The sequence below is a fragment of the Danio rerio genome, chromosome 3 (assembly GCF_049306965.1).
Source record: "Danio rerio strain Tuebingen ecotype United States chromosome 3, GRCz12tu, whole genome shotgun sequence".
NCBI classification, from domain to species: Eukaryota; Metazoa; Chordata; class Actinopteri; order Cypriniformes; family Danionidae; genus Danio; species Danio rerio.
Window position 1 is genome coordinate 60377279 of NC_133178.1, and position 122722 is coordinate 60500000.

At 37.5% G+C, this 122722-nt stretch overlaps 1 protein-coding gene and 1 long non-coding RNA gene across 3 annotated transcripts; one reads left to right on the plus strand and one right to left on the minus strand.

The window, feature by feature from the left end:
- The first annotated feature begins 12026 nt into the window (after positions 1-12026).
- LOC100537840 (E3 ubiquitin-protein ligase rnf213-alpha-like) lies at positions 12027-119259 on the plus strand. Of its 2 annotated transcripts, none has more exons than XM_073945083.1 (68): positions 12027-12189; positions 17467-17570; positions 20718-20878; positions 23680-24317; positions 26843-26897; positions 28367-28503; positions 28582-28752; positions 28824-29041; positions 29130-29419; positions 30696-30955; positions 33177-33392; positions 33496-33688; positions 33835-33890; positions 35423-35582; positions 38939-39091; positions 39186-39284; positions 39901-40023; positions 41567-41759; positions 41848-42021; positions 42103-42255; positions 42346-42956; positions 43039-43198; positions 43279-43496; positions 43573-43710; positions 45037-45201; positions 45289-46561; positions 46723-46904; positions 47002-47151; positions 48856-52461; positions 54671-54795; positions 54906-55001; positions 55087-55208; positions 55287-55418; positions 60272-60348; positions 60434-60587; positions 60674-60809; positions 64705-64899; positions 68818-68948; positions 70843-71000; positions 71134-71343; positions 77034-77221; positions 78578-78698; positions 78773-78873; positions 79154-79336; positions 80104-80270; positions 82219-82324; positions 82409-82523; positions 88128-88326; positions 91278-91474; positions 91558-91680; positions 92621-92731; positions 94715-94957; positions 95036-95111; positions 100044-100078; positions 100215-100315; positions 100514-100670; positions 103511-103685; positions 103772-103869; positions 104080-104331; positions 104823-104955; positions 106695-106778; positions 107080-107260; positions 109160-109361; positions 111221-111298; positions 113666-113863; positions 114663-114752; positions 115980-116158; positions 118782-119259. In XM_073945083.1, exons 2-68 carry the CDS (start codon positions 17468-17470, stop codon positions 118933-118935), a joined length of 15639 nt encoding a protein of 5212 aa, XP_073801184.1. In that variant the 5' UTR covers positions 12027-12189; position 17467; the 3' UTR covers positions 118936-119259. The 2 variants fall into 2 exon arrangements, with proteins under 2 accessions (XP_073801184.1, XP_073801185.1); XM_073945084.1 differs by having other exon boundaries at positions 103775-103869.
- LOC141381309 (uncharacterized) lies at positions 21699-23679 on the minus strand. The gene is made up of 3 exons (XR_012401268.1): positions 22500-23679; positions 21909-22271; positions 21699-21863 (listed from the first exon to the last, which is right to left on the minus strand). It is a non-coding gene; the product is annotated as an uncharacterized lncRNA (long non-coding RNA).
- Positions 119260-122722: the final 3463 nt, after the last annotated feature.

Sequence of the window (122722 nt, forward strand, 5' to 3'; positions counted from 1 at the left end):
CCTAGCCAGGCTGGGAACCCAGCCAAAACCAGCCATGTTCAGCTTAAACCAGGCTGATCCAGCTGGTTTTAGCTGGATTTAGCTGGTCATTTTCCAGCCTGACCAGCTAAGACCAGGCTGGAAATGGCTGGAAACCAGCCTGGAGATGGCCAAAACCTCTCTAAAACCAGGCTGTTCAACCAGCTAAAACCAGCCAACCAGCATAGGCTGGTTTAAGCTGGATTTTTCAGCAGGGAACCTCACAGTAATCTGTTGCTTTGTTAATGTATACACCTACCACAACCCTAAACCCAACCTCACAGTAATCTGTTGTGTTTCATTAATGTCTACACTTACCACAACCCTAAACCCAACCTCACAGTAACCTGTTGTGTTTTAGTAACGTCTACACCTACCACAACCCTAAATGCAACCTCACAGTAACCTGTTGTGTTTAATTTATTGTCTTCACTTACCACAACCCTAAACCCTACCTCTCAATAACCTGTTGTGTTTTAGTAATCCAGCCTACTTATAAATTCCTCCCACATTTAATGCAATACCTACTTGGGCTGTTTGTCAACAAGGTTGGTTTGAGCGGCAGTCGCCACAAGGGATCATTAAAAGTTTGTTGCCTCCTTCTTCTTAATGGTCAGGAGGCCATCAAAATGTTTTACAATAATTAACACAGCTCTCCACTGAGTATTGTTTATTTTAAAGGAAAGTATTGTGTGTAATCTGATGAGCCTCACTGTTGTTCTCCAAGCAGCTGTCCTAACAAGATTAAATGCATTGTTCTGTGGATGATTTACTCACCTTTGTGTTGCTTCATGACATTTCATCTACAGTAAATGCAGCAGGATATTTCGTTTCTAGGGTAGCTTTTATTTACATTAAGCCAACAGAGAAATGACAGACATTTCATTTAAAGAGCCCATATTATGGGTTTTTGAAAATTCCCCTCCATGTAGTGTGTAACACAGCTCTAAGTGAAGTGAAGTATCCAGCTAAGGCTTAAATCTGTTAGTGTACAGTGTTTAAAACGGTTGATTCATCTATAAAAGAGTCGACTCATAGTGCTTCAAACGAGTCGCCTTGATACCGATTCATTAGGTGTTTCACCATGATGTACGAACGAAACCAAGTTATTCACGTGCACGCGCAAACCCGGGAGATTTCAAACCTGAGGCCCCCCCTCTGACGCAGAAACCCAGACACACACACACACACCCACAAACACACACACACACAAACATGCCGGTCGATTGAAGTCACACTGCACATGGATATATTGAGTCTCTACCCAAAGATGAAACATCAGCATCATAGCCAAGCAGTTGGAAACTACTGGAAACTTCTGGAAACTACATGCTACAAAGAATACTTCATCAGCGTTTGTTAAAGGAAGGATCAGTAAAGAGTAACTTAATGCTGGACGTCAGGATGGATTTTTCTTCCTCCATTTCTCAAGTGTAAGTACGTGCGATTAAAGTTGTTGCCTCGTTGACTCTAGCTTGCAAATGTATTTAGTTGTGATTTGTTACTTGTAACCGAGTGTACTGTATCAGGTTAACTGGCTATATTCTATTATCACGTGCAAAGTCACGTTAAAAACGCGACACGTGCTGCTTTGTTAACGGAGCTCCGTGGACGAGGAGTAGTGTGTGTGTCTGTGTGTGCGTGTGCGCGCGCTGTCGTCCGGAGGTGTGTGTGTTTGTGTGTGTGCGCGCACGCGTTGTCGTCCGGAGCAGGGTTAAGTGCGTGTGTGTGTGTGAAAAGAGCAGAGTGAGAAGCTAGGAGATCTCCTCGACAGTTTTTGGAGTTTTAGCTCAATAAAATAGTTAGTCGTCTGTATTTTCAAGTCCATAGTCTGTATTTACATTGACCCACTGGCAGCTAGGAGGGGTTTGGGAACAAATAAATCACTGGACGATTCATACGGGAGTCGCTGGGATAATTAGGTAAAAATAAATGCAGATTATAAGACCATGAAAGTGTTTTTTGACCTTGCATGCATATTAAACTGTTGTTGGAGACCCTTACAACCAAGATATGACCCTATTTCATGTATAATATGGGCTCTTTAAATGTTTGAATTCTCTGAGCACCATTCCTGTACTATATGTATTAGTTTGGTGGCAGGCATCAGATGTAGAAAAATGTAAATGCAAAATGTAGAAAGGTAGATCAATATTACACATAAAAAATGCAGGGTGCCACATAATTCATTAATGTTGACCCCACACAAATCCATTGAGTTAACTTAACACTTTCAGCAGTAATGCAATGGATGTAGCGGTCTGCTGTGGTAAAGAAGGAGCTGAGCTGAAAGGCAAAGCTTTCGATTTATCGGTCAATCTACGTTCCTACTGTCACCTATGGTCATGAGCTTTGGGTCATGAGCGAAAGAACAAGATCTCTGATACAATCGGCCGAAATGAGTTTCCTTCGCAGGGTGGCAGGGCGCACCCTTATAGATAGGGCAAGGAGCTCTGACACCTGGGAGGAGCTCGGAGTAGAGCCGCTGCTCCTCCACATCGAGAGAAGTCAACTGAGGTGGCTCGGACATCTGTTTCAGATGCCTCCTGGATGCCTACCTAGGGAGTTGTTCTAGACTTGTCCCAACGGGAGGAGGCCTCAGGGAAGACCCTGGACATGCTGGAGGGACTATGTCTCTCAGCTGCCCTAGGAAAGCCTCAGGATCCCCCAAAAAAAGCTGGAGGAAGTGTCTGGGAAGTCTGGGGTTCTCTCCTAAGACTGCTGCCCCCGTGATCCGGCCCCTGAAAAGCAGTAGAAAATGAATGAATGAATAAATATCTTGTGTTTTAACCAATCAGGTTATTCATTCATTTCTTTTTTTTTTTTTTTGGCTTAGTCCCTTTATTAATCTGGGGTCAACTTATCCAGCATATGTTTTACGCAGTGTATGCCCGTCCAGCTGCAACCCATCACTGGAAAACATCCACACACTCATTCACACACATACACTACGGACAATTTAGCCTACCCAATTCACCTATACCACTATGTTTTTGGACTTGTGGGGGAAACCAGAGCACTCGGAGGAATCTTCCCGCATTTACATGTTCTCGCCAACACAGGGAGAACATGCAAACTCACACACAGAAACGCCAGCTGAGGCTCAAACCAGCGACCTTCTTGCTGCTACCCACTGCGCCACCATGCAGCCCCCAATCAGGTTAACAGCCCCATATGTATAGTATGACGCAGTTAATAATGTTATGTGAGAGTATATTTGCTGTTGTTTTGAAATTTTAAGAAGAGCGACCTACAAACTCTTTGTGAGTGCTGAAGCTGGCTTCTGCTAATGAAATAGCAAACTATCTTCAGTAAGCATCTTTTAATCAAAACTCTGACTACGGCTTTTCTTCATCTGACAGATCGGTCACTTTTGGGTTAAAATTGTTGGTCCCCCTACAAAATATCCAAACAGTTGCTTGTTTAATAAAACAAATGAAAGTGCAGCTTCTCTCTCCATGCTCAGATCCATGATGGAATTAGATTCACAAAACTGCCTGTTTCAGTATTCCTTCCCTATTATTTTCTCTAGTGGTCCAATCCATGTGTTTTCACATTAGGTTATTTTTAGCAATGCAACTAAAAGCTAGGGGCTTTTGAAACAAAAATTCTAGGGGCTATGACTACTGCTTCCACATGATTGTGCACTGTTTCCATGGTTTATACCATGGAAACCATCATCAGAAGGTTAACCAATATCATGGCTTTAACAGGACACCAAATGTTCTTATTATTTTTTATTTAAAATAATTATTATTTAGCCTTAATACCAGTAATTTGTAGATTTTTTTTGTCCCCACAAAGAAAAATACCTGCAATACTGAATAAGATATTTAAAAATACAAAATATAATTATGTATTTTCCTGTAGTTTTCTTTAATATCATAAAATAAACAAAAAAATAAAATAAAAAAAATAATAAAAAAAGGAAGCTACAGTATGTGTGTTATATAGTCTTATGGAAGAAATCATAACAAGCGTGTTGTGTAAACATCTCGGCTGCTGCAATATATTGCTATGATTGCTCCTCAGATTATCCATACAGGTGAAGTTGGTTTTATATTAGGAAACTCAGACATTCTCCTTAATAATATAAGTTCAGAAAAGTATTCTTTGCAAATTCCAAATAGGGAAATCATATTAGCAGCCAATAACTATCAAAGTACAACACTGTTCACAGTAAATTAGATAAGTGTAGAGCAGGGGCGGACTGGGACTAAAAATCAGCGCTGGCATTGTAGCCACAGCAGCCCACATTACCACACTGACACAGCCCCACCCAAGGACACGCATATTCACTACTTAAATGTGTGTACAGATGGTAAAATTATATAAGCAGTACCATATTTAAGAGATATTTAAACATTTAATGTATGTGACTGAAACAAAAACAACCCATTTATATATGCAATCATGTCATTCATTTTCTTTTCGGCTTAGTCACTTTATTAATCTGGGACTCGCCAACTTATCCTGCATATGTTTTATACAGTGGATGCCCTCAAAGCTGCAACCCATTACTGGCTTACCCCAGTAAGGGGGTATGCAGTATATGCGGCGCATAGGGCGCCACACATGGGGGGGCGCCATTGTGCCAAAACTATTTTTAAAAATATCCTTATTAAAAGTTTTAAATAATAAAAATAAATAAATATGTTTTGTTAAAAAACATTATTTTGCATTTTATACAAATATAACATTGTTATTGTTTAATTCAAAATCATTTAACACAATAACATGCAGTCACACAGCCTAAAGTGTTCATGTAGATGTAACTGTTTAGATTTGTTTTTATTTTTATCAAAATAAACTGTCAAATCATACATAATGTCAAAAGTTATAAGCATAATCTGAAAATTTTCCTTCATTTATTATTAATTAATTAATTTAATTATTAGTTTGCCAAAATAAGAGGGATCACACAAAATTTGAACCCGCATACCCCTCAGTAAATGTGTAGTTGCGCCCCTGGCTTACCCAATTCCCAATTGGCCTACCCAATTCACCTATAGCATGTGTTTGGACTTGTGAAGGAAACCAGAAGGAAACCCACACGAACATTCAAACTCCACACAGAAACACCAACTGTCCCAGAGGAGGCTCAAACCAGCAACTTTCTTGCTGTGAGGCGACAGCACTACCTACTGCGCCACTGCACTGCCCCCTTTCGAGACTAGTTCAGTTAATTTTATGTAATTGGCAATGTCTGACTTGACTGCCTTTCCCTTTTTATGGTCCATCTCTGATAATTAGCTTGTGTTGCACTTACTGTTTGTTTGACATTCTTGCCAAATTTTGATTATGTCAAACCTCAGATTGGACGGCCCATCTCGAAACCAGACGGTTGTTGCTGATTGGGCCAATGCTTAACATTTACTATTATTCTTACTATTATCAACATCATCATCATAATATTCACATCTCGCACAAGATAAAAGCTGCCTACATTTAAAAAACAATATATATGAAAAAATTAAATAAATAAATAAATAAATAAATAAATAAATAGCTGACCGGCCCACATTTAAAAAATGGTCCGGCCCTTCTGGCATTTGCCAGAATTGCCAGATGGCCAGTCCGCCCCTGGTGTAGAGTGTTAATGTTGTTTAGAAGTCTACTTGCATGCTAATTCCAATCGAATATTCAAAGTAACATGGTAAACAAAATAGAGACAGCTAAATGACAGAATGTGCGAATATAAAACCAACTGTACCTCTAAAGATTATCCAAAGTACAAAGTGTGCAAGACGTTATTCATAATTGTCCTGATCTCCACATGAGTTTTTTTCTCTAATGATCTCCTCCACATGAACCAGCCTGAAACCAATCCGACTCAGCACTTTTAATAATGTTCAGCCAATTTAGATCATTCACCTTGATTGCACCTCCACACCACATCCAAGAATAAGTCCTGACTTAAATTTAAATGAGAATCCGTGGAGGGAGCTAAAGATCAGATGACGGCAAATGGCAAAGAACCTCCAACCTGAAAAAGTTGGAGCTCATAGGCAAAGACGAAAGTGTTTTTTAATAAATAAATAAATAAATATACATATATATATATATATATACAGGGTTCAACGCTAAGGATTTTTTATACTGGTCCGATCGGGCCAGTGGTTCAGATTTTTACTTGTCCTACCAAATTTTTACTGGCCCCACCAAAAAAAAAAAAGGGAAGTTAATAGCTATTTTTTGCCACATATTTTAAATAATCTAGAATTTCAATACTTAAAAACATGTTAATAAAAGTGTTTTCCAAACAAAAGGGCAGGGTAAAATGTGGAGGTATTTTATTGTGGTTCGAAATTATTTAACAAAAGGTGGCTGACTTGTCAAACTGATGGCAAACCGTGCAAAACATCACTTTTTTTCATTTTTTTTATCAGTATTTTTTTTATTTATTTGTGTGTCGCATTGTTCACACGTAAATGTCTGCTTCCAAGACGTTAGAAACAGACATTTTGTTTTAGCCTTATAATTTGATGTTGCTGCCATGTTGCTGTTTCTTCGCTGTACTGGCTTTTACCAGGTTACGGAAAAAAATTGCATGCTCAAAACATCAAATCAGACAAGAGGAACCAAAAAGCAATATGATGTTAACGACATCACAGAGAAGGCAGTATTTGAAGACTAAACTTAAAATGCACGCAATTGACAAATAGTCGCAGACCAATTAAATGTTGCAGTGGCAGCACTGTCCCAATCGGGCCAGTAATTATCCTGTCTACTGTCCCAAGCGTCTCTCACGCTGGCCCTGGGCCACCGGGCAGTCCTTATTGTTGAGCCCTGATATATATATATATATATATATATATATATATATATATATATATATATATATATAACTTTAACATTTATGGTATACCCTCACTTTACCAATGCCACAGACCCCTCAAGCATACAAGATGTCTTTCAGCTCACCATGAGCTCTGTAACAGATGACACAGACAGCATAGTGTCAGGGGCTTTAAACAAACACAAAAACAAATGAAACTGATGAACACATGATGTTTATATAGTATATAAACATCATGTATAAATTATTATATATAAATATATATCATAATATACAGTATATTCTAATATTTTTTATTATGAAAAAATACAACAAAACAAATACATTGAGCACATTAAAATGAATGAATGTGGTGGTATTAAAAAGCGGGAACATGGGAAAGGTAAGAAATATAATAACAGAAGTACTAAATAATAAGATTGAGAATTGTATTGATTTATTTAATCTTTTAAATTGGGTTGGGGGTGTATTTTCACATTTTATTTGGATATAAAAGAGTAGAGGGTCACACTTTACAATAAGGTTTATTAGTTAATACTAATTAATGCATTTACTAACATGAACAAGCAATGAACAATACATTTACTACAGTATTTATTCATGTTAGTAAGTGTTAGTTAATGAAAATACAGTAGTTCATTGTTAGCTCGTTAACTCACGGTGCATTGACTAATGTTAACAAGCATGGACTTGAATGTTAATAATGCATTAGTAAATGTTCAGTTATGAATAATAAATGCTGTACAAGGGTTGTTCATGATTAGTTCATGTTAGTAAATGCATTAATAAATGAACTTATTGTAAAGTGTTACCGAGTGGAGATTACAGACAGGAAAGCATGGGGAGCAAAGCGATTGGGGAAGGTTTTGCGAAAGACCTTAAGCCGGGAATAGCACAAAATATAAAGCTATTTGATTTGATTCATACTAATTTAGGTGACTATAAGGCTAAGTTTATTATTAAAGCACTTTTTAGGAAAAGTACAGGCAAGAGTTCAATAAAAAGAAAACAATAATAATAAAACATTATGAAATATAATATAATGGAATAAAAGTAGTGAGTAAAATAAAATGAGCTGAAAAAACAGATGAAATAATGTTAAATGTCACATTATAAATCAAATCAATCAAATCAAAATCAAATCAGGCCTTTATTTGTCACATACACTTTCGTATAGTGAAATGGAACCTCCCCGACCACACACAAACATCACAATTTTGGGGGAGACAGGTCACAGGAGGTAGCATTCAGAAACAAAGTAAGATACATCTGGACAGTTAGGCACAAAAAAAAAAAAAAAAAACCCTCAGCTTGCCCTTGATTAGGACAAAGGGAGAAATGGAGAAAAACAGCCCTATCTTAGCATGAGCACATCAGCAGGACACAACATTGACATGGGGGAAGAACAATGGAAGAACAATCTGACGAGTGTGGGTATCCAGCTGGTCCAGCAGCCATAAATGGCGCAAGTCACAGCCCCGCCCACGCCCCTCTTGGGTGAAAGCACACGAAGGCGTTTGGATGGGGATCGGTGGTGAGTGTTTATCTGTAGATATGTTTGTCTATGTGTGTGTGAGCCCGCAGAGTCCAGCAGGTGTCCTTGGGAGGGTTTCAGGAATTTCAGAGCCTCAGCATATCTCGCTATCCCCCAGCCCCGGGGAACCAGATTTGTTTGCTTCCAGCCAAGGCCGACAAATTTCAATTTTAGATCAATACCTGCCAATTTCACAGATATTTAATGTCCATCACTCGTCTCCCGATCTGGCTAAAATTTGTTGCAGAGCCGCTAATTTCACCCAAGTGTGCCGCAAGCCTGCGTTTAAGTGAAGGTCTCGGCCATTAGATCGCCCCCTGGGGGCTGGCTGCAGTACAAGTCATAAAGCCCGCCTCCTCCGTGTTAATGAAGGAGACTTGAGCCCAAATAAAAAAAATGATTACACTTGCAATAAAATGTCCCGAAAGATGGTTCTGGTGGATTAAGGCACTGGTTATTGTGCTGAAATAGGTGCAGATCTTCATTTTTGTAAACAGTTTGTTTTTAGCAGTAATTTAATGCTGGGCGTGTCATCGTGATTGACAGCTGTGATTGACAGTTTCTCAAAGCAGCGCGTCTGAGCTTCGGCAGGAGACTAAAGTGTTATTATTCGATTTCCGTGTTATTTTACCATGATAAAATGAGTTCAGCAGTAAACTTCAGTTTCTGACATACATGATCCTGGTGGAAACTGTTTATTTGCTAAGGTCAGGGCTTTTTTCGGGCTTTATTAGTTTGCTGATACACGTACGCCTAGCCACCCAGATAGCAAAATACACTCGAGCCAGTTTCAGCTAGATTCTCGCCTGACGGAGACTTACCCCTCAGAGCTCAGACTGACTACCTCTGCTGGACCTACTCTGGATGCCTGGACTCACTGCCCGATTCCAGCCTGAGTCAATCGAGCCAGATGCGGTGGCAGAGCGAGCCGGCGCTGCCGCATGCGAGCCGGAATCAGCCTGCGACGCCGCAAGTATGTTATGCGCTGCGGCCCGGAGCTGCCGCGATTGAATATATAAAACCCTCATATTTGTTAATGTTATTACATCCATTTGTGTTGATATGACAGCAAACGCATGCTGAGAAGTTTGGGGGGCGTGGTTGATTTTACATAAAGCGTTTGGTTGGAAGCTCGACTCCACTCATTTTCGCGGCTCCTCCTCTGGCTCCATCAGACAATCCTTCTGCGCATGTCAAGGCTCCAATTTCAGCAGTCTTTTGCGACAGTTTGTGCCCGTCAAGCAGGCGTTTTGCCCTCAAGGCGTTCAATGGGAAAAGGGGCTGTCGCGTCGTCCATATTTTTTACAGTCATTGATTTCACCTCGATGGTTTCCAATTTGCGGTCAAGGACCCTTGTCTGATTCGCGACCCTACCCATCAGTGATTCAATCAAGCCGGCCAGCCTGGTGGGGTTTTGAGCTGCGCTGACCGCTTTTATCAGTTTCCGATATCCCAGGGCCCCGCATAAGTTCCCCGGAACCCAGCGATCTCGTTGAGAAGATAGTGTCAATTGCATTCAGAGACCAGTAGATCATATCCATAATTCCTTTTCGTTTGGATAGCAGGACACTGAGAGCCTCAGAGATAGAATAAGACGAGACAAGCGGTGTTAGCAGGGAGAGATATGGGACGGAGCAGGAGGAAGAGTGACCGCCTTCGCCGAGAGCTAAAGAGAGCACTTATACACTTATAAGTATAAGTGTAAAACAATTATTAAACACTTTTAAAGTGTTTATAAAGGGCCTTTCTAACAGAAGCATACTAAACTAAAGTTTAGGGCCTGTCACTCCAAATGAATAGTCCCCCTCCCCCCTTCTCTTGAGCTTTATTTGAACTTATAAAATGAAAAATGAAACTAGACTTCAGTAAAAGTAAAACTTACCGTGAAACCATAAAACCATAAACCACAAAGAAACCAGCTCTAGGGACAACTGGGTATGTGGCAACACTCAATCAGGAGGGAGTAGATCTTGCAAAAGTTTATTAATGTAATAAGCAAGACAAGCTCAAGGCAAGATCAAGTGTGAAAATATTAATATTTAATTGCAATAATTTTCGGTTTAAAATAATCGTTATAAGCATATTTAGTTGATTTGTAACATTTTACAAATTAGAAAATATGACAATGTTTATATGAACTAATATATATATATATATATATATATATATATATATATATATATATATATATATATATATATTTACAGTTGAAACCAAAATGTGACTAAACTTGTTCTCTTTTAGGTAAGTTAGGGTTATCAAATGTGTTTCTGTTCTGCTTTATAGCAGAATAATGAGAGAGGTATTTGTTGAGAAATTGTTATAACTTTTCTTGAAAGTCAAGTTTACATACATTAAGATTATTCTGCCTCTGAAAAAGCTCAGATGATGGTGTCAAGGTTTTGGAAGTTTCTGATTGGCTAATTGACAACATTTGAGTTAATTGGAGGCACAACTGTAGACACACTGCTTCCTTGTGTGACAACATAGGAAAATCAACAAGCCAGAATCAACAACAAAAAAAAAGCCAGATAACAACTTGCTAAATTACACTGGGAAAAAGAATAATTTTTGGAGACATGTCCTGTGGTCTGATGGAACTGAGATTGAACTGTTTAGCCATAATGACCAGTGTTACATTTGGAGGGCAAAGGGGAAAGCTTACAAGCCTAGGAACACCATCCCAACTGTGAAGTATGGGGGCGGCAGCATCATGTTGTGTGGCTGTTTTGCTGCAGGAGGGACTGGTCCACTTCACAGCATAGATGGCATCATGAAGAAAGAACATTATGTAGAAACACTGAAGCAACATCTCAAGACATCAGCCAGGAAATTAAAACTTGGCCACAAATGGGTCTTCCAAACAGACTATGACCCCAAGCATACTGCCAAATTAGTTATAATGTGCTTTAAGGAAAACAAAGTGAATGTTTTGGAGTGGCCATCACAAAGCCCTGCTCTCAATCCTATAGAAAATGTGTGGACAGAGTTGAAAAAGCTTGTGCAAGCAAGACAGCTAACAAATCTGACTCAGTTACACCAATTCTGTCAGGAGGAATGGGCCAAAACTCCAACAGATTATTGTGAGAAGCTTGTGGACGGAGACCCAAAACATTTGACCAAAATTATACAGTTTAAAAGCAAAGCTAAAAAAAATACACCAAGGAAATGTATGTAAACTTTTGACTGTCTAGAAATTTAAAAATCTCATTATTCTGGCATTTAGCAAATGTAAATCATTTAGGTAATCCTAACGTCCTAATTCTAACGTTTAGTTTGATTTACCATCAGACATAAAAAAAAGGTAATGTTCCTTTTTATAAAGTGTATGTAAACTTCTGTTTTCATATATATATATATATATATATATATATATATATATATAGTTGAAGTCAGAATTATTAGCCACCCTTTGAATTATTATTATTATTTTATTTTTTTATATTTTCCAATTGATGTTTAACAGAGTAAGGACATTTTCACATATTTATATAGCATATATATATATATATATATATATATATATATATATATATATATATATATATATATATATATATATATATATTTTTTTTTTTTTTTTTTTTTTTTTTTTATTGCCAGCTTGCAATGTGTTGTCTGCTTTTGGTTTTGGATGTAAGTACATTTTATAACCATCACGCCCATTTCTCACGAATCGAAAGTTCTGAGATGCAAGTGCCCGGGCTCTTCTTCAGCAAGGTTAGCTTTCTTGCATGAGAAGCAGAGACGCGGTCAGATCTGCTCAGAGTAGCTGTGTCAAATACACGATGATGGTCCGGTGACATGCATGCTCTGTGACAACGCACACCTGCTTTAGGTAAGACAAAACCCTGACACTCGGCTTGCTGGTAGTCTTGTGTCTGTTTAGCTTTAGCATGTCACATGAGGTTAGATTGGCAGTTCGTCTGGATTAACATCACACAGCTCATACTTTAACATCAGACAAACCGTTTCGACAGCTAAAATAACACTCGAGCAGACTGTTTATTATGTGCGTCAACTTTCCAGAGCACAACTGGTGTTTAGCTTCCTTATTAACATAATAGCTGTTGCGTTATCGAGTTTGCGGCTGTTTGCGCAGTTTCTGGGATAAAATACTAACGTTAGCATAACATGCGGTATTGGAGTTTAGACGTCGATGAAGTGTCAAAACTGTCATTTACTGTGTGAATTGGGGGAAAAGTTGGTCGTGAAATACTCTATAGGTTCGCTAATACAACCTATATCCGGACGATAATATCTTAAAGTGGTGTCTTTTAGTAAGTAGAGCCTGTAATATACTTTTACCTACATATCCACTTTCGCTGATGACTAAACAATTCTTATTATTGTACTTTCATTTTGTTTTCATTTGGGGTTGGTGGTTTCTTGCTTATTATTTGGGCAACAGCGGCCTCTGTTGAGTATTTTGCTGCAGATATCCTTTACGTCTGAAGCCGGAAGTTGCAGCAATTATTATTAAGTAAAATATATTATTCTTTTATTATTATTAATATTAATGTATTTACGTGGATTTATGTCTGATTAATATAATCTAATAGCAAATAACGATGGACGCATGAAACGCATTAAATAAAATGTATGCTTATCATTGACTGACTAATTTCATGATATTTTTTAAATTCTATTATTATTTGTTTGTTTAAGTTTCAAAATACTATATTAGGGTATATTGGATGTAATATTGGGGGTTTATTTACAGAAACTTAGATTAGGCCTACTGCAACTCAGTTCTATAATCTGGGTTGTGTTAAGTAAAATGTGTGTTTGCCATTGACTGACTAATATCATATTTATTTAATATTCTATGTTTGTTATTTTTTTCGCTAAAGAAGTTTTTTAAAATATATATGATAATTTTATTGGGGTATGTTGGATATAATATTGGGGGTTTATTTACAAAGATTTAGATAGGTCTACTGCAACTCAGTTATGTGATCTGGGTTGTGTTAAATAAAATGAATGTTTGCCATTGACTGACTAAAATCATATTTTTTAATATTCTGTGGTTGTTTTTGGTTTGTTTCGGAAGTTTTAAAATATATACAATAATTATATTGGGGTATATTGGATGCAAGTCATATTGGGGGCTTTATTTACAGAAATTCCGGCCTACTGCAACTGTTTTGTGTTTAATAATCCCATGCATTTTCTACAAGAGCATGCAGTATTTCATAATTTAGAGATTTTCTTTTTAAGCAGTAATCCTAATTGACTTTATAACACCGGTTTTATTTATGTGTGCTTTTTAAAGTGACTTTTGTAGTAGGTCATTTCCAGTCATTCAGTGTTTGCCAATTTAAGTATCTTTCACAAAAAAGATAATTAATTTTCTTGTGATATCACACAACATACTTTACATGCCAATTTGCACATAACAGCTGCACATATAACGTTGTATATAGTAATATACCTATCATACACTTGTCTATTTGTATATTTGCATTCACTACTTTTATATTTAAAATATATTTATTATTATTTGTTTTTTGTCCAGTGTCTGTAATTCTGTTGCACTGTAGAAGCTCTGTCACCAAAACAAATTCCTTGTATGTGTGAACATACCTGGCAATAAAGCTCTTTCTGATTCTGATTCTGACACAAGGGTAGTAAATAGCATTAAAGCAACAGTTTTTATACTTTAGCGGTTTTATTTTTGTGCGTTTTAAAGTCAATTTTGTAGTAAGTCATTTCAGTCGTTCTATGTTTGCCAATATGAGTGTCTTTCACAAGAAAAAGATAAAAAAAAAAAAATTCTCACTCGAGGTAAATAACAATAAATCAACAGTTTTAATACTTTAGCAGTAGTCCTATCTGAAATTGTGATTAATATTTATTTTTGATTCATTTAACAAAACAAATAGTTGTTATTTAAACCGTACCCAGTGTGATTCTACAGATGCCAACGTATAGTTAAACTGCTACTCTGTTTTTATTACTATGACCTTTTATGTGAAGCTGCTTTGACACAATCTACATTGTAAAAGCGCTATACAAATAAAGCTGAATTGAATTGAAAGTATAGTTGAGAAAATAAGTAGGCGTCTTCAGCACATTAACTGTGTATTTTTTTGCATTGTTATTCAATGAAATAAGACCTTAGTATTTACTCAATAACAGGAAGTGAAATGAGACTGAAAAGATTTATTGTATAGGCAAACTGAACTTGTATCAGTTTCATGGAGGAAAAGCCTTTGTTTGCGATGACAGCTTTAGGACACTTCCTGTATTGTGCTAATCGCTAACAGTACTCAAGCAGGATTGTGGCCTACTGTTCTTTGAGTGTTGAATGTTGCAGGATGGCCTCTTGTAAATCTTGATTTTCAGTTCCTTTCATAAATGATGTATTGGTTTTAAGATTTGGTTGATTGACTGGGTCATTCCAACAAAGCTTATTTTCTTCCTCCTGCTGGAAACATTTCAGAGTCTCTTTTGCCTCATGTTTTGGAATGATGTCATACTGGAATGTCCAAGCGCATATCATTTTCTTTATCCTGGTGGATAGCATTCTGACAGATTCTAAATTTGGCTCCATTTATCTTTTTTTTTTCAATGTTATCAATTCTAATGGTTCAATAAGAATGAAAACCGCTCCATAACTTGATGCTTCCACCTCTAAGCATCACTGTTAATTTAGGGTCAAGGCTATTTCTTGCCTGGAGCTTCTGCATGGCTGGTTGATTGCAGATTGAATGTTTCTAACATGTAGATAATGTACCCAGTGTTGCTTACTGAAACATTATGAAATCCATCAGTAACCAATGGCTAGGGCTAGACAGAATCTGGAGTTATTTTTTGCTATTTCTGTTGATAATTTTTTAACAAAATCTGTGGATGTATGCAGAATGATTTTGGGAGTATCGTAACTAAAGAACTTATTATATAAAATAAAAACCTTTTAACTTTTATTTAGTGTTAACAATGCAAATCCTGATTTTTAATTTATTCCTTTAACTCTTTTAAGTGCAAAGTAGAAACCATGTCTAAACTAGAAAAGTACCTTAACTTCTGTTTCAACATCAGGTTCTTCTAAACTATGTGGTATTTCCTAAGAGAGCTTAGGGAGATTATTTACCATTGATTATCAACAGGAGCAATTTTAAAAATCAATTCCTCCAATCAAAAACCAGCTAGAATGCTGACACCTAATCTGCACATGTGCAGTAGGATTGTTTCTCTTACTGTGAAAAAGAGCAGGATCATTTCACATTTTGAGGTATGAAAGTTCAATTTTGATTGTCATTTTTTTTCTTCTTCTGTCTAAAGTTTAGTTAACTGCAAACTTCTAATTATGTAAAGTAACATGCTTGTGCTATGATTTGAACAGCTATCTAGTATATGAAATATTATCATGGCTGCATTTAGAGGTGTTAACCTAAACTGGTCTCACGGTTCGGTTCGGTTACGATTATCATGCCTTCGATTCGGTTCAATTCGATATTTCGGTGCATCACGGTGCATTGACGATGCATTCCATACACAGTGTTATATTTTAGAGGAGAGGCTATAACAAGCTGTCTGTATAAACACACAGAGACACAGCACCACACTGTCTCTCATTCAAACACAAACATAGACAGCACCAAAGAAACAAACACACACACACACACACACACACACACACACACACACACACACACACACACACACACACACACACACACACACACACACACACACTTAAGCCCTCGCAACAGGGAGAGCTTGCGAAAAGTGGAGCAGAAAAACGAAAAAAAGAAGCACTTTTCCGACGGTCCTTTGCTGAGAGCTCCTCTCAGTGCGAGCTCTCCCGGCTAAACACATATTGGGAGGGCTTAAACGGAGCAGTGCTCCTAGTGTGGAGCGAAAAAAAAGAAAGACAGCTGTGAAACATAACCAGCTTTGCCTTTTTGTAGGAAACAAACTTTAGATCTTTTTAGGGTAAGAGGTTTTTGAGTTATTGCCGTCTATAACTGAATGTGTGTCAAGAATATCGAAAACAAAACCAACTGAAGCGCGCTCATTTCTGGAGCCCCCCTGGATATACAGCGCCCTTAGCATTTGCCTATGGTGCCTATGCCACGGGCCGGCCCTGAGTTTGCTTAGTGTTGTAAATACTCGCGCTCACCTCCCTCGCGACAGAGCGCACAGGAGATAAATGACGTCAGTACATAACAACTGGTTATGATTATTACTGAACCGATACCGAATTGTCCGCGTCTGCATCGCGGTGCACCGAAGAAACAATTAATTTTGACACCCCTAGCTGCATTGTTACAGTTGACTCTGAGTCGAAGCAAAGAGCTTAGAATGACCAAGAGGAGACACTCAATAGAACGTTCCATTGCAACAGCAGCGCCCAGCAACAGCCTCAAATTCCGCCATTTTGGAGTGAAAGCAATCGGCTGTCCATTGGATCTCATTGCTGTAGCGATGGCAAGCAGCTGCTTTGTTTTTATTTATTTATTTAAAAAGCTCATTAAAGCTGAGATACAACCTTAAGACGAACATACAACACTTACTATCACATTCATCAGCACTTTTAATAGTTTTTTTTTTGCAGACTTCTAATATGCTGTTGTTCTAATGGAGTTTTCATTCCAAAATGGCCACCGCACCATCTAGTGGCTGTTTCCTGAATTGCACTAGAGTGTAGCCTCTTGGTGATTCTATGCTCTTTGGTCGAAGTAAACTTTGAGTTGAAATATTGTTCTGTTACAGAATGTACACATTTCACTTAATAAATAACAACAACACCATTTTAAAAGGGTTTATTAAAAGAGTTTGTGGAGTTTGCATTTGTCAAAGTTTGACCTTTAACACAGACTCTGTACTTACTTGATGTACAATGCATTCATTCATTTTCTTCCGCTTACTGTAGGTGACCATAAAGTCATTGTAGCTGACTCATTGCATTTATTCACAGCATGTGATTTCCACTGTCTGTATTTACAGACTCCCCTCCCATTGTAAATTTTTAATTTTAAGAAAACTGAAATCGAAAGCAATTCCTTTTTGCTTTTGCTTTTGAAAGCAGTTCCTGGAACTCATGTGACTGTATGTTTTCTTGTCATGTTATGGAGGAGTTACTTCATACTTGTGCTCTTCCCCATAGAATGAAGTGTCCTAAGTGCAGTCACGAGGCTTTGGAAAAGGCCCCAAAGTTCTGCAGTGAGTGTGGACATAAACTGCAATCTCAATCTTACGAGACAACACAAGGTACTGTAGAGTCTTTAGATTCATTATGTCTTCTTACACATAGAAATTCTTACTTTGTTGTCTGCTCTTTCATTGGTTTGCATAAATGCTTTGGCATGCTTTTATTGATGTTCACCTTTGTATTCATTTGATTTCTGTTGACGTTTAATTGGATAATAAAAGGAGGTAAAACTGTACTTTATCATTTCCGTTTAACATTCTTTAGTTGGACTTTTGACCCCCTGACTTTTTATTATGTGAATTTTTTTACCTCACTGTTTGTCATTTTTCTCTGGCTGTTCAGTATTCAGCATATTAGTTACATGTATTGTAAAAAAAAATAATAAGTAAAAAAAATAGAAAATGTAATCAGGTGGTATTGATTAACTTTTGATGGTAATAATAATGGTCTATTAATCTTAATTAATTATATTGATTAATCTGACTTCATGTAGCAGAATTTTTGGTCACACTTTACAATAAGGTTCATTAGTTAATGTTAATTAATGCATTTACTAACATGAACAAACAATGAACAATACATTTACTACAGTATTTATTCATGTTAGTAAGTGTTAGTTAATGAAAATACAGTTGTTCATTGTTAGTTCATGTTAACTCATGGTGCATTAACTAATGTTAACAAGCATGGACCTAAATGTTAATAATGCATTAGTAAATGTTCAATTATGATTAATAAATGCTGTACATGTGTTGTTCATGATTAGTTCATGTTAGTAAATGCATTAACTAATGAACCTTATTCTTAACCTTATAAGTGTTACTGAATTTTCTTAGTAGCCCTGTGATCCCACAGGCAACAATTCTGCTGCACAGTTTTATATGTAATAAATGATTCTAAAAGATTTTAGTCATATTTTGGTAACACTTCAGTATTTCTGCATGATCTATTCTAAATCTCTAATTGTACTATTATTCTCTTAATTCTTAACTATTACTAAGCAATCAATTATTAGTATAAGCCAAAAGTCATGGTTTATTAATAGTGAGAATTGTACCTTAAAGTAAATTTTGCTCTAAGTTTAATGATGTGATCCCTTCTTGGATGCACCTTTAATGTTTATGACATGAAAAAATAAGAATTGGAGGTGGCTTTTTTAATTGTTTATTTTGACATTTGTAGCCTATTTTGTGGTGGTAACCCTTAATTTAATATCCTTTTGTTATGTTGGTGGCTGTTTTTGCCCCATTGACTTTTATTATAATGATATATATCCTGTAATGGCTTTGTAATCACAATGCCATTACAGGATATAATCATGCGTTCTTGATTGTTGGTGGTTTTCACGCAAGTTGTAGTGTGCATGCATGAATGTACTTACTGTGTCTACAATGTTCTGAGAGCTTAGATTTAGATTTTCTTAATTTAGTTTTCTCATTTTGATTTTCTTAGTGTGCTAAGGTCTCTTACACTCCAGCACAGACACTATACTCCATATAAAAGCAAGAAACTACACTTTTTTTCACTGCGACTGATGAGCAACAGTAAAAAATAGGGATGTAACGGTATCAGAATTTCACGGTACGATAATACCTCGGTATGAATGTCACGGTACGGTATTTATTAAATCATTTACAGGAAAAAACAAAACTTATGAAAATACTCCAAAAAAAAGTGCCAAAAGTGTCAATGACATACAAATTAGTCATCTATCTGTAAGCTTTGAAACAGGAACTTCAATTTTAATAACAAAAAAATATTAAACCATGTAAAAAAATAAAGTTTCAATTTAGTATTGTTGAAAACTCATCACATTCAACATTTAATCACTCACTCACTTAGATAGAGATGGGTTTTAAGGAAAATTATCATATAAATATAATCTGGTAAAAGCTGGTATCTCTGGGCATTTACAATGTCCCCTGCAACAGAAAAAACCCTCTCATTTGAGACTGAGGTTTCTGGGACAGAGAGATATGACTTGGCCCAGGTTGACAGCAGTGGGTAACGTTATGTCTTTCCCCCACTTGAGAGGACAAACCATGAGTGAGAGAGGTCTCATGTCTGTATCAATCTGAACAGTGTGCTGTGTCACACCCTCCGTCCCGCCCTTCAGTAGGCGCGCGACAACACCGCTCTTGAGTATGCGCGCTCAACCCCCCCCCTCCCCGCTTTACAGTACGAGCGCGAACTCACAGCTGATCAGAACGCGCGCGCAACAACACCGCTATTCAGTACGCGTGCGGCGACAACAGAGCTGATCAGAACGCGTGCGACAACACCGCTATTCAGTACGCGTGCGGCGACAACACCCGCTTCAGGTTCGATCATTTCCAGCTCTTTTTGATGCCCGCTTTTAGCAGCACACTCCATTTCCGCATTACTGTATCTGTAGCGACAACAGACCGCAAGGGATGATGGCCACCCCTGGGCTGATGGGAATTGTAGTTTTCGCTACCTCCCGTTCGCTTCATTCGCCTGAGCAAATTTTCTCAAAAGATCTATATTTTTACCGAGTCATGCGACTACGGTATTATAGAAAAAAATTAATATTGCGGTATGACGGTATTTACAATACCGTTACATCCCTAGTAAAAAATAATAATTTTACCCTTTTCCCAACAGGGAAACCACCAACAATCAAGAAAGCATAATTATATTCTGTCATGGTTTGCAATCAAACAAGTCAACATCTATCAACATAACGAAAGGTTAATACATTTATTGTATCGTTGAGGTTTTGCAAATTTTTTCCCGTTTTTCCAAAATAAGATTTGTCACCAAAAAGCATTTTATTTGCTGAAACAGAGACAGTTGTGGTTAAATTAAGACTCAAAATCAACAGCACACAAGGGTTAATATGTTGAGATTATAATTTTGTGTTTATACTGCATTTTAAAGTCATAATAACTGAGTGTTGTAGCATCACAGTTACTGTAAGTAAAATGTTTTGTACTAATAGTATCCTTTTGAGAAGGGTTTAAATTCTAGATGAGATCAGTGAATCAGGCCACTTTATGATTGTCTTACTCTGCATGTTGACATAGTCTGGAATTGATTTCTTGAATCCTATTGGCAGAGTATATCAAATATTTTAAAAATAAATCCATATTTTGACCAAAAAAGGTCAGAGCTTAACAAGAGGTCATTACAGCTTTTAAGGAAGGGGCTGTGACAGTTTGATCTGTGTTTTTCTGTGTTGTCAGGCACTCCACATGACAAGTCTCAAACACCATCCATTGTTCCTCAAATCACAAATGCAGAAATGAATGAGACTGGATCTGAATCAAAATCACTGGAAATCCAGAATGCCAACGTATCTCCAAAACGACCAAATGAAAATACCAGCCCTAATCTAAAGAAGAAGGTACATCAGTTTTAACAATTGAAAAGCTTAAATAAATATAAAAGTATAAAATATCTTTAAAGGGACCTAAATGCCCCTTTTTGTGAAAGTTGTAAAACAAGTCTCTAATGTCCCTAGAGTGTGAATGTGAACCTTCAACTCAAAGTAACACACAAATGATGTTTTATAACACATTGAAACTGCTCCTTTCATGCTTTGATCCCAATTGTGCCATTTTGGTAACTGTCGCTTTAAATTCAATTGAGATTGTGCTCTTTTCAAAAGAGGACGGAGCTACACATGCTTATGTGTCAGCATAGTGGCAGATTCAAAAACAGAGTAGGGTCTGGGGTGTAACCTGCAGTATATTAGAGGCGTAACTTGAAGTCATAGAGACCCTCATGTCAAAACTGTGTTGTCTGCAAGATGGTGCTGTACATCATTTATTAATGTTTACACCTACTCCAAAGCTAAACCATAATCATCACAGTTATTAACGTCTATACCTACCACAACCCTAAAACCATCTATCATTGTTATTAACGTCTACACCTACCCTAATCCTTAACCCAACCATCATAGTTTTTAATGTTTACACCTACCCTAACCCTTAACCCAACCATCACAGTTATTAAGATGTAACCACTCCCCAAACCCAACCATCATCATTATTAACGACTACTCCTTTTCCAACCCTAAAGCCAACCATCATAGTTTTTAAAGTCTACACCTACCCCAACCCTTAACCCAACCATCAAAGCTATTAATGTCTACACCTTCCCCAAACCTAAACCCAACCATCACAGTTATTAACGTCTACATCTACCCCAACCCTTAACTCAACCATCAAAGCTATTAATGTCTACACCTTCCCCAAACCTAAACCCAACCATCACAGTTATTAACGTCTACATCTACCCCAACCCTTAACCCAACCATCAAAGCTATTAACGTCTACACTTTGCCCAAACCTAAACCCAACCATCACAGTTATTAATGTCTACATCTACCCTAACCCTTAACCCAACCATCATAGTTTTAATGTCTACACCTACCCTAACCCTTAACCCAACCATAAAAGTTTTTAATGTCTACACCTACCCTAACCCTTAACCCAACCATCATAGTTTTAATGTCTACACCTACCCTAACCCTTAACCCAACCATCATAGTTTTAATGTCTACACCTACCCTAACCCCTAACCCAACCATCATAGTTTTAATGTCTACACCTACCCTAACCCTTAACCCAACCATAAAAGTTTTTAATGTCTACACCTACCCTAACCCTTAACCCAACCATCATAGTTTTAATGTCTACACCTACCCTAACCCTTAACCCAACCATCATAGTTTTAATGTCTACACCTACCCTAACCCTTAACCCAACCATAAAAGTTTTTAATGTCTACACCTACCCTAACCCTTAACCCAACCATAAAAGTTTTTAATGTCTACACCTACCCTAACCCTTAACCCAACCATCATAGTTTTAATGTCTACACCTACCCTAACCCCTAACCCAACCATCATAGTTTTTAATGTCTACACCTACCCTAACCCTTAACCTAACCATAAAAGTTTTTAATGTCTACATCTACCCTAACCCTTAACCCAACCATCATAGTTTTACTGTCTACACCTACCCTAACCCTTAACCCAACCATCATAGTTTTACTGTCTACACCTACCCTAACCCTTAACCCAACCATCATAGTTTTAATGTCTACATCTACCCTAACCCTTAACCCAACCATCATAGTTTTACTGTCTACACCTACCCTAACTCTTAACCCAACCATCATAGTTTTAATGTCTACACCTACCCTAACCCTTAACCCAACCATCATAGTTTTTAATATCTACACCTACCCTAACCCTTAACCCAACCATCATAGTTATTAATGTCTACACCTACCCTAACCCTTAACCCAACCATCATAGCTTTTAATGTCTACACCTACCCTAACCCTTAACCCAACCATCATAGTTTTTGTCTACACCTTCCCTAACCCCTAACCCATCAGTAAAATGCATCAAAAGCTATTAAAGTTATCATTACCCTCAAATTATTAACATCTACACCTTCCTTAACCTTAAACTCAACCATCACAGTTTTTAACATACAGTCGCAAGTTGCGAAGCCTTTCATAGTTTACGTGTTCGCTATTGTACTGTTATTTGCAACCGACGCTGGGCGACGCCGAGTTGGCTAACTGTCATGACAAAGCGGATGAAGAAGTCAGCGAGTAGAGTTGCATGTTGGAGTTGCTAAATGAATGAATATTATAAATATAAATTAAGCGAATCGGTTGTGAATAAATTTGAAGAATCTCATGAAAACATTTGCTGTAAATGTTCTCTTTTCCGCCATCTTGCCAACAACATCTGTGAACATGGATCGGGATCTCAATAACTGCAAGTTACGCCTCTCTAACTTACTACAAGTTGCGCCCCTTCTTGTTGTGCCCCCGTCTTGCAATCCATAGATCGATACACTTGCAAAAACAAGACTAATGTCTTATGCCAATGGGGGAGAGATTGTCACTAATAGGTCTTCTGTCACTCATACTCTTCTGATGACACGTACAAAGGGAGAAAGTCAATCAAAGTGTTTCTGCAAACTGTTTTTATGAAGTGTGATTTAAAAAAAAATAAACTAAGCAATGTTTGCAGTTAAAAGCCGGTTATACTTACAGACTGTTGCCACACACCTGTTTAAACTCTTTATAAAGTAATTTTTGCATAATATTTTCCCTTTAAAATTATGTTTTGTTAATGATTATTTATAATGCATATTTCCATTGATCTTGCTTCAACAGAAAAGAAAGAAGAGAAAAAAGGAAAAGAAGAAAAAATCTGGTGTTTCAGAAGGCCCCTCGTCACTGACCTCAGATCTCTCTGATATTTCTCTAACTGATAAAGAGAAAAAAATGGACACCGATCAGTCATCTGACAGTGATTGCTCCAGCTGCATTGTAGAAGATACTCCCACACCAGCTGAACCATCCTCTCATCTGAGCCCACCAGAGAATGAAACGGCTGGGCCTGCACAGCTTAGCGCATCTGCTTTAACCACAGGTTCAAGCAAAGATGGCGAGGAGAGTATTGGAACGACTCAAAAGCCAGTCACCGCCAGTACTTCTAAAGCGGCATTGGGAGTAGATCAGCAAACTAAAGAGGAAAAAGTCAAATGTAAGGGTGAAGGCCAAAAGAGTTTGTCCGCAAAAGCACAGCATACTCCTAATGCTAATGTAGACCAGAATGCAAACGTACAGAGCGACGCAAACATTGACAAAGACTCTCAGAATGTAGAACCGCAGAAGAGCTCTTCAGTGAAGGCTAAGCCGAGTAAGTCAACTGTTGCTGACCTGAAGAAAACCGAATCTGAGAAACAAAAAAGTGGTGAAAGAGACCATGAAAATAGCACCCAGCCTGTCTCATCTCCCAAACTGAAAAGGTATGCCAAAACTTTTGATATAATTTGATAAATGTGACCCTGGGTCACAAAATAAATCATAAGTCTCAATTATGGGAAGCTGACATTCACTTATTATTTGAAAGCTGAATATATATTCTTTTAATTGACGCATGCAGGACAATATGGCCCGGTTTACACTGCCAGTTAAATGTGACCCAATTCTGATTTTTTACTTGAATGTGACACAGTTCTATGATCGTGTAAACGCACAAAAAAACGACTGCATACATTCGGATATTCAGAGATCAGTTCAGGCCTCCCTCCTATGTGGAAGTAAATCAGATGTAATTCAGATATGTGACAATGCGACTATCATGTAAACAGGCAGATCGGATTTATTGAGGCATTCCGTTTTGTACATTTGTCATTAAACTTGCGACAATGTGGTACTTCTCCGTGGTGTAATGATAAACAACAACAACAGAGGAAATATGGAGGACGAAAGTGTTAAGTAGTTGACAGCAGAAGTTACCTGCCTTCTTGCCCTATGGGGAGAATAGTCAGTGGAGGACATCATATATAAACCATAGCTGCGGTGACTGGCCTTTGCCTTTTTCCTCATGTCCGCCTTAAATTCACTTTAAAGTTGGGCGAACTTAGCATATTTTGCAGAGCTACTGTAAAAGCAAGACAATTTCTTCCATCTGGGCTAGTGTTGCGCCTGGGGTGATTTTAGGATTTTCATTTTAGGGGGGCTCAGCTTCTTATAAGGTAAAAAAATTATATATATATATATATATATATATATATATATATATATATATATATATATATATATATATATATATATATATATATATATATATATATATATATATATACATACAGTTGAAGTCAGAATTATTAGCACCCCTGTTTATTTTTTTCCCCAATTTCTGTTTAATGGAGGGAAGATTGTTTCAGCACATTTCTAAGCATAATAGTTTTAAAAACTTATTTATAATAACTGATTTATTTTATCTTTGCCATGATGACAGTAAATAATATTTTACTACATATTTTTCAAGAAACTTCTATACAGCTTAAAGTGACATTTAAAGGCTTAACTAGGTTAATTAGGTTAACTAGGCAGGTTAGGGTAATTAGGCAAGTTATTATATATCAATGGTTTGTTCTGTAGACTGTCGAAAAAAAAATTTGCTTAAAGGCGCTAATAATTTTGTCCCAAAAATGGTTTTTAAAAAATTAAAAACTGCTTTTATTCTTGCCGAAATAAAACAAATAAGACTTTTTCCAGAAGAAAAAAATATTATCAGACATACTGTGAACATTTCCTTGCTCTGTTAAAAATCATTTAGGAAATATTTTAAAAAGAAAAAAACTGTATATATATAAATAATTTATATATATATATATATATATATATATATATATATATATATATATATATATATATATAGCCTAATATTACATTTATACGTAGTAATTTAATAGTAATACACTTAAAAATGAAGACTTTGATTAGTATGGGTTGTATACTAGTATTCCACTGTATTACATTGACAGGCACAGCCATTTGAGTTCTGATTAAGCCAAATAGGCTCAACCCACCTGTTTACTGCAGTAAAAATCACTTTCTACATTCAAATGCATTTTTTGTTTCCATGTATTAAATAAATTAACTGCCATTTTTCTAATTAAATGACACACATATAAATATATATATTTAAACTTACAGGATAATTCACATATTACGCGATCTGAATGATAATAATAAATAAGAATTTTGTTAATACCTGACAACACTTGATGTTTCTATCTCTGTCAGTGACTCAGTGACAGTTAAAACGAGTACATTCTCTAAGTGGTTCTGTGCAAGACTGTATGGTATAGTTAATGCCTCACGAACTGTAAAGTGTTTAATATTGGTAGTTCATTTTGAAATAAAAATAGTGAATTGTTCGATAAGAGTTACGTTTTTCGCTGGATTAAACAGCTGTGCTGGTGAGTTGAACGTGGAGAAAACTCGACTGCTCCTTCGGGACACTGGGATACAGGTCATACAAGGTTATCTATATCAAAGAACTGCAAATAAGCAGATATTATAACAATTTATCAATAAACGCACACCTCGCTCTCTCGCTGTCGATGGCTGTGGTTTGTTGATTGAATGAAAAGCAAAAGACGGGGAGGCGCTGAATTCTGTCGCCATTTTCTTATCAAATTTAAAGGGGATAATTTAGTGTACAGTTTATGAGCTAATTGCAAAAGTTTTATGAGGGCTAAGTAGAAATATAGGGGGGCTACAGCCGACTTGTATGGCAAGTACATGAATTGGATTAAAAACGGTAAAAAAAATCAGATACTGGCAACAAATCGGAGTTGGATATCAAGACCTGACAGTGTGAACAGGGCCTATTTGGCAGATATGTGGCTATTTGAAATCTGGAATCTGAGGGTTAAAATATGCACTTAATCTAATCATAATAAAATTAATATCTGCTTCTATTTTAGTTAGTTTTATAGTTAAGTAATACTTTATACATTCACTTTATAAATTACAGAAATCAGACTGAAGAATCACAGAAAATGGTGTTCGGCCCAAATAGTGCACCCAAGGTAAGCAGAAAATGCCTATGTTTATAAGATATATGTAAATGTATATATGCATTTAAAGGGGTGGTCCACTATGATATCATATTTTAAACTTAGGTTTATGTGTATTGCAGCTGTGTGAGCATAAACAACATCTCTAAATGTAATATGCTCAAAGTTCAGTGCAAAGTGAGACGTTAGCTTTTACAGAGTTAGCTTAGCAAAGTTTGGGGACTACAAAAAAATACATCCGGGTTAGTGAGATCACAAACGCATTAGGTTATGTGCATTCATCAAGCACATACATTCCGCACAGAGAAGGGGCGTGGCCAGAGGTGCTGTAATGTTATAGCAGAGAAAGCTAAAATGCCAACCAAGCACTGCTATTTCCACAGAGCTTCTTCTGTTTCTGTATTTGGGCTTCCAAAGGACACGACACAAAGAGAGAAGTGCTTACAGTTTCATTTTAATTATGTTCCAGAGAATTATAATAATACATAGCTCTAGCATTTGACATAGGACAGCTTCCAGAACCTCTCCCAGTTCAGTGCTGGATTCAGCTAAAAACTCCTCAAAGAAGGAGCAGTTCCAACCATAATAGCAGGAGCTGTGAGCCACAACCTGTAATTATTTTTATTTGTTAAAATTGATTTATGACAGCGGTGCTCAACCCCGTTCCTGGAGATCGACCTTCCTGCAAAGTTCAGCTCCAACCCTGATCAAACACACCTGAACCAATTAATTAAGGCCTGAACAGCACTTGATAATTACAGGTAGGTGTGTTTGATATGGCTTGCAACTAATATCAACAGGAAGGTCGATCTCCAGGAACAGGGTTGGTCACCCCTGATCTATGACATGCATTGTGTCTAGCGTTAATGGTATGTTGTAGCAAGGACGTAATACATTGCAAACATTATACATCTTAAATAACGAACTCGCAAAAGATATATGAACTTTTCATATTACTTACACATGCTTATTCCGAACATATGTGAAAGACACTTGTCAGATAGAGAGCAGGGATGAGGTTCAGCTCTGTCCTCTTCATTTTCTGTCAGGCTCAAACTGATACGGCTAACAGCTACTTTGACTGACAGTATTTAAACAACAGAGGCGAAGTGCGTGCTTGTAGGGGTGTGACGATTTTCCTGTTGACTTGGAGCCGATCCGCAAATCACTGCACATTATGTTAGCTGACCAAGCAGAGCCTCTTGAGGGTGGGCTTTTAGGAGGAACTAGGAAATATGACAGTCGTTTTTATGTTAGCTGAGTAGCAGTATATAATCAAAGTAAGGATTATAGATTTTTTTTTTACAATTGAAGCATGAGCACTCACTGCTTTGCATCTTATAAACACAACCAAGCCTTAAAAATACACTCTGGACCACTGCTTTAAGACACTTGATTCATATGTTGGTTTATGCATTGGCTAGACCAATATGTCGAAATTACAAACGTGGTAAAATGAATGAAACAAATTTTGCCTTTAGAAAAACCGTGGTTCAAGTGCAGATTCAGCGATGAAAGTTGAGAAGAAGCCCGCTGGCGGGAAAAAAGACTCTTCTTCTGACCAGAAAAGCAAGGAAAGCGAGGATACTGAAAGTCAATGTGTTACACTTCCAAAAAGGTATGCTGAATCTTTTGATAATGTGCTTTTCCACTTGTTTTTTCTCCTGTTTTTCTAATTAATATTTTTAAATTGCAGAAATACACGGTCAACTCAACATATAAGTTCCAGTGACAGACTCACCATTTACTTTCATGCAGTCCTCTCCAAAGACTTCAAGTTTAACCCAGAAGAGGATTTGATTTTTATAAGGGCCGGTGGTCCCATTGGAAACTGGGAAGATAATTTGGTTGAACTCACTGTGTCACGGTTAGTAAGGTCTGCACCAGTTACTGCTTATTTATTGCTGAATCCAGATTTTAAGAATCATCTCATTTCAGGGATCTTAAAGAGCATGGATTTCTTGTTGAAGGGAAGTGTCAATGCAAAAAAAATGATGCTGAAGCTGTGTCCATCCCCTACAAGTATGTTGTGTATAAACCAAAAAAGAAGTATGAATCACTTTATGAGTTGCATTATGAATACATCTACAAGCTGGATTCAGAAGAAACCACCAACAGATGTCTGTTTATCAAATCACATCTTCTGAATGATGAAGGTAGAGCTCATCAAAAGTCTTTATTTAACTTTTTATTTAGTTTTTCTTTTTTTTTTTTTTTAAACTTTGTTGCTTAATTGTTTTGCAGGCGAATGGCATCAGTATGATGACATCATCTGTGCACAACCATCTAAAAATATGTTTGATTGGTTCAGAAAAACTTTATGGTCTGATCAGAAGAAAAATGTACTTCAGGGAAGAAAAATTGCTGCTAGAGTTATGCTGGAAACTATCTTTGACCTCCTGAGAAGCTGGAGCAAAATCAACCTCAACAACTTCTTCAGTCAATTCCGGCAGTTTTATGAGGTCTACGGAAACCCTTTTGTATTTGAAAAGAAACAAATGAAATGGTCCCAACTCGATTTTGGTGAAAAGGATGTAAGTAAACCAACAGATGTCTGCATATGCAGAAAAAAAACTATAAATTAGTTGGTTTTATGAAGAACTGTGTTGCTTTTTTAAATTCTTCGCATTGTTGCACAAAGTAAAATTAGCCTCAAAATGGTTTTATGAACATGATGATGTTTACTGAGTACCCCTTTAAAATAACGGTCCATTATTTAATGTTAGTTAATACATTTACAAACATGAACAATCTTCTTTAGCAAGAGTTTTTGCTAATTATAGTTCAACATTTACAAATGCATCAGGGATAACATACATTCAGTGGGTTGTTCATGCAGAATTAGCCTGTTGTATAAGGCTAAAGGGCTTTATTCTGCAAAAGCAACCATCCTGGATGTGCTTTAGCTCGTATCTTCATCGTTACAAAACATTATAATAGACACAAAACATTGTTCTGTGCAGAATTTCTTTAATTAACTCTTGTGTGCAGTTGAGGATGTTTTCATCCACTCTGGGGTGGTTTTGAGTTTTAATTTAGCCCCATCTTTCTCTGTGTTTTAGCAAATTGAATGATTTTAATGACAAATCTTATTTTCATATTTATTTTGGGAATATGCCTTGATTTAAAAAAAAAAAACACAAAAAACACTCAATGCACTCTGGGCAAATTTATTCCACTTTCATTATTTTTGCAGCTGTTTTTGCCCCATTGACTTAATATAAGAACATCTTTTGACTGCAAAGTCATGATAGCATGCAATCATTCATTCTTTATTGCTGGTGTTCCCTGTTGAGAAGAGGTACAGTTTGTAATTTTTACCGTTAATAATTAGTTGCAGTGCAAAAAAAGCGTAGTTTCTGGTTTTAATATAAAGTTATATGGAGTATAGTGTTTATGTGTGTGGATGAGAAAGAGAGAGACAGTGTGAGAGAGACCTTTGCACACTTACTTAAATAAGCTTCAGTTCACAGATGTGTATGTATGCACAGACACTAAAATTTGCTGTTAAACTCCGTAGAACTCCATAGAAAAGCCATAATTTTTTTTTCCACAGGCCTTTCTAAAGAAATAATGGTGCCAACTGATGATCAATAGAACAGATTTTACCTCTTCCCAATAGGGAAAACCAGCAACAATTAAGAATGCATGATTATATGTTATCACAGCTTTGTAATGAAAAAAGGTTTTTATAATGGAAGTCAATGAGGCCAAAACAGCCACCAACATAACGAAAGTAGTAAACTTGAACAATACACAACGGTTAAAGACAAAGCTGAAATAAAAAAATAATAATTTTCATCCTGGTAGGTTCGCGAGCTCCTCAAGAACTTCATGCTGATGCACGTGACTCCAGAGCTACAGAAGGACAGCAAGGAAAAGAGTAAATACATCCAGGAGCCACTGAAAGCTGGTCTCATTATGCTCTATGTGTGGAAACAATACGATCTAGAATTAGACTACGGTACTCTTTCTCGTCTCTGCACTGCTCTCTGCCTGCCAAATTTACCTAAGGATGACTTCCTGTCTCTCTGGACTGACATAACTGAATCATTCTCAGATATGAAAAAGTGAGTACAGTTACCTCAGTTATATGTTAATCATATTCAGGGGTTGGACAACGAAACTGAAACACTGGAGGTTTTATTGCTAAGATTGACCAGCCTAATAGCAAAACTTAATTGATTAAACATTCCACCAGTAAGAGCAGATTGTGAGTGATGTAAGTGAGTAATAGCACAGTTTTGCTTAAAAATATTGCAATGCACACATTAGGGGTGACATATCAGAGTTCAAAAGAGGACAAATTGTTGGTGCGCATCTGTGACCAAGCGAGCAAATCTTTGTGATGTATCAAGAGCCATGTTATCCAGGATAATGTCAGCATAGCACCAAGAAGGACGAACCACATCTAACAGGAGTAACTGTGGACGTAAGAGGAGTTTGTCGGGAGCTCCACAGGATCAATAAACATGGCCAGGCCGGTGTAGCCAAACCTTTGGTCACTTGTGCAAATACCGTTTCAATGGTGCCAGCAGCAAAACAAAAATTTTGGGCAGTGTACAATGTGTAACATGTATCGTTCTCTGATGACTCCATCTTCACTGTCTTTCCCACATCTGGGGGAGTTACAGTGTGGAGAAGCCCCAAAGAAGCATACCACCCAGACTGTTGCAGAGTGAAGTGCTGTTGCATGCTGTGATGGTCTGGGCTGCAATATCACCGCATTCTCTTAACCCAATACTCATGCTAGATGGGTTCATCACTGCCAAGGACCACCAAACCATTCTGGAATACCACGTGCACCCAATGGTTCAAGCATTGTATCCTGAAGGTGGTGCCGTGTGTCAGGATGATAATACACCAATACACGCAGCAAGACTGGAGACAGATGGTTTGAAAATGTGAAAGTGAACATCTCCCATGGCCTGCACAGTCACCAGATTTAAATATTCCTTCATTCATTTTCTTGTTGGCTTAGTCCCTTTATTAATCCGGGGTCACCACAGCGGAATGAACCGCCAACTTATCCAGCAAGTTTTTTAAGCAGCGGATGCCCTTCCAGCCACAACCCATCTCTGGGAAACATCCACACACACATTCACACACACACTCATACACTACGGACAATTTAGCCTACCCAATTCACCTGTACCGCATGTCTTTGGACTGTGGGGAAAACCGGAGAACCCGGAGGAAACCCACGCGAACGCAGGGAGAACATGCAAAGTCCACACAGAAACGCCAAGTGAGCCGAGGCTCAAACCAGCGACCCAGTGACCTTCTTGCTGTGAGAAGAACGTGCTACCCGCTGCGCCACTGCGTCGCCTGATTTAAATATTATTGAGCCTTTTTGGAGGAGCAAGTCAGGAAACGTTTTTTTCTCCCAGCATCACATAGTGATTTAGCCACAATTCAGTTAGAAGAATGGCTCAAAACCCCTCTTTCCACTATGCAGGACTTGTATATGTCATTCCTTAGATAAATAGATGCTGTATTGGTTGTAAAAAGAGGCCCTACACCACACTTATACATTATTGTGGTCTAAAACCAGGCGTTTAGTTTTCATTGTCCAACCCCGTAGATCTCAGTAGAATGTATTGAAAGATCATAACAGCACATGATACGAAGACCGTATTGCATGCACTGGAAACATTGGAACAATGGTCTGTGTTATATTTAATTAGCTGGGATTGATAACAAAATGAATGCATAATGTGAGTACATTTCCAAGTGAAGTTTTTAAACTAATTTCGAGAGGAGCACGTGATATAATTGACTGCAGCTGGCCACCTATCTACACTCATTAGTTAGCCAATCAGATCTGTCCTAACTCACTATAAGTAGCCTAGCTAGATATTACTCCCTTATCTTCGTTTTGCGAAGAAACCCCCCATCCACCCCCTTTCTCCTCCTTTTCTCCTTTACAAAAAAGGGGAGCTCTCGAGAACCACCTGATCTCGTACTCCTCTCACATGCTCTATGGACCTGGCGGGAGCCCTGGGCTAAACTATCTCCGAGCTCAGGGTTCTCTCCCGGGGCAGCATGCCAAACCTTCTTACAGTTGTCAAGCAATATCTAAGTGTGAACTCTTGAACTAACTTTAAACCTTGGAATCACCTAGTAACAACTTAATGTGAAAGTCAGTTTTTGAAAGCGTACTGTCAACAGAGCTTATACAGTATTTAAACCAATAATGGTTTAATTTATGGAACATAGACATGCATCTAGCTAGTTTTATGAGACATATCAGTTTCTAAAAGGCCTTGATAACTTTAATTTCATCTTCAGTTTTTCTGACATGGTGGAGGCACTGATAAGCAGAGTGAAAGCAGGGAACATGCCCAAATGGATCGTTGTAATTCCTCTACTGCACCTTCTCAAAGGGACTTCCAAGCCATTTGAGCAAGTGATTACTAAGGTCAACTCAAAGTTTGAGCCGAGCTGGGCTGGACTGCAGGGACTCAGATCAGCTAATGTAACTTCCCTTGGATCTCAGGATCGCAGGTATCCTATTTTTGCTGTAGGCATCTAAATTTAAACCCATTTATGTTCTGGAAAATATTTTTGTGATTTTTGACATTGTTGAATTTTGTTTTAATTGTTTTAGGGCGATGCTGAATATCATGAGAACAAATGAACATTTGGTGCAGGTAGACAGACTGCTGATTCGTTCTTGGATGTATCTGATGCCCTTAGATGATTTGGTCGAATATAGCTCCATTTTCCATGTGGAACTCTTGGACATCCTGCAGCTTTTCACCATGAAATGTCCTAATGTTATAAACTACTCCACTTCTGAAGTGAGTGTCTTCTCTTCGTAAGAAATAGCCATATATTTTATGTACAAACCAGAACCGATTTAATTGCCATGCAGTATTCCTTTGTCAAACTAAAGTAATAGTAGCTGTCAAACACTTTCTAACTGATAATTGTAATATGTTCTCAGAGTACAACTGAGGTTCTGGCACACATTCAAAGTCAATTGCTCGAACAAAAATACAGGTAAAGTTCTATTGTTTTTTACATAAACATTTTTTAGATAAAACATTACTATATATATATATATATATGTAGTTGAAGTCAGAGCTATTAGACCCCCTGTTTATTTTTTCCCCAATTTCTGTTTAGTGGAGGGAAGTTTTTTTTTCAGCATGTTTCTAATCATAATAGTTTTAATAACTTGTTTCTAATAACTGATTTATTTTATCTTTGTCATGATGACAGTAAATACAATTTTACTAGATATTTTTTAAGACACTTCTATACAGCTTAAAGTGACATTTAAAGGCTTAACTAGGTTAATTAGGTTAACTAGGCAGGCAGGGCCGGAGCAAGCTGAACTGCCACTCTAGGCAGTGGACTATCACGCTGACTTCAATCCCAATGTGAAAACGAAAGTAACCAATTATGAAATGAAGTGGTGTCACGGACCTCTATTCTGCCGCCCTATGCGCGGATATAACTGAGGACACGCGGGTGCTGATGGAGGTGTCGCTGACGCTGCCCTCTCTATTCTGTCGCCCTATGCGCGAATATAACTGAGGATGCGAGTGGTGAGGCAGGTGTCGCGGACATAACTGAGGACACGGGTGGTAAGGGAGGTGTCGCGAAAGCTGCCCTCTCTATACTGCCGCCCTAGGTGGCCACCTTGGTCGCCTCTATGGACGCGCCGGCCCTGTAGGCAGGGTTGGGTAATTAGGCAAGATATTGTATAATGATGGTTTGTTCTGTAGACAGGTGAAAAAAAAATTGCTTAAATGAGACCAATAATATTGACCTTAAAATGGTTCACAAAAAATTAAAAACTGCCTTTATTCTAGCCGAAATAAAAAAAAGACTTTCTCCAAAAGAAAAATTATTATTTGACACACTGTGAAAATTTTCTGAATCTGTTAAACATTATTCGGGAAATATTTAAAAAAGAAAAACAAATTCAAAGGGGGGCTAATAATTCTGAATTAATCTGTGATTTGTGTGTGTGTGTGTGTGTGTGTGTGTGTGTGTGTGTGTGTGTGTGTGTGTGTGTGTGTGTGTGTGTGTGTGTGTGTGTGTGTGTGTGTGTATGTATGTATGTATGTATGTATGTATGTATATATATATATATATATATATATATATATATATATATATGTATGTATGTATGTATGTGTATATAAATATATGTATGTATGTATAAATGCATACACTCTCAGGGTCTCAGAGAGGGCTAATGAAATTGCCTTCAACTGCATATAATGAACATAAGTGCTTATTATAAATAAAAACTCTTCATCATACAACAAAATAAGTAAAAAGAAAATGGGAAATAAGAAAAGAACCAAAAGACATCAGCATCCATAAGTTGATTTGGAAAAAAAAAATCAAATAAATAAATCCCCTTTTAAAATGGTCGACGTTGGCTGTTAATGATGATGTTGACATTTTGACCATTCACACTTGTGAATTTATGAATTAACATAAATACATGTATATGATTCTTAAATAAAATAGATCTTATCATAATAAAGGTTAACTCGCTTTCATTCCTCTTGTAGCTGTCTGAGCGTGGATTATGGCATTCAGTGCATACAAGTAGCTTCCAAGCTCCTAGAGAAGATCTGCAATCTTGTTAATTACTATGGCTATGGTCAGAATTTCACTGATATTCCTGTTGCTTGCATGAACCTGGTGGCCTCTGTGTCAGGATTTGCTCAGGTATTTCATTATGACATTATATTATCTTTGTTTTAAAGGGGACCTATTATGCAACAATCACTTTTATAAGGGGTGTACTATACACAGTGTGTGAAGATATCCATCTTCTAATGGTTAACTTATGAATTATATATTTTTTTATAATCACACTTGATAAAAACAGTCTGCACAAACACTTTGATTGACATTCTCCCTTTGTAAATGTCATCAGATGGGGATCTCTTCCTCGATAGCATAAACAGCTCTGAGTGAGAACCAGCCGTCCACCATCATGGTGCATTCACACCAGACGTGGATGAAACATTAAGTGCGAGTGATTTACATGTTAAGTCAATGCAAAGACGTGAATAGACATCCTGGGGCGCCATTCGCACGAATGAGGTGGCGCAAAAATGAAGCGGCGCAAATTTAGTGTTTTGCGTGTTTGATGCGCTTAATACTCGAATGGCATTAGTTGGAAAATCTGAAGCGCCGCTTATTACTGACAATCTTGTCCTTGATAGCATAAACAGCCCTGAAGTCAATGCAAAGACTCAAATAGACCTCCTATGGTGCTATCCACGCGAATGAGGCAGCGCAAATGACACGATTCGTGCAAATGAAGCAGTTTTTGGCACGCTAAACACTCGAATCGCTTGAGTTGGAAAATCCGAAGCACCACTCATTAGTGATAATCTCATCATCAATTGCATAAACAGCCCTGAAGTCAAAGCAAAGACGCAAAAAAACATCCTGCTGTGCTATCCGCGCGAATGAGGCAGCACAAATGATACGATTTGCGCAAACAAGGCAGCATTTGACGAGCTTAACACTCTGATCACATGAGTTGGAAAATCTCAAGCACCATTCATTAGTGACAATCTCATCCTTGATGGCATAAACAGCCCTGAGGTCAATGCAAAGACGCAAATAGACATCCTGTGGTGCTATTCGCGCGAATGAGGTGGTGCAAATGAGGCAGTGTTTGACGATCCTAACACTCAAATTGCTTGAGTTGGTAAATCTGATGTGCCGCTCATTAATGACAATCTTTTCCTTGGTAGTATAAACATCCTTGAGTGAGAACCAGCCATCCACCATTATAGTGCACTCACATGAGACAACCCCCTTGTTAATGCACCATCATGGTCACACCCGAATCGCTTGAGTTGGAAATCTGAAATTTTGTGGACATTCGTACCGTGTTAACCAATCAGGAGCCTGCTCTTGTAAGGGCGTGACTTAGGGGGACATCATACTGCCGACACTGGACAACAGCTCATCAAACTGGGCTCGGCTCAGTCTAAAGCACCGCTGAAACATTCCGTCATCCATCATCCAGGTATGGTTTCCGGAGGAGTTGATGAACTCACAGCTGGATGCACCTCTTAAAGGATGTAATGGACATAGACACGAAGTCAAACAAATTTGCACTGGTTTTTAGCCTTCCTAATTCAATTCAATTCATTTTTATTTCAATAGCGCTTTTACAATGTAGATTGTGTCAAAGCAGCTTCACATAGAAGAAGAAGCGGTGCTTTAGACTGAGCCGAGCCCAGTTTGATGAGCTGTTGTCCAGTGTCGGCAGTATGATGTCCCCCTAAGTCACGCCCTTACAAGAGCAGGCTCCTGATTGGTTAACACGGTACGAATGTCCACAAAATTTCAGATTTACAACTCAAGCGTTTCGGGTGTGACCATGATGGTGCATTAACAAGGGGGTTGTCTCATGTGAGTGCACTATAATGGTGGATGGCTGGTTCTCAAGGATGTTTATAAACTGAAACGGTGTCAGTTCAGTTTTCGGTGTTAAAGTTCAGTTTAGTTCAGTGTGGTTTAATATTCCCTGCTGAGAGTTCAAACACTGAACAGCAAATCCATCGATGTGCAGCTCTACAGATCCCGAATCACGCAAGCCAGTGGAGACAGCGGCAAGGAAAAAACTTCACCAATTAGTGAAAGTGAAGAATTAAAAAGCCTCGAGAGAAACCAGGCTCAGTTGGGCACGACCATTTCTCCTATGGCCAAACGTCTTGTGCAGAGGTCTAGGCGCCGGAATCTGGAGAGCGCTGGACGTCCATCCTGGAGAAGCTGCAGGTGGAAGAGATCACCGCCTGGTGTACAGGTTGTCCCTTCAGAATCAATGCGAAAACTGGGGTCACTGGAGTCTTACAGGGATCAGTCTCATGCTTTCCACTCCTCCATAACCACCACAGCAGCTGCTCAGGATACGGCTTGGTCCAGGATTATGGAAACCTCCCCAAAGAACATAAAGCACAGCTATTCTCCAAATAGAATCCATGTTAGCCATTTAGCAATGAAACTAGAGTCACGGTTAGACAGATGACCCACAAATTACGCAAATCCGCATCTATCTTGAAGTGAACTTGATGTGCGAATCAGGCGAGTAAACTCAAAATGTTCACATGTCTATTTACTAGAGCTGTGAACCTACACTGGTCTCACGGTTCGGTTCGGTTCGGTTACGATTATCATGCCATCGATTCGGTTCAATTCGATATTTCAGTGCATCACGTTGCATTGACGATGCTTTTCATACACAGTTTTATATTTTCTTCACAGCAGCAGTTCTTGTATCAAAATGTATGAATATATTGATATTTATATACTATTTGTAATACAATTTTGTAATTTAATACAAACAGTCAGATATATAAACTGTACCTTTTAAACACAAGCATTTAGCAAATAATATAAACAAATATAAATATCCAGCTCACTTTCTGTTCCTTGTCTAGTTCTCTTACACCTCTTTGATTGGTCACAACCTTAACAAAAACGGTTGCGATTGGCTCTTTCGCGCTGTGCTCTACACAGATGAGTGACACTGAGCGGCAGGCGGCAGCGGCGATCTCACAGCTGATATATGGTAGACACGGTGGAGAAAACTCTGTGATTTATTCGCGCAAGCCGCGTCTGGTGTGAACGCCGCATTAGAGTTTTCATCTGTTGAAGAAAATGTTAGCAACTAACTGGATTTTTCACTTTTTCTAAAGAAATTACATTAGTCCTGTTTTTAATCTGCCGTTATGCTGATATACAGGCATTTGTAACCCCACCCTCTTTTGAAAAGAGAAAAATCTTATTTAAATTTAAAGCGGCAGTCACCAAAACAGCACAATTTGGATCAAAGCCTAAAAGGGGCTGTTTCAAAGAGTTATAAAAAATATTTGCGTGGTATTTAGAGCTGAAACTTTACATACACACTCTGGGAACATCAGAGACTTATATTACATCTTGTAAAAAGGGGCATAATAGGTTCCTTTTAAATTACTTAAAAACAGTACTTTAAAGACATTCAAAAGATGTAAAATTGCTTCAGAATGTATAATTTGACATGTTTTTTCAACCCCAAGACAAAACAAGAAGCTGACACATTTCCTGAGAAGACTCTTGTGCTACTCAGTGACACCAAGAAAACTGTCAGAGCATGGATCGGTAAAATTTTTAAAGGTAGACTTATAAACAGAAGTCATCTGATGGGTACCAGCTTCAGTACAGAGACTGAGGTAAGTAGAAGAATACTGTTTTATACATACTACATAGTCCAAACTTCAAATCTAACTTGTATATTAAAATAATGTTTTCTGTTTTGTTTTTTAGATTTGGAATAACATCATTGCCATTGATTTCGTGTGTAAAGACTTCATTAAGGAATGGAGAGAGACATTTACCACTGACTTTGAGGGAAAATATCAACAGGTATTAATAGCACAATTCCAGAAAATTGTGTTGTTAATTACTTGCCTTTGTGATGTTCCAAACACCTGAGACCTTTGTTAATTTTTAGAAATTGTTTTATTTCGGCTATATTAAAAGCAGTTTTAAATATTTTTAAATTAAAAATTATTAGCCCCCTTAAGCTATTTCTTTTTCCGATAGTCTACAGAACAAACCATCGTTATACAATAACTTGCCTAATTACTCTATCTTGCCTATCTAAGTTAACCTAATTACCCTAGTTAAGCCTTTAAATGTCACTTTAAGCTGTAAAGAAGTGTCTTGAAAAATATCTTGTCAAATATTATTTACTGTCATCATGGCAAAGATAAAATAAACTATTAGATTAAGTTATTAGAAATGAGTTATTAAAACTATTATGTTTAGAAATGTGTTGAAAAAATCTTCTCTCCGGTAAACAGAAATTTAATAAATAAATAAACAAGAGGCCAAAAATTCTGGGGGGCTAATAATTCTGACTTTAACTGTATATGAACACAACATTTTTAGATATTAATAGTATTATTGTTAAAGTTAAAATGTTTTTGTTGACAAATTTCTTCTGTATTGGTAAATGTTTGTTCTAACTCTTTATTAGGAAGATCATCTAGACCAGGTCGAGGCTTATTGCTCAAATATTGAGAAACTTAAAGTCTCCCAGCCCTATTTGGTGAATAGTGTAGAGAAGTGTGCTCTCCAAGCTGTAAGCACGATATGCCAGGTAAGAGTCTTTCCATTACTACATACCAACATTTCAGTTTTCAGCACAATAAATTCATACGGTTCTAGTTACCAATTTAAAACACTATTGTACCTATTTAATATTGTTTTATGTCATATTTTTATCCTGCTTGGCAGCTCTTTTATTCCTCGACTAAATGCCAGTATAATATACACAGATTCAAACTATGTTTGTTTACCTGGGCAAGAGGCATATGGTCCTCAAACTGAGCCTGTTTCCATAGATTTCCATTGATTTTACACAATAAAGTGCTTTAAAAATAAAGATGACTTGACATCAAAACAATACAATGTTTAAAAACATTTAACCGTTTATTGCAAAATCAATTGAACATTACAAAAAAGATAGAAAGTTATTAATAATATGAGAAACAAAGAAACGCATTATATGTAACAAAACAAGTGGGAGGTCAATTCCACTTTAGACAAAAATATACTTTAAGATATTTACACACTAACAGCATTCTTTCATTCATTAATTTTTCTTTGGCTTAGTTCCTTATTTATCAGGGGTCGCCACAGCAGAATGAACCACCAACTATTCCGGCATGTGTTTTACACAGCAGAAGCCCTTCCAGTCGCAACCTATTATTGGGAATAGACTAATAACATGTTTTTTTTTATAAAGATTGTTTGTTAGCCTGCATCAGAGATTTCTTTAATAGTGCAGTAGGGTAAGGAGATGAAATCCATTTTGTCAGCCCTAAACATGAAGTGCTATAGACTTTCCTGAAGCATGGAAGTGGTCTTAAAAGCTGTAAAAGATAGATGAGGCCCTGAAGTAGGTGCAGAATCTACTTAAATATCTGAACCACAAAGATGAAAGCACCTTGATTCAAAGTGGTTTGCTTGTAGCTACATTACCTTTTTGCAGCAGTGTATATCTTCTGCTTCACTGGGCCAGAGATTCTCAGACACAGCAAAGGTAGCACAGAAACCAAACCTGAAGCAGCATATATATTAAAAATTTGATGAAAAAAAGGCCACACTAAAGAGACTCAGAACTTGGTGTTTCTGGTGTTTTCTTCTCTCTCTACTTAGAAATCCTAAACCTTGTTTTTCTGTAGGTCTCACACTCTGAGTTGTTTTAGAATTTGGTAGTTGCTCTCAAAGACACATCAATACAATCCATCCAGGATTGCCTGAATTTGTCTCTGAACCAGGCTTTGTTAAAGTTTATGATGAATGATGCATGAAGAATGGTAGTTTTTTGTTTTTCAAATGCCTCTCAGAATAAATCATGGGTTGAACCAGAGATTTTCTTAGCTATATTGAGATGATATTCTGTGTATTGCTCACTATTAGAGAAAGTGTAATTGCTAACATGAATTTCACAAGGCACCTCAGCCATGTAACGAAATTAACGTCAGGACGTGGGTCCACCTGTAATTTCAGTACTTTAATTTCAGAGGAGACACAATGTGACTTTGCCAAGTATTTAATATTGAAGCTGAAGCTACAGTATAATGACTTTTTTGTGCGATTGAACGTGCATGCAATGTATACATACTTTTTTTAAACAGACTAAATCTGAGTGGAAACTTATTGAGAGATTCAATAAATTCCGGATAAACTGGAGGTTTGGGAATCTTGTGTCTACCATCATACTCAAGTCCTGGCCAAAAGACGACAAAGGAACCTATCTTGAGGAAGAAGAAGCTGTTCTCAAGCATCTTTTAGGCTGGGCAGCAGCTAAGAACATATTTCAGCTCCATGGTAGTTATTTGATTTCCTCTGTATGGCACTGCTTTGTTAAATTTCACAACTGTGTTTTTGTTTTAATGAGATGTTCCTTGTTCTGCAGGTGCTGATGAAAAACTGATCGATCAGCTTTCTAATGAGGCTAAAGAGAAATTTGCCATGGCAACTTCATTATTCACAAATGTTTTAAATCAACTCGTAACAGGGAAAATAAAGATGAAGCTACTCAATCACATCCTGGAAAAGAAAAGCGTTTTCCTTGAGCTGCTTACTTTAGGTAAAATGAAATGCTTGAAATTTGAATGCTTTTTACATTGTTTTTATAACATGAGGAGTCACTGATCTACTGTTATCCTAGACTGTTTTTCTGAAGAAGAACAATACAAGGACATCGATGCCATGAAGGCATTGATTCAGACCAGACAGAAAGAGGTGAAGGCTATTTATCATGAGCGTGCGCTTGCAGGAGCTCTGATTGCAATGTGTCACAATGTGGAGGAGCATGTGAAGGGTAAAGACTATTTATTGAACACCAGACAGTACTACATTGCTTTTTAAATCTGATTGGTAAGACTTTTTTAATAATACATTTGTTTTACAGTTGATTACAAATATTTGGAAGACTTGTATAGCAATGATATGAATGAGATGGATCTGGACCTGTTTATGGACGTTCATGAATTGAACCAAATTCCCACTGAAGCATCACTAGAAGTCCCCTACTTTGAACTTCAAGATGATGTTCGGTCTATGGCAGAGATCTTAAACATCTTTAAAGACAGCTATATTTTCAGATTGCGTTGGGGGAATGAGGCAGCATTGTTTGTAGAGCGTGCTGAAGATGAGGAATTGGACGAATTGGACGAATTGACAATCACACTTGATGTTCTTAATGAAGAGATATTTTTACCATGTCATGCTGCCTACAGAAACATATATACAAGTCTTAAAGATGGTAGCATTGACTTTGAAGACATCGATGAAATATTCAGAGCCTACAAGGGAAAGTATGAAGAACTGGCAGCAGAAGTTGCGATCATGAGCAAACAAGACTTCAATGATGACCAACGCTGGGTCCAGACAAGAATCCAGCAGATCAAGCAGTACCATGAGCTTCATCTGGCTGTAGAGTCAGCAAAGGTGGTCATGATGGTCAAAGAGACCCTTTGCCTCCAAGGTGACTTTCAGGTGTTGGAGAAGTTGCTTATTACTGTAAGTTATACATTTTTTGCTCTAAGGTTAACAATTGTTTAGGTTTTTACAATTTTTTTAAGTGAGTTTTTCTTTTCTACAGACACACTCAGATTTTAAAAGCGAGCGTTTAGACAGCATTGACAATGAGTTGATTCAGGCAAAAAATGTGCTTGTGGACATCACAGAGCCACGTAGACTGTGCCTTCAAGAACTTGGCCACAGAAAAAACTTCGTTATCTGGGTTAAAGAGGCACTCGAAGGTAAATAATTAGTGTTTCTTCCCTTGTAATTAAAATTAAATGCATTATTTGTAATGTTTTATCACTTTTTTTCACTTCAGACATCAACGAGTTGAAAGTATTTGTGGATTTGGCTTCCATCTCTGCTGGAGAGAATGATTTAGATGTGGATCGTGTGGCCTGTTTTCATGATGCAGTTCTAGGCTATTCGTCAATGCTGTATGATTTAAAGCCAGATGCTGGCTTTAGTCTTTTTAATGAGATGCTGAAAAAATTATGGAAGGCACTTGACAACGACTCCAACCTTCCAAAGAAATTGGTAGGACTTTCTCCTAGCTTTGACAATTGAGAGAAAACAAGATTTTGTTGTGTTCATCTACATTTTTCTGTTTCAGTGTGACTCTGCAAGACACATAGAATGGTTGAAGACAGTCAAAGACAGCCATGGGTCAGTGGAACTGTCTTCTCTATCTCTGGCATCAGCTATCAACTCAAAGGGCGTCTACGTTATCAATGCACAAAATCAGAAGAAGGTAAATAAAAATTTGCCAACATTGTGCTGGATGTTTTAAGGAAAACAAGTTTAAAGACTCATTTTGGAAAAATGCTAAATAGTTTCTAGTTATCACTCACTCGTTTAGGTCATTCACCAGCTGGAATACAATCTTGTTCATTCAACATTTTGAAGCTGCAGGCCTAGAGACCCAGACCAGCACCAGACCTATTGTTAGGGTTAGGGTCACGTGTCCGATGTTGCTGCTTGCTAGAAAGTGCCAAGATGTCCTGGCTGCAGACTGTAATCATGATGATGTATTGGACCAGGTCCATTGTCTGGCCCACTAAGGTAATGTCCATACAACTGTGACAGTTGGGTTTAGGGTAGGAGAGGTGTAGGCGATCATCCATTATGTAGTGGACGTTGTCCAGTCCATCATCAAGCTGCAGGCTGCAGTGAGAACTGTTTCGAAAGTGGTTGTCTGAGCGTGCAGTTGGGTCTATTATTTTACGATCAACATCAGGTGGCACTGTCTGAGAAAACGATAAGTCTGAAAGTGCTGGTTTGAGCGTGCAGATCTGAGCATGCAGTTGGGTCTCCGAGCCTGCGGCTTCACCCTACTCTGCTCATTGGCCTTGCATGAAAATTGGGTTATTGTCTGGCCAGATTTGTATTGGCAATTGATAAGCTGAATTGATCTTCTTGATCAAGGTGTTTGCTTGAAAATCCAGGCCAATGAAAAGTAGTTTTGCTAGTCTACCAAATTCAATTAATATTTATTTCTATAGCGCTTTTACAATGTAGACCAGTGGTCACCAAACTTGTTCCTGGAAGGCTGGTGTCCTGCAGATTTTAGCTCCAACCTTAAACACACCTGAACAAGCTAATCAAGGTCTTACTAGGTATACTTGAAACACCCAGGCAGGTGTGTGGAGGCAAGTTGGAGCTAAACCCAAGACCGAGATTGGTGACCCCTGATGTAGACTGTCAAAGCAGCTTAACATAGAAGAGTAAATTGAAACTGCTTCAGCCCAGTTTTGAGGGTTAAAGTTTAGTTTAGTTCAATTCAGAGTAATATACATATCACTGCTGAAAGTCCAAACGCTGAAGAGCAAATCCAACAATATGCAGCTCCACAAGTCCCAAACCAAGCAAACCAGTGGCGACAATGATGAGGAACAAACTTCACCAATTGACGAAAGCCAAATCATATAACTATTTGACAAACTCTAGGGAAACTGTTAGGTTTTCTGCCTAAAACAGAACAAAAATGTGCATTATCCCTGAATGTCCTAATCAATGCAGACAATTCTGAACAATAAACACCTGAACAATCAACACCTTAATATTATTTTTTTTGCAGTTGGCCTTGGAAAACATTCTGAAGCTACATATTATGGAAGAGCATGATGGTGGCTGTGAGACACGCGTTTATTCTCTTGAAGACCTCAGGGATCTTCAGAATAAATTGATGCTAATGTCTGGCAAAGGAGAACAGGGCCAGTGTGAAGTCGATCAATTTGCAGAGGTGTCTTTTCACTTTTTTAGTTGTTTTGATTTTTTATTTCATCATGGGCCCTAATTAGTCTCGAGTAAACGTGTTTCTTGCTTCCAGGTTTTTGCCAGTGTACAAAGGTTGGTCTCCGCATTTATTGATTTGTATGTTGCTGGAAATCCATTGTTCAGACACTGGGAGGCAAACATCAACTGTAATAGTAAAGAAGCGTGCATCATCATAGACTTCAACTTAGGGAGTGTTGTCAGCGTTGTCATGGTTGAAGGTGATGTCACAGAACAGCTGCCAGAAGTCTGTAAGAAAATGGAGAGCTGCCTACGCTTCTGGCAAGATTTTATGGACAAGCAAAGATCCCAGCACTATTACTTAAACTACTACACTGCAGAACAGCTGGTCTACCTGTGCCATCAGCTTGCTCACAATAATGTGGAGGAAATAGACGATCAAGTTCTGATGATGCTCTCCTTTATCAAGCCTAGTTGCTCCACTTCCGATTTGAGAAAAGCTTGGCACAGGCTTCAGTATGATCTAATTAGGAAAGGTCCTGACCAAAATGATGACCTAGACTTTCAAACTTTTGTGGAAGTCTCCAGTATGACTGAAAATGAAAGTACTGAGAAGTCATGTCCAACATCTGATGATTTAATTCAACAGTTGGGGGATGCTAGTGGATCCACAAAACTAGGTGTGATTTGGAACAATTACATGCGAGACATGAAGGCATTTCTGCCAGACTCCCTTGATGTCCCAAGTCTTGGATATCTCCTTGAAATTTTGGCCAATAGCCACAGAGAAGATGAGGGTGATATGTCACAGCGTGACAAAACAAGGACCATTCTGAGAGAACTTCCAAATGGAATTGCTTCTGGGAGACCAAACCTAATCATCTGCCCTTCTGAAGAAATTTTGATTTCATGCATCTCAATTTACATGAACAGCAAGAATGAGCCTCTACCAACCTATGACGAAGTACTCCTCTGTAGTGCTACCACTCCATATGAAGAAGTGGAACTTTTCCTTAGGCGCTGCCTCTCTGCTGGGTATAGGGGGAAGAAGATTTATACAATGCTCTATGTGAACCAACTCAACTATGAAGTGAGCTACAAAGTGGAGAAATTCTTTCAGAATCAAAATGCAAAGACTACAAACGATTACCGGCTTGTGCTGATCTGCGAATCGAACAAAGAACATGCATATCTTCCTTCAGCATTTAGCCAGTTTAGATTGCACTTGATTCCACAGCAACCAATTCCCAGTATTCAGCAATACCTTCATAGGCATTTTGCAGTTCCAGTGGGCATATCCAGTGCTGCTACAGTCTTCAAGGACAGGCAGACTGTGGGAGTTGTATCCTCTGAAAGATCAGGAGTTGGTGAGTATACCTTGAAGTTGTTGATCGAAATTGGATAGTCTCCAGAATTTGGGCATAAATGTGGCTTAAAAACATTAGCTTGTTGTTTGTTAGGTTGATGAGTGTAAATAGTTCTCCAAGTAATGTAAGATGCTTTAATTCACTTGTGTGGTACATTTTAGGAAAGTCGCTTTACATTAAACGACTGTACGAGAAATTGAAGTTGAACTCCAAGAAGCCTTCACAGCTAAAATGCATCAGGTTAACTGAGCCGAAAGTTGATGAAAATGTCATCATTCAGTCCTTGATCAGCGTCCTCAAGAAAAATGATCTTTCGGTCTATCATTTTGATGTCACCACCATGGTAGTTTTTATTATTTTACTTTTTATTTGTTTTAATTAAATGTGCCCCTTGAAGGAAGTCTTGTCGCTGTTTTTCAGTATATTTCATATACTTGCAGGTGAAGAAAGGACTTCATGAATTTCTGTTCAGGCTGTTGATCCTTGGATATCTTATGGACTCAAAAGGAAACATGTGGAAAAGCAGCAACAAACACTTGTATGTCATTGAGATACTAAGACCTGGCTTATCCCAAAATGATCGAAGAGCTGTAAGTAAACTGCTTAAATGTCTTAGGAATTGTCATTATTTTGTGGAAGCACCAATGCTGTTTTTACACCAGAAGCGGCATGCACGGATAAATTATATAGCGCTTTTTGCATGTAAATAGACGCTTGAACATATTGAGTTTACCCGCTTTATTTGCGTGTCAAATCCGCTTCACAGTAGATGCAGAATTGCATCATTGGCAGGGCTTCTCATCTTTCTGGTGACTGTAGCTTTGTTGCTAAATGGCTAACATGGATTTTATTGAGGGAATAACTGTGTTTATGTGCTTTTAAAGGCTGAAAAACAGTGTAGATCCATTTGGAGCCATGTCTAAGTCCACTAGATCTATCCAGAAAGGGCACCCAGCTCTGTGAGTTCATAAACTCATCCTGAAACTTAACATGGATGATGGAAGCTTTCAGCGACGGTTCCAACTAAGCCGAGCCCAGTTTGATCCACTGATATTGGTGTCGGCAAGAGGATTTCGCTCCGGGACACCCAACAACAAAGCTACGTTATAAGCCAACCCCTACAAGAGAAAGATCCTGATTAGTTAATGCTACGTGAATGTTTTTCCAATTCAAGTGATTAGCAATTAACGTGTGTCAATCGCTCAAAACGTGCAACTCGCACCACCTTATTCGTTCGTATCGTGGCGCAGGATGTCTATTTGCGCCTTTGCATTGACTTAACATGTAAATCACTTGCGCTTGACCCTTCTTCCACGTCTGGTGTGAACACAGCACGAGAGGCCATGCACAATTACTGTTTTTTACTTTCTGTTTACATACTGTTCTTGAAATCTTTTTTCTTGTTATCGCTTTGTAATTATTTTGCTATCTTTATATGGTAAAAGTTGTTTTTACATCCTCTTCAGATGACAATGTTTCTGTGATCTCAACACGAGAATATAATTTTGGACTATACTCAACACATAGTTTTAATTGTTTTGGAAATGGCTTATAAATATAAATACTACATGCTCAATTAGTTATATTAAAAAGACCAAATTCGGTGTCTTTCAAGATTGATTTTCATTTATGCATTTAGCAGATGCTTTTATCCAAAGCAACTTAACTCCCGTAAACACACCAGAAGCAGTGGACTGGCTGGGGAGCAGTTGGGGGTTTAATGCCTTGCTCAAGGGAATCACTTCAGCCATGGTATTGAGGTGGATAATTTTTTAACTTTCCCCACCAACAATCCCTGCTGGTGCCGGGACTCAAACCTGTGACCTTTGGATACCAAGTCCAACCTTTTCACCATAATGTAATTCCGAAAGCAAATATAAATAAATAAATAATAATGTAGATAATGTAAATAATACTACATGTTAGTGTAGATGAACATGCTCTATCATGCAGCTTTTAATCAAACAGTAAACCTCATCCAGATATGTTTCAATAATTATGGTGTAGCTGACTTGCACATAGAACATAAAAAAAAATGTGTTGAGTAAAGTCCTTGAAATTGTAAATCATTTTGGTTAAGTTGGTACCACAAACAAAAAGACACTTTTGTTATATCAGTATTGCAAGAAAATTAAGCCCTGAGCACAAGAAAATCATTTCTTGAGAAGATCTTGAGAAAACAGCTTATCTTGTCCATATCACTACAAAACAACGAAAAAAAGAACTAATGCTTAGGACTATCACATTAATCATTAAAATGCCTCACAATTTATAAATATGTTTTCTCTTGTTAGGGCGCAAAAGCTTCCTTTACTTTCTTGGATGTGTTTCCAATTGTCTACTGCCGCTCACCTAAAGAGGTCCTTGAATTAGAAATGAGAATGGAGGAACATCCATCATTTGGACTATCTGATGATCCCCTTATGGATGACCAAGAGTTCCGAAGTGAGGCCTATCAACGGCCTTATCAGTACCTGCAACGTTTCTACAATGGCATCAATTTGGATGAATTTGTGTATCAAGGAGTTGAGGGAAGTCATGTTGAATGCCTGCAGATGTTGTTTGTGTACTGTGGCATAATAGACCCCTCTTGGGCAGAATTGCGGAATTTTGCTTGGTTCCTAAACTTACAGCTTCAGGATTGTGAGAAATCAGTTTTCTGTGATTTTTCTTTCGTAGGGGACACTCTGTTGGGATTCAAAAATTTTGTGGTTGAATTCATGATTCTTATGGCAAAAGATTTCGCAACTCCTTCACTTAGCATTTCTGACCAGAGTCCCGGCAGGCTGCATGAAGATTTTTCCTCGGCCAATGAAGAGGATCTTGCTCCCTTTAAGATAAGAAAAAGATGGGAGTCAGAACCACATCCGTACATATTCTTCAATGATGACCATGATTCCATGACATTCATTGGCTTTCATCTTCAGCCAAATGCCCAGAAAGGGGTTGATGCAGTTGATCCATCCAACAACAGAGTGATCAAGCAAAACATCATGACCATGGAGCTCTATGAGGGCCTTAAACTACAGAGAGTTCCCTTCAATATTGACTTTGACCAGCTCCCAAGATGGGAAAAAATTGAGAGACTTTCCAGGGTGTTGGGAATACAATGGCCTCTTGACCCAGATGAGACATATGAGCTCACCACAGACAACATGTTGAAAATGTTGGCAGTTCACATGCGATTCCGCTGTGGGATTCCTGTAATAATCATGGGTGAGACAGGATGTGGGAAGACAAGGCTAATCAAATTCCTCTGTGAGATGCACCGAAGTGGAGTTGCCACTGACAACATGAAACTAGTCAAGGTTCATGGAGGAACAAGCTCGGAAATGATTTACACCAAAGTGAGAGAAGCAGAGGCCATGGCGTTAAGAAACAAGCTAGATTATGGGTTTGACACTGTGTTGTTTTTTGATGAAGCCAACACAACTGAAGCTATTAGCAGCATTAAAGAAATCCTCTGCGACAACTCTGCTGAGGGACAAAATTTGACAGAGAACACAGGCTTGAAAATTATTGCTGCTTGCAATCCCTACAGAAAACACACCGATGTTATGATTAAGAGATTGGAGTCAGCAGGATTGGGATACAGAGTTCGTGCTGAGGAAACTGATGAAAAACTTGGATCCATTCCACTTCGCCAGCTAGTGTACAGGGTGCAGGCCTTACCACCTAGCATGATTCCACTGATTTGGGACTTTGGACAGCTCAATGACCATACTGAGAAAATGTACATCAAACAAATAGTAGAAAGAGTAGCTGAAACCCATTCTATTGATTCAGGCTACATCACAGTGATTACAGATGTTTTGTCAGCTTCACAGAAGTATATGCGAACAAGACAGGATGAATGCAGTTTTGTGAGTCTGAGGGATGTTGAGCGCTGCATGCAAGTTTTTGGCTGGTTCTACAAAAAACACTTAATGTTACTCTCAGAGCTTGACAAGTTTGAGAGTATTCAGAGGACCGAGAAAACCGATCAACATCCGAAAGATACTGATGAAAGAAATCCAATTCTTTGGTCATTACTAATGGCAGTTGGTGTATGTTACCATGCCTGCTTGGAGGACAAAGAGAAATACAGAAAAAAAATTTGCAAGTACTTTCCAGCAGCCTACAGCCCAATGAAGGTGATGCAGGAAATCTCAGTTATTCAGGATCTTTTTCTGGAAGGTGTTCCAATGGGTGAAAACATTGCCCGAAACAATGCCTTGAAGGAAAATGTCTTCATGATGGTAATTTGCATCGAACTACGAATTCCTCTGTTTTTGGTTGGAAAACCCGGAAGCTCCAAGTCCTTGTCAAAAACTCTGGTTGCAGATGGCATGCAAGGCCAAGCAGCTCATTCTGATCTGTTTAGAAAACTAAAGCAGATTCATCTGGTTTCTTTCCAGTGTAGTCCTCATTCTACACCAGAAGGGATCATTAATACCTTCAAGCAATGTGCCCGTTTTCAGGAAGGCAAGAATCTATCAGAGTATGTCTCTGTAGTAGTGCTAGATGAGATAGGCTTGGCTGAAGATTCCCAAAAAATGCCTCTGAAAACTCTGCATCCTTTGCTCGAAGAGGGATGCATAGATGATCAGCCATCACCACACAAGAAGGTAGGATTCATTGGCATCTCAAACTGGGCTTTGGACCCAGCCAAGATGAACAGAGGGATATTTGTTTCACGGGGTGATCCTGATGAAAATGAGTTGATTGAGAGCGCAAAAGGAATATGCTCCTCGGATGTCATGATTCTTGAGAAAGTGAGAGAGTGCTTTAAGCCATTTGCCCATGCTTACCTGCGCATCTGTAAGAAACAGGGAAAAGGTTTCTTTGGTCTGCGAGACTATTACAGCTTGATAAAGATGATGTTTGCTGTTGCTAAAGCTTGTGATCAAAAGCCTAGTGCAGAACAGATTGTGAAGGCAGTGCTGAGAAACTTCAGTGGCAAGGACGATGTGGATGCTGTCACATTTTTCACCAGCAGACTAAATATCAAACCGGAGCTTGAGACTATCAGTGCCATTGAGCTTGTAAGAGAGAATGTTACAGCCATTGGACAAGATGAGGAATGCAGATACCTTCTGGTTCTGACCAAAAACTATGCAGCCCTTCGAATTCTTCAGCAAACATTTTTTTCGGATCAGTGCCAACCGGAAATTATCTTCGGCTCAAGCTTTCCAAAGGACCAGGAGTACACTCAGATATGCCGCAACATCAACCGTGTCAAAATTTGCATGGAAACTGGTCAAACGATTGTGCTTCTAAACTTGCAGAATTTGTACGAAAGCTTGTATGATGCTCTCAACCAATACTACGTTACCCTTGGAGGCCAGAAATATGTGGATTTGGGACTTGGAACGCACAGAGTCAAATGCAGAGTGCACAAAGATTTCCGGCTAATTGTTATTGAGGAGAAAGACATTGTGTACAAGCAGTTTCCCATTCCACTGATCAACAGGTTGGAGAAACATTACCTTGACCTTAATACCTTACTAAAAAGTGAGCAAAAGGACATTGTTAAGAACCTTGAACAGTGGGTTCAGTGCTTCACTGATGTTAAAAACAAGCATTCTGTTGCTCCCAGTGCACGCCGTTACAGTCCAGCTGATGCTTTCATTGGTTACCACACGGACACTTGTGCATCGGTAGTAATGCAAGTTACAGAGCAGCTCAAAGGGCAGGAGCTCACAGATCCTAGAAAAGGGATCTTAGATGAGTCTAAATTGATCCTTCTGAACTGTGCAACACCAGATGCTGTGGTTCGGCTAGACTGCACTTCCCTTTCCAATGTAGAAAGTGAGCACTTGTCAAGGGTATACTTTGAGGACCAGAAGCATAATTCCCTTGCTGAATTCATCCTATCTCACATACAGCAAGAAGGTTGTAGTGGTGCCTTTTTCACAGAGGTAAAGTCATTTTTTTAATACTTACCTTTTTACTCTAGAGTTCTGGTTCTCATTTAGGGGTCTGGGAGCCACTAAGGCACCTCAGCATACTACCCAGGACATTTGGAACTTGAAATTACTGGAGTTACATTGAATAATGGAATTAGTACATATTAATTATATTAATTCAAAATCTGAATAATATAATAGTTTTGCTTAGTTACTTGCCACTTGTGTTTAAGTAGATGGTGCATAAGCACTGGGGGTGTGTTCGAATCCACTTTTGTTATAATAAGAATGGGAAAAACTGTCTGTGCCAGGTGTATGGTCTAAAAGGTTTGTCCTTATTCTTTTGGGGTGTTGTGGGTGTGTTTTGGGCAAAATGTGCATTAAACCAATCAGAGTCTATTGTACACGGTGGACTTTAACACAATCTCACGACAATTCGTAACTTTTTGATCTAGTGGCTAATTGGTATTAATTCGAGCAATCTAATTCGTACAATTTAGTATGATTTGCTCATCACCCAATCACAGCTGGGGTTAGGGGTGGGGTTGGGTGCTAAATTCGTACAAAATAGCCACTAAACTGACAAAACGTAAATTACTTGAGTTTCCCCGTGAGATTAGGCTGGACTGACGCACTCTACTGAGGATATCCATTACATATTTAATTTCATAATTTGTTAAGCGCAAAGATTTATTTCAAAACTATCTCTAAATTTATTTCTAAATTCCAGCAAACAAGAAAATGAACAATAACAACAAAGTGCGGTTAAAAAAAAAAAACTAAAACATTGTAAGGTCTATAAAACCAAATAAAAGTTATATTATATTTAAACACACTTTCAATAATAGGCATAGCCCATTTGGTGTTGCATACATCTCTAAAACTTGACAGCTATGTATGACAACATGAAAGTTTATGCATATATTTATATATATATATATATATGAGCAATATCACACGAGTAGCAGTGCGATATGGCTGTATATCAGCACTGGTGGGAGGCGTGCGGCCTCGTGCCTTAGTGCCTCCACCAGTGCCGATATACAGCCATATAGCACTGCTACGAGTGTGATATTGCGTTTATACAACAGTTTGACGGTATAACTGTGTAAATAAAAAACAAAATCAAACATGGAGAGTCTCAAAAACCCTTTTGTATGAGGAACTACTTTCTTCCAGATTCAAATCATAAGCTGACAGTTAAACAGTTGAGCGTGCATCTTTTAAACTTTAGATCTGTAGTGTCTGCTTTTTGCAAGTGGTGCTCGCTGCAGAGCCATTTGAGCGAGCTGAGCTCCAGCGAGGGGGAGCTTGAGCTTGAGCTTGAGCTCCACCTATTTTTGCACTTCTTCTACGAGTGATGTCACTGGGGGTAGGGTTAGGGGTGGGGTTGGTGTACCCATTAAAACAGCTTACAGGAGGCAGAGCGAGAGCTCATGCTCCCCCTCGCTGGAGCTCAGCTCTGCTCAAATGGCTCTGCAGCGAGCACCCTCTCGCTTTTTGCTGGCTGTATGTGGGCGGAGTAATACACAAAGGTTAAAGAGGCTGTAGGAGTTCTGATATTGCAGAATATTGCACAGCTATCAGCCAATTAGATTTGAGAACCACACAAAACTCTTGTATATATATATATATATATATATATATATATATATATATATATATATATATATATATATATTTTATATATATATATATATATATATATATATATATATATATATTTATATATATATATATATATATATATATATATATATATATATATATATATATTTATATATTTATATATTTATTTATTTATATATTTATTTATATATAAACACAAATTTTAAATAGCAAATAAAAACACTGCTCCATTGTCTTTAGACCAGCTTTTATTTGTTCAGTGGCGTGGTATATTTCAGTTGCCACAAAATAGCAATGCACCAATTATGCGCTGTAACACACCTCCTTTCAGACCAGCACACCCATGGGTGCAGAAATGGGTGCAAATGCAATTGCTTCACTGTTTCAAAACATTAAAATGATACCTGTATCTAGCTCAATCTAGCAATTAACAAAACAAAACACATGCGTTGTGCATGGCGCCAAATTGCGCCAGTTGTATGATAGGCCCCTAGATGTTTTAGAACCATTTCTCTAGATCAGTTAGAACATTTCAGTCTTATCAAGTAACAACTTGTGCCCTACAATTCAAATTATAATTTTTATCCATTAGGTGACTACATTCTCCAGGCTTCTGACTGCTTCAGAAACTCAACAGCTACAGAATGTAGTTCAAAACATAGAGCTTCTCTCACTACAGCAGTTTGACACGGAACAATCATTCCTCAAGAAAATCAAGTATTGTTTTTATATTCATCATCATTCAATCATTACATCTTATTACCACAATGAAAACGCAATTTAATCACTCCTAGTTAGATTAATTAAAACCTGTTTTCTGTTTTAAGAAATTATTTGGAAAACACCACCGGGGACAAGATACTTCTCATCCAAACTGATTTTGATGAAGGCTTCCAAAAACTAAACGTCATTGCATCTGCAAAGTAAGTTGAATGTGGATGATGGAACATTTTCTGTTGTTCAGTAACTGTTAAAGCGCCATGATTTTAATGTGAAATATTTCTTTAGGTATTCTTCCATAAATGAAATCAACAAATTCAAGAAAGAGGGCAACGGAAAGATTTTTGTGTACTTCATCACTAAACTACCCAGAATGGATGGTGGAACGTCCTACATTGGATTTAATGGTGGTAAGTCGAGATGAACTGTATCATCCTCTCACAATCTGTGTTTTTTAAGGAAATCTCATTGAATGTTCTTTAACAAAGGCCCATGGAAGTCGATCCATATTGATGACCTCAGAAGACCCAAAGATATTGTCTCGGATATAAAAGCCCTGCAGGGTCTGACCATCAGCCAGCTGTTTGAAGAGAAAGCAGAGAAAGTAGATGAAACAGAAGGTCAGTTGATTTTAAAATATTGAAAATTTAAGGTGTAATCAGCATTCAGTAAGGATAACAATGTTTACCTGTGAATGTGCCAAATATCAAGATACACTAAATCAAATCAAATCAGGCCTTTATTTGTCACATACGCTTTCGTATAGTGAAATGGAACCTCCCCGACCATACACAAACATCACAATTTTGGGGGAGACAGGTCACAGGAGGTAGCGTTCAGAAACAATAAGCAACACTACTTGCTTAGTGAATAAGCAACACTTCTTGCTTATTCAACATTAAATACCTCTTTGGCACAATATCTTGCACAATATTGTTCTGTCTTGTGTAATAGTACTTGGATAGTTTGTCTTACCGTACGTTCACACCGAAAGCGGCGAGAGCGTCAAAGTAGCCGGAAGTCATTCATTTTCAATGAGAGCCGGCGGCGATAGGCGGCGAGGAGCAGCGCGGCGCGTCTTCGCCGGCGTGAGCGTCGAGGAGAGTTGAAATGAAGTCAACTTTATGGTAATGAGCTATGACACGGTTCGGCGGCAAGCAATCAGAATAAAGACGTCCATCGATTGATAGCAGTTCAGAGAACACAGACCTGTGAACTTTGGTTCCGACCACAGTTGTTCCCAAGGGTTTGATTATTGCGGTCGCCGGATTTCCAATTATTTACAATTTTTTCCTACAGGAACATACATTAAATAAGTTACTGGCGAGTTACTGATGTGCATCAATGTTATATAAATTTATCTTAAAAAAGCAGGAATCTCACGCAATGTGACAGTACAAAACAGTACTGCTGCTTCAGGATATTTCAGACATATGGACACATATTGGATAAATAGAGCAAAGCCACACCACACGCAACTTGATCTTCCATTGTTATATGAATTTGATAAGAAGTGCGCAACATTTTCACGCTAGAAACATGTTTTATGCAGGAATGTAACTGATATGCTGCAACGGCTCCTTTAAGTACGAGATCAATGTAGCGAGTTTTGACGCTCTTGCCGCAGGAGCTGAAGGCAGAGAGCGTTGTCGCCAGGGCGGCCAGAGCGACCTTGGACGCTCTCGCCGCTTTCGGTGTGAACGTACGGTTAGGCTATGTGTATAGTGTAATGGAAATTCATTTTTAGATGAACATGTGTAGTGGAAACTTGTTTACTACTCATTTTTAGACTTGTGGGTCCAATGGAAAAGTCACTTGTATTTATGTTCACCATAAAGACTATGTGTACATTTTCTTTATACAGCCACCTTCCTGTACGTGCTTATCTGGTCCTTGTCTCCATCCTAAGGATTCTCCCTAAAAGGCTATGTGATGTTTAACTCTAAGGATTCACATTAATGAGATTTATGGTTGCTCAGGAAAGATGTATTGTTGTTAGGACATATAGCAGAAACAGCGGAAACGCCTGACACATGTACAGAAAGGGCCTTATTAAGATTTGACCTCGTAACAAACCAGATAAAAGGGTGAACATGAATAACAACTTGACCTCTAGTTGATCATTTGAAAAAGTGGCAGAAGGTCGATTTTTCAGATGAATCATCTGTTAAACTGCATCCCAATCATCACAAATGCTGCAGAAGACCTTTTAGAACCCACATGGACCCATGGTTTTCTCAAAAATCAGTCAAGTTTGGTGAAGGAAAAATCATGGTTGGGGTTACATTCAGTGTGGGGGCGGTGTGATAGATCTGCAGAGTGGATGGCAACATCAACAGCCTGAGGTATCAAGACATTTGTGCTGCCCGTTACATTACAAACCACAGGAGAGGGCAAATTCTCCAGCAGGATAGTGCTCATCTCATACTTCAGCCTCCACATCTAAGTTCCTGAAAGCAAAGGAAGTCAAGCTGCTCCAGGATTGGCCAGCCCAGTCCCCAGATATGAACATTATTGAGATGGAGGAGGCATTGAAGATGAATCCAAAGGATCTTGATGAACTCTGGGAGTCCTGCAAGAACGCCATTCCAGATGATTTTATTAATAAGTTATTTGAGTCATTGCAGAGATGTATGGATGTAGACCTCCAAGCTCATGGAAGGCATAAACAATATTAATTCTTTTTCCAAGAATTAAGCAAAGTCAGACCTTACTGTCCTAATTAAATAATTAAACATTAAAGCATGATCAAAGTTAAGTTATTATTTAAAGTTATTATTAAAAGTCAGAAATGAAATACAAAGTTTACAAACACATAACACTTGTGGGCTGATTCAGGATTTCTGAGTCCATTTTAGTGCCGGAAGCCATGTGTGTGTGTGTGTGTGTTTCTCAGGAGGAAGGGGGGCAAAGGAATTCAATTGAAGCTTAGGGCAACCATCTCTGGCTTACCTCTAGCCATGGATGACCCGGGCTCAAACAAACCGTGTCATCGTCTGGGTGAACAGACACAATACAAAGAAGAACAAAATCTGCCGCGTCCTGTTGCTGTTTTACAAGCCTGTCTTAAAGTGCGAGCGGTATGCGCTTTCTTCCAGGAGCGCGTGATCGCATCTATATTTGATATAATAAACTTTTTGAGCTGATGATAATAACGTGTAACGTTACGTGATTATTGAAGTGTCTCCATCATCTGATCCATTCAGAAAGAAAAGGACAAGCGCGAGAGTAAAGCGTGGGAAAAAGGAGAAACCTGGCAAAACACAGGAGCAAAAGTGTTTAACAACCTGAATCATGAACAAACTGCCATGTTTATCTTTGCCTTTTGGACTATTATGAACTGGGAATGACAAAATTATTCTCTAACAGAGTTTACATGTGCTGCTGAAGATTACAGACACAGATGAGAGGTTTGCGCTGACTGTGGGCTATATTGCGTGTGTTTTTGAACTCAAATAAGTACTAAATGTATGATGTTTGTAGTTTTTCTGTAATTAATAATATATCGGAGACTGGGCTGTATGTGTTCATATATGTTGTATTTATATATTTATCAGGGCTCGAAATTAACTTTTTTACTTGGTAGCACCGGTGCTCCCAACTTCAAATATTTAGGAGCGCCAAAAAAAATTTAGGAGCACCAGAAAAAAATTATTGTTTAAAAATTTGTTTTTTAAGGGATTTATTGTATTTTAAAACAACATCAATAGGACTGACAAAAAACAGAAACAACTATCACTGTGATGACTTGATATTTGTGTGCAATAATTCCAAAATGAATGTCTAATAATTATAGAATATTAATGATGATGAAAATGACAATAATAGTAACAATGAATTACATTTCTCATTATGATGCTGCCTTGAATGACGTGCAGGAATATCTGCTATAAAAAGTCTGTTACTTCATGAAAAATAAATGTATAGTTTGCATCCAACAAAAATGAAGCATTGCAGTAAGAAATATTGATTTTGTACTGCTGTTTATATATGCATGTCAATTTAATAAATAATATGTATGCTACAAAACAAACAAAAGATCATAATAAATAATTCAATTCAATGCTGAAAGCTGCAAAACAGTCATCAGTAAATAAATAAAAAAATAATATACACCTCAAAAAAGAATAGACAAGAAAAAGTAAGTAAAGTCTCACTTCTATCACTATTTAAAAGTTTTGGTTTCAGTTTGTGTCAATTTAAAGGTTCAGTCTGAGCTGATTTTCATTTTTCTGTGTTAGTGGAAAGCAGGCGAGTCAGCCGACCCAATTTATGAACAGGCAGAGCAGGACTCTTGCGATGACCACCGGCGCAATACCGCTCGTTGTTATGATGAGCCGCAGTTTCAGTGTAAACTTAGTAAAGGCGAGCTCCTTTGGCGATGATATGTACAGTATTAGATTTGACTTTTAGCGGACATTTGCGCTGAACATGCATCGAATGCAACGCATCGAGATTCGGGCACCTTCTCCGAAAAGCACGTACTCTATTGATCTCAGCTGGCGCATCAATATTCACCACATGTCATGATCGCTCTCATCTGCGCCTCAACTTTAGGTGGGGTTTGCAAACCTGTTTGCTTTAAGTTATCACTCTTCAGCCGTTTGTATTTCCCGTGGTCATAAAAGCTCCTTCCCTGTCATCTGACAGAGGAAAGTCTTGAGTGATTGACAGCTAAAATGAACCAATATAGCGGCAGGGAAGAGCGATTCAGCACGTTTTTACAAAAAAATCAAAACAGGTCGCACTACAACCATAATCTGTAGTCGCACTAATGCGCCCAAATATATTAGGAGGTCGCATAGATTAATTTTCGGGCGCATATGCGACCAAAATTGTCGCAATTTCAAGCCCTGTTTATTTAATATAATTACAGACGTTACAGTAGCCTATTTCACACTGTCATTGATCTGCAGTTATAATCAACTCCTGTTCATAGAAAAGTTAGTAATAAACATTTATAAACAAGTATTTATGTGTATAAAGCATCTGTTTTGTGAGAAGTGCTTCTCTTATGATATGTAAACGACCCGTACAACTTTAGTGTAGACATTTATTCGAGCGATCATGACGTCGACTTAAACTTTGTCGTGCACCACGCCCACCAAAAAGGTACCCTTTGTGGTGGAAACGCAAGCCTGAAAAAGTGACCCGTACCGACCCGAACCGTACCGTACTGTACCAGTCAGTGGAAACGAGCCATAAGTGAGGTGTCACAGAGGCACAGACTTTGTGGCACCAGGGGTCATAAACACTTGCAGGGAAGAAGACCCAGACCCCTTTTTAAAATCAATACGTAATTTTATCTCCGGACCGTACGTTACATGTTTATGTAGCACCATAATCCTGCAAGAAACAACATTACATTGTACTTTATGTCCAAAAATGTGGCAGAATGACATTAAAGCTCAACTTGAATTGAACATTCGCAAGAAATCAAAGTGTTTTTTTTTAATTATTACTGTACTTGCAGCCATGGAAATTGAAGACATGTATGCAGGAGGAGAAGATGATGAAGAAGAAGAGAAAATGGAGCTAGAAGAAAATAACGTGAGTCAAATTCTCCATATATTTGTAGTATGTTTCTTACTATGTATAGTACAGTAAATTTATTTGCATTGCTTGTGCTCTTTAGGGCTGTAAGGATGTTCTGGACACCACAGCACTGGTGCGGAGCTGTGTTCAGAGTGCTGTTGGCATGTTAAGAGATCAAACAGAGGGAGGCATGCGCAGCACCAAGAGAGTAGAGATTCTGCTAATGCTTTTGGCTGAAGACCAGACTCTACAAGGTGAGAGGCGTCACTGTTTCTATTGTTGATTTTGTTTTTGCAGGTCTTATAAGGGATCACTGATGTTTAAATGTTTATGTTACCAGCTGAATTTCTGAAAACTTTAAAGACCCGACTTCATTCACTATTGGTTGCTCACGATGACAACACTATCTCTGCCAAGAGCTGGGTCTCCAGAGAAGCACTGAATGTGGATGCATTGCATGAGGGTGGGACTTTTAGGTAAGTTTGGTTTCAGATTCTGACATGAAATCTTATTTATTCTACAAAGTATTACTTCTTTATGTGAAAATCTGTACTGTATACAGGGTTCCCACACTTCTTGAAAGTACTTGAATTTCAGAATTCAAGGCCTGGAAAGTACTTAAAAAATAGGTCCTTGAAAGTGCTTGAAACTAAAGTGCATGGTGTTATTTCAACAATTGTACTGTGCTGTTTTCAAAAACTGAATGAAAAATTGAACATTTAAGTCGTATACATTAAAAGGGCTTTACATTAACACCTGCCAAATGCGGGTAGATTTCAGCTCTGACGGGTTAGACATACACCTCCACTAGCCACTTTGGCTGGTTGGAAATCATTTTTAAATTGTAGTTCTCTTAAAAGCAGGGTTCGACAATAAGCATGGCCCAATATTAGTGCAAAATGTGATCTTAGAATCGAGAAGCAGCACGACTGACAAAAAGAAAGCCGAGCAAAAGAAAGAAGGTACTGAACGAGAGGATGTGATGCCTGCGAATGTTAAAAAAGCTACCGTTTACTTAATTGTATTTTTAACAATAATAGTGCTTTAATGGGAGATTACTCCCCGTTTATGTGTAGTTAACTGCTGATCTGGGACTTTTAGCCAGGACAGATTGCTGTGCATATTTTAGATACATGACAATACTTTTTTTATTTTAATGTTTTTTTTTTTTTAAAGAAAAGTTTTGTTGAATTAAAAAGTGCACCTATAAAGCTAAATTTTGTATTGATTACATTAATGTGGCTAAGAAATACTTATTTGGTGTGGTCAGAGATAAATTTGGTAAATCCTTAATTTTGAGCCCTGAAAAGTCCTGTAAAATAAAAACCGATTGCATTGCGACAACCCATTTGCTCATGCACACTGAGCAAACTAATACACGGTAACACTTTAGAATAACTATCCGTTATAACTAGTTAATAGACCATTAATAAACTGTTAGTTAACAAGTTATAAATGACTTGTTAAACAAAAGTTAATAGTTTGTTAATTATTTACAACTGTGCCTTATAGATGGCTAATAGATAACTTACAAGCCGTTAGTTGACAAGTTGTAAATGACTTCTTAACTGTATTTTAATTATTTATAACTATACCTAATAAATTAGTAATAGATCATGAACAAGCTGTTAGTAAATAACTTAATAAAGGCTTGTTAAGTATCAGTTAATAGTGCATATATGTTATTGGGACGTTATTCTAAAGTTGCAGCTATTCTTCATTTATTAACTGTTAGTAAATGAGGAATAGTTGCAACTTTAGAATAACACCCCAATAACATGCTTAAGCTAATAACTAACACTTAACTATTATATTTACTCACAGTTTACAGATCAGTTGTTCACCCTATAATAACACCAGTGAAACTTTTTTATTAGACCACTGGTGTAATTTTAAATTTTTATTTATTTTGTTTTCATGTTTAGCACTTCATGGGTTTGTATTCTTGCATACTGCTGTACTGCCATGTCATGGTTCAGTATGTGTGTTTCTATACATTAAAGACAACTTTTAACATTTCATCTGTGGAGTTTCTTTGGTAAAACACAGCACACAGAAAAGCCTATAAGTGGAACAAGGTTTAGAAACAAACATTTTATATTTTAAATATTACATCAAATTTCTGTAGCTTGAACTTGTTCCATCCATTTGCTGTTCTACAAGGATTCATTTGTTTTAGTAGATGGTTAACAAACGATGAACAACTCTCGTCTGTAAAGTGTGAGTAAATATAATAGTTAAGTGTTAGTTATTAGCTTAAGCATGTTATTGGGAGGTTATTCTAAAGTTGCAACTATTCCTCATTAACTAACAGTTAATAAATGAAAAATAGCTGCAACTTTAGAATAACGTCCCAATAACATATACACACCATAACTGATACTTAACAAGTCTTTATTAAGTAATTTACTAACTGCTTGTTCATGATCTCTTAAAAATTTATTAGGTATAGTTTTAAATCATTAAAATACAGTTAAGAAGTCATTTACAACTTGTCAACTTGTAACAACTACTTTGTTTTGAAGCTACATTAAAGAAATTGAGAGACCACAAAACAACTTTCAGAGATTCATGTGTATTTAGAATAAATGTATATGACAACAGGTATGAATAATTATTGTCACACACTGGGGATATGAAATGATCAGCAGTCAACTCATTAATGATCACTTTTCGACAGAAAAAAAGCATTTGATAAGTGTCTTTCTCATTGAATCCAGTATTTATAGCGAGCAAAAAAGATACCATCAGTCCTTAAGTGAATCACATGAAAGATCAATTTCAGCAAACAGTTCATCAATGGTTGGCCACGGAATCAGTAGGAAAGTGGATGGAAAAAGTCTGCGGATATGAGGATGGATTGTCAAGGTCCTGTTTTGATGACTTAAAGTGTATACCAAAAACCCTCTGCATATAAACAAACATACAATCAAAACCTTGCCAACACCACACAAAACATATGTACAAAACCGAAATATATACAAAAAAAACAGGCCTACTTACATCTCAGGTATAAGAACAAAAATGTTCCTCAAATAAGGGCATTAACAAACAACAGCGCAGTGAAGAAGCCTTTCCATGTGCTAGGCACCATACTTCCTGCCTACTGCTTCTTCTCTACCTCCTTTTAAGCAGATTGGAGACTTACTACCTAGATTGCCCTCTAATGGGTGAGATAGCTACTACAGGTAGAATTTTCAAATAGTAACAGGAAAATAGTTACAAACTAACGGCTTGTAAGTTATCCATTGCCCATCTATAAGGCACAGTTGTAAATAATTAACAAACTATTATCTTTTATTGAACAAGTCATTTATAACTTGTTAACTAACAGTTTATTAATCGTCTATTAACTAGTTATAACGGATAGTTATTCTAAAGTGTTACCCTAGCCACAGTGGCTGGTGATTAAAAAGTTAATGTCAAGCCTTGTACATAAACTATGTCAAATAATGCATTTTATCAATAGAAACTGAATTTGAATATTACCAGTATTGAATTTAATTAATTGTATTAAATTTCTTTGAACATGGCTTTATAATGGTTGTTCAAAATGGTCAACATTTTTGAAAATGACACGTTGAAAATATCATCGTTATGACATTTTATTGTAAATAGCTCTCTGTAACTCTCACATGGTCGCCCACTGAAGCTAAACAGGGCTGTGCCCGGTCAGTACCTGGAAGGGAGGCCACATGGGAAAGCTAGGTTGCTGCCGGAAATAGTGTTAGTGAGACCAGCAGGGGGGCGCTCAACCTGCGGCCTGTGTTGGTCCTAACGCCCCAGTATAGTGAAGGGGACTCTATGCTGCTCAGTGGTTGCCTTCTTTTGGATGAAATGTTAAACAGAGGTCCTGACTCTGTAGTTGTTAAATATCCCATGATGTCCTTCGAAGAAGAGTAGGGGTTTTACCCCGGCATCCTGGCCAAATGGGCTCTATGGCTTCTGTCCATCATGGCCTCCGAACCATTCTTATTGGCATCATAATTGGCCTCATTACTCTGTACCCTCTCCACCAATCAGATGGTGTGCAGTCTGGTGCAATATGGCTGTCGTCACATCTGCTGCACGCTGGTGGTAGATGAGATTTCCCCTAAAAATGTGTAAAGAGCTTTGAGTGTCCAGAAAAGCAATATATAAAATGTAAGGACTTATTATTATTATTATTATTATTATTATTATATTAAGTGTAAGTGAAATGTTAAGGAGTTTCATGGCGCTATATATGCTGGAGGTTTGAATTGCATAGGTGCTCGATTTAAAATATTTACGATTTAAAAAGTTTTTGTATTTGGTGTCTATGAAAGAGTGGGAACCCTGTGTATAGCTAAAATAACTTTACATTCAATATTTGTTCGCTTTTGTTTTTAGGCATGCCTTGTGGAGGCGAGTTCAAGCTGTAGTCACCCCCTTTTTGGCACAACTTGTATCAGTTGTCGACCGTGACTGCAATCTAGACCTCTTGCTGGATAGAAATTCTGGAGAACCCTTGAAGAAACTGTGGCTGGAAATTTTTAGAGATGACAAGTTCCTGAGTGTGTCGCCTTACACAAGGACGGAAAACAAGTATGTGATTACTCCAAAGCGACTTTGAAATGATAACTAAAGGCTGATTTATACTTCTGCTTCGAGTGATCACCATAACCCACAACGCATTCTGTTTGTGTTGCTCTGCAATAGCACTTTCGAAACACTAGCCGGCAGCAGTATTTTCATGTTCCTCTTTGTCGAGTTTCTTTATGACGCCTGTTTCACACCGCAAGCGTCAGTGGCGCGTAAGCAGAGCGTGAGCAGCGCGTGTGTTTTCGGCGTCCATGTTAACAGATTAGAGCTTTCATACCGCACGCAGCAGCAGCGCGTCAGTGCGAGGCGTGAGCGTCGCCGAAGCAGCTGTGAAGCGATAGTTTCGGTGCTGGGTCTATTTTTGACGCGCTGCTCACGCTCAATTAAAGTGACAGTGCATTGATAATGACCGAAACACAATGAATGACAGTAAAAAGTAGCAATTTTACCCATTAAATACGTTGATAACGTCAAATGGTATACATATAGTCATTCAAATGAACTTAAAACGATTAAAAATGGCAACAAACATTTATTTAGGCCTGAACTACAAAACCAAATGTAAAACAATTTTAGTATCAGTTTTGCTTAAGTTGCACACTAGTGTTGTAGGAGAGGGGAAATAGAATATTTACGGGATTTGTAGTCCATAGCGAAGTGTATTGTGGGTAGTGTAGTTCGACACGCATGCTGGATTATGTGAGCTCGCTGTGTGCTGTGCAGCTGAGCAGAGGAAGAAAGTTTTAATCAGCTTTGTTTTATGTTCACTCGAGTTATTCCTACCGGGAGCTGTTTGCACTGTGAATCTGACAACACGAAAATAAGTAAAAGAATGGCATGCATTGGTAACTTTTGTCCGTCTCATCCTCTGCACGAGCATGAATTAACGAGCTTTTATTCTGCCGCAGGACATCACTAAAGCGGAGAAAGTAAGACTAGTTTGATCATGTATAAATGTCATTATAACTATATTGTATAAATATGATTATAACTAGGTCTACAGCAACCTGATAATCAAAAAACATATGATATGATATCACAGGCGATTGTCCTCTGACTGTAGACACTTCTCATATAAGTTAGCTTGAGAAGCATACAGTACTATTTGATCTATAATATTTGTAAAATAAACATTTGCAGGTTAAAGAAACAGCATAGGAGGGGATTTGGTGCAGATGAAAAGTTTAAAAGGTGTATTTGTATATAGTAGGGTTGGGCATCTAAGCTATAATGCCGATCCGATACGCATCTCGATACAAAGAATACGATCCGATATATTAGCGATACATTTGTGACATATTGCGATGCAACACGATACGATTCACACCCATATCACGATACGATGCGATATTTCAGAACTAACTAATTAGATCAAGTTTATGAGATGATGTGAAAGAGGATGCTGTGCCATTGAATGAGTTTGATTATTTATTAACCAAGCAAAACCAAGACTTTTTTTACAAACTGGCTTTTCTCTCAGAGCCAGAGTGTCAGTTTACAGTAGAGGGCCATTTTAGAACATACAGCACATATTATTTAAGGATTTTCAAGATAAACAGAATGTATAAGTGCAATATATATTAAAAAAGTATGTATATATTTGCACTCTTTCAACATAAATAAATTTAGCATTGCACAACAAGAATTGTGATTTAACTTTTCAACTATGAAAACAAGTTTTACAAAGATATTTTGCCACTGATTATTTAAAACTTAAGGTCGTGAACTAGCAGTGTTATGCTGCTTTGAAACATCACTGTCACTGTAAACAACAGGCTAATAAAAATATAACAAACCAGCAATCTTCTTGCTGTGAGGTGGTCAAACTACCCACTGTGCCACCGTGACACCCATTATTTTTATCATTATTATTATTAATATTATTATTATTATAATTAAATAAAAATTAACAGGAGGAGGTGTTTAAAACCTTCGTTCTCCGTGACACTAGGCTGAATATCTTTGCAGATGAACAATGCAATAGCATTCGTTATTGGCGTAGAGCGAGCAGAACTGTTGCGCATGGAAAAAAAAACTTGCAATGCTTTTCTCACCACTTTTGGAGCTGGTTGAAGCAGTGCGAAAGCCGGGGATGCAGAAACACTGGAAGATGCTTTCACAACAACACCGTGGCGCCGCTTCAAGTGAGATTTCAGATTAGTCGTACTGCCCGCGTATTTTACAGATGCGCAGCACATTTTGCAAATTGCATCTGTCCTGTCATGTCGTCCATCCTTAAATCCATAATGTTGCTTGCCATACTTTAGATTTAAAACTCAGTGGGGAATAAAATGTTTGTTTTGCTTCTCGCGCTTTCTGAGGGCGCTCCACTAGCTTCATCCGCACACCTGATACACTGAGTTGTAGTGTGTGCACATCCGCAAATCCGTTGCTAAGGCTTACTTTATGTAGGTCGATTAAATTATGCGCCAAAAACAGGTTGACAACACTTGTTAATAAATAAAAAATACATTCTATATTAAAAATATAAGCTGTATCTCGGAAAAATCGATGCATCTCGCAAAAACCGATGCATCTCGATTTGCTTCCAAAATTTCATTCATCCTCTGCTGCTCAACCGATGCACTCGCATCGTGCACGCGCATGAGCGCGTATCGATACATATCGGTTAATCTTCCCATCCCTAGTGTATAGAGAGACTTGGGTTACTAGATAAAATAGACAGAGATAGGTTGATCTCTGCAGCAGCTGCCGAAGAGCTGCGCGCTGCAGACGCAGCTGGTGTGAAAGGCAAACGCCTGCGTGCTGCTACTGCTCGACATACGCGCTGCTCACGCTCTGCTCACGCGCCGCTGACGCTTGCGGTGTGAAACAGGCGTGAGTGTTTTGTTTTTTCTGAATCTTGCCTTAATGTACACCAAAATTCATCCCGGCACGGCTACATTACAGCTTCTAATTAATTCAAAACATTCATTCATTGTTGTTGTTTTTAATAGCGGGTGATAATCGCACCAAAACGCATTAAAAGATAAGTGAATTATAACAGCACAAACTTTTCTCTTACCGTAGTAGGGCTGTGCGGTTTTTTGTTTAACACTTTAAGGTGACGTGCTGACAGACTGATTACTTACTGACAGGTGCGCGATGCGTGAGGTCAGCAAACACGACGTAGCTTTCAGTTAAGATGAACACAGTTTCCATAACTATACTTTATTTATAGATGAAGGTCTGTGATTCTGCATACAAATACTTTACGTTATCTTGCTTGAGTAGTTTATTGCCATTTCTCTCTACTTTAGGATGCATTAATACCAATCTGTAGGTCTATTGAAGACATTCATAAATATTCCTAGCAAATCTAATAAATGTTGGAGACATACTCACTACGTAAACGCATCTGAATCGCACTTCAGCAGTGTTTATTTGAGAGCGCACAAGAAGATCTGCGCTTGAGCAGCGTGTTTGAGGGTGTGCAAGAAGTTGGCATGCTCGTATTAACGTTACTTACATGCGACCCCGACTTGTACTGCGCTGACCACATTTCTCCATTTGTCATTGAAATATGCCATATGTAGTTGGTAGATTTGTGTAAAAGACCTGCCTAGAAAAAGTCCTAGAGGAAACACTGTGCAAGTAGCTCAAACTCGCTCATTCAGAGGCAGGAACCGAGCTGACCAATTACAGAGCTTGCTCTTCGCATCATTGCAACGTGTAGTTAAATTTTTTGAGAGGTGTGCATCGAGGGCTATGTGACTGTGAGTAGGCTGTGCTGGACCATTCACAAGTTCTTGATGCAGAAGTAAAAATCAGCATTTTATTTAGTAAATGTCACTAATAGATGATTTGAGTACACACAAACATAGCTACTGACAACACAACAGCTAAACATTCACTTCAACATTAGTGTAAATCATTTTTCTGTCTTTAAATAAATGATGTAGTTACGCTGCATTTTTACAGCTCGGCTACAAAGACAATCCTGGTTCAGAACTACATGTCAGTTGACCGGAACAAGGGTTGTACCATGCCTTTCAGCTGGAGGATTAAAGATTATCTAGAGGATCTCTGGAAACATGCTCTGCAGCAAGAAGGTACTTTTACTTAACTGCTGTCCTTACGGTGTTTTTCTTCAGAACAATCACGAAACAAAAAAAGTGCAGTTATCGTGAGAATACTATTGAAATGTTACAAGAATAAAGTCAAAATTTTACAAAAAATAAAGTTGACATTTTTTTTGAATAAAATTAAAATATAACTATAATACAGTTGACATTTTTAAAAATAAAATCGAAATATTACTTGCACAAAGTTGCCGCTTTCGAAAATAAAGTAAAAATATAACTAGAATAAAGATGAGGTTTTCGAGAATAAAGTCAAAATATTCTGAAAATAAAGTAGAAAAATTCAAGAATTAAATAAAAATATTGCAAAAATTAAGTTTTTGATAATAGTCAAAATATTACTAGAATAACAGTGACATTTGTGAAAATAAAGTCGGAATATTAAGAGAATAACGTAGAAGTATCAAGAAAATAAAATCAAAATGTTAGTGCAACAAAGTTGACATTTTTGAGAATAATGTCAACGTATTACTACAGTAAAGTTTTTTTTAGAGTAAAGTCGGAATACTCCACGAATATAGTAGAAGTACCTGTATCACGAGAATAGTGTTGAAATACTCCACGAATAAAGTAGACGTATTACTAGAATAAATTCATAATATTACATGAATAAAGTTGACATTTTCGAGAATAAAAATTAAATATTACTAGAATAAAGTTGACTTTATTGAGAAAAGTCAAAATGTTTCTAGAAATATTTGTGAGAATATAGCCCGAATATTACGAGAATAATGTAGAAGTATTTTGAGAATAAATTCAAAATATTTCTAGAGTAAAGTTGACATTTTCGAGACTAAAGTCAAAATATTCCATGAATAAAGTAGTCAAAAATCGAAATAATAAAATAAAGTTGACATTTTCAAGAATAGTCAAAATATTATTAAAATAAAGTTGACATTTTTGAGAATAAAGTCAGAATATTCTGAGAATAAAGGAGAAGGATTGTCAGAATAAAATCTAAATATTACAAGATTAAAGCTGAAATCTTTGAGAACAAAGTCAAAATAGTTTTTTGAATAAATTAGAAATTAATAAAATAAAGTCGGAATACTTCACAAATAAAGTAGCAGTATCATGAGAATAAAGTTGGAATATTACAAGAATAATGTTGACATTTTTGAGAATAAATTTTAAATATTACTCAAATAAATTTGACATTAGTGCGAAAAAAGTCTGAATATTTTCAGAATATAGTAGAAGCATCATGAAAAAAAAGTTGAAATATTGCAAGAATAAAGTTGACATTTTCGAGAATAATCACAATATTACTAATATATAGTTGACATTTACAAGAACACAGTTGAAATATTGTCAGAATAAAGTAGAAGTATCTCGAGAATGAAGTTGAAATATCACAAGAATAAAGTTGACGTTTTTGAGAATAAATTTAAAATATTTTTAGAATAAAGTTGAAATTTTCTGAGAACAAAGTCGGAATACTCTGCGAATAAAGTAGAATTATTATTAGAGTAAAATTAAAATATCACTAGAACAAAGTTGACATTTTTGAGAATAAAGTAAAAATATTACTAGAATAAAGTTGACATTTGTGAGAATAAAGTCTGAATATTTTCAGAATAAAGTAGAAGCATCACAAGAATAAAGTTAAAATATTACAAGAATAAAGCTGACGTTTTTGAGAATAAATAAAAAATATTATAATAAAATTGAAATTTTTGAGAATAAAGTTAGAATATTCTGCGAAGAAAGTATAATTATTTTTAGAATAAATTGAAATATTGCAAGAATAAAGTTAACGTTTTCGAGAATAAAGTCGAAATATTAGAACAATAAATTGACAATTGACTATTACGCCATTGTACCTTTTTAGCTATAAAAGCTGATTTTTCATTTCTTGTAACAGGTCACACAGTAAAGCAATTTGAAGAGTTCTTTTGGAAGACTCCCTTGGGAAGGTACATCTCTGAAGCAACTAATGAAATGCAGATGGAGTTTTTCTACAGGTATCTCCAGGATTTTATCTCCATGACCATGAATGTAACATCAGAGGTGGACTTCGAGGTGAGAGTCAGACCCTTTAAAAGACTTCAACCACAACATCTGCACATCCAAGCAGATACACTTGTTCACTAGGTAATATGAGATATGTTGATGGCATGAAATTAAGTTTGAAAGGTATGTTTTTATCTGTCAGGTTCTACGTGGAGCCTTTACATCCAGTGTAAATGAGGTTAGAATTGCTCACGAAGCACATGAGAGTGAAGCAATTTCTCTGGTGTGGATTCATGTTGCCTACCATCATTTCAAGAACCGAATACAGAACCTCCACCGGATGATGAGTTTAGAGCCTCAGATTTCCCAGATGCTTCTGGAAAACAGATATGCCAGCGAGGGCAAAGAGTTGGTAAGTGCTTGAAGTTTTTACATAAATGTATTAGTTAAGTGGCATCTGTAGCAACATTTAATGCATGGAAACAAAAAAAGTATATATATATATATATATATATATATATATATATATATATATATATATATATATATATATATATATATATATATATATATATATATACATACATAAATTAATACACCACATTTAGAAAATATTTTTAATATTCTCAGTGAATATACTGTAGGTAATATATTTTGGTGCATTTGAACAAAACAGATTTATTAAATGGATTTATTTATCAAAATAATATTTTGTCACCGAACATCTTTAGAAATAGAAAGATGATCCATTTAAATCCAGGGGAACTATTTGGGAAAATATTACAAACTACAAAATATCAAAACAATTTTAGATATTTTTGTTTATCTTGAATGTTTTTATTTAATATTTTTCCTACCCTATGATCCTACCTTATGTAAGTTTACACACACTCTAAAAAAAGGAACATTAAATGTCTGATAGTAAATAATACTAAACGTTTATTATTTTAGGTACGATAGGATTACCTAAATGATATACATTTGCTAAATGCCAGAATAAATTTGATTCATATCTAGACAGTCAAAAGTTTACATACATTTCCTTGGTATTTATTTAGCTTTGCTTTTATCCTGTATAACTTTGGTGAGATGTTTTGGGTATCCTTCCACAAGCTTCTCACAAAAGTTTGAAGGTAATTTGGCCCATTTCTCCTGACAGAATTGAGTAAGAATTGCTCGCACAAGCTTTTTCAACTCTGCCCACAAATTTTTTCTATAGGATTGAGAGCAGGGCTTTTTGATGGCCACTCCTAAACATTCACTCTGTTGTCCCTAAAGCATATCATAACTAATTTGGCAGTATGCTTAGGGTCATGGTCTGTTTGGAAGACCCATTTGTGGCCAAGTTTTATTTCCTGGCTGATGTCTTGAGATGTTGCTTCAGTATTTCTACATAATATTCTTTCTGCATGATGCCATCTATGCTTTGAAGTGGACCAGTCCGTCCTGCAGCAAAACAGCCCCACAACATGATCCTGCCGCCCCCATACTTCACAGTTTTGTTCCTAGGCCTGTAAGCTTTCCCCTTTGTCCTCCAAATGTAACACTGGTCATTATGGTCAAACAGCTCTATCTCAGTTTCATCAGACCACAGGACATGTCTCCAAATTTTTTTTTTTTTCCCAGTGTAATTTAGCAAATTGTAATCTGGCTTTTTTGTTGATTCTGGCTTGTTAATTTTCCCATGTTGTCACACAAGGAAGCAGTGTGTTTTAGGTTTTCCTTATTCTACCGTTGTGCCTTTAATTAACTCAAATGTTGTCAATTAGCCAATCAGAAACTTCCAAAACATTGACATCATTATCTGAGCTTTTTCAGAGGCAGAATAATCTTATTGAATGTAAACTTGACTTTCAAGAAAAGTTATAACAATTTCTCAAAAAATAGCTCTCTCATTATTCTGCTATTAAGCATAACACAAACAAATGTGATAGTTCTAACTTACCTAAAAGAGAAAAAGTTTAGTCACATTAACATCTGACTTTTTTTTTTTAAATGGTTATGTGTTTTTTATACCGGGTATACTTCTGGTTTCAACTGTATGTCTTAGAAATCTGTAGATAATCATGTACAACCTCACTATAACATCAATTATAACAACCTCACTAACAGAGTATTGTTATGAAAAAACAAAGCATTAGGATATTTAAAAATCCTTGGATTTTCAATGACCACAGTCAGAGTCAGGAGTCAGGACCTCGGCGCTCACTGAGCAGTATAGAGCGTTAGGACCCACACAGACTGCAGGTTTAGTACCCTCTGCTGACCTCACTAACAACACTTCCTAGCTTTCCTACAGTATGTGATCTCCCATCCAGGTACTGACCGGGCGCAGCCCTGCTTAACTTCAGTGGGCAACTAAATATATACAAATACATATGTATACTAATATGAAAATACACATTTTATATTGCACATTTAATTATTTCCTTTAAACCGAGCTGATAATTGGTCTCCGTGGCATGCAATTCAGACAAATACAGCTGCCTGAATCTACACAGAGTGGCTGACTGTTACCTGGTTGTATATACCTAATGTATTAGACCTTAATGTCTCATTTTCTTTGGTTTCAAGATGATTGAAATCATTTTTATTTTTGTGGTTGTATTTGTTTGGTAATATAGCATTCACTGTAATTACTGTTTTCTGCAGAAATGTCTTCAAGGTAAGGTACTACAATGTTCTGCATGCACGTCAGGGTTTTCTAGTTAGTGCACTGCAAAAATGCTTATCTTAGAGCTTTTGTCTTCCTTCTAGTTCAATTATCTAAATACTCTTATTTTGCTTATCCCATTGGCAAGTTATTAGCGTGTTTTTAAGGAAAAACTCGTGTAATTTTGAATTATTATTTTTGAAAGCAAGACATTGGGCTCTAGTTTGACGATCCATGTGCAAAGTGCAGGGCGCAAAAGCGTTAAGGGCATGTCTGAATCCACTTTTGCTATTTTGAGGATGGTAAAATTCATTTTGCGCCGTGGCGCATGGTCTAACAGGGTTGAGCTTATTTTCTTAATGAGTTATAGGTGTGTTTTGAGGATAAACCAATCAGAGTCTCATCTTCCATTCCCTTTAAGAGTCAGTTGCGTCGCGCTAGAGGGTATTTGCTATTTACATGGTGGACTTTATAAGTCTAAAAACTGAACACTTCACTAGAGAGAAAACAGTTGAACAGAGCATCTGCAGGCGAGAATGAGGGATGAGCCTCCGTATTATTTACTTTCACTTTCGTGGATTGGGAAACTTCTTGTATGCACAGACATCCATTAGCCTATAAATAATTAATTTGTTAATTAATAAGTTTGTTAATTTGTTTCAAAACTTTTTCTAATTTCAGTTCTAATTTCTCTAGAAAATGATTAAATGAACAATAATAATGAAGTGTGGTCAAAAAATTTTATCCAAATACACATGCTGTGCCCCATATGGTCTAAAACCTGACAGGTGGATAAATCTAAACTTGTTTTTAATAAAACAAATAAAAATATTCATTTAATAAACAATACTGCTAATAATATTATACAAAAGCATAAGGCATGCAAGTATGGTTTTCATATTTATGTAGGCTAGAAAATAATATGTTTTGTAATATTTTAATCTTTTATATTTATATTCTATATATATCCTTATTATATCTTATATACATGTATACAGGACTTGAAATTGCGACCCTTTTGGTCACATATGCGCCCGAAATGTTATCTATGCGACCTTAAAATATTTTTGGGAGCATTTCTGCGAGTGCTTAAAATTTTTGTGTACGACCAGTTTTTACTGCAAAATGTTCACCACATACGCGGATTCGGGAGACATTCACGCAGAATGCATCTCTAAGCTCTTTGTCTGCCCTTTAAACGCGAAACGCAGCGCTCAGGAATGGTTTAAAACAGTTGTCATGTCAACTTGCTGCAGTAAACAAAGCCAAGTCCGTAATGCTTGCCCCGCCTTCGCGCTCTTCTTATTGGTCCACCACTGCTCTAGCACTGAACGCGAATGATTAGTTAATATCAGCTGTCAATCACTCAGTCAGTGCCTTCTGGCTTCGGATGACAGAGAGAGCTACTACCGCGAAAAATTGTAAAGCGCTGAAGATGAGAATGAAGATAACACTGGCAGATTTAGTTTTAGAAACCATGGCATCTAAAGTTACAAATAATGACACATCTAACTAGTGATCGTGTGCTGAATGTTAATCCACCATCTACACTTTTCCAAGAGTAGAAGACTTCCATTGGCTTCAAGTCCACTATGAAAAGTCTGTGGGATGGAGTTTTCAGGTAACTGTTTGCCACATCTAGCACGAGAGCTTCTGTTTAATCCTTCATATAATCGCCAGATGCTGTCCGCCGTGCAAGGGGCAGCTATATGTCAAATTGAACACCACGTACACCATCGCAAACGGGCTTGCCTTGCACTGAGTAAACTAATATCGCTACTCCTAAAAAGACCGGTATTGCTATTAACATGACGTATGCATATAATAAGGTACAGTATATGTCAAAAGCATCAGTGCAGTATCAGACAGCACTTGTGAGAACAGAACAGTTATACCGTTAACAGATTCATTCAAGCAGTGCGTGTAGGGCCGGTTAGCGCTCCGTGTATGCTTTGGTCACTCAGTTATGGTATAAAAATGTATTTTCTTGTGATAACAGGATTTCGTTGAGACATGTTTTCCTCACGCTTGCATATATATATATATCATTTTTTTGCTTGTTAGTTTGATTAGTGTTGAATTCAAATACAATATAAATCTGTTTGTATAAAACTTGTAGTAACGGTGCTCATAATTGGTGGGTGCGACTAAATTTAAAAAAAAAAAATTAAATTAGGAGCACCGGTGCTACCAAGCAAAAAGGTTAATTTCGAGCCCTGTATATACTTAATATTTAAATAATTTATCATTTGTAAAGATATTTGTGTATTGCTGTACATCCTCTCTGTATAAAGCAATGTTTAAGCGAGGTGCACAACTAACGTGCTCTTTGCTGGACAATAGACCGGCTTTGTTCTGGTCTATTGAACAATCTATTACAGTTTCTCAAAATAGCAAAGCTCCAGCAATACACCTCAAAACGCCTCCTTTTTTAGACCAGAACGCCTATGGGAGCAGATATGAGTGCAAATGCATTTGCTATTTAAACAGCGTGCTGCAAAACGACAAAACGACAAAACGACTCTTGCGCCAAGCTGAAACTAGCAAAGAACTATAGATGATAGAGCCCAATATGTTTAGCTTGTCTAGAAAATGCTTCTTGATTTAAGAATTGTCAGTTATTTGGACTAGAAAAAAGACAAAAACTATTTTTTTCTTTTTTTTTTTTTTTTTTTTGCAGTGTGAAGCTTATACGGTATCAAGATTGCGCAATGAGGGGTTTCTATGAGGCTGTAGGTTTTAGTTCTAAGTGTATTTTTATTGTTCTTGTGCTATTGTTTTATTAGTCTCTATATATTTATTATCTGGCATGCTATTGTTGTACTCGTTGTTAGATGAGTGTCACATATATATTTCTTGTGTCTTTTTTTGTTGCTATATTGGGCGATATGATAGGGATAAAGAAGATGGGATGGAACTGTAAAGGTTTGAATAACCAGTTGTTTTTATCCCTTCTAATTCTTTCTAATGGCTCTGCTTCTAATTGCAACAAGGTCACTTTTAGTACGATTTTGTTTGTATACCTGACATTCACTCTTATTTAATAGTCCCGGGAGCACATTTTAACATTTTTAACCACGACTTAAGTCAACTTAGTGTAATGTGAAAACTGGAAATCATGTAAGTATTACATTACTATAGTAATGAAATGTTCATAATTCAATCTAATCTCTCAAAACGTTATAAAATATTGAACTTCACATGCGCTACTCATGCACAAGTCAGCGATGAATTTCCCCCTATATAATGTTTACAACCTGGTATAGACTTTCACTGTGTTTTTCAGTTTTTACACGTCAAAATCCAGCCTTTTACAGTCATACAAAACTCCTAACAAGCACATGATTGCTGCATTTACTAAATATGCAAATTGAAAGGATATGTCCACATAGAAAAAAGCTAAATCAAGATCTTTTTTTTTGCGTCCCTCTGTCTATTCTGATTCTCAGGTATTAGATGTGCTTGCTGCTGTGGCCTGTATTGAATACTTGGAGCCCCAGAATCTAGATGGAGACGATCAAAGTCTGGCCTGGCTTAGACGTGTTAAAAAGCTTCAGGTGCCTGTTGAGCTGGTCTGCAGTCTAGAGAGCCTACATAACCGTGGAGACAGATGCAGACAGATGGTCACCAACATCCAGTGAGTAATGAGCTATAAAATCTATCTATTATTTGTATATTAAATACATTGTTGCATTTTATTTTCACAGTTAAAACAACATGGCAGATTACCTCAGAAATATAGTCTATATGTCATATATGGCATATTATATACATAATTTTTGATACATTTTTAAATGTGTGTAGCATGTTCATGACATATTTCATTCCTCCGCTTACCACTAGAAGGAAGCCTGCGTACCACTAGTGGTACACCCACCACAGTTTGAGAACCACTGCTTTAGTGGATATGCTTTAGTAATCAGTGGTTGTTGACCTTTTTGTTGTCAAACTAAGTAATTGATTGGTGGTATTAATGATAATTGTATTTTTGAATGACATTTCTTGTTTTACTTTTTTCTAAGATGCATTACAGTTGCTGAGGGGTGAATTAAAATTGGAAGTATCTAGGTTTTTGCTTTGTTTAAACATATTTTCTTTCTTTCTTTCTTTCTTTATTTATTTATTTATTTATTTATTTATTTTATTTATTTATTTATTTTTATTTGTAATTTTTTTTTATTTGTTACCATTTATGTAACTATTACAGTTTTACTTGGCTGTGGATCTTTATTCTCTTCATGTACTGTATCAGCCAGTTCTTTTTGAATGCACCTTTTCCCTCTTCAACATACTGTATATGTAAGATCTTCCATATATCTTTAATAATATTAAACCAAAATTCAAAGTTGTGTCTTTAAGCCAATTTCTAGTCATACTTGCCACAAGGAAAATCTTAGATAAATATTGTTCTCTTTTGAGTACAACATCTATAATATCTCCCATAAGCAAAAATCAAGAGGTTTTGGGAATATTGTATCCAAGCACTTCGGTACTAACTACTTTCATGTCATGCCAAAAATATTATATTTTGTTTTCCACAAATTCCAAAATATTTTAATTCATCTTGAGAAATCCAGGACCCTGATTTAGAAACACTGCATTATTGTAGATTGCACTGGATCATAGCACTTAATGTCATCTAACACAATCCTGCTGTAAATTATAGAAAGTTTCATTCAGAGTGTGAGTGTGTGTTGTGAGAATTAATATTGCAAGACAATTTACAACAGGGGTGCCCAAATCAGTCCTGGAGGGCCGGTGTCCTGCTGAGTTTAGCTCCAACCCCAATTAAACAAACCTGACACAGCTAATCAAGCTCTTACTAGGTATACTAGAAACATCCTGGCAGGTGTTGAAGCAAGTTGGAGCTAAATTCTGCAGGACACCGGCCCTCCAGGACCCAGTTTGAACACCTCTGGTTTACAATATATTTTCAGTTCAGTTCTGTATGGCACAAAAAAATGTTTCATATCATTGAACTGTTCATTTTCAGACATGGCTGGCGTCGCATTTACTCTCTGGTGTTGTTTGTGGAGCACATGCTGCTGGGTGTTGGAGATTTACAACAGAAACTCAAGCCGGTGGTTCTGGAACACACTCAGCTCCTAGCACAAGTGAGTTCACTCACAGTCTTTCACTGCAAATTCTTTGTGCAGTTTTCTTAAATGTTCCTATCTGTTTGCTGAAGGTCCTAGAGCAGGACTCAAACCTCAAAAAGAAGAAGCCATTTGAGGCTGTGATCACTGTCCTAAAAACCTGCAAAGATAAAGCATCTCAGAGGATTATAAGGTATGATTTGATGTTATCTTTAGGGTTTACACTGAAAAAAGTGTTGCATGCAGAACTGTTGCAAACAATTTATTTGTGTTGAATTTAAACAAACAAATTAAATTGAACAAACTTCAACTTAATTTGTTTGTTTAAATTCAACACAAATAAATTGTTTACAACCACTTAACGTAAAAAAATTGAGTAAATCAAAGGAATCATCTTTACATAATTTTTTTCAGTGTAGTTAGTGGCTTATGCTATTATGGTGCTTTTTTTAAACCTATTTTTATTTACCCAGGTTTGGCCTTCAGCTCTGTCCAGTGTGTATGGGAGACCCTCGGGACCCTTTAAGTCTGCCGTGTGACCACATCTACTGCCTGACCTGTATCAAGCAGTGGCTTGTGCCCGGTCAGATGCACTGCCCTCTGTGTGTGCAGGAAGTGCCTGACAACTTTGAGCTCAAGCCCTCTGACGAGCTACGGTAATCTACACAATGTCTGGATTGAATGGTTGTGCGTTACATTTCTGTTTGAGTTTGAGGGTGATTTCACACCTACACTTTTGTTTCGGAACCTGTCTCGTTTGCCCAGTTAGTGCGGTTCGTTTGGCATATTTAAATCCACCAATCGCTCTCTGATCCGCGCCAAATCAATCGCTCCGAGATCGCTTGAATGAGGTGGTCTCAGCTCGATTGAAACAAACTCTGGAGCGGATCGATTGCAGTGAGAAAGCGATACGATCCGAGCGCAGTTACATCACAGTGTTTTATGGATATGTAATAGGCATACGGCTATATGAAGAGAGAATTATGAGTAGGACGGGAAGTTTCGCGAGTCTCCGGATGCCCGCAAATGAGTGATAATCTTCCGGTAATCTCGCGTCTCCCTCCCGGTCCTCAAATAGGCTACGTCACGCACCCTTCTCACCCCTCCCCACTGCATCTCTCCTCACTCTTCAGACACGTCGCGCGCACCTTGTCAAACATCTCCAAACCCCCACCTCTCCTGACAGCTGAGCGGGACTGCAAAATAAACCCTGACACTCTGACCAACGTGAGGAGAGTTTACTCACACGTCACTTGTTTTCGCTCTTTTTTTGTCCGATTAGAAACTTTGCAGTGTGAAACCGAAACGCTCCAAGAGCAAAGAGCAACAATGTAACATTTGTAATCTCTGTTTCGGAACAACTGAATCAATCCACAGGTGTGAAAGCACCCTAAAAGTGTATGTTTTTGTTTCTGGTAATTAGGCGTCTCATCAGTCAAAATGCATCGTTCAGAATGCGATGCAATGCTTTCTTCATTGATCTGGTGTCCACCATGTGCTTCAAAGACAACACTCCTCCCAGCAAAGACATCATCCTTCATCTGTTGTCTCTGCTGATGGTAGAGGCCTCCTCGCTTCCTCCGTTCAAGGGTATGTTTGTCTAAAACAACAGTCAGCACCAGAAAGTTGTTATCGCAGAAAAACGCCCTATCACAAGCCCGAAATTGAAGCAAATGGCTGTTGTATATAACAAAGGGCTTTATTCTGTGAAAACATCTGTCTTTAAGCCAATTTCTAGTTGTACTTGCCACAAGGAAAATCTTAGATAAATATTGTTCTCTTTTGAGTACAACATCTATAATATCTCCCATAAGCAAAAATCAAGACGTTTTGGGAATATTGTATCCAAGCGCTTTGGAAATAACTACTTTCATGTCATGCCAAAAATATTAGATACTGTTTTCCACAATTTTAAAAATATTTTAATTCATCTTGAGAGCTCCAGGACCCTGATTTAGAAACACTGCATTATTGTAGATTATTGTAAAAACGCCCTATCACAGGCCTGAAATTGAAGCAAATGGCTGTTGTATATAACAAAGGGCTTTATTCTGTGAAAACATCTGTCCTGGATGTACTTAATCTTGCTTATTAAATGGCTACTTGCCACAAAACATAAACATTAGACGCACGATATTGCTCTGATCCTTAATATATTAATTTTTAAATAAATGCAAAGCTGAAAGAAATAAAGCTTATAATAACCTCCAGTTGAAGTCAGAGTTATTAGCCCACCTGTTTATTTTTTCGCCCAATTTCTGTTTAATGGAGAGAAGATTTTTCAACACATTTCTAAACATAATAGTTTTAATATGTCATTTCCAATAACTGATTTATTTTATCTTTGCCATGATGACAGTGAATAATATTTGACTAGATATTTTCAAGACACTTCTATACAGCTTAAAGTGACATTTAAAGGCTTAACTAGGTTAATTAGGTTAACTAGGCAGGTTAGGGTAATTAGGCAAGTAATTGTATAATGATGGTTTGTTCTGTACACTATCGAAAAAATATCTTAAGGGGCTAATAATTTTTTACCTTAAAATGTTTTTAAAAAAAATTAAAAACAACTTTTTTTTTTGCTGAAATGAGACTTTTTCCAGAAAAAAATATAATCAGACATACTGTAAAAATATCCTTGCTCTGTTAAACATAATTTGGGAAATATTAAAAAAGAAAGAAAAATTCAAAAGGGGGCTAATAATCCTGACTTTAACAAGATGGCACCAAACAGTCAAAAAACGCAGCGTGACAGACAAGCCATTTTAAAACTAATTAATTTCAGTTTAGTATAAATGTCACAGTTGAAGTTCAGTTTAATTCAGATCAGTGCAATGCAAATCTCACTGCTGAAGTCCACTGAAGGTCATTTGAAAAGGTACGAAATTGATCTAAAAATCGTATTACTAATCTGAGTCTAATCGTTACTGTAAAGAAACACATTTTAATAAATATTTCTATATTTCTATTTTCTTCAGACATTTCATTTTTAATTTCAGAGTAAAGTACCAGCTGAATGCAAAATCTGCATTTGGTTGTTTGACCACTGAAAATGTGTCAACTTCAACACTGTCTGACTGACTTCCAACTGGATTTAAACCATGTTTAACATTGAAAATAAGAACAACAATGGAGTTTGTTAAAAAGTAAAAGGAAAGTTAAACACTTAATTTACTTTAATATTAAAATCTACAGTGCTTGTTGCAAATATTAGATGTTATATGTTGTCACACTATTGTCACTTTTTTGTACCAATTTGCCATTTATTTACACCACCACCACCATCTTATTCAAAATGGACCAAGTTTAAAATGTCTTGTTTAAACTACAGTATGTCACAAACATTTATAGTTTAGAGGATAGACTCGAGTCCAACCCAGTACAAGCAAGAAGTACCTAAATAAAGTGGCTAGTGGGGCTATTTGCTTGGTCGACAATTGGCTGTCGAACCCCTGTTCAATATATTGTACAGTGTGGAGGATTTGATTTTATTGAAATGAATAAATATACAAACCACTGTTTCTCATCCCTTCAGGGAGAGACCGCAGGTTCTTGACTAAGGCCCTTTCGCCTTTTGATGACTCTGTGGATAAAAATCCAGTGGTTCGTTCAGTGGTGCTGAAACTCCTGCTCAACTACAGGTGAGTGCAGGGCTTGTTACAGCTCACAGCTTGCTTTTCCTACACATTATGAATGTAATACAATTTTGTCTTCTTCTCCCGCAGCTTTGATCATGTGAAGGATTATCTTCAACAGCATCTGACAGAGGTTGAGCAAAGCAAAATCCTCGAGGAAACTGATAAAGCAGAGCTTTATTGCTTATACATGAACTGTTTGGAGGTTTGTTAATCACTGCCTTCACAAGCTTACTTAATGTTAGTACACCGCAAACAAATGATTTCGTGGTTAGGTTTTGGTCTTGTTTCTAGTCAGAAATAAAGTGAGTTTTTTTCTGTAAAACAAGCAAAATAATCTGCTAATGCAGAAAGTAAAATAATCTTGTTTTTTCTTTTCATGTCAATCAATCAATCAATCAATCAATCAATCAATCAATCAATCAAAGCCTTTATTTGTCACACTTTCATGTAATGAAATAGAACCCTCGGACCATACACAAACATCACATTATAGGGGAAGAAAGGTCAAGGAGAGGTAGCGTTTAGAAAGGGGAAATAGACACATGGGGGGAGAGAGGCGAATAAAACTCCCTCTCACATTACCCTTGAATTAGGGCAGTGTGAGATCATAGAGAATCAAGCACATAAACACATAACATTGCAACAGGGGATGGTAACAGAAGGGGCCCTATCATACACCTGGTGCAGTGTGGCGCAAGACGCGGCGCAGTAGTCTATTGATAGTTTAAGCTTGACGCAAGAGTCGTTTTGAGGCGTTGCGCTACGCTGTTTAAATAGCAAATGCATTAGCGCTCATTTGTGCGCCCATAGGCGTTCTGGTCTAAAAAGGAAGGCATTCTGAGGCGGACCGCTGGCGCATTGCTATTGTGAGAATCTATAATAGATTTTTCATTAGAACAAAACTAACCCGGTCTAAACTCCGGCGCAGAGTTGCGCCTCGCTTACGCACTGCTTAATACACACAAGAGAGCAATAGGCAAATATCTTTACATATGAAAAAAATCAAATATTAAGGATATATATAGGATATAATAAGAATATATATAGGATATAAAAATAAAGGATTAAAATATTACAAAACATATTATTTTCTAGCCTACATAAATATGAAAAACCACTGCTTTTATGTCTTCTTCATCTCGGGAGGCTTTTTCAGTTCATTCATAACAATTTGCTTTTGTATAAAATTAATATTATTAGCAGTATTATTTATTATATCATTATGTATATTTGTTTTATTAAAAACAAGCTTAGATTTGCCCACCTGTCAGGTTTTAGACCATATGGTGCACAGCATGTGTTTTAGGATATAACTCAGGTTTTTGACCACATTTTGCTATTATTATTTATTTATTCGTTTGCTGGAAATTAGAACTAAATTTAGAAATAAACAAAAAAAACAAGCAAACTTATTTATTTATAGACTAATTGATGTCTGTGCGTAAAGGTTTCCCTAAGTGAAAGTGATCCATTATCTCTCATTCTCACGCAGTAGATGCTCTGTTTAACAGTTTTCTGTTAAAAAACTGTTTGCTTGTGAAATGCTCATTTTTTTTCCACTTAGACTTACTTTGCGTCCGGTAAATAGCGAATGCGCACTTGGCGCGACGCAGCTGGGTCTTAAAGGGAATGTGAGATGAGACTCTAATTGGTTTATTCTTAAAACACACCTATAACCCATTAAGAAAATAAACTCAACCCTTTTAGACCATGCGCCGAAGCGCAAGGCAGATTTGCTGTCCTTAAATTAGCAAAAACGCGTCCTGACACGCCCTTAAAGCATTTGCGCCCTGCGTTTTGTGCTCTGCGCATGGACCGTCAAAATAGAGCCCAAGATGTGGATATAGTCCGATGAGGGCGGCAGCCATCCGGTCCTGCAGCTAAAAAGCGCTGGTCACAGACCAGCCTACCCACTACCCATGTTTTTTTTTTTTTTTTTTTTGCTGTTTTTTTTTTATTTATTTTTTTTTTTTTGCTCGGCCCATTGGCAGATTATGTAGCTTATTTTAAGGGAAAAACTCTCATAATTTTGACATTATTTCCTAAGAACAGACAGTGTGTTTTGCTTGTCTAGAAAATGCTTTTTGTTTTAGATTAGAAACAACATAAAAATGGGTAACACTTTACAATAAGGTTCATTAGTTTATGCATTTACTAACATGAACTAATCATGAACAACACTTGTACAGCATTTATTAATCATAATTAAACATTTACTAATGCATTATTAACATTTAAGTCCATGCTTGTTAACATTAGTTAATGCACCATGAGTTAACATGAACTAACAATGAACTACTGTATTTTTATTAGCTAACGTTGACTAGCATGAACAAATACATTAGTAAATGTATTGTTCATTGTTTGTTCCCATTAGTAAATGCATCAATTTACATTAACTAATGAACCTTATTGTAAAGTGTGACCCAAAAATGTTTTGCAGTGTAGTGTATCACATAAAGTATTTTTGATAATGACGTATCTTACTAAACTCTACTATGAAAGAAATTAAATGTGGATCAAGGCTGTTTTTCACTGGTCTTTTTTGATGAAATAGGTTTGAGCTTCATGGATATTCTTTGTCTAGATTTCATTTCTGGGCTTCTCTCAAAAGATGTATTTTTTAAACATAGTTTAAGGGTGTACTTGCACTAGGCACAGTTGCCTTGAACCGAGCTCGGGAGCCATTGTCCCCCTCTTCCACTTCCCTGACGACCTGCATTCACAGTGCAGGTTTATCTTCTGAGCTCAAGCACGCTTATATCAACGATGACGCGACGGTTAAGTTTAAGAGAAGCGCTCTTGCTCAGTACAATGGAAATTGCATTTGTTTTGTTCTTTTGTAATATTTCGAGTTGTTTGGAACGCAATGACACATGGCTGAATTCTTCCGCCGCCGCTTTTGACGCTCATAAATTTTCATAATAGTCCTTGTGCTGCACATATTAGGAGGCTTTATCTGAACTGCAGTGAGAAGTTTGCATCTTTGATAAACTATGACAGTTCACGTTCATTGAAATGTAATAATAATTATTGAGTCCATATGAAACAGTTCTTTAAAATTGACATCACATCTTCAGTTTGAACCCAACTGAACTTCTTCCAATCGGGCCCGGGCCAGCCAATCGAACCGCACCCAGGCACAGAGCACTCACTTGTCGAACGTGTTTGTATAGCTTGATGTTAGTACACCCTAAGTTACATCCTTGAGGCATGAATAGTCCTGACTGACTTAAAATAAATGTTTCTTTGCTACACACATATTCACAATCTACACATATACAGAATCTAAGCTCTGCTGGATTCTGCTGGGTGGTCAAGGGGTGGAGGAGGGTCAGTTTCAAGTAACATTAGATCAATATGTTTTCGTATGTATTCAAACCAGTTCAGTCCAGTGACTGATAGAGTAAGTGTATTTTGTCTAGCAAATGCCTGTTGTCATTTTCAAGCATAATCCGGTCACACTTTATTTTGATGGTCTGTTTGTTGATTTAAGTTACATTGCATCTACATGCCAACTAATTCTCATTAGATTATAAGTAATACTGTTCGGTTGGGGTTGGGGTTGGGGTTAGGGTTACGTTGACATGTTCTTGCACAATTTCTTATAGTCAGTTAAATGTCTGTTGAAGGAGCAAGCGGCAAACTCCTGCTCTCCCTCAGGAAGCCAATACGGAAGTAACTAAAACTGCAATTCATCTGAATTTCCGCTAGTCCTGGCCGCTCCTGGCTCCAAAACAGAGCAAATTTCAATTGAGCCCACTGTTAGAAAGGCCAACTTTACAGCAGAAAAAAAGGTGTTTACAGCCTGGTACAAAAAAAGATTTTGGTTAATACAGGTAATATTACCCTTCATGATAACTGTGAGGGGGTGAATTTTTTTATAACTCATCCGTTTCCTTTATATTAAGTTATATTAAGTTTGCATAATTAAGGGGCGTGGCCACATGAGTGACAGCTAGGTCTCGTTGGTCGCCGTCACGTCACCTCAGCTGAATCCTGCAGATTAGCCACTGAACTCGGCATATTCATCGTATTTCTGTGTTGTTTTATGTGGCTTTACACAGTCAACTGCCTTTTGGACTTGTTTCCTACAATTATTAGATGGCATGGCATGCTGAGTGCACTTAATTGTGCTCACAAACCATTCACGTGGCCTCCGTTTCCCATGTGAGTAAAGTTATATACTTATACACCATCTCTATACATGTATTTATTTTATTTAAGATCATTCATCATTTATATTATATTTAGAGCTGTAATGCACTTCAGAATCTGACTAATTGATTAGCTGTGGGCTCTAGAACAGTCATCTGAAGCGTTGTCATACAGTGTTATGCTGGATTTCATCAATAGTCTTACATTAACTAACACAGACTATATCTGAAGTGTTTGGAAGTAATTCGCGTTTTCCTCCTGTTGAAAAACGTCATAAGAGCAATGTTTAGTGGCTCAATGTATTACAGCAGTGTTTTTAAAAGTCTAAATCTAGGTGTTATCTTTGATTCTGAGCTTTGTCTAGAAAAACAAATTAGCTCAGTGGTTAAGAATAGTTATTATCAGCTGAGGATCATCTCCAGACTCAAATCCATTCTTTCCTTTCAAGATCTGGAAAAGGTCATACATGCTTTTATCACGTCCCGCCTAGACTATTGCAATTCTCTATATGTTGGTCTCCCCCAATCCTCATTGGCACGGTTGCAGTTGGTTCAAAATGCGGCAGCTAGACTTTTAACAGGCACCAAAAAACATGCTCATATCTCTCCAGTTTTAGCATCCCTTCATTGGCTTCCTGTTAATTTTAGAATTCAGTTCAAGATTTTACTTATTGTTTTTAAAGCACTGAATGGGCAAGCACCTTCTTATATATCAGAGCTTATTAACTTACAGTCAACTCCTCGGTCTCTTAGGTCCTCAAATAAAATTTTACTTCATGTTCCTCGGTCACGACTTAAACTGAAAGGGGATAGAGCCTTTGCAGTCGCTGCTCCTCGTTTGTGGAACCAGCTGCCACCGGATATTACAAGTGCTTCTTCTCTCTCTATTTTTAAGTCCAGACTTAAGACACATTTTTATTCTATTGCATTCCCAGGCTTTTAATCTTTATTGTGGTTGTTGCTGTAATACTTTTATTCCTATTATTACTTTTATTGTTATCTTTTACTCTTTTAGAGTGTGTGCTATGGTTTTGTTCAGCACTTTGGTCAGTGCCAAACTGAAGTAAATGTGCTTTATAAATAAACTTTACTTACTTACTTACTAAACACTTCATTGATATAGTATACAACCAAGCACAAGTGGTCAGAATACAAACGAGTCACAGGTGATAAAGTATTAAGCGTTCTCCCAAAGTAAAGTGTGTCTGAACCAGGTCCAAGCTAAATGCCAGCAGGTGTCTGTAGCTCTGCTCACTCTCCGCCTCTTTGCCCTTGTTTGGTATCCCGCCGTGGGTGTGATGACGCGCGAACAAAATGGCGACGGTTGGCCGCGCCTACTTGTGGCTTCTTTTGCGCTCTTTAGAAACCTATGGGGGACGTCACGGATACTACGTCCATATATTTTACAGTCTATGTGAAGGAGCAGTACCAGCAGATATTAAGCAGACAGTTTACTTATACTCAAATGGACCATCAAAATCAAGTGTTACCCATAATCCTAATTAAATGTCTGTTTTAAAATATGTACTTTACTTTCTTCTTTAAGTGAATACAAAAGTTTTTATTCAGAATTAGTAATAGAACTATTCATTCTTTGAGTACATTTAAATATGTTGGGTTATAAATTCAAGTTCCTCTTGTGTCTGCAGGACTCCATGTATGATCGGACACAGTGGCACACGGTAGCAGAACAGCAAAACTGTTTACAAGAAGAAACACGCTTCCTGCTGGAGTTCCTTCAGTCTGATTCTGTGTCTGCGCACACTGCAACTGTGGAGCACCTGCAGCGGTTGGCCAGAGTTCGACTGTGCCTGGATATGGCTGCTGATCTGCTTGTGACTAATGCCGGTAAATGCAGGTCTTTAGTGCTTGTGCTTTAGTGCAGTGTTTCTCAACCACGTTCCTGGAGAACCACCAGCTCTGCACATTTTCCATGGCTGCATCTGAAATTGCCTATTATTAGTAGGCACTGCATTTGAATTAGAATTTACTACTTGACTATTAGAAAGCACATTCTATACAGAATGAATGGAATACGGACGTACTACATTCGCCATTTTGTCACATCAGTTGTGTCACTTCACTCCCATTCCATGAATTCCTTAGCAGTGCATCATGGGATAGCATAGCATGCATTGGATGCACACTTTAGAATGTCGCCGTAAGTACTGTAGTAGCCCTGCTGAAAAATCCAGCCTAAACCAGCCTAGGCTGGTTGTCTGGTTTTAGCTGGTCGACCAGGCTGGTTTTAGAGGGGTTTTGGCCACTTCCAGGCTGGTTTCCAGCCATTTCCAGCCTGGTCTTAGCTGGTTAGGCTGGGAGATGACCAGCTAAAACCAGCCTAGCCAAGCTGGGAGTCCAGCCAAAACCAGCTATATCCAGCTTAAACCAGGCTGGTCAACCTGGTTTTAGCTGGATTTGGCTGGTCATTTTCCAGCCTGACCAGCTAAGACCAGGCTGGAAATAGCTGGAAACCAGCCTGGAAATGGCCAAAACCCCTCTAAAACCAGCCTGGTCGACCAGCTAAAACCAGCCAACCAGCCTAGGCTGGTTTAAGCTGGATTTTTCAGCAGGGAGGTCATCCAGGTTGTTCTCGCATACTGTTTTTCAAACTCTATGAATTTGGACATACTACTTGGCTCTCATGTTGTTTTTAGTGTAATATGTAGTATTTAAGTCTGTGGTTTTGGACGCAGCCCATGTCTCCTTAACCAAGCACACCTGATTCAGATCATCAGCTCATTAGTAGAGACTGACAGACCTGTAATGGGTGTGACAGACAAAGGAGGCATCCAAAACATCAAGTGTCGGTGGTCCTCTAGGAACGTGGTTGAGAATCACTGCTTTAGTGTGTGATTTTACAAAACCTGCCTACCTGTTCTCCAGCAAAAACACACGATTTTTTAAAATGCGCTTAAAGTTTCACCTCTGATCAGGCAAGAATTTTAAAACCGACTCATATCAGTTCTGTTTATTTGCAAACTAATTTCCTAACACAAGTTAAAGTCCATCTGAAATCAAAATTTGTATTGATTATTTTGCTTATATTGTTATTTTTAAGGTGAAAAATTAACCAGTGCAATAGGGCTGGGCGATTTGGCAAAAAAAAAAAAAATCTAGGTTTTTTATAAAGTTTGACCAATTCATGATTTACGATTTCGATTTTTTTTTTTTTTATTGTGTTACTAGTCTTCTTAAAACATTACAACAACATGACTGAAGTAACTTTCTCTTTAAAAGTAACTTAAAACAACTAGTTAAGTAACATTGTAATTTTAATGGCCATGTCATACAAAAATCGGTCAAGGTGTAAATGTCAAACAATTTCACAAGTTAATTAGCGTTGCTGAAGATTTAAATAAGAAATATTTGTGTAAATATTGCAGTTGCAGGAATACAGAGGCATTTTTTGCAAGTTTTGCTGAGTCTAGGAAAGATTGGCTGTCAGCTCGGCTTTGGCTTTGTCTTCTGATTGAATGACAGGTTGTAATGCTGCTGCCTTTTTCTTAAAAAGATACAGTGGAAGAAAAGGACTGAACATCGAAACTGTAAAGCCTAATTTAAGCCAATGTGTGAAGTTGTGGACGCATTTTCCCCCCTTTTAAATACTGATCATTTGATGCTATTTGCTCCACTCTCTGTATTATGCTGCCTGATCTGTCTGGTTTTCAACTAGGTTCGCTAAATGACGTCATAGGGGCGTGTACTTTCATTTTCACTGCTACAGTCCCTCTGCTCTTGTTCAAACCAAAAGATTGGCGCGGTTTTTCACATGGCAGGCTTTTATGTCCTTCATACATGTTGAGATCGAGTTTATCGACTTGATGAGGGACTATGTCTTGACAATCCACACAGACGTGACTCAGACTAATGCAACAAGTAAAATCCTACATGACTTCACACTTTAACAGGCAGTCAAGCAGGTCGCACACCAGAAGTGTCGCGACACGGCGCGCACATGACAGTTTAAACTATCACACAACAGACGCGTACATTCGCATGATAATTAACATGAAACTAATCAGATGGCGCTCTGTGGCGCGGCTGAAATATGACCTGCGTCCTGAATCGGGGTGCTGCACGGCGCGTCGCCGAGAGGCGCTTCTGGTGTGCTTCCTGCTTCATACAGAGTGAACCAAAGCACATTGGTGCCATTATAATGTATTAAATATATATATATAAATATATATATATATATATATATATATATATATATATATATATATATATATATATATATATATATATATATATATATATTTTTTTTTTTTAAATCGTGATTTCTCAATTTGATTCAAAATTAAATCGTCTGAAAACGTAAATTCGAATTAATCGGAAAAATCGGAAAATCTTTATACAGAGTGAACCAAAGCGCATTGGTGCCATTATAATGTATTAAATATATATATATATATATATATATATATATATATAATTTTTTATTTATTTTATTTTTTTTAAATCATGATTTCTCAATTTGATTCAAAATTAAATCGTCTGAAAACGTAGATTCGAATTAATCGAAAAAATCGGAAAAATCGCCCAGCCCTACAGTGCAAGTTAATCCTCTGAAGAAAATGTGTTTGTTTTTGCTAATCTTCAATGAAAGTCTGACCATTTGCTTCGACATTTGGAGTGTGGTCTGTCCATTGATGTCAACCTGGGTGCTTCCATAGCAGCTGCTTAATAGTACCCTCTCTTATCGTTAGTTTGCTATGAGCGTATGATGTGCTCAGTATTCCATTTCTACAAAATAAAAGATTTTTCTGTTGATGTTAATATTATTTCTCTCATTTTAGGCATACATGATGATCCTTCGGCTTTTATTCAAGCGTTTTGGAACAGCGTGGTTAATCTTTGCCGCCAGAGCAGGAATGACTGGTACAGGGTTTACCTCATCAGAAAGCTCTGCAGTCTACAAGGGGTTGAATGTGTCAAGAACCTTCTCCTACAGGAAACATACAGATGGCTGTTTCCCCAGGAGATTCTTGAGATGGTGGGTTTGAGTTCATTTAAGTTTATTATGCTGATATTAGTCACAAGTATTTGTGCTTTAGCTGCTAAATCTGTTTCTTACAGAACCAAGATGACAGTCAGATTGACCAGTATCTAGCATGCGGAGCAGATTACAAGACTATAAGAGACGCAGTTGCCAAATTCATGCTAGACCTAAACATCAACGGAATACAGAAAGCCATTGAGGTATTTGTTTACTTCTTCACAGACGCACACACCATACCTGTCAACATTGGGATATGAAAATAAGGCATATGCCACCCCCCCACCCCCAAAATCCCCAAATTAATATAATAATAAATATTTTGTTAAAATAACTAAATATATGATCATCTGTAGCTGTTTAAATGTAAATAAACAGTCAAACGGTAAGTAGATGTTTTTATTAGTATTATTATTTACAAAGGGATAAAATAAATTGTATGCATTAGAAAAACAAACAGTTTTAACAATTAAAATTAATAGCTATTACAAAGAAATAGAATCAAGACTAAATTTGATTTCTTTAGAAGTTATTACTATTATTAGTTACGTGTATATGTCTGTTCTAACCATTCAATCACGCACCCAAAACCCAGACTTTTGCTCCACTTTAAATCGCATACAGAAACCATTTAGGAAACACAGTCTATTTATTACTATGGAGCAAGCAGCTGACAGTCACGCGCCGCTACATAAACTGACTGTTTTGAGGATTGCATAGGAGGGCGACGGCAACTGTTACGGAAAGATCCCGTCGTTTTTATATTGGTTTCACAATGTTTTCATGCCTAAACACATTTTGGAGGAAATTGATTAAATATTTTCTTCATAACTGGAGAAAAAATCTAAATAAACATGATCAAGAAACCAGTGGTGTGAGTTAGCACTTCTAAAATGCAGCTTAAATACGAATTCAAGGGGGTTCAAAGAATTTAAGCTTTACTTTGCAAATCAATCAGACATTGCAAAATCAGACATTATCATAATTTTTTATTAAGAAATCCTTACATAAACATTGTAATAAAATGGCTTAATATGTTAAATTAAATACTTGTTATTTTTCATCCCCAATTTTGTTGAACTGCTAAACTGCTTTGACTGTGCTGACTAACTGACAGGCCTTTTAAAACATCTTTATTTGAAGGATTGCAACTGCACACCTATGAAGAAAGCAGTTTATGTGCTAATGGCATTTTTCAGAGAAGTCACTTCCCTGCACAGAACTGGAAATCCCAACATGCACCCTAAACCTGAGGTATAAGTACAAACATATGCTACAAATCAAAAAGAAAATCACATTTCACAACCATTTTTTTTATTAATATTGTGTTCTGGAATATATATATATATATATATATATATATATATATATATATATATATATATATATATATATATATATATATATATTAGTGCTGTCAATTGATTAAAAAAAATTAACTAATAAATCACACTTTTTTTGCAAATTATCATGATTAATCACAATTAAACGACTCAAACGTGTCATTTTGGCTATTCAAATGTAAAATTAATGTAAATTCGAGACAAAGAAACTATTTAAATTCAAAATATAATTGTTCATCAGAATTTTTGTCTAACTTGTGACGAAGATTTCTTCATGTAACCAACATACCTGTAACAAATTTCAAAATCCTCAAACTGTTGGCTTGAAACCCATATTCATTACAGAAATAAAAACACAGGCATGTTAGTGCCATTTGAATTTCAAAACAATCAATGCCATTAACAAACAAAAATTCTGATGTGGATTCTGGAAAATGTTGGATTCTAAGTGGACTTCAAAATATTCCAAAATACAGGCATTGAAAAGTTGTATTGCTGAGAGTTGAGAACATTAATTATAAAGTAGAAACGTTTTTGCTTAGTACTTATTAGTATTCAGCCAACTACTACTACAGACAGTCCAGTCTGTTGACATTATCGGGGGACAATGTGGACCTTTTCTTTTGAATGATGTGAACTGAGAGTGAGAATAGTCTCTCACAAGCACCGAATCAGCATATGAATTTCAGTGCCTAATTTTGGTGCCACTGCTGCTGCGACAAGGACGTAAGAAGCATCAAAAGCACGCACAGGTATGCGTTGTTTCACACAAAAGACTATAGAATTCTTATAGGGACTTTGGTCACGCCATCTCTAAACATTTAATTCTAAACAACTTTGAGGGATACGGACATTCGCCATTTGTTCTTGTTTCTAGGAAACACCCACACGCACACATACACTAAAGAGCTTAGAATCTATGCTCTTTGCATACACATGCCCAACAGGTGCAATACAGCGCACCCGGTGAGCGACTCCCTTCAGATTCATCAACACGCACAATCGTGTTCTTCAGATTTGCTTAAACTAAGTGTTCTAAAGTATGGCTGTGTTTTAAAAGCAAGGATTCTGACACAAAAACGTTAAGCAGACGCTTTTCAAAAGTTGCGTGTAAGGGGGGAAATGCGTCAAACTTAACAGTTAACATTTGAGGGCGCATCGAATCAACTTAAAGGCAGAGGAATGGGCTGTCTTTGACAGCTTGCGACATTAACTGGCACTTTCACTGAGTACATGTACATGGACACCAATGCTCTGACTGTAACATGGTTAAGAGTCTACCATGTAAACAGCGATTTTTGATTACCTTGAAGGATCACCCGAGTCACAAAATGTGGAGGTTTTTTTCTTTCCATTCGGCATGCGCTATCAAATTCCATTAAAACAGCACTCTTCCAGCAGTCCTTACTGCATATTCTTATCCAATAATTGTCACGGGGCCATGATCAATATGTTGCTGAATGAGAGTGAACTGCAGTTAAAGTCTAAAGATTAAGAATAAAACACCTGAAATTACATGGAACTCTGGAGGAAACGCTGGATAGCCTGGTGATGCGTCATTATTTTATACTGAAACTTTCCTTCAAAAAAGCGCTTTCTTGGTCGCATCCATATTTCTTTGCACGTTACACACACGTCGGGCACAACAGAAAAAAAAAAAAAAAACGCAACTGCATTAAATGTGTTAATTTTTTTTTAAACACGTTAAATATTGTAAATTAATCACATGCGTTAAAGCACTAATTTTGACAGCACTAATGTATATATATATATATATATATATATATATATATATATATATATATATATATATATATATATATATATATATATATATATACACATACATTTGAATACCTATATCTGATATGCAATTTGTCTTTGTTTTCTGTAGCATTGTGCTGGCCTTGAAGATTTCATCAAAAACTCTGGCATTTTCGTCAATAATGAAATGAAAGCGTTTGCTGAAAAGCTGGTGAGGAATCAACTGGGTGCTCTGCGTGTACGACCACACATGCCTAGCAGAGATCTTTCACTGGTGGAGGTCACAATTCACATGGCAGCTGTCCTTCTGTGTGGAAATTTGCCTTTACTACAGCCACTGCAGAAGCTGGCGTTGTCTCCAAACAACATGATGGTATAAAGCCTTCACTCTACAGCATCATAAAGTCACATGGTGATCTTAAAGTCACGGTTTGTCATGTTCTCTCAACAGGCTTCGTTTATCCCAACTATGCCTGATGACATGTTGGCTGTTGCCCAGCAGGCCATGGGACACCTTCAGTGGTACTGTAAGTGGATTTTTTGTATCTGTGATGCTATAGCATGTGCCAGTATCATGCTGAATTTAAGACTTGATGATACTGTGGCCTTCAAACCTAGATTTTTAAAATTATATTCAATACAATTCAATTCATCTTTATTTTTATCGCACTTTTTACTATGTAGATTGTGTCAAAGCAGCTTAACAGATGAAAAATAGAGAGTCATAATATTTTAAATTGTGGAATGTTTCAGCAATTCAGGTAGAGGTGAGAGAAGTGTAGAATGCTGGTGTAAGTGTAATGAAATTAAAACTGCTTCAGTTCAGTTTAGTTAAAATATCACAGTTAATGTTCAGTTCTGTGTAGGTCAGATCAGTGTAATGCAAACGCCACTGCTTAAGGTCGATCCACTGAAGACCAACCTTTTTGGGAAATGTTCCCGGCTCTGGTTACCCTGTTTATTGCAGCCTAACAATCCTTTAGAGAATAAGGATTTCAAAGTTATGCATTTGTGTTTTAGGTGTTTGCTAATAAAGAGATGTGTCTTTAATCTAGATTTAAACTGGCAGAGTGTTTCTGCTTCCCAAACTGTGCCAGGAAGGCTGTTCCAGTGTTTAGGTGCCAGATATAAGAAGGATCTACCACCTTCAGTCGAATTCGATATTCTAGGAATAATTAATTATCCAGAATTAATTGAGAGTAGTGGTCGTGAGGGGCCATAATACACCAGGAGCTCACTCAAATACTAGGGACCTTAGCCGTTCAGGAAAACGTCAACTAGAACCTAAAGTTCATAGATAAACTTTGATGTTGGCTTGAGAAAGCCAACGTGACTGCGCTAGAACTGGGAATGGCAGTTGGCAGAAAGCACGGCGGCGGTTGCTAGGCAGTTGCTAAAACAATTATGGCATTGTTAGGTGGTTGCTAAGCAGTTGCTAAATGGCAATGCTCGGTGTACATGTTTGACCAAATGCTAATACTTAGTAGGCATTTCTAGCATATGTTATTGCATTTAGATAATCATTCATAGCATGTAGCTAATCGTTATTAGCACTTGGCTTCCATTATCATTGTTACCATGCATAGTACACAGGAGGTCCCATTTGCTAGCATGAGTCAAACAAGCTAATGCCCAGGTCCCTACGATGTTCTAATGTAAAGATATTGCTATTTTTAAATGGTTGCTAGGTTATACTGTTTTATTGCTATGGGGACATTTGACGGGTTAGTGATGATACATCAAAGCTTCTTGGCAATATGAGTGATCTAAATCAACCCCGATGTTTCTATGACAGTCTTTATGAGTGTCAAAAACTGGACTTGAACATTGTGTATTCCTGGTGTTGGGTTGCGGCTGGAAGGGCATTCGCTGTGTAAAACAAATGCTGGATAAGTTGGCGGTTCATTCCATTGTGGCGACCCCTGATTAATAAAGGGACTAAGGGAATGAACATTATGTAAAAATGGCTTGCCGTATTTTTTTGAAAATACAATGCTTAATAAGTGTGAAAGTGACACATGCAAAAATGGCTTGCCATATATGTAAAAAATATGGAGTGTAAGTCAAAAATAAAGCCATATTTTGAGAAAAATAATGCTTAAAAATTATTTATTGGAAAACTATAAGTCTGATAAATGTTAAAGATATAGCAACAAAATCTAACGCATCTAAATACAGCTTTTGGCCAAATTTGGGGCTTGTATAATTTTTTTATATGCCCGGGTTATAAAAATTTAATATTTAACATTTTTAATTTAAAAAACGATAAGTCTTATAGGCATGAGGAGATATGGCAACAATCTTGAATGCAGAAAGCACATTTTGACCACATTTGGGCCTTGTGGCATGAACGGCCTAGGAGGAGATACGTTTGTTTTCAAGGACAGAGTAGTATAACAGTATGTTGGCTTTCTCATGCCAACATAATAAGATCTAAAAATGTATATAATGTTTAATAGGGAGCCAGTCCAATGCTGATAGAATCAGACTAATATGAACATATTTCTTAATTTTAGAAAGCACTCTAGCAGCTGCATTTTAAACTATTGCTAGTTAGGCCTACAAGGCAACCACATTGTAATGCATTACAGTAGTCTAACCCAGAGGTCATAAAAGCCTGAACAAGTTTTTCCACATTAGATGTTGAAAGCATATTTGGAATTATCAACACTTAAGATAAAAAAGCAGTTTTACAGATGCTTGAAATGTGGCCTTTAAATGACACGGTGCTATCAAATATCACCCCAAATTTTTGACTGAAGCTGAGGAGCTCTCTTTTAACAATTTAGGCACAATGTCTAAAGCGTATGACGCAAAAGTATAAAGGCTGTGTTCGAATATACTTTTGCTGTTTTAAGGATGGAAAAATATGATCTGCGCCATGGCGCATGGTCTAACAGGGTTGCGCTTATTCTCTTAATGAGTCATGGCTGTGTTTTGCATAATGTGCATCAAACCAATCAGAGTCTCATCACCCATTCCCTTTAAGAGTCAGTTGTCACGCAATGGTGCATTTGCTGTTTACATGGCCAACTTTGTAAAGCTGAATGCTTCTCTAGCGAGAAAACTGTTAAACAAACCATCGCAAGGAGAAAGAATGAGCCTCCTCCATTCGGCCTCTTCACTTTACTTTTACTCTTTACTCCTTTACTTTCGTGGATAAGGAAACTGTGTTGTACCCACTCCACTGAAGACATCCATTAGCCTACATAATTAATTTTGTTTGTTAAGTGCAAAGATTTGTTTCAAAACTATTTCTAAATTCAGTTCTAATTTCCAGCAAACTAATTAATGAACAGTAATAACGAAGTGTGGTCAATTATTATTGTTATATCTAAACACACGTCCTATTCTTATGCCCCACATGGTGATGCATACGCCTTTAAAACTCTAAAAATCTAAACCTGTTTTTATTAAAACAAATATACATTTGCATTTAATAAATATTGTTGCCAGTAAAAATAACATTATCCAAATGTAAATTGTCATGAATAAACTAAAAAAAAAAACCCTGAGATAAAGAAGGCATGGAGCTAGTGGTTTTATATTTATGTAGAAAATAATAATTTAAGTATCATTTTAATCCTTTTTTTCCCAAATGTAAAGATTTTTGTGTATTGCTCTACATCCTGTGTGTATAAAGCAATGTGTAAGCATTTGGACTTGCATAGGCTCACAACTAACGCGCTCTGCGCTGGACTTTAGACCAGCTTTTAGTTGGTCAATGGAACAATCTATTTCAGTTCCTCAAAATAGCAACGCACCAACAATGCGCCTTAAAACACCTTCTTCTTAGACTGGCACACCCATGAGTCCACAGTGGCGCAAATGGATTTGCTATTTAAACCACGTGGTGCAAAATGTGAAAATGAGGCTTGCGCTGGTCTAAAATAAGCAATAAATCGCGCAGTACACATCTTGCCACAGGTAGGTAGATAGGGCCCAAGGACTAAAATGAACATCCATCAAGAGTTAGACAGTATTACAAGTTTTTGTGTGTAAGGTTTTTTGGTATAATAAGTAACTTTTTAATCTGAATTTAGTAATAAAAGGTTTTTAGTCATCCAATTTTTCAGAAATACAGGGCCCTATCATACACCCGGCGCAATGTGGTGCAAGACGCATTGCAATTGCTATTTGCTACTTTCACCTCGGCGCAAGGGTCATTTTGAGGCGTTGCGCCACACTGTTTAAATAGCAAATGCATTTGTGATCATATGTGCGCCCATAGGCGTTCTGGTCTAAAAAAGCAGGCGTGTTTTGGCGCGTTGCTATTTTGAGAAACTGTAAATAGTCTGTTCTTTAGACCAGAACAAAGTCGGTCTATTGTCTGGCGCAAAGTGTGTCTGGCTTACACACTACACACAAGATGTAGAGCAATACGCAAATATCTTTACATATGCAAAAGATATAATATATTAAGGATATATATAGGATATAATAAGGATATATATAGGATATAAATATAAATGATTCAAATATTACAAAACATATTAATTTCTAGCCTACATGAATTTAAAAACCACTGCCTTCATACTTTCTTCATCTCGGGAGGCTTTTTCAGTTTATTCAATTTGCTTTTGTATAATGTTATTATTATTAGCAGTATTATTTATCATATCCATATTTATATTTATTTTATTAAAAACAAGCTTAGATTTGTCTACCTGTCAGGGTTTAGGCCATATGGGGCAGAGCAGGTGTATTTGGAAATAAATGACCACACTTCGTTAATATTGTTTATTTATTCGTTTGCTGGAAATTAGAACAGAATTTAGAAATAGTTTTAAAACAAATTTTTGCGCTTAACAAACAAACTTAATTATTTATAGGTTAACTGATGTCTGTGCATAAAGGTTTCCCTACCCACGAGAGCAAAAGCGAAAGTGAACTTACTTTATGTCCTGTAAATAGCAAATGCGCTCATGACGTGATGCAGCTGGCTCTTAAAGGGAATGGGAGATGAGACTCTGATTGGTTTATTCTCAAAACACACGTATAACTCATTAGGAAAATAAACTTAACCCTTTTAGACCATGCGCCAGGACGCAAAGCGGATTTTCCCATCCTTAAATTTGCAAATATGGATTCTGACTTAGGAATACCCTAGCAAAACGGTTTATGATTACGATTATGCAATTACTCACAACAAAACATTAAACAATGGTCGCAAACTATACTGTATCAAAGTTCTGTAATGTGACATTCTAAAGTGAAGCAGGGATATTCAAAAAGACAGAAAGAACGTTTTGATTTTACTATTTGAATACGTAGGTAAAGGTACATTAAAAGCAGCAAATACATTTATAAATAAGATCCAGTAATTCCTGTCATTCCAGAAAATTTCCTGAAATCTTCAATTTAAACACAATTTTAAATGTTTTTGACATTGACAAGGCATTCTACATTGAAATAAAACGATCTCTATTTCAGTCTAAATCTCTGATGTTTTTTAACAGTCTGTCCTAATGGTCATCCATGCACTGTTGGTGAGGTAGGTCATGTCACTTATTTGCTATGATTTGGTTTACCATTAGTGCATGTACTGTATATAATACTGAATTAAATTTAATTAGAAAATTATATGTTTTTTTCTCCCAAAATCTAAATAATTTCATACATTTTTCCAGTGTGGTCAACCTATGGAGGTTAGTCGCTGTCCGGACTGTGATGCAGAAATAGGTGGATCCAACCACAGACCTGTTGATGGTTTCCGAGCCATGCAAATACAGTAAGTTACACCTGTAGTATTTGTGTTTTTACTGTTGTATTGGTAACACTTTACTTGAAGTCATGAGTTGTGATACTCATTAGGTGTCATTTATTCAGTCATTTTAGATGCAAAGATGACATTGTTTGAGAGATGTCTATTTTGTATGTTTCCTCAAACAGAAGAATTTATTTTGAGCTAATTGTTTTATCTGTACAGAGTGGATCGTACTCAATCTGGACACATTCTGGGTGATGCTCAACGTCGTGACCTCCCTGACATGCAGGACACTAAGAACATGTCACCTGCCCCCTTCGCTCTTCTCAGACTGCTCACACACATGTCCATGTTGATAGGAACTCAGAACAATCCACAGGTACTGCATTCTATATATCTTGATTCAATTATGCTTTAAACATGCCATGAACATTAGCGACTTATCATTCCAGAAGAAATCTGGAACAAGTCCTTCAAATAGCCAGCTTTGCTAAGCCAAATATAAAAACGGCATGCATTGCTTAAGGGCGTACTCACACTATGTACAGTTGCCCTAAACTGGGCCGAAGCACGCTTGTCCCCCCTCCCGACTCCCCCAATGGCCCGCACTCACAATGCATTGGAGCCTGAGCACGCTTCCGTCATCGATGATGCGCTGTTCAGCAAGAAGCGCGCTCGCTCAGCACAGCTGAGATTTCTTTAGTTATGTTGTTTCAGTCATTTGAGATGCAGTGACACGCAGTCAAATATTTCACCGAACAGATCAGCCACTTTTTACGCACTAAGTGTGGATTTTTCACAGATTTCAATAGAGTGTAAAAAATATTGATGTTCTGTGGGTCTCGTCTATCCAAACTGATCTCTATTTGGTATTTTCTATTAGATTTGAGTCAGGTGATTGGCTGGGCCATTCTACAGCTTGATTTTTTTTCTCTGAAAGCATTTAAGAGTTTCCTTGGCTGTGTTTTGGATCATTGTCTTGCTGAAATTTCCACTCTAGTTTCATCTGCTAATGTAGAGGTTCAACTGAAGCAGCTAATATTAATTTACACTGACGAAGGGCAGAGGATTGCTGAATAACTTCTGAGAGATTTTACCTGCTGTCTGGGCTTTCACTGCCTTTCCACACCTTCCTTTCTTCATGTGTTCGACATTTAATTTTATTACACTTAACTTAATTTGAAAACTATTTAGATTTGTTTTCTTTTCATATATGCATTTCTTTAGTTGTTATCAACATCTGGTGAAAATTTCAAGTAACAGCACCTTTAGAAATGGTGAAAAATGGTGACGTGTTGAATACTTATTTCCCCCACTGTATTTTAAAAGTTCTCCAAGATGATTAAATGCAGTTGTATTAAAAATAGCAACACAACATAAGCAACACCTATGTTATTAGCAATAATAATATTTGTAAATTGCAAATGATCTCCTTGTAGATGTGATACTGACTATAATCCGACAGAGCATTCAAATGATATACGTATAACAGTTGCTTATTTAGTGAATGTAAACAAACAATAAACTAAGAGTGTACTCACACTAGGCTATCCGAATTGTGCCCGCGCATGTTTGACCCCATATCCCCAGTTTGTTTGACAAGTGTGAGAGCTCCGAATCTCGCCAGGGTGCGGTTTAGTTGGCCAGCCCTGAACACGATGTCACTTTTAAGGGACTGTTAGAATATGAATTTATTAATCCTTCTTACTTTTCAATGCATGCGAACTGTCATAGTTTATTAAAGATGCGTACCCCTGGCTGCACGTTCAGCATCTTTAGCTCCCAATATGTGCAGCACGATAACTTTCATGAAACCTTTTGTGTCAGAAGTGGTGGATCTGTTCAGCAAAATATTTGACTGTGTGTCATCGCATTCCTAAAGACTTAAAATAATACACAACAATGTAACTAAAGCAATCTCTTATGTACTAAGCGAGAGCACTTCTCTTCCTAATTTATGGAGGTAACAGTCGCTTCATCAATGACATAAGCAGGATCGGGCTTGGAAGGTGAAACTGCAGTGTGAGTGCAGGCCAAGGGGGAGAGAGGAGGGGGACAATCGTGCTCAGACACGGTTCAAGGCAACCGTACCTAGTGTGAGTACACCCTAAGGTGATGTGGTCCCAGTATTGGGCCGCTTGTCAACAGGTGTCCTAATTGACTGTCACCTGGGCAAAGATGAAGTGATACTCTAAACTCGAAAAAAGGTAACTGTATAGGCCCATTCTTTAAAAATAAAATTCAAGAACAGTACTAAAGAAGAGGGGGAGGGCAGCTTTCACGGCTAAAATTGTACAAATCCTCTACCAGCCAGGCTTCAATGGATGGATGGATGGATGGATGGATGGATGGATGGATAGGTGGATGAATGGATGGATGGAAGGATGGATGGAAGGATGGATGGATGGATGGATGGATGGATGGACAGATTACTAAATAGATAGATTGTTGGATGGATGGATGGATGGATGGATGGATGGATGGATGGATGGATGGATGGATGGATAGATGGATGTTGGGTGGATGGATGGATGGACAGATAACTAAATAGATAGATTGTTGGATGGATGGATGGATGGATGGATGGGTGGATGGATGAATGGATGGGTGGATGGATGAACAGATTACTAAATAGATTGTTGGATGGATGGATGGATGGATGGTTGGGTGGATGGATGGATGGATGGACAGATTACTAAATAGATTGTTGTAAGGATAGATGGATGGATGAATGGATGGTTGGGTGGGTGGATGGATGGTTGGGTGGATGGATGAATGGATGGACAGATTACTAAATAGATGGATGGATGGATGGATGGATGGATGGATGGTTGGGTGGATGGATGGATGGATGGACAGATTACTAAATAGATAGATTGTTGTATGGATATATGGATGGATGGATGAATGGATGGTTGGGTGGGTGGATGGATGGTTGGGTGGATGGATGAATGGATGGACAGATTACTAAATAGATGAATGGATGGATGGATGGATGGATGGATGGATGGATGGGTGGATGGATGATGGACAGATTACTAAATCGATGGATGGATGGATGGATGGATGGATGGATGGATGGATGGATGGATGGGTGGATGGATGGACAGATTACTAAATGGATGGATGGATGGATGGATGAATATGTTTGAATTGAAGACAATATTTTTCTGAGGGCACTTTTACCAGTATCTCCTATCTTTGCCCGTTTCTGTTCAGAGTATAATGCAGATTATCAAGCCTGCTGTGGTGCATCCTGATGCATTTCTAATGCAACATCTCTTGAAAGACATGGAGCAGCTGAGCAAGGCACTGGGCAAAGGAGTGGATGATACAGTCTCTACCATCCATTTGGCCATCCACAGTCTACTGGAACCCCATCAGACCAGCCAATGTAAGAACACCTGCAACTATAAGTTTGCATTTGCTACTTGCCATACCAGTCCTCTTTCATTAATTCAAGCAATGTCACCTTGTAAGCAGGGCCTGTTCCATATGATCCAAACCTTTCCACTAAAGATGCAAGAAATGGGTGGGAAAATGCCATGAATAATGACGTCATCACACATCATCTGAAGGTAAACAACATTCCATCTTTTAGTAGATCACAAAACGCATAAGAATTATAACTTTTATCACAGGTAAATTGAGTAGGGAAGTAACATTAGGCAAAAACCAATTGGTTAAATGAGATGGAATGGTTGATTAACTGTTCCACCTTTTAAAAGTACTTGCAAACAAACCAAAGTATTTGAGAGGATTATTCATTGAATTGTAATCTCTCTCAGGTTTTGGAGCATCAGCTAAAGGAAGTAAACGCCTTCATCAGGGAAGATGAGCGAGTATCTTCTAATCCGGTGATGAAGCTGACATTTGGGGAACCAGGGCGTTTCCTGCGTTCTCTGCCTCAGAACTCCCTCATTCATAATTCATCCATCTGGAGCTGCAGGAATAAGGTCTCACTGATGAGTCTTACCCATATTGTGGAGCAGAATAATGGCCGGGACACTTTGCCTGTTCTCTGGAGATTCCTTCAGAGGGTAAGATGTTCCTCAGCAATACAGATTCATGATGTACAGTTCTGTGATATACAGTGATATACAGTGAATTCTGCTTGTTTAAGATTTTTTGTTGTTGTTGTTTTATATTTTTACCCTTAATGGGACAGGACAATTGAAAGTATAAACAGGAAAATGTTTTGGTTATATAGAAATAGAAATCACTATTTTAATTGCCTGCTTATGGTTATACTTAAATGCGCGTTCATCTGCAGTATTAAAACTGTGAAAAAAATCAATGAGTAATTATGGAAAATATGTAAATATTGACACAATATTGGTAGAATTTGCAATCCTTATGCATGTTTCCTGAGGTTAGTACAGATTAGACCAGCTAAACTAAATATACAGTTGGATAAACATGATTGTGTAAACACAAAATACCATTAAGTTGTGTTTAGATGTGAGAATGAAAGTGTGAAATTAGGGTGTGGATACTTTGAGACTAATGAGATGTAAACCATTTATTTTAGGAAGCAGAGCTTCGGCTGGTGAGGTTCCTGCCTGACATCTTGGTTCTACAGAGGGATTTAGTAAAGAAGTTCCAGAACATAACAGACTTAACCTACAAAACCATACGCGAGTTCCTGCAAGACCAGAAAGCAGGTAAAAAGTCCATTTTGAAAAAAAATAAGCAGGTGAAATGTTTATGGAGAAAGGTTTCGTGTTTGGTTATAAAATGATTATATCAGGCTTTGCTACTGTAGCAAAGTTGATAGGGTTTCTGCAGATATCATAATGTAAAATTTAAGACCATTTTAAGACCATTAAGTATTAAATTTAAGACCTATATCGCAATTTTGAAAACATGCATACAAATGAAGAGAAAATGCAAAATCACAAAATTTGTGGTAAAACAAATGTATTCAAATTGAACAGTACTAAAGACAGGTTAGATGCACCATTGAGCTACAGGAAAAACAAACAAACATCTTAAGGCTGATTTATACTTTCGCCTGGCGCCACATCGCACACATCATGAAATGGACGAGGCTTTTAAACTTGACGCGTTCGCCATTGAGATATTCTTTTAAATGACAGAGGGTGGTCAAAAGAAATAGACAGTAAAATCAGACAGATAAACAGAGAAGTAGAAAGCTTCCAGAACATATCATTACTTCCATATCAGAACTTCCATAGTCATATCATTAATATCATTCAAGATAAAAGTTTTTTATTATTTTTATAATTTATTATAAAGATTTTTATAACCATTCAAGATTTTTTTAATCTAAATGATGCATCACTTGCTTTTTTTCACATCTAAGACAGTTCTACCTATTAAAGTTAAATATTAAGGACTACAGAACTTGGGTTGCTCTACAATTATAATTGTTTATATTATATTATTATGAAATTATATTATGGCAAGAAGTACACTTACTGACAAAGTACACTTTAACTAAGCAGGTTAGGGTAATTAAGCTAGTTATTGTACATTCGCCGTGCTCTCTGAGTTCAATAACAGAAAGCTGATTGGCTATTGCATGTTGGTCTCGTTTGTAGTTGTAATACCGCAAATTACAATTGGACTAGTGAAATAGAGAACTACACTACGAAAACCAAGCAACAGCAACAAAAAAGAATTTAAATGAGCTTTAGATGTAGCGTTACATGAACATTGGAAAAGTAAGACCTGTGCAAAAATATTTACGACCTAGAACAGCAAATTTAACATTTTTAAGGCCTTAAATTTCGATTTTCTAATTTTAGACTTTGTAAGTCTTTTTAAGACTTTTAAGACGTTTTAAGGATCATTGGTTTTTGTTTTGTGCTAAAAATCAAGATAAATTGTCATTGTAATTAAAATGAATATCTTTCATCAACTAACACACTGTAAATAACATTGTATGATGATTGAGAGACTCCAGAGAAATCTCTGTCGGGCAAGAACTCTGTCTAGGGAAAAGCAGGAACCCCGGAACTGAATGTGCTCAACGTTTACGCCCTCAGATGACATGCATCTAAAACCTACATGACATGTTTGCCATAAACACGTTCTTCAACCGAGTTCTGCGAATGAGCGTTTCACATTTGGTGTGAACCTGGCATGATACAGTAACTTGATCAAAGTGAAACCATCCAGAGGTGCAACAGCACACCAGCAGCATGAGTAACTGGCAAATGTGTACTGGTACCATTGATAGAAGGCATACATTGGGTACATTTACCCCCAACCTTTTGGTTTTAGTGTTGTATATGTTTTAGTGTTGTATATGTTCAAGCATAGTGTTGTATATGTTCAAGCATATGTGTGTGCACAAATATGTGCAACTTTGCTATTTATATATGTAAAGATTATGTTCAATGCACAACATAGTAATAGTGATATTTTCATTAAACAGCTTCACTCACTGCTTGGTATGAAAAGCGCATCAAAATCTTCTTGACAACGTGGAACCAAATAAGGGTATCTCTGGCTAACACAGGTAAGCCATCATTTATTTTTACTTAAACCCGTATTTCTATTTAAAAAAAAACATATTTAAAAAACTGACAGAATTTGCAAATGATTGCTTATAAAATGTGATCTATGAATTAAAAGGTAAACTATAGACAGAAATAATCTTAACTGCTTAACTAATGACACAAAATCGTGTTCTTTTCATATTGTGTAACATGTCGTCTTTGCTAAAATCACTTATCAGTGCAGAAAAACCAGATCATTTCTTGAAGATGTGACCCTGTTTGATACATAAATTGATACATGGAATGATCTGTTTCTGAAAGGAGAGATCAAGCTTCCGGCTGACTACACTGAGAAGGATCTTGGTCTGGACGCTGACCTGCAGGTGCTGCTGCCACAGAGACGTGGCCTGGGCCTGTGCTCCACTGCCCTCGTCAGTTACCTCATCACCATTCACAATGACCTCATGTACACTGTGGAAAAACACACCGGAGAGGACTCAGAGTAAGAGATTCATCAGATATCCATTGCCAATTGTGTTGCTTCATATAGTAGTCACTAGGGATGCCACAATTTCTCAATATAATATTGAACCATTAGGTACGACCTCCACGGTTTAATACGTGCTTGTGAATTGCGGTTTTCTCGGTTTTACGTTTAAATAATTTATGTGCGTTTTATATCTCCCTGAATTGACTGTTTGTGTGTGCCTGTAAGTCTATGAGCTGAGATGAGGAAACTCCTCCCTGCGAGTAAATATCCAATCACTATGTGCTAAAGTTAGGGGGGCTAACCATCATTCCACACTTTAACATGGCAAGTGGTGGTGAAGAAGTGAGGCAACAGTACAAGGAAGCCCCGGCGTCTTTTAAATCTGCGGTGTGAGGACATTTCGGTTTTGCTGTTGAGTATAATGCCAATGAAAGAATAAACGGTGAACAAAAAATAACTGTGTGCTTTACACGTATAACCATCGCTGCGTCCGAAACCGCATACTTCCATACTATATAGTACGCTAAAATCAGTATGCGAGCCGAGTAGTATGTCCGAATTCATAGAATTCGAAAATCAGTAGGCGAGAAGTATCTGGATGACTTACTACTTCCGGCGAGATTCTGAAGTGCGCATCCCATGCATGCTGCGATATCCCATAATGCCCCGTGAGAGGATTCATGAATGGAAGTGAGGCGACGCAACTGACGCAGGTAGGTCACGTGACCATGACAAAATGGCAGATGTAGTACGTCCGAATTCCATTCATACTTTTTAAATTCATACTGTATAGAACGTACTTTTCTAACGACCCAGTAGTACGTTTACATTCAAAAATTCAAATCACCCAGCAATATCACTGTCTGAAGGCAGAATAGCAGAGAAGGTAATAAAGTCCTCCACAAAACAATTTGTTTTCGGTGATTGGAGATGTAGGCTTTTGTCATCTTATAAAAGCACTCGATCCGCGTTACAGACTACCATCTCGCACCTTTTTCAGCAACAAGATAATGAAGATGGTTTATTTATGTTTACTTAAGTACAACTATGTTCATTTGAAATGGCCAATTTATCTTTATTAACTTCACATGTATGTTTATTTTCAAAGTGTAGGATTTTATGTTTTTCCCAAGTTTGTACATGGGCTACCAGCAGCTCTGAGATTTCAGTGTTAATTTTAATACAATACACTAGGAACTTGTGTACTTCTCTTGGCTTTTAAGTAAAACAAAGTATTGCAATAAATTGTTTATTTTTTTCCTTAACCTCTTGCTGTTCCTATTACCATAACAAAAAAATAAATAAACTTGTGTCAAGCCATGAGAACTGAACCGAACCAAAAACATTGTTAAAAAACCAAGGTATGCATTGAACCATTGGCTAACTGTATTGTTGCATCCCTATTAGTCAATGATAATCTAGAGTCATTTATTAGAACAAATCCATAACTCTTAATACTGTTTATCATGGTGTAACTCATCCTAAATTGTCTGTGCATATGGGAAATAGTTTCCTATAATGTTCCCCCAACTATAGGGGGGTCACAGTCCTTAGCATCCCGGGGAAAGTCTAAAAATGTTATGCTAATATATTTTTGTGACAAACATAAGACCTTAAGTCTACTGAAATGGAGGATAAAAATGACCACCAATGATAAATTAAAAATGTAGAATAACTATTTCATCCCATTTATTGAAGTGATTATGTATGTTTAACATTTTTCGGACACAATTAATGTCAGAACAAATCAGGTCTGAACAGGTTAATTTAGTCAATTAAAGTGCACTACTACATATACTTAATTTTACTGCATTTTACAATATGTCCTTTTTTCATCATAACAATTACGATGAAGTAAATTATGTGCCTAATTTTATAGATGCATGCTATATTTTTTGTCCCCTTTTTTAGTTACAAGATAAGCCCAGCAGAACTGACAGAGCTGCATGTTATCCGTTATGAGTATGACCGGGATCTGCTGCCCCTGGTGCTTGCCAACTGCCAGTACAGCATGGAGTGTGGACAGGAAACACTGCTGGAGTACGACCTGCCCAAGATTCAGCAACAGATCCTCACCCGCTTTCTTCAAGGCAAACCACTCATCACAATTAATGTATGTTATGGCACCTAAAGAGATCAATTTGACCACAAAACCAGTCAAAAAAGGCACACTTTAAAAAATATTTGATTTATGCACATGAAAACCCAATAAATAAGAGTTCCATTGATTTATGGTAAGCTAGGATTGGACAAAATTTGGTTAAGATGCATTTTTGAACACCTGGAATTGAGAAACATTGAGAAAACTGCCTTATATGGTTGTAGCAGATTAAGATCCTAGCAATACATGTACAAATAGTCTTTAATGCCGGCAGCTAGCACTCTGCAACTCTCACATGGTCGCCCACTGAAGCTAAGCAGGGCTGCGCCCGGTCAGTACCTGGATGGGAGACCACATGGGAAAGCTAGGTTGCTGCCGGAAGTGGTGTTAGTGAGGCCAGCAGGGGGCGCCCAACCTGCGGTCTGTGTGGGTCCTAATGCCATAGTATAGTGATGGGGACGCTATACTGGTCAGTGAGCGCCGTCTTTCGGATGAGACGTTAAACCGAGGTCCCGACTCTCTGTGGTCGTTAAAAATCCCAGGATGTCCTTCGAAAAGAGTAGGGCTTTAACCCCGGCATCATGGCCAACTCTGCCCACTGGCCTCTGTCCATCATGGCCTCCTAACCATCCCCATATTCCAATTGGCTTCATCACTGTCTCCTCTCCACCAATCAGCTGGTGTGTGGTGTGCGGTCTGGCGCAAAATGGCTGCCGTCGCGTCATCCAGGTGGATGCTGCACACTGGTGGTGGATGAGGAGATTCCCCCCCATTGTGTGTAAAACGCTTTGAGTGCCCAGAAAAGCGCTATATAAATGTAAGGAATTATTATTATTATTATTTAATGATGTGTTTTTGACACATCAGTCAAAAATATTTGTCTCATACAGTGTATTGTTGGCTATTCCTACAAATTTACTTGTGTAACTTAAGTGTTTTTATGGTATGTATACAGCACAGAAAATAAGTACCGAACACGTTACCATTTTTCTCAGAAAACATTTATAAAGGTGCTGTTGACTTGAAATGTTGACCAGATGTTGGTAACAAGCAAACAAATTCATATATGCTAATAAAACAAGTGTAATTAGTTTACAAATTAAACTATGCATAATAAAATTAAATGACACACGGAAAAACAATTGAACACATGAAGAAAGGGAGGTGTGGAAAGGCAGTGAACGCCCAGACAGCAGCTGGAATCTCTTAGTATTTCTTCAGCAACCCTATTGCCTTCATCAGCGTAAGTTAATATCAGCTGCTTAAGTCCAACATCTACATTAGCAGGATGATGAAGGTAAAACCAGGGAGGACATTTCAGCCTGACCATGATCAAAAACACAGCAAAGGAAACTCTCAAATGCTTTCAGAGAAAGAAAATCAAGCTGTAGAATGGCCCAGCCAATCACCTGACCTGAATTAAAATCCAATATAAAATACAAAATAAAGATCAGGTTTTATAGATGAGACCCACAGAACCATCAAGATGTTTACTCTCTGTTGAAGTCTGTGACAAACTCACACCTGAGCAATGCATGTGACTTCATTCTCCATATGAGAGGTGTCTTTAAGCTGTCCTTTATACAAAGCATTACCATGTTTCAGTAGTTCAGTACATTTTCCTACATTTCATTATTACACATAACTAATATTTCATGTTTTTGGGGGTTTTGTTTTATTTTTACATTTGTAATGTTTGGGTTTTTACCAAAATCTGGTTCAATTCCATGTCAACAGCTTCTTTAGAAATATTATTCACAGGAAAAAAACAAGTTCAATACTTATTTTCTCCTCTCTGTTATGCAAATAGGTAAATGCATAATTCTCTTTCACTTACTGTTTTATTTTTTGTTTGTTTTTGTCTGCTTCAGGGGATTCCGACATTGGTAAACAGACAAGACAGAAATTATGAGATCATATTTAAAGATGTGAAGGGTAAAGTTCAGCAGGTAAGTTACATTGTTCAATGCATTATAATCACTGTCTCATACAGGTATATCTGAAATGTTGAATTATAAGAACCTCTCATATTATTTTGACTTTATTTTAATTAATCACTTGTTTTATTCTGCATTCGAAAAAAAAAAGTAAAATGAATAAAAATGAAATACAGTTGAAGTCAGAATTATTAGCCCCCCTGAATTATTAGACCCCCTGTTTATTTTTTCTCCAATTTCTGTTTAACGGAAAGCTGATTTTTTTCAACACATTTCTAATCATATCATAACCTAATCAAATAATAGTTTTAAAAACTCATTTCTTATAGCTGATTTATTTTACCTTTGCCATGATGACAGTAACTAATATTTGACTAGATATTTTTCAAGACACTTCTCTACAGCTTAAAGTGACATTTAAAGGCTTAACTAGGGTAACTAGGTTAACTAGGCAGGTTAGGGTAATAAGGCAAGTTATTGTATAGCGATGGTTTGTTCTGTAGACTATTGAAAAAAAATTATAGCTTAAAGGGGCTAATAATTTTGTACTTGGTGCATAATAATTTTAATCATTTTGTACTTGTAAATGGTGTTTAAAAAATGTATAACTGCTTTTATTGTTGCCGAAATAAAACAAATAAGACTTTCTCCAGAGGAAAAAATATTATCAGACATACTGTGAACATTTCCATGCTCTGTTAAACATATTTTGGGAAATATCTAAAAAAGAAATTGAAAGGGGGGCTAATAATTCTTCAGACTTCAGCTGTATGTAAAAAAGCTTTAGTTTTAAAAGGCATTTAATGAACCGTGTAAATGTTTAACAATTCAAATGCACATTGCACTAAAATGCCTTTTGTTACTTAGAATTGTCTTGTTTCTAGTCCAAATATCTAAAAATACCTGAATCAAGAAGCATTTCCTAGACAGGACAAAAATACTGTCTTGTTTTCAGAAATAATAACTGAAAAATAAGTTAGTTTTTGATTAAAATGGGAAAATAATCTTCCAGTGGGGTAATTAAAATTATCTTGTTTTCTCTTTGAAATAAGATTACATCCAGATAATTTAGCTTTTTTAACATTTTTTGACATTATTTCTAAAAAAAAACAAACATTTTTTTTATTTTTACTTGTCTAGAAAATGCTTCTTTATTTAAGAATCTTTAAATATTTGAACTAGAAAAAGTAAAAAAAGCTTTTTTTGCGCTGCTCCTTTAATTTGTTATTTAAATTTTTGCTGAAAAGATACTTATAGCATATTGAAATATTTCACAATCTTTACAAATTCAAATTGTATTTGTCACATAGAGAGTCATATAAACAACATGGGCTCATTGTGAATACGTACCCCTGTATACATTTCTAGGGAGCGAGAATTATGTGACCAGAGGTACTTATGGCTGCATTTCGTCTTTAAAACAAATATGGGGTGGTATGAAGCCTCCGACGGCTTCTGTTTCTTTTTGAGCTACCAGCTGACCCTTTACCTCAGTGTTCACGGCTTTTTCGCTGTTACCAGTTTGCCCAGTGGCTCGCCCTGTACATTGGCGGACTTGGGAGGCAGAGCAGAGTTGACCGTGACGATGGGGTTCGAGTTTGGCGAAGAATGATTCCAGAAAGCGGGTAAAACAAAAACAAAAGCCAAAAAGTAAAATAAACAAGTAAATAACAGTGTGAGTACGTGGTAAGATCTGAAAACCTGGTAAAATCAGGCAACAACGAAGGCTTTTCTTTTTCTGAATTGCTTGTGAAAATGCTGTCATTTGGGTTTAGAGAAGTGAGAGGGTGGGTCAGTCGGTGCTTTTGAAAACGTTGTCGGTTGGGTTTAGGGAAGAGGCTGTGCAAGTCAGTCTGTACTTTTGAAAACACTATTGGTTGGGTTTAGAGAAGGAGGTGGGTGGATCGGTTCGTTCAGTCGGTCAGTCAGTTAACAGCGGCCTCTTGTGGATTTACATGAGAAGAGCAGGTGCAAATGGCACTCACAGGTTGAGATTTTGAAAAAGCTTGCACAGTAACCTCTGGTAGATTTGCGAAAACAAAAACTTCAAAATAAACGTACCTCCTGGGACGTATTTTGCACTCTCCAGAAATGTATACAGGGGTTGGTACCCACAGTCAGCCTGGGCTGCATATACAGTATGATTTGCAGTGAAATGCTTACACAACCACTCATGAACTTAAAAATAATAACACCAATAAAATAATGATAGCAATAACAATAAGGATCTATATTTGGAGAAATAGAAGTTATGCAATAAAAGCAAATAAAAACTATTTAAAGACTTTCGACTGAGAGTATGTGGTTGTAGAAAAAAAGTACAAAGTAAAAAAATATAAGAGCTAATATACAAACATGATTCTGAATGTGTTGTTACAGGAGTTGTTGCAGCCTCTCACACAGTATGACCTCGTCAAGGAGCTACAGTCTTACAGCGACGTGTGTGAGGCATTGTCCACAGTTGAGCTAGCTGTCGGTTTCCTTGCTATGACGGGGGGAGAGCCAAACATGCAGCTAGGCGTTTATTTGAAGGATGTGCTGCAGATGACTGACCACATGGCTACACATGTCTTCAAGGTTTGCCATATACACATTTCTTCCTTGTTTGATATCGTGGTGGATGCCATTTTCACTGGTATTACATAGGATCTGTATACTTTCATTGGGTGAATGGCCTTACAATATATATAAAGTCAGCTGATGCAGCTTCAAAGTCCAAGAGATCTATCAAACTGTATGGCGAGGCTGAATGAATAATATAATAAATGTTTAATGCTGTAACACCATAATTTCCATCTCTGGAAAACATTCACACACACACTCATACACTACGGACAATTTAGCCTACCCAATTAACCTGTACCGTATGTCTTTGGACTGTGGGGGAAACCGGAGCACCCGGAGGAAACCCACGCGAAGGCAGGGAGAACATGCAAACTCCACACAGAAACGCCAACTGAGCCGAGGTTCGAACCAGCGACCCAGTGACCTTCTTGCTGTGAGGCAACAGCACTACCTCCTGCGCCACTGCCTCGCCCTATTTTTATTTCAGTTAACGACAATTATTTTACATTTTAGTTTCATTTTTTTGTTTTCGTTAACTATAATGGTGCAGAATCGTGCATAAGTATGTGATTTGGGATGCATATATTATGTCAGAGCACCAGTATTTAAGGTAATCAATTAAAAAACAGAATTATTACTCCTTTACATGTAGTCGGGTGCAGGTGTACAAATCTTTTTCGTTCCATCTTACTTGCTTGAATCTGAAAATGTACATCAGAGCACCATTATAGAGGGTATACACAAATCTTTGCTCTGCTTGTGTTTTATGAATGACGCCAAATGTGTGATTGAAATACAATTGTGTGTGCAGGCATTGAGTCGGTGCAGCCTGAAGCACTGTGTGGCCCTTTGGCAGCTACTCAGTTCTCTGAAATCTGAGACAATGCTACGTCTGAAGAGGGTAAGATGGATACCCACAGATAATACTTTATTCTGGTTTGTTGCTTCAGTGAGTTTGTACACTCTCAATCCAAGTAGTGGACTTTATTAGAAAATTTGGGTAACGCTTTACTTCAGGGGTCACCAACCCTGTTCCTGGAGAGCTACCTTCCTGCAGAATTCAGGCCCAACCCTGATCAAACACACCTGAACCAATTAATAGTACCTAAAGCAGCACTTGATAATTACAAACAGGTGTGTTTGGTCAGGGTTGCAACTGAAATGTGCAGGAAGGTAGCTCTCCAGGAGCAGGGTTTGTGACCCCTGCTTTACTTGAAGAGGTGTTTATAGGGCTGTCATGAAACCTTTATAATTATGATATGACGTGTCATGACTGTGAATAAGATTTTAAACATGCTTATACCAACTGCCATTGTTTTTTAACATTTTGTTTTTTTATGACAACTTGAAATTACTAAGAAAAGAAAGAAACTGTCATAAATCTGTAATAAACATGATTGTCATGAAGTCATTATAAATATTTCATGAATTTTATACCATCATCATATTTTTTTTTTTACGTCAACTACAGTGGTACAAGCTGAATTTGAATATTATTGACGCTGGTAAAAACTATTTGACACGGCAATTACACTTTTAATGAGACATTTTAACAAATATAGTTGCTCCACTAAAAAAGTGATCAGAAAAATATTCATGACACGCATATAATGGCTGCACGACAGTCATGTTTATGACAGATTTATGACAAGTTATGTTTCCTTGGTAATGTCAAGTTGTCATAACGAAGATAAATACTGGTTGTGATGTATTAATTTACGTCATGTTGTCATATCAAACAATGACATCTTCACATGCAAAATGACAACTGAGCAAATGAGTTGTCATAAGCATGCATAAAATCTCACTCATGTGTCACGTAATGCTTATAAGGGTTCTGTGTCTTATAAACACCCCTCTTCAAGTAAAGGGTTACAGAATATTCCATGGAAACCCATTGCCTTGAACCACATCCACACGGTGAAACTAAAAACCCCAAGTTGAATTGATTTAGAACAGCATAGAACAAGTTTCTGGGTTAATTCAACTTGGGCTGTTTAGTTTAACCTTGTGTAAAAACTGATTTAGGAGTGGTGTAAGGCATTGGGTTTCCACAAAATTTTCTTGTAAAGTCAACTATTTGGGTTGAGATTGTAAGATAATAATGACTTATTCATCTGCTCTTTAGGATCCATTCGTTGGAATCAGTAAAGAATACAAGCAGCCATTGCAGGAGGAACACAAGAGACTGCTCACAAGTTTCTTCACCAAGTCCAGCGCTGATGCCTTCCTGTTGGAGATGCATGAGTTTCTGCTTTTGGTCCTGAAAAGCCCAAAAGCCACAGACACCTACAGGCCTGACTGGAGGTGAGAGCTGATAGTAAATCTTCTCTTTCTTCAAGAGTTTTGGAAGGGTTTCAGTTTTTGCTTTAGTTAGAATTTAACGTATCATTTCTGAGGTACAGATGGACAGATGTATTATAATGTGATGAATAAGACAATAAGCTTATGTTGTTGAATAAGCATCTTCTATTATTTTTTTTACGGAAATGAGGGGTGATTTGTTAATGTCTGGCTTTTGTATTGTACTCTGGTAATGTAACGTAGCGATTCTGGCAACAGAGATGAGGATTCACGTGTAGTATATTTAAAGAATAGACAGGCAGGCAACAGTCAAACGGATACACACTGGAGCATGAGGGTAATTCAGAAAGCGTATTCAGAAACAGTCAAGTGGTCAGGACAGGCGGCAAAGAATTAAAAATGGTAAACAAGACAAGGATCTAAAACACGGTTGTACAAACAGGAAAAATGCCTTGTAATGTCCGCGGGAGAAACAAGACTCAGCAATGTGTTAGTAATGGCTGACGTGAAACTGACGTTTCGACATCTTGAAGCGCAAATTTCGAAACACTGCACTGAAGCATGATCCAAAACACCCAGATCACATGACCGAGGTGATTCGAAACACAAAGGTCATGTGACTAAAGTGTTTCGAAACATCAGGTCACATGACTAAAGCGATTTAAAGCATCGATTGAAAGCGTTTCGAGTACTGGCAAATCTGTAATGAAAATTATGACTTGATGTATTTTAATAATGTTACATTTTATGACTAAAACAACACATATTTATTCACAAAGTGTTCAGTTGGATCCCAGACCAATGTTGAAAAAATAGCATTTAAAAACTAACATCTAGAGCTGCATCACCCTGGATTCAAACCCATTATCTCTGCATGCTAGTCTGGAACTCTCAGCGCTCTACTAAATCACTTGTAGCTTCAACTCTACAACATGGGGTTTAATACCTCAATTTGCTTAGCTGTTTCTTTGCTATAGCTGTTCCAGAGCAATACATAAAAATGACCTCTTGGTGTCACTGGTTTTTGAAGAGACAGCTTTCGAAATGTTTCAGAGCTTCGACACATTTGCAACGAATGTTTCAGTGTTTCATGAAGCCTCGCTTTGCCCACCACTACAATGTGTATGTCAAAGTGAGGTGAATAAATAGTCCTGGGCTGAGTCCGAAACCGCCTACTACTCAGTAGGTAATGCATTTGAATGTAAACATACTACTCGGCCGTTAGAAAAGTGTGTTCTATACATTATGAATGTAAAAAGTATGAACAGAATTCGGACGTACTACATCCGCCATTTTGTCATGGTCACGTGACCTACCTGCGACATTTGCGTCGCTTCACTCCCATTCATAAATTCGATCGCGGGGCATCATGAGATAGCACAGCATGTATGGGATGCGCACTTCATAATCTCTCTGCAAGTAGTAAGTCATCCGGGTACTTCTCGCATACTCATTTTTAAATTCTATAAATCCGGACATTCTTGTAATATCAAGCCAATTCCATGCGTGTTCGATAAGAAAAGGTCTGGAGGGGGTTTTCTTCAGTGCCAAAAATATGAGTAATTTATTAGATACAAATGAATAATTCGATAACAGAGCTCTGGGTCACGTTACCCCAATACAATACAAGAATTACATTCAAGAGGTTCGCAACTCACATACATTTCCTGAGATTTCCCAGCATATATACACAACTGATATTAACAGGTGGAGTTTTGGTAACGTCACTTATCAGTCATTCTGCAGTCCTTTGGGTCTTGTACCCCAGACATACTTCCTTTTTCTGCAACCCTTTTCTGCATACCAGAACTGAACAATTATGTGCATCTTTAATGTATTTCACAACTTCTACAAGCATCATGCTCCTTGTGACATGTCTAGACTTAGTATTAAACAGCAGTCTGAAACAAGGGCCCCCGCACTATATTTATTCTAATTCTGCTATTTCCCACAGTTCCTTCTCGGCTGCTATGCAGCACAGTAAAAAAAGAGCAAGTGTGTCTGGTCAATATGTGGTATCATACAAAAGAGAAAGATTGATTGATTAATCTGTTTTTAGTCTAAACATTTTCTTATAAAAAATAAAGACACAAAAGTAATACGAATAAATTGCTTTTTTCCACAACGTACTACTCGGCTCGCATACTGATTTTAGCATGCTGTAAATAGTATGGAAGTATGCGGTTTCGGACGCAGCCCTGGTCATCAGTCCTTACGAGCATCAGCTGTGTCTGTAATCAGGGAGGGAACAGGAGCTGGTGTGTGTGTGAGGTGCATGATGGGATCTGTAGGTCATTTCAGAGGCAGAATTGCAGCTGCTAGATCGCAGGTGATCATAACAGTATGAAATGTAATGACAAGTAGTCAAGACAGTAAATTTCTTTATGTTGCTTTAGCTTGTTTTAATGAGTTAATCAGGTTTCACCTAAATTTATACAAAGTTTAGCTTAATATTTTTAGTCAGTTTGATTTGGTTAAAAAAAGTTTGATTCAACTAAAAGTTTTAGGGCAGCAAGATTTTTTTTTTACAGTGTACAGAAATCTGCATGGCCAGAATAAGTATAGATTGTGATGTGACTGATCATAGATATTTACCATAACTCACTAAATTCTTTCTGTCCTTCAGGCTAAAACACACTGTTGTGTCCTACATGGAGCGTAAAGATCTGGATGTTCCTCCTGAGGTGGAAGAGTTCTTCCCTAAAGAGATCCTGCTTTCGGAGTACACCAGTACATGGAACTTTTCCGTTAACCTCAGGCAAAAAAGAAGCCAAAGCTAGTTCTGGATGAAGCACTTGTGTTGTCTTAGCCATTGACTTATATCAGGGAAAAAGAAAAAAAAAAGCTAACAAATGACAAATTGCCTAGTACAGACTGTTGCAGTCAGTGATATCTGTGCACCTACTGTAAGGTTAAGTTTGCAATACATACATTTTGCTCCCCTGTAATATGAAGGTACAATCTGTTAAAATTATCGCTTCAAGTCTGAAAACAATCATAGATAGGTTTCTAAAGTTTTTGAAGTTGTTTACCATTCCAATTTTGTATTTGTTTACTTTTTCCTTTACAATACCAATAAACTCATCTCTTTAGACTCGTTTAAAGAATGCAAACTGTTGAATGTTGAAATACACACTCCACATCATGAGCAATGGACTTCTATGAAGTAAAACAGCAAATTATAGAAAGCTGAACTGCTTATTTTTTATTTCCTCTGACATATCAAGTGTGCAGAGGTCTCTTCTACACACTCTTTTTCTCTTAAACACAACACACACACACACAATACCCCATACAGTGCACTCATTGTCATGTTTAAGGGTGCTTTCACACCTACACTTTTGTTTCGGAACGTGTCTCGTTTGCCCAGTTAGCGCGGTTCGTTTGACATATGTGAACAGGGCAATCGCACTCTGTTACGCGCCAAAGTAATAGCTCCGAGATCGCTTGAATGAGGTGGTCTCGGCTCGATTGAAACAAACCCTGGAGCGGTTCGATTGCAATGAGAAAGTGATCCGAGTGCGGTTATATCACTGTGTTTTATGGATATGTAATAGGCTTACGGCTATATGAAGAGAGAATTATGAGTAGGGTGGGAAGTTTCGTGAGTCTCCGGATGCCCGCAAACGAGTGATAATCTCCCGATAATCTCGCGTCTTCCTCCCGGTCCTCAAATAGGCATCGTCGCGCACCCTTCTCACCCCTTCCCACCGCGTCTCTCCTCAGACACGTTGCGCGCACGCACCTGTCAATCACCAGCAAACCACCACCTCTCCTGACAGCTGAGTGGGACACAGCAAAATAAACCCTGACACTCTGACCAATGTGAGGAGAGTTTACTCGCACGTGACTTGTTTTAGCTCTTTTGGTCCGATTGGAAACTTTGCAATGTGAAAGCGAACCGCTCCAAGAGCAAAGAGCAACAATGTAACAATTTTAATCTCTGTTTCGGAACAACTGAATCGATTCACAGGTGTGAAAGCACCCTAAGAAACCAGTCTGAGGCCCCGTTTACACTAGTGCGTTTTAGTTTTAAAACGGCGTTGTAGAATGAAAACGATCCGCGTCCACACTCGCGTTTTACCCAGCGTTTCTGAACAGCTCTCCGTCCACACCAAAACGCTGAAAACGCACATCACGTGACCACACACACACTCTCGGGCAAGCGCTCCAGCATTCTACCCAGATGAGAGCTCTGCTTGTCGGGCTGCACATCACGCATCTCCCGCTGGATCTAATCTCACTATATTTGCTGAACGTGATATTTCATTCATGTTGTTGTCTTTATCTAACGACATAGGCCAATTTCCTGACTTTGGTCATTGGAATCTACTAAGTTACTTGTTCACAGGTAACATGTTTTGGTTAAGCGCAAAGATAAGTTAATGATAAGTTAATGATTAATCCAGGTACATTGACTGATCGCTTGCCTTTATTTCCTACAATGTATAAACTTATTGCATGTTATACTTTTATAATTATCGATTATTAAAACTGATTTTCAGCAAAAGAGAGGGTGTGTTTCGTATTTTCACTGAAATTGAAAGGAGACCGTTATCGGCTCCGTTTTGTTATAAATATCCACACAGTGAAGATGACGCTCATATATGCAGCACGACGCCTCAACATTTCTGCTGTCTGTTAAGTAGCTAATATTAAAAAGAAAATAGGCAGTTCCTTAAATCATGTTTACATTTTATTGTTGAGAAAGTGAAACAACGTAGCCAAGGTGATGTGAATGAAGTTATAAAGTACACTGTTCCCTTTGAAGATTTACCCGTGTCCTCGGTATGTTTTCCATATCAAACTGAGAAGGGGGAGACTGCAGCCTTGATCAAACTTGCGAAGTCTTAACTTACAAGAAGAGGAAGCGTGGCTGAACTGTGTGGGCTACTTAATATTGAGGAAAAAGCCCCAATCAGATAGGCGAACGTTTGCAGCCCCGCCTCCGTTTTCAGATGTTTCCGTCTTTCCCCATCCACACTGAGACGGAGCAGCAGCGTTTTAGAATGAAAACAGCCTCTCCAGCGTTTTCGAAACGCTCCGTTTTCGGCGCTCGAGAACTCCGGCGTAGTGTGGACGGATGGCGTAACCGTAGCAAAACTTAGGCGTTTTCAAACTAAAACGCACTAGTGTAAACGGGGCCTGAGATGATCAGCACTTTATCACATGGCACTACATCCTGCTAGAAGTAGCCATAAGAAGATGGGTACACTGTGGTCATAAAGGGATGGTGGTCAGCAACAATACTGAGGTAGGCTGTGGAGTTTACACTATGCTCAATTGGTACTAATGAACCCAAAGTGTGCCAAGAGAATATCCCCCACACCATTTCACCACCAGCCTAAACCATTACTACAAGGCTTTCATGTTGTTGATGCCAAATTCTGACCCTACCATCCGAATGTCGCAGCAGAAATCGACCAGGCAACATTTTTTCCAATCTTGTCAGCAAAATTGGTATGCATCTTCAACTCCATGCCCTGAAAGTGCTCAAAAAGTTTCGCAGTGCCACCTTGTGGTCAAAAGTTATAAGGAAATTTTGAAAATGCCAATAACTTCTGCTGCATTAACCTTATTGTCACGCGACTGGTCTTGATAGATTCCTTGGAAGGTCGTGCACACATTGATATCAAAATCTTCATAATTTGACCAATTTCCTGTCTGCTACTGTTATGCAAATTAAATTGCTACTTTTTAAACTCCTCCTAGACCGCTGGTCCAATTTTCATCAAATTTGACTCAGATTATCTACAGACCATGCTGACAAAAGTTATCAAATTCGTATCGATATGGGTAATTGTTTTTGCGTATTACACCGACAAACGTGCTGGCATGATGCCTAACAACATGTGAGGCTGTATCTCTGCGATGCTTAAAGATATTGACATTTTAGTTGTGTCATTGCTGCATCATAATGAACAAACCATAAATATTTGGTGACAGCACTCCCTATGGGTCAAAAGTTATAAACCATTAATTATAAATTAATAACGAAACTTACCAATTTGGTAATAACTTTTGACTGAATATGCTAACTTTGACGAAAATAAGCTCAAATTATTTTTTAAGTGTTGCTGAAAACATATATACCCCTTATGACATAAGCCCCTTTCACACATACAGACCTTTCCGGAAAATTACCGGCAATTGTCCGGAAAGGTTGTATGTGTGAACAGGTCCTTTTTGAAAATACCGGTAAATTCGTTCTGGCTATTTTCCGGAAAGAGAAGTTGTAACATTACCGGCAATTTGCCGGAATGCTGCGCTGTGTGAATGCAGAAGGAAGATTGCCGGAAAGAGCGCGTGCACGTCTAGAACGTGCTGACGTGAGACGTCTTCTTTAGCCAGTCACAACAGTCAGACGCATTTACGTCCGCGCGGTTTATGTTAATTAAAGCCTTTGAATATTTTTCCAGACACATTTAGCTGCTAGAAGTTAGTCAGATCACGTTTATATGTTCTTCTTAATGCCAAATGTGTAAATAATCATCGATGAGATGCTTATGATAAGCCGTTGTTTGTTTACCTTCAAGCTTTGCGTGTGCCTGTAAAACAGCCTGTGAG

Coding starts and splice junctions, on each gene's coding strand:
- LOC100537840 (XM_073945083.1), top strand. CDS start 17,468: ATGAAGTGTCCTAAGTGCAGTCACGAGGCTTTGGAAAAGGCCCCAAAG. Junction 42,957..43,038: donor TGGAGAAGTTGCTTATTACT/GTAAGTTATACA, acceptor TCTTTTCTACAG/ACACACTCAGATTTTAAAAG. Junction 82,524..88,127: donor TATACATGAACTGTTTGGAG/GTTTGTTAATCA, acceptor TTGTGTCTGCAG/GACTCCATGTATGATCGGAC.